Source organism: Heterocephalus glaber, unplaced genomic scaffold, assembly GCF_053883595.1.
Source record: "Heterocephalus glaber isolate CG9 unplaced genomic scaffold, H.glaber_assembly_v1.0 deba00001760, whole genome shotgun sequence".
Lineage (NCBI taxonomy): Eukaryota > Metazoa > Chordata > Mammalia > Rodentia > Bathyergidae > Heterocephalus > Heterocephalus glaber.
In genome coordinates this window covers 6,257,608-6,388,141 of record NW_028258457.1, presented here as the reverse complement: position 1 = coordinate 6,388,141, position 130,534 = coordinate 6,257,608, and the positions used below count along the sequence as shown (strand labels likewise).

The 130,534-nt window shown below is 56.8% G+C and overlaps 2 protein-coding genes and 2 long non-coding RNA genes across 38 annotated transcripts; 1 reads left to right on the top strand and 3 right to left on the bottom strand.

Moving 5' to 3' along the window:
* Positions 1–38,310: 38,310 nt before the first annotated feature.
* Ptprs (protein tyrosine phosphatase receptor type S) lies at positions 38,311–114,471 on the top strand. Of its 32 annotated transcripts, none has more exons than XM_021245085.2 (37): positions 38,330–38,486; positions 66,025–66,205; positions 69,919–70,064; positions 71,310–71,451; positions 74,393–74,581; positions 77,313–77,330; positions 78,889–78,999; positions 80,787–80,798; positions 88,767–89,036; positions 90,157–90,738; positions 91,565–91,698; positions 92,079–92,223; positions 96,301–96,606; positions 97,436–97,629; positions 97,719–97,745; positions 99,421–99,538; positions 100,687–101,298; positions 101,697–101,794; positions 102,703–102,956; positions 103,253–103,346; positions 103,423–103,638; positions 103,975–104,132; positions 104,751–104,762; positions 104,947–105,059; positions 106,518–106,565; positions 107,327–107,424; positions 107,506–107,629; positions 108,190–108,365; positions 108,439–108,558; positions 109,683–109,837; positions 109,926–110,211; positions 110,294–110,472; positions 111,134–111,260; positions 111,344–111,469; positions 112,294–112,448; positions 112,530–112,665; positions 113,363–114,471. In XM_021245085.2, exons 2-37 carry the CDS (start codon positions 66,118–66,120, stop codon positions 113,429–113,431), a joined length of 5,838 nt encoding a protein of 1,945 aa, XP_021100744.2. In that variant the 5' UTR covers positions 38,330–38,486; positions 66,025–66,117; the 3' UTR covers positions 113,432–114,471. The 32 variants fall into 32 exon arrangements, with proteins under 32 accessions (XP_087057399.1, XP_021100761.2, XP_021100762.2 ...); XM_087201254.1 differs by having other exon boundaries at positions 104,664–104,762; XM_087201255.1 differs by lacking the exon at positions 38,330–38,486 and adding an exon at positions 61,419–61,541 and having other exon boundaries at positions 104,664–104,762.
* Positions 43,297–49,294, bottom strand: LOC147821201 (uncharacterized). The gene is made up of 2 exons (XR_015447431.1): positions 48,972–49,294; positions 43,297–48,759 (listed from the first exon to the last, which is right to left on the bottom strand). It is a non-coding gene; the product is annotated as an uncharacterized LOC147821201 (long non-coding RNA).
* On the bottom strand, positions 49,445–54,138 carry LOC110345933 (uncharacterized). Of its 3 annotated transcripts, none has more exons than XM_087201284.1 (5): positions 53,847–54,138; positions 52,155–52,253; positions 51,589–51,781; positions 49,661–50,218; positions 49,445–49,559 (listed from the first exon to the last, which is right to left on the bottom strand). In XM_087201284.1, the coding sequence occupies exons 1-4, from the start codon at positions 54,023–54,025 to the stop codon at positions 49,712–49,714; spliced, it is 978 nt and encodes a 325-aa protein (XP_087057410.1). In that variant the 5' UTR covers positions 54,026–54,138; the 3' UTR covers positions 49,445–49,559; positions 49,661–49,711. The 3 variants fall into 3 exon arrangements, 2 of the variants coding, with proteins under 2 accessions (XP_087057410.1, XP_087057409.1); XM_087201283.1 differs by having other exon boundaries at positions 51,589–52,030; positions 53,847–54,131; XR_015447427.1 differs by having other exon boundaries at positions 49,661–50,869; positions 51,589–52,253; positions 53,847–53,960.
* On the bottom strand, positions 80,725–129,863 carry LOC147821200 (uncharacterized). Of its 2 annotated transcripts, XR_015447430.1 has the most exons (3): positions 127,977–129,863; positions 85,187–85,405; positions 80,725–82,215 (listed from the first exon to the last, which is right to left on the bottom strand). It is a non-coding gene; the product is annotated as an uncharacterized LOC147821200 (long non-coding RNA). The 2 variants fall into 2 exon arrangements; XR_015447429.1 differs by lacking the exon at positions 127,977–129,863 and having other exon boundaries at positions 85,187–86,201.
* Positions 129,864–130,534: the final 671 nt, after the last annotated feature.

Genomic DNA, 130,534 nt, shown 5'->3' with positions numbered 1-130,534 from the left:
CTCACAGCGATTGTCCTGCCTCAGCCTCCCCCGTGCTGGGATTACAGGCCTGTGCCACCACTCCTGGTTTGGGGAGAGAGTTTTCAAGGGGCGGGGGGAGTGGGTCACAGGGTCTCACTATTGAGACCTACAGACAGAGCTCTGGGGACACGAGTTCCCCTGGAATAAGGTGTGATGAGTGTACCTGCATGTGCATGTGTGTGCGCACATGAGTGCAGCCTGGTGATAGGGCTGAGCCCCCGACCTTCCGAGGGCATCTGGGCTGCACCCTCTCCTCCCATCCCCCACTTCTCCCGCCAGCCAGAGCCCGGTGTTTTCCCTCGATGACATTTGGAATCTTTTAATAGTTGTCACATTAGCATACATTTGCATACTTTATGCTAATCAGGCTATTTATTTTTGAAGAAGCACTTTGACTCCTGGGCCCTTTTCTCCTCGGGAACTGTCGCTTCCTTTTTCCTGGAGACTCTGCTTCCTTGACGGGCAGGGGGACTTGTGCCCCAGACTGGAGCAGGGACGCCCTCGCAGACAGAGAGAGACAGTCCTATCCTGGACTCTGAGGGGCGCTGGGGCCTGGCTGGGGGGTGGGTGCTGGTCTTGTTCCTATTTGGCCCACTACCAAGCGGTGTCTTGGCGGGAACTGCCTCACCCCAAGGATGTGGCTCTAAGCTGGCCGAGCTGGTGCACACCTGTCATCCCAGCTACTCCGGAGGCTGAGGCAGGAAGGATCTCAAGTTCAAACCCAGCCTAGGCAACTTAGTACCTGAGAGAGACCCTCCTCGCTTCCCTGGGTAGCGTGTGACCAGGCCGGGTCTGTCTTCCTGGAAACACTTGGGCTGCAGACTTCACAGGCATCTGGCTCCCCTCTGCTGCTCTGGTGCCTGCCTCAGTTTCTCTCTGCCCATCCTTAGCCCAGGGCTGGGTCTTGGGGTCTCTTCCTCCTGCATCCCCTCAGAAGGCCCCTCCAAGTGCTTTAAGTCCATCTGCACTGTAAGACAGTCCCAGCCTTCTCTCCAGCAAGGCTTCCTCAGCCCCAAACTTGGGGTGCAGCTGCCCTACATGTCTCCTCACAGGGCTCTCAGGCACCTCACCCCAGTGTCAACCCATCTCTGCTCTTCCCATTTCCCCCATTGTGGTGGGGGTCGGCACTTGCAGCTCGTCAGCCAGAATCTGGAGGGTGGTCCTCTCTACTTTCTCTCACCTAGACTGGCAGCGAGCCTCAGCTGTTCCCTTTTAAGAAGTACATTGCAGGCTGGGGATTTAGCTCAGCGGTTTCGCTGTTTCGCTGCCTGCTGCGCAAGCGCAAGGACCCAAGTTCGATCCCTGGTACCAAAAAAAAAAAAAAAGAAGTACATTACACACACCTGTGATCCCAGCACTCTGGGAGGCTGAGGAAGGAGGATCTCAAGTTCAAATCCAGAGTGGACAACTCACCAACTCAGCGAGACCCTGTCTCAAATAAAATATAAAAAGGGCTGGGGATGGAGCTCAGTGAGAAGGCCCTGGGTTCCATCCCCAGCGGCCCCTGAATCAAAAACAAAGTCAGCACAACCCTAACACTGCCCCCCCCCCACTCCAGCTCTCCCGAGCCATCTTCCTCTAGCCCCAAAGAGTTAAATCCAGTCTGGGGCAGTGATATTTGCAATACATGAAGTTTAAACATTTTCAATAAAGAAAAACTAATCCAGGCCGTCGCGCTCCACGATTTATAGTAATTGCAAACCAGCAGTCCTGTTCCTATAATTGTCTGGCAGCAGGGGCGGGTGCTGGGGCCCAATCAGCCCCGGGGGGCTGCACCCCCGCTCAGGTTAAGCAGAGCATCGCTTTGATAACGCCGGGAGGTGGCCGTGCCATTGGCAAGAGAGGAGGATAAATATTACCCCATGAAGCTCCGAGCCTGGCAGTTTTATCACAGAGAATTGTCCCTGTGCTATTTACTTTCAATTTAGATTTTCGGGAAAGTGGCTCTTGGTACACTTGATGTATGGGCAAGAATGACTGGAATGGAAAAATGACCTGATTTTGCCTTCGACAGAGAGCGCCCGGGTTTTCAGGTCCAGTGAGCCTCACATGGTCCCTTGATGCGCGCCATCATCCCTCCCTGCAACACTTGGCATCTGAGCACAGGGACACCAGGCTCAGGGGCGCTGGGGTTGACTCCAAGGAGTGTGGGGACCAAGTTTTGGGGCTGTGACCCCATTTCATTCCAACTGTCTTTTTAATTGTTTTGTTTGAGACAGGGTCTTGCTATGTAGCTCAGCCTGGCCTCGAACTCACAGGGATCCTCCTGCCTCAGCCTCCCAATGCTCAGATGACAGGCATGTGCCACCATGCCCAGTTTCAACTGTCTTTATATGTCCTGTGGTCTGTTCAATTTGCATTCTAGCTGGGGAAACTGAGCCTCTGAGTGAGGCTGTATGGGCTACCTGACTCTACTCACCTAAGTCTTCTTGACATCTCTTCCTGCTCTCACTCCAGAACCTTCTCTGGCTCCTTTGGTCCCCAGTTGAAATCCTCTCAGGCTTTCCTTCTCTTTCTGAATAGAATTCAGGCTGGATCACAGGTCTGTGAGTGATTTGTAAAACCATAAAACATTTGGAAGAAAAGAGAAAATCTTCTCGACCTTTACATTTGTGAAAAAGTCTGAGAGATGACACCTAAAGGTGATTCAGAAAAGCAAAGATAAATAAATTGGATTTCATCAAAACTAATAATTTTTGGTCAGTGAAAGGCACTGTTCAAAGGGATGAAAAGACAAGGCCCCATCTGGGAGGAGACCTTTGCACAGCACGGACCTGCCAGGGAACGTGGACCTAGAATACATAAAGACACTGGATCCAACAGTCAGATAATAAACAGCCTGGTGGACAAAGGGAACAGAGAGCTGAGCAGACACTCGGGTGGAGAGGACATGCAGGTGGCACCTAAGTCTCCAGAGAGACCCTCGAATCACGGCCTCTTAGGGAAGTGTGGGTCATCAGGACCCCTCGGAGGAGTCACACTACACCTACCCAAAGGTGCCACTGAAAAATAACAATAATACCCAGTGCTGGTGAGGATGAAGGGAAAACAGACCACATATGCACTGCTGCTAAGGGTGGACCATGGCGCAGCCATCCTGGCGAAAGGGCCTGGCAGGATTTTGTCTGCTGTGTTTTGCAAAACACAATGTACATTTATCAAATGACCCAGCAATAGGTTTTTTGGGGGTCATTTAAACCCCCAGAGAATTGAAGGCTTCTGTTCACAAAAGACCTAGATGTGAATGTTCAAAGCAGCTTCATTCAAAATAACCACACACTGGGGACAACCCAGATGTCCTTAAGTAGGTGGCAAATGGTTAAACACGCTGTGATTCATCTTTCCTGGGGAATACTATTCAGCACTGAAGAGGAATGTTCTCGGTGAATGCAACTCAGATGGCTTTGGAGGGACCCATGCTGAGTAGAAGGGGCCAATCTCACAAGGGTATCCACTAAGTGGTTCCATCTATGTAGCATTCTGCAAGTAACCAAGTCCTAAGATGGAGAATAGGGAAGCAAGAGGCTTCCAGGGAGGAAGCAGGAAGTTGGAGCTGTAATTATAAAATTGTAGCAGAAAAGATCCTTGGAATGGAATACATTCTGTCAGGTCCGTAGCAGGGTTCCTGGGAATCTGCAATGCAATATCATTGTGTAGAAGCACACACACATACACACACATACACACACACACACACACACACACACACACGTGCATATATGACTGGTGAAGCCAAGCATAGCAGTGCACACCTGTTATCCCAGCACTCTGGGAGGCTGAGGCAGGAGGATTGTGAGTTCACACCCAATCTGGGGAACTTAGTGACTTTGCAAGACCCTGTCTCAAAATAAAAAGGGGCTTGGGATGTAGCTCAGTGCAAAGCCCCTGGGTTCCACCCCCAGTACTGCAACCACACACAACAAAATAACAATACAAATAGTCAGGGGACCATTGGAGGCAAATACGAAACACATAATTGCCTACAAGGAGATGCCAGAGACTGAGGAGTGATTACCTGATGGCTACTAAGAGTTTTCCAAGGGTAGAGTCAAGTTTTCAAAGTACACAGAGGCAGTGGTTACACAACATTTTGACCACACTGAATGCCACTGGAGAACATGCTTACAAATGGTCATTAAGTGTTATGTGAATTTCACCTTCATCTAAGAAAAAATTTCAGTTTGGTGTGGCGGCACACACCTGTGATCCCAGCACTGGGGAGGCTGAGGCAGGAGAATAGCCACAAAAAAATTCAGTCTGTGGGCCAGGAGCTGAGCACATGGACTTTCATCATGTGTATCAGCCCAGATATTTAATAGCTGGGTGATACCAGGGACAGCGTTGTTGTGGGAGAGCCTAGCAGAGGTAGCAGCTGACCTTATGGTGGCAGGAAAGCAAACTGGGAAAGGAAGGGGCACCGTGCCAATACAGCCTCTTTGAGGCCACACACCCCCAACGATGTCACTTCCTCCCACAAGGCCCCACCTCTTAAAGGTCCCACCACCTCTCTGTAACACCATATCCTGGGGTGTGAGCCTTTGACAATGGATTTTGGGGGAATATTGAAGTTGCAAAAGACATTATATAATAGCTCAGGGCCAGGGGTCATCTCAATGATAACTCAGGGACTTCAGTTCCTTCTGTCCCGTGACTTGCTTCTCCTAGGACTGGTATGTGTGGGGGGGGGCTCCCCTTTTCAGCAGGCAGATGGGAGGAGAGGTGGAAAGAAATATCTGCTTCCTGAAGATCTTGCTGTCACTACCACTATGGCCCAAGAAAAAGAGAGAGTAGTCCCCACCCTATTCCCTGGAATATGTGGAGAGGGCAGCTTACCTGGCAAAAGGTATGATCATCCTGATTACTTGGTGGCCCAGTGTCATCACAGGGACCTTCTAAGAAAGGGGCAGGAGGGCCCTAGGGAAATCAGAAGCGAGGTCTGAGTAATGCAGGACCTCAAACCCAGGAATGCAGGTAGACCCTAGAAGCTGGAAAATACAAAGAATGTTTCTACCCTAGAGCCTTCAAAAAGAATTCAGCCCTTCCAACACACTGTAGAATTCTCCAGAAGTCTAAGGTAATAAGTGTGTGTTATCTGACACCACCATGTTTGGGGTAATTGGCCACAGAAGCCACAGGAGGCTAAGACAAATCCCACATGAAAAAAAAAAAAAATGCTTATTACTTTCCCACACATTCTATTGGCCATTCTATGTCACATGATCACACCCATCACAAAGGGAGTCTGGGATATGTAGTCCATGAAAGGGTACCCATGTGTCAGGGTGGCTGCACTTTATAGGAAGCAAGGCATGGGATTTTGCTGGATGCCAGATCTTTGACTCATGAAGGGGTCTCTGGGGGGAGCGATTGGGCTGGAGAGCATGTCAGGGCTTGAGAAAACTTCCACACAGGGGAATGTCAAGGGTGACCCAACTGCAGGAGGAAACAGAACGGTACTCAGTCATTTCTCCTGGGACAGGGCCCAAATTAGTCACCTCCACCTTCAAGGTGTCTCCATTCCAGCCTTAGCCTTTCCCCAGCATCTTCTCCCCGACCTGATTCTCCCGGCGCTGCCCACCTCTCTGCCCACATAGCCTCACATTTGACTGATTCAGTCCCAAAACTCTGGGTGCCAAACCCTGGCCCACATGGAGGACTCCCTGCCAAGTGCACCCTCCCATCTCTCAGCCCTCGACAAGTCCTGCAACCCTGCGGCGTGTGAGCTGAGGCCTGGGGGTTGACAAGGAGGGGCAGGACAGTCATGTGCAAAGGCCCTGGGGTGGGAATGTACTCTGCACTGGTGGAGCAGCAGGGAGCTCAGAGAGGGGCTGGATTTGGGGCCTTGTGAGCCATGGCAGGCAGTGTGAGCTTAGTTAAATGTAATGAAGGACGCTTGGACATTTGAATGAATAAGAAAATGAATGAACGAACGAATTGAAAACAAACCCTAATGGGTTTGAGATCCAACTGCAGCTGTCATTAATTCCTAAACTCTTGAACGTCCAGTGGTCCCTGTCGCTGCCCATGGGGTTCAAAGCTGTCCACTTCCCAGCTGCTGCCCTCCCGGGAATGCGTCCCCAGCTGGTTCAGAGGTGCCACGGCCACAGAAACCTTCCATGGCTCTGCCATAATGACATCCAGACAACCACGCAAAAACCATACGCTTGTCACAATCAGTATAAAATATTAAAATGACTCGCAAAATAAATTATTCACGCACCTCGTGTTCCAGATCCCAGGTGTTTGGGGCTAATGAGATGTTTTTTTAGGGGCAGATTTGGGAGGGTCCCATGGGAGTTGGGGAGGCGCTGAGGTCAGCCATCAATCATGGGCCAGAATGGATGGGGAAACTGAGGCACGGGGGAACAGAGGCAGAAGAGGCAGTGGGCGGAGCTGTCCAAGGTGGTGAGTAGAGACCGGTGGGGGAAGCTGTGGGTTTCTCCTGGGGATGCGAGAGGATCAGGTCCATGGCAAGCGGCTGGGGGCTTGGGGCTTTCGGAATGGCAGGAAGGGGGGAAGGGGACACAGAGATGGAAAGAGACAAAGAGAGACACAGGCCCAGGGGGAGAGAGGTGGAGAGAGAGACACAGAGATACGGAGACTTGGACCTGTCGCCACCTTAAACAGGCACAGTGGCACACGCCTGTAATCTCAGCACTCAGGAGGCTGAGGCAGGAGGATCACCGTGCGTTCAAGGCCAGCCTGTACTACATAGTGAGATTCTGTCTCGGAAAAAAAAATACGTAGATTGTCCACCACAATTGCCCAGCATATGGACATCCTACGGCTGCTGTGATAAAACTCCAGGGTTGAAAGGCTCCAACCAGTGGCTCCTCACTGTCCTGGAGGCTGGAAGTCCAAGGTCCAGGGCAGCAGGGGGTCCCTTCTGCAGCTGCGGGGACCATGTCACCAGGCCTGGCTCCTTGGCTTGGAAGTAGCTGTCTTCACGTTGTCACTTTGGACAGGCAGCAGCCCAGTGCCCTGGCTGCCTCTCATCATTCCCCTGGCTTGGAGCGCCTCCCCCCCTCCACCGGCTATGTCCCCAGCTCCTGGTGGCATTGGCCAAGCCCATGATGAATTGGCAGATCTTAGTCCTGCAGAGATCCGCAGCATTGTGAAAGTTGGGGTTCGCTGCTGAACCCCAGACATAGAATCCCAGAATTCTCCCTGGATCTTAGGGTCTTAGACCCCCCACACACACACACACTCTCAGATACAGTTCTCCTTCTGCCTTGGTTAACCTCCCACGATGGGGGCCTCACTGCCACGGAAGCCAACCCAGCTGGGCTTTCAGACAGTTCTGTGTGTTACTTAAAAAGATCCTTTAAGAACCAAGAAAACCTTTTTCACTCTGGAAGTCCCTCAAGGCCCAGAATGCCATCTCGCTTCTGTTTCCTGCCTGCCTCACAGGGGAAGGAGAGATGTGAATCCTGCTTTCTGGGCTCTGCCCTTCCCATTCTGCTTTTCCTGAAATGTTCTGACAGAGACATTGGCTGAGGGAGGACTCAGGTGTTAGCTGATAACTACAGTTGCTGATAAATCAGAGCTCCTGACAACTAAAAAGGTTAACTGATAAGAGAAAATCTGGCTGATAAGTAGTATCTCAGATAACTAGAGTGTTCTGGAAGAATTAAAGTGCCTGGGCTTCTTCCCTTTCTCCCCAAACATTTATTGAGCACCTAGGGTGTGGTGGCCCAGCCCTGAGAGCAGGAGCTATCAGCACGGACCCCAGGCTATCCCTCCTTAGGGCCCTCCTCAGACCCAGCCCAGACCTGAGCCTTCTTGGAAGCCCCAACAAGTTACTCAAGTCTTTTTTTTTTTTTGGACCAGGGATCGAACTCAGGTCCTTGTGGTTGCAAGGCAGGCGGCAGAACCTCTGAGCTAAATCCCTGGCTCTATTGCCCAAGTCTTAAAACACACAGACAGCTGGGTGTGGTGGTGCACACCTGTCATCCCAGCTACTGGGAAGGCTGAGGCAGGAGGATCGCAAGTTCGAGCCCAGTCTGGACAACTTAGTGAGACCCTGTCTCAAAATGAAAAAATAAAAAGGGCTGGGGTGTAGCTCAGTGAGGAGACCCTGGGTTCCATCCGCAGTGCCGCCAAAATAAACCAAAAGACACCAAGACGGCAATGGAGCCATTATGGTGTGACGCTGGGCCGTGGGCGGATGTCCCCGAGGTCTGGAGGGGAAGGTGGAGCCCCATGTGAGGCTGGATGTCTCCCGCTGGGCTGGCTCCTCTCCCTCCAGCGTGGGCAGCTTGTGAGTTCATCTGGCCCCCACTGTCACTCAGCCCCAGTCAGCCGGGAGACCGCAGGTTGCTATGGAAACGCATATGCTTCCCTCCCCCAGGGAGGGTGAGCCACACTGCCCCACCTCTCCCTGTCCCCAGGCCGCTGAGGAGTGAGGAGCAGCCTTTCACTAAGGCTCAGCTCCCAATCCAGGCAGCCTGAGCCCTCTGGGCCTCAGTTTCCTTGTCTGGAAAGTGGGTGTGAGAACACACGCCCATCCTTGTAGGCAGGTACTAGGGACAGGGATCTACCAGAAGACTGTTATCTGTAGCGGTGCCAACCAGGGAGGAAAAGATCCAAGTCTCCTCGGGTCCTGGGCAGCGGAGGGAGAGTCAGGCCAGGAAATGCGTGGTTAGAGAAAAAACGGTCGGGAGGTGGTGGGGGTGAGCAAGGGAGGGCAGGAGGCTCTGAGGCGGGGGTGCGTGCAGGGACTGTGGTGACGGAGGCAACGCTGGGCATGGGAGATTGGGGCAAGAGCCATCGGGGCAGAGGGTGTGGCTGTGCAAAGGCCCTGGGGCAGGATGGAGTAGGCGCACTTCAAAATCAGTGAGGAGGCCTAGGAGGAGGAGGTATGGCTGCAGCAGAGGGAGTGAGGGGCAAAGAGGGAGGAGAGGAGGCAGGGAGGGGACCAAAGTAGAGGGGACTGAGCTGGTATGGGGGTCATGGGGTCCCATAACAGGGGTGGGAAATGGTAGGGTCTTCTGACATTTGGGACACACCTAGAAGCAGCACATCCTTTGACCATGCCGATTGGCTCAGAGGTGGCCACATGACCTGAGTCAAGCCAATCAGAATCATCCATGCAGCTTTGGTGGAACCAATAGGCACGAGGGCTCCCCTTTCTTCCTGGGTTGCTGACTGGAGTTTCTGATGACTTTATGAATGGGGTTGGAGGGGGGAGTGACTGTGAATGAACCCCGCCCAGAGGAGAGCCAAGCTGAGAAACAGACTTCCAGTAACACCATTTCAGCTCCTGGATCCAGCTGAGCCTGAAGCTGCTCCCTGGACTTTGCAGTTGTTGAAATCCATTTATATCTTTCTTGAGGGGGCTCAAACCTGTTTCAGTTTTTCACAATCAAACTCCTGTCCAACATACCAGGTTTCTAACCCTCAAAATCCATGTTCTCACTGGGGATTTAGCTCAGTGGTTCCGGCGCCTGCCGCGCACGCGCAACGTCCCAAATTCGATCCCCGGTACCAAAAAAAAAAAAAAAATCCATGTTCCCTCTCAGCTCCAGATTTTTTTCTCGACCCAGGCAAGATTTCCAAATGACACACAGAAACTTTAGGAGATGATAGAGATCTTCATCATTCTGACGCTGTCACGGAAATATGCATATGTCAAAACCTTTCAAAGTGTACCTGTTTGCATATTTATTATGCCAATTATGCCTCAATACATGCATATATTTTTCAAAACAGCATCAATAACATCATTTCAGCTCCTGGATCAAGCGATGCCTTGAAAGCAACAGCTCTGGCATTTTCAGATACATCAACTGTAACTGTCCTTTCGGAGAACAATAATAATTATTGTTAGTTTTTATTTCATCGTCAGTTTTGTTAATTTTCTTTTCTCTCTCAGTGCAAGAGGAGACCGAGACAGAGCAGAGGTACAAAGTATTGCCTCCAAAAATATGTCTGGGAAGTTGGGCATGGTGGCATATGCCTATAATCTAGTACACAGGGGGCTGAGGCAGGAGGATCCCAGCAAGTTCGAGGCCAGCCTGGGCTACATAGCGGGACCCAGTTTCAAACAAATAAAAATGTCTGGGAGACTGTGTTGTGGATACAGATAGACTTGGGCTCATCCTGCAGGCCTGGTCTGAGGTTTTCATGTGCCCAGGAGGGAAGGGGGAGGGGCCTTTCAGGACTGATTCGCACACAGAATGGGGTTGCAGAAGCCTCTCAAGGGGCAGATTCAGCGACGGCAGAGTACTGGAAGAGCAGAGGCCCCGGTGGACTTGACTCCAGACAATACTGGCAGACTTTTGGGATTGTTTGTCATGAGAGGCTCTGCTCCTGACCTCATCCCTCCGCCCATGCCAGTCACCCCTCAGGCCTGTCTCATCGCTGGCGCCCTGGCCCTCCCCTCCTCTTGTACCCCTTCTCAGGGTCACCTCCCAGGCTGCACTGCCCCCACCCTAAGGGTCTATTTGCTTCTTTTATTCGCCTTGAAAAACATCAGAGAGAAATCTCCCTGCGGGACATCTCCTCTCCCAGCCTCCCTCTGAGCTCTGCTCACTCGCTTCCTGGCTTTGAGTGTCCTCTCTCTCTGGCTGGGGTCCAACTCGGGAGATCCTCCTGTCTCAGCCCCAAGTGAGTGCTGAGGCGACAAGCCCTCACTCTCCCTCTGCTCTCTGAAGCAGCTCAGAGCCGGCTTCGGGCTCCCAGCCTGGGGCTGCGGTGACACCACACATCTCTCGAATGAAATAAGCGGGTTTTGTTTCCACTTTGAGAGGGAGCGGGCCCCTGCCGCCCACCTCCTCTCTGGCACAGGTGCTGCAGCTCCTATTTCCAGCAGGGGCGCAGAGCTTATTTTAAAATCCGCTTCCCCGATTAGCTGTGAATCAGCTGGAAGGAAAACAGTAAAGCATGGGACAACAGGTGGGGTGTGGACCTGGCCACAGCTGTGACCTTCGAGTTTGATGATGCTTCAGGGAGACGCCGGCTGCCACCAGGAAGCCCTCCAGGATTTCCCCTGCTGGGCCTCCTGATACTCCACCTTTCCCCACCCAGGTCTCCGCTGTCAGTTCCCTGGAGCAGATGACAGTGATCACCAGGCCTCGGTCTCCTTGCCTGTGCCCCGACAGACCTGGCCTGTGCCAGTGCTGAGGGAGTGGGGACAGCAGCCTCTCCGCCAGCTGGGCCTGCCTCCTGCAGCTGCTGGGTTGCCATGGTGACCAAGCAAGCATCCCTCTCTCCCCACTCCCAGCCCCTCACCCTCGGACAAGGCCTTCCAGGGACCAGCAGTTCCTGGCGTCATGGAAACGGTTTCCAGGCACCCACAGCAGGCTTCCTCATTGGCTGAGCCAGGCAGCAGGCAAAGGTCACTCCCGGGGTCAACTGTATGGGCCAGCCTTGGGCTCTTCAAGGTCCCGCTGCTATCACGAGACCTGGAAGACGATCTTGATTTTTATCTCCTTTCCCCCAAAGGAAGCCAAAGAATTCAGGAGCTGCCTGGGAGGCTGGGCCGAGCCTGTGCTAGTCTGAGGGGGACTTCAGCTGTTCCCCCGACCTCCCAAAAGTCCTCGACAGAAACATGTACTCTAACCAAATGCACTGGGCCTTACTGTGGCCCTCAGAGAAGACACACTCCCTCTTCTAGAATCTTCTCCGAGTGCTGACGGCTGTCAGTGACCAGGTGCTGGGCTCCTGGAGGGGGCTGGGACCCTATCCTCAGGAGCAGAGCCCTGGGGGTTGGAAAAGTAAAAATAACAGCAGTGAGCATGCAGGCCTACAATCCCAGCACTCTGGGAGGCTGAGGCAGGAGGATCACACATTCAAGTTCAACCTGGACAAGTTAATGACTTAGCAAGAGCCTGTTTCAAAATGAAAAATTAAAAGGGCCGGGGATGGAGCTCAGTGTGAAGGCCCGAGGTTCAGTCGTGACAGAGAAAACAATAAATAAATGAATAACTTTTTAAAAACAGTGGAGCAGTGACAGCAGCTGACACTTGTCAGTGCGTGCCAAGCCCAGGGCCCATCCCCAGGTATAAATGCTTGAGGACAGAGTCCCATGCTACGGACAAAGGGGTGGGCACCCTGATCCCCATCTTAGAGAGGGGGAAACAGGCCCAGAGAGGTCACAGCTATCTGGGGTGAATGTAGCAGCAGATGGGGACTGGAACCCAGGCACCTCGGGAGGCAGCTGGGCTGGGGTTTCAGACTCAAGATCTTCCTGTCTCAGCCTCCAAAGAGTGCTGGGATGACAGATATGCTCCTCTGTGGCTGGCTTTGGCCATTCAGACTTAAGAAGTGAGCTTGCCAGGAAAACCCAGCTTCCAGACAGTCCCAAGTCACCCCTCCCACTCGATGCCACAGGTGACCCCTGGTGCCTAGAGATCCTGGAAGGAAGCTCAGGAGGGTCACGGGGCAGCGCCTGGGGCCGAGTGGGAGAGCTGGGGCTGATGCCTTCCAGGACCAGGCTGCAACCAGGGCCGACGCCCTGGGGCTGGGCAGGGCCTGGTTTGTTGTTCAAAGGCCAACCTCGAGGCAGAAGGAGGCCAGGGTCTCTGTGCTACACCACTAGGTCCAGCGTGCTGATGGCAGGTAGGGCGGGCAGCAGCAGTGACACCTGGCGGATCCAGTGCTGTTGAAGCTCCAGCCTGGATGCCGGGAGGAAGCGGGGGCAACAGGAATTAGGATGCACGGAGCCTGGAGAGATCTCGGGGAAGCCAAGTTGCAGACGTCTGTGGGACCAGAGGGGACTCCAGGGCAGCCCCAGCTCCCAGAGAAGTCACCCTCTTAGCGGCTTCCCAGCTCCACCAGCTGCCGGCAACATGCGGCCCAGATGTTCCATTCTGGCAACATCTGTGCCAGCTTCCCTGCCATCATGCCAGATTGGCTGGGGCTGCAGCCTCAGGGACATCAGAGGCTCGGGGCCTCAGGGGCTGGGCCAGGTGGCAGCCGCCAGCCCCCCTGGGGGACAAGTGTGGGCACCAGCGGCCGTGCCTGGGTCAGCTGCCGCCATGTGTAAGCGTCAGGCCTGAAGCCCCTGAGAGAGAGCAGAGGTGGAGTCCCACAGACTTCCACCCCAAACTTCTGCCTTCCACCACTCTTTCTGGGTCCGCTCTGCTCTCTCTGCCTTTTGCTTTGTTTTTTGAGACAGAGTCTCACTATGTAGGTCAGGTTGGCCTGGAACTCTCAGAGATCCTCCTCCCTCAGCCTCCCAAGGCTGGGATCACAGATGTGCACCACCACACCCAGCTTACTCTGTCATTGACTCATTTCCTCTTCAAGCACATATTGAGCACCTACTATGTACTAGGCACTGACCTAGGCTTTGGGAAGACAGCAGTGAACAAAACAGATCAAAAAAAAAAATTCCTGACCTTAGAGGGCTCAGTCCAGTGTGAGAGACAGGCAATAAATTAGCAATGGGTCAGCTGGGTGTGGTGGTGTACGCCTGTACTCCCAGCATGGGGGAGGCTGATGCAGGACGATCTCAGTGAGTTTGAGGCCAGCCTGGGCTACATGGTGAGAGCCTGTCTCAAAAACCAAAAAGAAAAGAAAAAAAAAGCAATAGGTCAATGAACTATTTGCAAAGCATGATAAGGACTGGATGGGAGGGCACAGAACATGATATCCCTTGGGAAGAAGGATGGGGGACACTTTATTAGCCCTGAGTGGCAGGGACAGTCCACCTAAAGAGGTGGCAGCACTAGAGCTGGGAGCTGCAATTGGAAGCAAAGGCAGAGGGTACAGCTGAGCAAAGGCCCTGGGGCAGCACGGAGCCTGGCACTGTGTGGGAGCAGTGAGGACCCCATGTGGCTGGAGCAGAGGGTGTGGGGGTGGAGAAGGGGCAGGGGAGGTGGGGAGGGGGCGGGGCAGAGGGGACACAGAGGACATGTGGGGAAAATGGAGTACACGGGGAAGGGTTCCAAAACGAACACAAACTTTTATCCCAGGAGGGGAAGGAATTTTAAAACACACTCGCTGCGAGCTCTGTAAGATCGCCCAGCAGCTGGAGGTGGGCGGGTAGGTGTGGCAGAAGAAGAGAAAAAAGAAGAAAGGAAAAACCAAGAGCAGTGTTTCTATTGTCCTTATCCAAATAAATTGAGATGTATTTGTGGCAGTGTCAAGAACACGGGCAGGAGGAAAAGTAAAATGGCACAGCTGTTCCGAGAGCCCGTGACAGACAGCCCAGATTAATGGAGCTGTATTTTTATGGTCTGTTAACAACTGATATGGGTTTTAAATATATTATCTTCCCATTGTATTGTCTGTCATTTTAAAAACTGCTCGTGTCTCCTGTGTTTGCTTTTAAAAGGTTCTTACAGAACATCCTGCCGCTGAGCGCCCCAGTCTCCTTCTTCCTGGAGATATATCATCGAGGATCTTCTTCCCCTGGAGCAAGGTTTGCTCTGCTACTTTCACAGGCAATTTAACCACAGAGCCATCGGAACCTCTGAGTTTCTTAATTCAGGGAGCGGTGGCGGGAACCGATGGAGGCTCCTGGGACACAGAGGGCTGTGGTTCAGAGCAGGCGGAAGGGGGTGAGTGTGGCCCAGGCTTCTATCTCTGTGTCTGTCAGGAGGAGCCTGCCCTCCGGGACCCCGAGGTCTGTTTACAGAGATGTGTAGCAGTCAGCGCCAGCTGTGATAATGGTGTGTAACAAATGGCTCCTCGAACTGGGTGGTTGAGCACAGCATGAGTTGGCTTCTGTTCAAGGAACTCCCTCTCTCTCTCTCTCTCTCTCTCTCTCTCTCTCTCTCTCTCTCTCTCTCTCTCTCTCTCTCTCTTTCTCCCTCTCCTCTCCCCACCTCAGAACTCAGGGGTGGCTCCTGTGTCTGTAACCCCAGCACTGAGCTGCTTCCCATAGTCCAGAGCAGAGGCAGTGTTTGCTCAAATCTGGGCCATTTGCTTAAAGAGCACAACCTCAGCCCCCGCCTGTCCCTCCCCACCTTCTCACTCCAGGCACCACCTCTCTCCCTCCCCTCCCCTGACTGACCCCATCAGGCCACCCAGACCCCAGATCTGACAACAGATCGAAGTCTTCATGGCCTCGAGGCCTCCATTCCTCTTCCTTTGTTTTGTTTTGTTTGAGGCAGAGTCTCACTGTGTAGCCCAGCCTGGCCTCAAACTCACTGAGATCCTCCTGCCTCGGCCTCCTGAGTGCTGGGATGACAGGTGTGAGCCATACACCGGGGCCAATTTGCTCTCCCTCCAACACTAGAGAGACACAGTCTTTTCCTTTCAAAGAATTAACCTGATTAAGTCTCTTTTCTGCTCAAACCTCCCATGGATCCTGAGAAGATCAAACCCACCCCTTCAGTGTGGTCTTCCTAAATGACCTCCATTCATGTCTCTACCTTCCTCCTCCTTCAGTTTTCCCTGTCCTAAATCCACACTCAGCTGGGTGTGGTGATGCATGCCTGTCACCCCGGCACTCTTGGAGGCTGAGGCAGGAGGATCCCAAGTTCCAACCCAGCCTAGGCAATTTAGTGACTGAGTGAGACCCTGAGTCAAAATAAAAAATATAAAAGAGCTGGTGATGTAGCTCAGTGTGAAGGCTCTGGGTTCAATTCCCCGTAGTGCAAGGTACATAAATAGTACAAAATAATTTCACACTCCAGCTAGACTTTATCATCAATGCCCATCTCCTCCTAACAGTCAAACCCTTGCACATACTGTTTCCTCTGCTTCAAATGCTCTTCCATCTCACAAACTCCTACACATCCCTCAGTCCCCAGTTTCCTTTGTCCCTGTAACAGTAGAAGACACACTTAATATCCTACAGGATTTGTGGCTCCCGGGAACACAACTCGATTACATGCCTGCTGGTCATCTTCCCACAGGACAGTGACTTCCCTGATGCAGACACTGCCAGTCCTGGAGCTGTGGAGAGCATGGTCTACATGGTGTGAGGACTTGTATCACAGCCGGGACAGTCAGCGGTGCAGCCACCAACTGGAGAGGTGCAGTGACCACAGGGCAAGGCCCTAACTGTGTGGAGCGGCTGACTGGGAGGGGAGTTATGCATCAGCGATGCCACAGTCCAGGCAATTAGACCCTGAGTCGTATCTAAAGGCTGTGCTAATCGCTCGGCTTGGACGATAAACCAAACACCCGGGAACGAATGAAGCAAAATGTCACTGAGCGGCCGGGCACAGAGCCAGGAGCTGCGGCTGTAGGGCCTGAGGTTGGGATGTGAACCCTCCGGGAGAAGTGGCCTCAGCCGGCCGGCTGAGCCTAATTGCTGTCATCTGTCCAAGGGAGACATTGAAGTGCCTGAGTGACAGGCAGAGCAACCAGGGAGGCAAGACCGTATCACATACTTGCACGGACTTCCCCTTAGGTGTGCTCCTGGGGGAGGCTGAGGCAGGAGGATGCCTGTGAATCTGAGGCCAGGCCGGGCTACGTAGCGAGATCCAAAACAAAAAGCCACACGTGGAGTGCTTAACATGGAGCCCCACACAAGGCAGAAACGTGTCCATCAGTATCGATGGTGGTGTCACTTGATTTTAGCATGCCACCCCCTGAAGCGGTCCTCACGACAGTCCTTCCTGGCCATGTCTGGTTTCCATGGCGGCAGTCAAGGCAGGATTCGAGGGTGGGCATAAAGGGACTCAGAGAAATGGGGGTCACCCCCCAGACTCGGAGTTGGGGTGGTGCCAGGGTGTGTGCGCTGTTCCAGTAGACAGCGATGGCTGGGCCAGGCTGAGGCCCCCAGGTGACTCAAGAAGGTCTGTCTTCGGGTCAACTACAGGCTGTGCAAGAGTCCTGCGGAAAGGGTGAAGGGGCACAGCCAGAGCACAGCAGGAAGTCACACCCCGAAGAACTGCAAACAGGGACTCAGACAGACTCTTACACTGCACTCACACCAGCCAAATGCAGAATGAGTCCCTGTACGTGAGACAGTCCGTTCTCTGGTGGAGTATCACTCAGCCAGGAAAAGGAAGGAAGTTCTGACCCCACTGCAGCAGGGACGGGCCTTGAGGCCATGCTACTCAGGGAGCTGAGCCACACACAACAGGAGGACACGCAGTGCAGGGCCCCACCCCCAGGAGGCCCAGTGTGGTCAGATCCACAGGGACAGGAAGGAGGACGGTGCCGGGCTGGGGAGGGGACGGGGGTCAGCATTTCCCGGGACAGAGCTCAGCTGGGGAGATGGAAAGTCCTGGAGGTGGGCGGCGGGGAAGCCACAGCCAAATGCATGTGCTTAACGCCGCTGAGTTGTGCACCGGAGGAGGTTGCCATGGTAGATACGAAGCTCTGTGCATTTTACCAGATACAGAAACTAATGTGCGTTAGTAATCTCAGCAGGGCCTGGCAGTGGGCAGAGTCCAGGGGTGATGGGAGGCTAGGCCCAGGTGCCACATCCCAGAAGCTGAGAGTTTACCCCGACAGGCAGCACGGCAGGGGTGGGCTGGGGGCGGCCATGAGGGAAGGGACCACAGCAGCTGGGCCGGGTGGTGACGGTGGGGCTGGGCCCTGTGCAGTAGCACTGAGGGGACGGTGGGTGATGTTTGGCCACAGACCAAGGAAAGGCTCACACATGGCCTGCGTTTTGAGGCCAGGCTCTAGGTGATATCTGCTGAGAGCGACAGCCAGGGGAGACATTTAACCCAGCCCCAGGACACACAAGGCGCTCACTGGATGTCTGTGTAAGCCACATCCACAGCATCGCTGCCTCCTGAGCGAGGGGCTCCTCATGCGGTGATCCCGAGGGTCCTGCAGTTCCATTCTTATGCACCATGACATTCAGGCCCTGGCATTTACATTTCCACTTCTTCAGTTGCCTGTTTGCATCTCGTTTCCTGTTTTTTTGTTGATTGCTAAGAGCTCTTTACATCTTCAGGCACCTCAGCATCCTTTGCTGTTGTATGTGTGGCAGGAATCTTCCCCAGCATGCACTGAGAGAAAAGGGTCTTTTTTATTGTAGTAGAATACACAAAATTTAAAACTGATTATTTTGGCCCTGTCTAAGCACCCGTCTTGGAGGCATTGAGCGCATCCCAGGGCTGTGTGCCATCCCGCCCCACCCCCAGGACTTTCCATCTCCCCAGGCCAGGGGTCTGAAAACTATTTTTTATCATTTCTTTTCTTTTTCTGGCACTGCTGGGGATGGGACCCAGGGCCTTCACACTGAGCTCCATCCCCAGCCCTGTTTATTTCTCATTTTGAGAGAGGGTCTCACTAAGTTCCTAAGTTGCCCAGACTGGGCTCAAACTTGTAATCTTCCTGCCTCAGCCCCCCAGAGTGCTGGGATTACAGGTGTGTGTGTGTGTGTGTGTGTGTGTGTGTGTGTGTCTGTGTGTGTGTGAATGCTCCCAGCTTGTGAATATTTTCTGACAAGAGAAGATTGTCAGTTTTCAAATTTTATAGGTCTGTTGCAACCATCTAACTCCCCCATGGTAGAAAGAAAACAGTCATAGGCAGTGTACAAAGCAGTGGGCATAGCTATGTGTCAATAAAACTTTATTGATAAAACAAACAGGGGGCCAGACTCAGCCTGTGGGCAGCCCCTGTGCACCTTTAAGTAGGTGCTTCTTCAGAAATAGCGGTTTAAGGGGCTGGGGGTATAGCTCAGTGGTGCTGCCACCTGCCTCACAAGCACAAAGTCCTGAGTTCAATGCCCGGTACCGAAAGAAAGAAAGAAAAGAATCTCAGAAATAGCGGTTCAGGGTGGAAGGGCCTCCTGGGGAGAAGGGCTGTCTTTGGGCCCCAAAATAAGGAACTGCACTCCAGACAGAAAGCACTGTGTGTTTGAAGGTCTGGAGGGCCAGATGTTGTGTGTACGCATCTAATTCCAGCACTTGGGAGGCTGAGGCTAGAAAATCTCCAGTTCAAGCCCAGCCTCAGCAACTTAGCAAGACCCTGTCTCAAAATAAAGACTAAAACAAGGGCTCATGACGTAGCTCAGCGTGAAGGCCCTGGGTCCCAACCCCAGCACTGTAAAATGAATAAAGAAGTAAATAAATCAACAAAAATAAAAATCTGAAGGGCTCAATCTGTAGGCTTTTCATCCTTGGGACCGCTTACTGGGATCATTTAGCGTTCACCCAGCAGCTGGGCCATGTGTCTTTTCTACTGAGTACTTGTTTAAAACAATCGATAAAAATAATATTAAACAAACTACTAATCTTCGCCCCCAGAAGCAGTGGCAGAACACTGCTGAACGAGTCAGGGCCTGCCTGTGCGGCTGCGCTCGCCCCAGCCTGTCCTCCCCCGCGGCAGCCACCAGAGGGAGCCGCGAGCACGGCGTCGGGTCCTCCCCCTCTGCCCTCTGAGGCTCCCGCCTCCCTGAGGCCAAAGCCCGGGTCCTCCCTGCAGCTCTGAGGGCCCTGCACCGCCGCTGGTCCCTTCCCTGCCTCTCCGGCTCCGTCTCGTGCCAGCTCTGTCCTGCCCTAGGGCCTTTGTGGGGGACACTTTTCCTGCATTGCCCTGTTTCAATTCTGCCTAATACTTCTCACCTTATGAAATGATCATTTTTATTTACTCATGTATTCGCGTTCTCTCCAGCTTCCACAAGCACGGGAGAGCAGGGGATATTGGCTCTTCTGTTTTTGCTGGGTCTCCAGTGTCTGGAATATAGCCAAGCACACAAAGATCACTGGTATCTGTTAAGTGAATAAATGAATAAATACGGTCCAAGAGAATAAGAGCGCAGATTTGGGCATCAAGGTACTAGTGTTTTGTTCCCAGCTCTGCCACACAGTAGCTGTGTGACATTTGCTCAGTTACTTACCCTCTCTGTGCCTCTGCCTGCCTGTGCAGAATGAGAGAATCTATTGAGATAATCCATGTAGTGTGGCTTGTACAACGTCTAACAGGTTATGAGCCCTCACTAAACGAGGTCCTAACACCAGGAAGGACAGTGTCCCATCCAAGGGAACAGATGATTCCATCTGGAAACTCACCGCGTGTCAGGACACATAGCCCAGCCTCTTTCCTTTTTCATAGCTGTGTAGGTTTCTGCAGGATGCATGTTGCCTAGTTTACCTGCCGCATCCCCACTCGATGGCCACAAGTCACTATGAGCAACTCCAAAGGGCCCATCCACAAACTCATAGCCTTGCACAACACACAGTTTCTGGGCTCCAGATGGAGGGCAGAAGTTGTGGTATCACAATGGTGTTTGGTGCCTCCATGCCACCGAGGCCTGGGGCTCTCGCCAGCTGTATATGAGTTCAACAGCAGGAGATCAAATCCCTCCTGTCCATATTTGACTTCATCCCTTTCCTCCTGGCATTTTCCAATCTGATCAGGGGGAAGCAAGACCTTGCTCTGGTTCACTTTCCCACTTCCTGGACCTTGGTGATTTTTTTCCTGTCCCAGTTGGCAGAATGCAGTGCCCAGGGCATCTGGCCACTCTGACCCTCACAGTGGGACATTGGTTCCCACGCACTGGGTTCAATACCCAGTATCACATAAAAAGTTTAATTTACAGGTTAGGCCCAGAGATTAGCAATCCTGACTCAGCCTCCTGAGTGCTGGGATGACAGGCGTGCACCACAGTGCCTTGCTGACCTTTTTGCATAAAAGAAGTGATCGATGAGTTCTCCTCGGTACTTCCGGGTTGTCTCATCACTGCCCTTGGTTGTGGGGCTGTTATTAGCATAGTAAAGATTCCCTGAGCAGAAGTAGCTTGGTGACCCTGCAGGTGACCCTGTCTGTGTTGAATGCCGGGTAACCCACAGGTCGGTAGCACATACCCCACAGATACCATGGACCAGGCAGGGATTCGCACCCTGGCCAGGGCAGAGCCACATGGCTCAAGATTCTGCCGTTCCACCCTGACAGTGCTCGATTTAGAACTTATGAATTATTTATTTCTGGAATTTTCCTCTTCATATTTTTGGACCTTGGTTGACCACGAACAACCGGAACCACAGGAAGCAAAAGCTCAGGGAAGGGGCATTTGTGTCCTGTCAGGTTCACCATGGTCTTTTGCACTTGGGCTGCTCTTTCTCTCCTTTTATCTTCTTTATTGTTTGTTTTTGAGACTGTCTCACTAGGTAGCCCAGGCTGGCCTCGAAGGTAACCATCCTGCCTCAGCCTTCTGCGTGCTAAGACGACAGGTTTATGCCACCACCCTGGCAAATCGTAAACTTTTGGATGACAATTTTGATCCAAATCCCCCAAGTCTCAGATACTCAGCCACCAAATACAATCACCATCATGTTCTGTATTTCCCATCCCATCTTTTCTCTCTCTGCTCCGTCTGCCCCTCACGGGGCAAAGTTTAATTCAATGAAAGGCAAAGGACAAGGGCTCAAGTTTGCTGCAGTCACTGGGGTGTCCCCGGTGCTGGGGACGGACAGGCACACAGAAGGGGGGCGTGGAGAACCTGTGCTGGGCTAACTCCCGAGGAATACACCAAGAATCCAGGCTTCCACACAGCGCTGCTGCGACCTGACCTTCCTGTCAAACCCTCAGGAAAGGCCGGGCCTGGCCGCCCTCTGGCTCAAAGGAAGCCCCCCACCACCACCAAAATAAAAGTCTCTCATGGGGCCGGGGATTTAGCTCAGGGGTTCCGCTGCCTGCCTGGCAAGCGCAAGGACCTGAGTTCGAACTCGGACCGAGTTCCCCGGTACCAAAAAAAAAAAAAGTCTCTCAGCCTGCATCCTAGTAGGGAGGCAAGGCCAGGGTCTTCCGGACCATCCGATTCCCGCTGTCAAGGGAGGACACGGTTCCCTGATTACTGCATCCGTTTTGCAGAGCGGGCAACTGAGGGCCTGAGACTGGAAGGGATTCTTGCAAGATGCGGGGAGGAGGAGGGCGTGGACAGGTGACGCAGTTCGCGCTGCCGCATGGGGAGACCGAGGCCTGGTGTGGGGGCCGCGCGCTGGGGTCCAGCCTCCCGGGAAGACCCTGAAAGGTGTGAGAGGGCCGGCCCACGGCGCCTCTGCACTCCAGTCGGGGAAACCGAGGCCCAGGGTGGGCGGGGTTGGGGAGGGCCTGCACACCCGCGCGTGTACACGGTATAGGCACGCGCACGCGCACGCGCACACGCCTGCCCGAGCCTCCGTGCCTCCAGCCCCGCCCCCCTCCTCCCTCAGAACCATTTAAACGATTACAAAGATGCTATTTTTATCTGGAGGAAAATTCAATTATAGACATTGACCTTTAAGGATTTTTTTTTTTTTTTTTTTTTTGCCAGCTCACATGAGGCGGGGCGGGGCCGGTGAGCAAGGGTTGGGAGTCTTCTCGGGAGACGGCTCCACCCACGCGGGGCCTGGAGGCCGAGGGAGGACGCAGAGCCCAAGTTCACACTGACCAGAAGTCCGAGGGGGTCTGGGGCGGGGGCAGTGACGGCCTTTTCTAATTTTTAATTTTGAGACAGGGTCTTGGTAAATTGCCAAGGCTGGGTTCAATCTGGAGATCCTCCTGCCTCAGCCTCCCAAGTAGCTGAGATGACCAGCGTGCGTCCCCACGCCCTGGCTTTCTGGGCTGGGAGCCTCAGTCTGCACCGTCCGACGGTCTCTCACTGCCTGTTTTCTTCTCCCAGATAAATTTCCCAGGATTTGGCAAAACTGTGTGGTCAGTAAATGGGTTGAGAATCTCTTAAAGACTCAACTTATCCAGAAATATTAGATGTGCCTCAGAGCGCTGTTCTAGGTGCTGGGAGGAAGGGCTGAGCGAAATGGGAGGAGGATATGTTCCCTAGACTGGTGCTGAGGGGTTAAAAACACCCAAATAAAGACACAGCGCTCAAATGGCGGTAAGAGCTATGAGGACCAACCAAGCAGCGAAGGCGAATGGCGTGTGTGGGGAGCAGCTGGAGAGGCCTCGGCAAGCAGCTCAGGGGGCCAAGGAGAGACTAAAGGAGCTAGGGAAAGGGACATGGAGGGCGCAGCCCATGCAAAGGCTCTGGGGCAGGATGGAGCCCACAGTGGTGCAGGAGCAGGAGGAGCCCTAGTGGCTGGAGCAGAGGGAGAAAGGTGCACAGAGGGAGGACGGGAGGCGGGGAGGGGACCACGGCTGTCCAGGGCCCAGTGGGCTTCTGGGAGGACTTGGGCTTTGGCCCCAGGGAGTTGGGAGCCCTAGAGGGCTGAGGGGGAGGTGTTCAGCGCGCCCTCTGGTGGCTGCTGCTGGGAGGACAGGCTGCGGGGTGAGGACCAGGTGCTGGTGACTCCGCCCATCAGCCATGGGCCCAGGCCGGGCCTCAGAGGAAGGAGAAGAGAGTGATGCAGCGGCATCCCCGGCTGGGGAGCAGAAGCCAGGTGAGGGCGGGGACCCCAGGAGCAAGGAACCCGGCCAAGGCAGACGCTGCTGGGCAGGTGGGGAAGGAGAGGAGACCACAGGATCTGGACACCAAGGGGTCACCTCCGCGAGGCCACGGTGGTGATGCGAAGGACAGTCCTCATTTCGGGGCTTGGAGCACCCTGGGAACAAGCACCTCCCCCTACCCAAGGCACCCCGGGGCTGGGGTGACGCAGCCAGCTTGAGGGAGAAGAGCTGGGTTCACTGGATGATGTCATTACAGTTAGCGCGGCCACCACCCACCACCCGCAAACCAACACATGAGGCCCCATCGACCCAGCCCCTATCGACCCAGCCCCCACCCAGCCCCCATCCTGAGCCACCACCCACCTCTCACCCCCTGACTGCCCCCTCCCCTGTTTCCCCACCCACTCCCCCTTCCTCGACCACCATGCAGGATGCTGTACGCTGTGCTATGCCAGGCCTGTCCTGGCCCTTTCTGGTCACTGTGGCCATCCTGGACCCGCAGGTGGCACCCTAACCTCCCTGACCCCTCCCCCCAGCCAAAGAGCCCCTACCGGGCATGGGCAGCGCCACCTCCGGGTGCGTGGACCCAACCCTGTGACTGTCCCTTCCTGGGCTGTGCCTCCATGGGACCAACAGACGGCTTCTTTGAGACAGGTCCCAGGTCCAGCTCAGGACCAGACACCCGCTGAGCGCCCTCAGGGGCTGGTCTGGGCCTGGGCTCGGAGAAGCTGGTGCTGCCTGGTGCTGGCAGCCGAAGCCCCTGGTACCCACAGCACAGGCCTCTCCTTTAGAATCGCTTTCCCTTATTTCTGTGTCTGTCACCGGCCCAAGAGCCGGGTCCCATGAACATGTGGGGAGGTGCCCCTCATTGCAATGCTGACTTTGGCCGCCTGGGCCTCAGTTTCCCTGCCATGGACAATCCCCCTTTGGAGAGAGGTCAGGATAGAGAGATGCCACCTCCTTTTCATTTTTTATTTTGAGATGGAGTCTCACCAAGTCACTAAGTCACCTGGGCTGGGCTTGTATTTGCAATCCTCCTGCCTCAGCCTCCCAGAAGGCTGGGATGACAGGCTTATCGTTCTTCCTTCCTGTGCTGGGCCCCAGGTGGCCCCATGATGAACACGGTGATTCGTGGGACTCGGTCCTCTTGGAGGCACAGAGGGGGTTTAAAGCCCCTCTTTGGGCCACAGTCCCAGTGGTGTCCTCGAGCTGGGCACTCCGTATCCCCTTAGGGTCTCTCCATGGCCCTGAGGGCAGAGGCGGGGGCGCCTGGCAGGGTGGTGGGGAGCCCAGTCCCTCCCGGAGCCCCTGAGGCAGGCCCTGCCTCGCGCAGCTGCGACTTCCTGACTTCCTCCCCCACCGTGGCCACTGTCACCTTCAAGATGCTAACCAAGGCGAGGATGTGTCTCTTCCCACCCTCGACCCTCCCCGGAGCACCAACGCCAGGGGGCGCTCTCACCCCATCCCCAGCTGGCGAGGTGTGGCAGGAGCGCCCTTGCCCCCGGGGCTCGGTTTCCCTGGGTTGCATCACTTGCCCCAGCCAGGGCCCCAGGGGGCCCGGGAAGAAGTGGGGAGGGAGGGGGTGAGCTCACCAGCTTGGAGGTTACAGATGCCACCCAGGGGCTGAGTGCCAGGCGCTACGTAGTCGCCACACACCATTCCCTCCGCAGTCAAAATTGTCACTTAGACATTGCTTTGTTTGGATAGGTGAAGGCAGACCAGAGCATGAAGTCAAGAGCAATGCTTACGTGACAGTTGCTTTTGATTGAGTCTTACCTTCGGCAGGTGTGCGCATGGACTCACTGTAGCCCCATCTTAACAGTCCTGATCTGGGGCTCACATCCCTGCCTTGCAGAAGAGAATACAAAGGCCCAGAGAGCTCAAGTGACTTCCCCAAGGTTACACAGCCTTGGCGGAGCTGGGCTTTTAGCTATCACGCTTTTCTGCCTTTTGAGGCTCAAAAGGGTTCACAGGTTAAAAAAGAAGTGCCCCCCCACCCTGGCCTGGGTTGCCCAGCAACCCTGTGCAGAAGTAGTCATGGTTACAGCTTCTCCATCCAGGAACCACAAGCCCCACACCAACACCACTGTGCAGAATTTTTTCTCTACGTGCTCTGTCACACACATGAGTGTGTGTTCACATCTGCCCTTTGCCTTCCTTGTCATCACTTAGAGAATCTTTAGAGCCAGGCCTGGCAGTGGACACCTGTCATCCCAGCACTCAGGAGGCTGAGCCAGGAGGATCCCAAGTTTAAGCCCAGCAACTGAGCAAGACTCCATCTCAAAAAACAAAACAAAGGCCCCGGGATTTAGCTCGGTGGTTCCGCCGCCTGCCTTGCAAGCGCCAAGGTCCCGAGTTCGATCCCTGGTACCAAAAAAAAAAAAAACCTGCAAAACCCTAGCAGGGCATGTTGGCGCACTCCTGTCATCCCAGCACTCCGGAGACTGAGGCAGGAGGATCTCCATGAGTTCGAGCCCAGTCCGGGCTACATTGCAAGACCGTGACTCAAAAAGACAAAAACAACAAAAAACCGGGTGGCACTAAGCACATTCAGGATGCTGTGTAACCCCCACCATCCAGGTCCAGAGACACCCCCCCCCCGCCCCAAGTCCCCCCCCACCCCTGCTAATGCTCCCTGCCATCCCCCACCTCAGCCCCCACTGCCTCGATGCATCAGGCTCTGGAGGGTCAGGGGTTCCGGCGGGATCGTCTGGGTGCCGGCCCCGCCTCTCCACAGCAGCGGAACTCTTCACCTGCGTGGACAGCTCCAAGTCGCAGTCCGCGGATCCCACTCATCTGTGTGGGCCCGGGCGTTCCTGCCGCTCGAGCACAGCTCTGCGCCCTTGCCTGGAACATTTGTTCACAATTATTAAACACCAGACTGGCTAACCCATCCCAGCAGATGGACGCCTGAACTGTTTTCCTTCCCTTCCCCCCACCTTTCTCTTCCTCTTTTGTGTTCTGAGACAAGGTCTCTCCAAGTTACTCAGGCCAGCCTTGAACTTGCAATCCTCCTGCCTCAGCCTCTACATAGCTGGGATGACAGGTGTACGACATGACACCCAGCTTTCCATTTTCTCTTGGTCTTGTGGACAATATTACACGAAGAAAGCCAGGCATAATGGTACCCACCTCCCATCTTAGCTACTTGGGAGGCTGAGGCAGGAGGATCACAAGTTGGAGCCCAGCCTGGGCTACATAGGAAGACCCTGTCAACAGGAAGGAAGGAGCTTACTACTCTGTGCCTTGGCCAAGCCACTTCCTCTGCCTGTGCCTCAGTTTCCCCATCTGTTAAACGGGGCCGATATGATGACACAAGGGGGATTAAATGTGAGAACTATGTGCAGAGCTTGGGGTACACAGAGTGCCTGCTCAGCGCTGGCACCTGACCGACAGCCTGGTGGCGGGCATAGGCAGATGTGTCATTTCCAGGTGTCGCTGATCCAGGCAGCCCGGCAGGTCTGGCATGCACACGGGAGCAGAGGCATGGATGCCCAGGCGGCCACAGAGCAGGAGAACCATCCGATGCCTGGAACCCATCTGTGCCCACACAGGCTGCGGCCAGGAGGCCCCTTAGTGGGGGGGTGGTGCACTCCTGTAGTTGCAGTGCTCGGAAGGCTGAGGCAGGAGGATCGCCGTGAGTTTGAGGTCAGCCGGGGCTACAGAGCTAGACCCTGTTACACAAAAACAAGAAACAGCAGCTGTGGGCCTGCAAGCCGTGGGCTCGCACCCCATTGATGGGGGCAAACTGGGGCTCAGAGAGGAGCAGACACAGGCCCAGGTGTGGCCTTTCGCGGAGAGAGCGCTGGGCAGGGACACGTGGGCACCGGGAAATCCGGGCTGGGAGTGCCACCCGGGATGCTTCCTTGAGGATGGACAGAGGAGCTGGGCTGCAAATCAAAGGCCGGGCCTCAGGACTCAGGGCCCAGAGTCACCCCAAGACACTGTGCAGCTGCCCTCGGGCATCTGTCTGTCCAGGACCAGGAACTGTTGGTCACACCAGCCTCTCCAGAAGGATGAGGAGGTTTTCTCCAGGCAGCAACCACCCCAAAACCCGAGGAGGGCAAATGTGCAACACTCAAAGCCCAGTCCCCAAACAGCTGCCCGGACCGACATCACTAATCAGGAACAGAATTCTGTCCCGCAGCCAGCGCCCAGGCATCAGCTCCCTTGATTGAGAGCAGCTCCCTTTTCCCTGCAGAATGGAGTCAGGCTCAGAATCCTCCCTTCCTTTTCCGGCACTGGGAACGGAAGCCTGAGCTCCATCCCCAGCCCTTCTTACTTTTTATTTTGTGACAGTGTTTGGCTAAATGGCTAAATTGCCTGGGCAGGGCTCAAACTTGAGATCTTCCTGCCTCAGCCTCCCAGAGTGCTGGGATGACAGGCTTGGGCCCCCACACCCGGCCCTTGTTTGTATTTCTTTGTGGCGTCTGTCACAATCTGTTGACTGTCCCCTTTCCTCTGCTTGCCCGTCCCTCTCCCCAGGAGGCAGGACCACAGGCCGTGCTCCATTATCTGGTCCATCTTCCAAGACTGGAAGCTGGGGTCACATGAAGGGTGAGCAGGGCAAACCTCCTGGAAGGTGGGTGGCCATGTCAACACGCTAGGGGTTAAAGTAGCATCTACAGCTGGCCGGTCATGTACACCTCTGATCCCAGCACTCAGGAGGCTGAGGCAGGAGGATCGCCAAGTTCGAGCCCAGCCTGTGCAATTCAGTGACTCAGTGAGACCCTGTCTCAAAATAAAATACGAAAAAGGGCTGGAGACGAAGCTCAGTGCGAAGCCCCTGGGTTCCACCCCCTAGTACAGAAAATAGAATAAAACGGTGTCTGTATTTGGCAGATGGGGAAACTGAGGCAGATGGAGGAGGGACTTCTGCCAAGGTCGCCGGTGAGTAGCCCTCGTCCGTCCGCCAGCCCTTTGCTTCCTGGGAGTATGCAGATTTGTGCAAGTCCTGAGCCAGTCGGAGCAGTGAGACATCCCCCACCAGGGGAGCAGAGCCCTGCGTCCCACGTCCCGGAAAAGCCCTGAGGAGGCCTATGACCTTCACCACTCCTGGCAAAACTCCCCTCAGCTCAATCACGGCCTCTTTGTGTTGCCGGCCCCAACCGCACCCCCAGGCCGGCCCTCACAGCTGCGGGCCAAGCGGCCCCTGGAGGACAGGAAGTATCTATCTTTACACTCTGAATTGAGGGCCCCGGGCTTACTGAAATGGCATCTTTTTTCTCCTCATAAACAAGAATGAATTTTTTTTTTTAGCTCTTCCGCCATCACTTGATTCTCAAGTCTGGATTGTCTGTAGGCTCAAAGCATTTCTGACTACATCGTCACATTTTAACATTTTCCTTTCCGGAAAGAGAACAGTAGGAAAAAGGGGTGGGGAGGGGAATTGGATCAAATCAACAGGAGTATGGAGAGCAAAAGAAGGGAGGTGACTTGCCACTTTCTCTGCTTGGAACCTCACTAAGAGGAGAGTGTTCTGTTTGGAAAACTGACCAACTGAAGCATAGGAAAGAAGCATTCAAGCTGGACAGGGTGGCACACACCTGTAATACCTGCACTCAGGAGGCTGAGGCAGGAGATCACTGCAAGTTCAAGGCCAGCCTGGGCTACATAGTGAGACCCTGTCAAAGAGAGAGAGAGAAACAGAGAGAGAGAGGAGAGAGGAGAGGCACATATACATTTTTTTCAGGCACAAGTACTTATTGAGCACCTTGTGTACACCAGGCACCGCTAGAGATGCTGGGATAAAAGTCCTCGTGGTACAGAGCACGCGTGGGAAGACAGGTGTGGTGGATAAAGACACACTTGTCTGTAACAGTTAATGATTTCAGTGGCATCGTGGCCGCCCCAGGGCCACAGTGCTGCCAACTGGCTGTGTCTGCTCCACACTAAGAGATTCGTTTGTTTGACTGTGCTGAGGTCCTCAGAGGGACAGCCGAGAGCTTCAGGAAGGCGGCGAGGAGAGGAAGCAAGGAGAGCCAGCGCGCCGAGGAGGGAGCGGGTGAGGCTGGGACTTTCCTCCAGGGCTAGCGAGGAGCGGCAGGGGGTGAGGCGCCCCTTGCCAAAGTGCGCAGGGCCCGGCTGCCCCCGGGAGAGGGGTCCGCGCTGAGAGCCCGGGGCGCACCCCGGTCCCGCCGGCGCTGGGTGTCCCCGGGCCGGTCCTCAGGCCCTCTGGGCCCGCCTGCGCCGGGAGCGGAAGCGGGGGCGGCCCGGGCCTCCGGGCCTCCACGTGCGTGCGCAGGGCCGGGCCGGGCCGGGCGGCTCCAGCGTGGCCTCCTCGCCTCGAGGACCGGATCCGGATCCGGAGCTCCGCGCAGCCGCGGGGAAGCCTGGGGCGGGGCGCTGGGTCCCAGGCGGGGACCTCGCGTCAGCCGGTCACGCAGCTCGGGTTGGGGCTCCCGGGCCGAAGTCCTCTCGCTCGGCTCAGCTCGGCTCTGGCTCCTGTTGCCCGCCCCACAGCCGCCAGAGGGCGCCGTGAGCACCGCGTCAGGTCCTCCCCCTCTGCCCTCAGCCCTCCAGGGCCCCCACACCCCTGGGACCAAAGGCCAGGTCTTCCCTGCGGCCCACAGGGCCCTGCACGGCTGCCCGTCCCTTCCCCGCCTCCCTCAGCTCTGCTCCGCCTCCCTCAGCTCTGCTCCGGCCACACCGGCTCCCAGCTGTTCCTGCACCCCAGCTGGCTCTGTGCTGCCCCAGGGCCTTTGCTCTGCCCTGCCCTCCACCTGCATCCCTGACCACCTATCTATGATTACATCCCCAATGCTTCCTTTTTTCTGCTTCATTTTTTTACTGACATCTCCCACCATCGGAGTCACCGTACATTTACTTCCCTGTCGCATCTATGTCTTGTGTTAAAACAGCATTCCAGCGCTCTGGGAGGCTGAGGCAGGAGGATTGCAAATTTAAGCTTACTTTGGTCAACTTAGTGAGACCCCATCTCAAAATGAAAACTTAAAGTGGTCAGGGATACAACCCAGCACAAAGCCCTGGGTTTGGTCCCCTGCAGTGGGAGAAAAACAGCCCAGGCTGCGACCCTGCTGCTTAGAACAGAGCCTGGCACTTAGTGGGTGCTGAATCAATGGCTGCCTGGTGCACGGACACATGAAGCACTCAGGGGCAGACCTGGGGTGGGAAGCTCAGCTCTGCCTTGGCTGCCTGGGACACTCAGCCCTCAGCACTTAGAGCTGCACAGGGTACTTAGCCCTCAGCACCTGGCTTGACTCCATAGGGGGACTCAGTCCTTGGCTCTGGTTTTCTCTTCTGGAGATGTTACATATACTAAGTACACCTACTATGTGCCAGGTACTTACTAAGGGCCCACTATGTGCCTAGTACTACCCCCATGTCCACTTTAGCCCAGTGAAAAGCTGTTAGTGGAGGTGTTTATTGTCTACTCAGTCCTCAGGATGAAATGCAACAGCCAGACCCCAGCAAGGGAAAATGAGGTCAGCATCACAACCTGCTTGCTCTGCCATAAGATATAAGTGTGACTAATCCGACATCATTAGGGTGACCAGTGCCTGACACCCAATCTCTGCCCTCTGGCTTGAAGTTGTCTACTTCTGTCCCCATAATACGCCTCATTCTCTTCACCTACTTTCCCAGGGGCTCAAGATTCCCTTCCCCTTCCCAAATGTGCTATTCCCAACATGCGTCTGGGCATGGTATACCCATTTGCACGGTATACATCCATTTTGTGAGTTAACCTATTTCGGGAAGGAGCCTTCTTGGCCCTTGGCCTGGTCTGAACTCATGGACCCCAGAAAATGGCCCCCTCTGCAGATGAGGGATGGGCCCCTGCCTGTTATTAAGCTTCAAGAAGGCTACTCACGCTATCCTCAGACTTCAGCCCTCCCCAGCCAGCCACCATGGTCTCCACCTACCTTAAGTGACGCTAAAGATTTTTTTTGTGTGTGGTACCGGGGATCGAACTCGGGTCCTTGCACTTGTACAGCAGGCAGCAAAACCACTGAGCTAAATTCCCGGCCCTACATTACACTTTTTTTATCGCAAGTGTCTAAGCGTCTAAGTGTCCCTGGGTGTCACCCGTGGCCTCTCTGAGATCCAGACACCGAGCTGGGGGTTCCCGACATTGAGGCTGGGTGCATCCCTGGGTCCTGGGCTGGGCACCCAGCAGCCCCTGCTGGTGACGGATTGGCTTCTGTTCCTGAGCACAGAGGGACCCAGAGGCCCCGTCTGCACCCGCAGCCGGCAGAGGTGACAGGGACGTGCTTTGAATTTGTCATCGAATACCCAGGGAAGGCAAGGGAACAAAGCCCCCCACCCTGGCTGCTCCCTGTGCAGCCAGCCACACCCCGAGCTGGGCATCAGGCCACAAGGGTGCCCCAGCCTTGGCCAAAGCCTGGACGGAGCATCAGCGGCAATGGGTACTCACGGGGTACCAGCGGGGCCCGAATGTCCAGCATCGCACCTTGGGGCCTGGGGCCCTCACTGTACAGGAGCTATGGTCCCTGACACAGACCAGCCGCGCCACCCGTGGGGAGACCATTGTGGGCATTGAAGTCCTAGCTCCCAGGACAGCAGAACGGGAGCTTGTTTGGGGACAGGGCCTGTTGGGGTTAGCAAGTTAAAATTTGCTCAGGAGAGTGGGCAGTCCTAATCCCAAATGACTGGTTTCTTTATAAAGAAGGACAAATTTAAACCAGCCATGGTGGCAAACACCTGTCCTCCCAGCACCCTGGGAGGCTGAGGCAGGAGGATCACAAGTTCAAGCCCAACTCGGGAAACTTAGAGATTTAGTGAGATCCTGTCTCAAAATAAAAAATAAAAAGGGCTGGGGATGGAGCTTAGTGTGAAGGCCCTGGGTTCCATGCCCAGTGCTGGAAAAAACAACTTTAAATGTCCCACCACAAAAGCCCCAAACTTGAATGTTCACAGCAGCATTATTCATAATCCTCTCCAAATGGGAAACAAGCCCAGACAGCCATCCCAGATACACAACTCACCCGACAGAAGATGCTGCTCCACAGGGAGGGGAATGGAGTCGCAATCCCTGCAACAGTGGGTGAATCCCGGCGTCTCCTGCTTAGTGAGTGAAACCATGCTGCATTTCCTACGATTCCAGTTATATGGAATCCTGAAAAGGCAAGGCCATTTTCCTATGCTGGATAATGGCAGAGCAGAGGGAACCTCTGTGGCTGGGTGACCAGAAGGGGGTGGGATGTTCACTTCCTTTTTGTTTTTGAAAAGACATTGGTTCATGTATATGCAAATATGTGTATTTGCATATATGAAAATAATGGAAGGATGAGCTGAAAATGTGGGCAATAGGTAGAATGTGTTAAGCTACACCCTTCACTTGTTTTTTGTTTTGTTTTGTTTTTTGGTACTGGGGATCAAACTCGGGTCCTTCCACTTGCAAGCCAGGCGTGGGAACAACTCAGCTAAATCCCCGGCCCAACCTTCACTTGTTTTTGTCAGAGACACAGAATCCCAGAAACCTTTCCCCATGAGTCCATGCAAGTGGTTCTTGTTCATGGCTGTATAATATTCCCCCTTGCAGTTATGACCTAGTCATTTCAGTTAGTTCCCCCCTTTTTTATAGGATTCTGGTACTTTTCCCCCCACTTTCCAATATCTTTCCCAGTGATGTGGCTTTGTTGATCCTCACAAAAAGCCAGATTAAGTAGTTTGTTTATACCTAATTTTAGGGCTGAGGAATGGAGGCGCACAGGATGCGCACAGCTGGCTCATGCCCACAGTGCAGAGGTGACATAGCCAAGATTTTTAAATAACAGCTTTACTGAGACATAATTCACCCTCCACAAAAGGCATTTAAAATGCATGGTTCCATGGTTTCTCAGTATATTCATATGCTCTCATCACACTGCTCATCTACCATCTAACTTTAGAACATTTTAATCAGCTCAAAAGAAACTCCAGAAACAAACAAAACTTTCTGCTTGAGTCAAGATTATGATAGTCTATGTCTACAGGCTTCTCCCCTCCCCAAGACTTTATAGTTCCAGCACTTTCATTTAAGTCTGTGATCCATTTTGAGTTAATTTTAATGTATGGTATGAGGTAGAGATTCAACTTCATTCACTCTTTTGTATGTAGATATCCAGTGGTCCCAGCATTCTTTGTTGAAAAGATTTTTATTTCCATAGTGAATTAGCAACCTTTATGAATTCTCCCTTTCTTTTCTTTTTCTTTTTCTGCATAGGGTCTCTCTATGCAGCCCAGGCTGGCCTCAAACTCATGGTGATCCTCCTGCCTCAGCCTCCCAAGTGCTGGGATTACCAATATGTATCACCTCACCCAACTACCTGTATGGAAGTTAATTCACTGCAGTTGTAAGATTTATTCTGGGCTCTCAATTCTAATCCTTTGAAACTATGAGTCCTACAGCTTTGTCCTTTTTTCAAGACTGGTCTTTTTGTGGTTCAGAGTCCCCTGAATTTCCACTTGAATTGTAGGATCTGCAAAAGAAGTCAGTTGACATTTTGATAGGAATTGGATTGAATTTGGGCAATTTGGGCAGTGTTGTCATCTTAATAATGTTATTTTCCTGTCCATGAACATGGGATGCCTTCCCATTTATTCAGGTCTTCATTCATTTCTCTTGACAATGTTTTGTTGTGCTATAGTATACATTTTGCAAGTCTTTCTGTAAGTGTATTCCCGACTTTTTTATTCTTTTTTTTTTAAAGATCTTGCTTTATTTATTTATGGTACTGGGGAGCGAACTCAGGACCTTGCGGTTTCAAGGCAGGTGGCGGCACCACTGAGCTAAATCCCTGGCCAAGTATTTTATTCTTTTTGGTCAGCCGTAAATGGAATTGGTTTCTCAATTTGGTTTGCACACTCTGCGATGGGAAAAACAGATTTTTTTTTTTGCGTATTGATCTCATATCTTGCAGCCTTGTGAAATTAATTTACTAGTTTTAATAGTTTTTTTCATGATTCCCTTAGGATTTTCTTTATGCAAAATAATGTCACATGCAAATAGAGATAGTTTGACTTCTTTTCCAAGGACAATAGTTTTTATTTCCTTTTCTTGCCTAGGTGTCTCGCTAGAACATCCACCATAATGTTGAGCAGAAGTGGTGAGATATCCTGTTTGTTTGTGGGTTTTTTTTCCAGTACTGGGGATCAAACTCAGGACCTTGCGCTTTTGAGGCAGGTGTGGTGCCACTGAGCTAAATCCCCGGCTCCTATCCTTTTCTTGGTCCTGATCTTAGAGGGCAAACATCCCGTCTTCCAGCACTAAGTCTGAGGTCAGCCATGGATCCCCTGCATCAGGTGGACTTTCTTTCTGTTCCTGTGCAGTGAGCGTCCCATCCCTCCCTCAGTACTGGGGATGGAACCCGGAACCTTCACACCAAGCTAGATCCGCAGCTCTTTTATTTATTTCATTTTTTGTTTGTTGCTTTTTTTTTTTTTTTTTTTGAGAAAGGGTCCGGCTATGTAGTCCAGGCTGCCCTTGAACTCATTATGCAGCCCAGGCTGGCTTTGAACTCGCAGTGACCCTCCTGCTTCAACCTCCCAACCGCTGGGGCAACAGGCGTGCACCACCACGCTTGGCTTTAAGTTTTACTTCGGGTCAGAGTCTGGGTAAGTTCTCCTGGATGGGCTCTTACTTATGATCCTCCTCCCTCAGCCTCCTGAGTAGCTGTGATGCCAGGTGTGCACACTGTGCCTGGCCTTATTGACAGTTTTATTACAAAGGGATGTTGAATTTTGCAAACGCCACCGTCAGGATCTGAACCCAGGTCTCGCTGATTCCAGAGCCCCACAATTAGCCAATCAGCTACATTCACGGGTCCCTCAAGAGACCCCAAGCAGAGAGAGGCCAGCCTGGAACAGGTGTGGAGCAAAGGGGATGTTTCTCACTGCTCCTTTTGTCTCTGATACTCGGAGTGAATTGGGGGAGAGAGGAAAAGAGGGAGGGGGAGGGCACAGAACCCGAAGCCATGCTGGGCGTCGAATCTGCAGGGCACACAGCGGCGGTGGAACCCAGCATGGGAGACGGCCGACTTGGCCTGGCGGGGAGAATCCTGTCCACAGCACTGGGCGGGGCTGGCTCCCCTGGAATGGGTTCAAGGAAAATACAAAGCAGCTCCTTAGCAGGCTGGGGAGCAGGCCTTGCAGAGGTGGGGAGAGGAGACTGGTAGAGTGAGCGTCCCCATGGCACCCGCAGAGGTGGGAGTGCTGGGGGACTGAGCCCTTCACCCAGCCGCATGCCAGGCGCAAGACTGGCGGATCCATCCCCCGCCAGGCCCAGCCTCCCAGGGAGGCGACTTGGAGGCCTCCGCCATGCTCCGGGGACAACACCCCACCCCCTTTCTGCAAGCTGTGCTGCTGGGAGTCTCAGCTTTACTCTGCCAGAGCTGACTGCTGTCAACCTGCTGGCTGCCTGCAGGCTGCAATCAGCCTGCTAGAATATTTTCTTCCTTGTCTCTCTCTCTGGCACTGTGGATGGAGCCCAGGGCCTTCACACTGAGCTACACTCCCAGCCCTTTTTACTTTGAAACAGGGTCTCCCTACGTGGCTAAGGTGTCCTGATTGCACTCAATCTTGGACTCCTCCTGCCTCAGCCTCCCACACTGACCCTAAGCCTGCTTACAAGGGTTTTTTCCTTTGGAGCCAGGGTCTCACTGTGCAGTTCAGGTCTTGAACTTATTATGGAGTCCAGGCTGGCCCTGAGTTTGCAGCAACTCTCCTGCCTCAGCCTCCCGAGTGCTGGGATCATAGGTATGCAGACCACACCTATCTCCTTCCCTGCTTTTCAGTTCTCAGAATGGGACTCAGGGCCTCACACATGCTAGGCAAGGACTCATGGCTGAGCCATGCCCCGGCATTTTAGGACTGATTTTTATGCTCTCCCAGGCACCCTGGTTTCCTGCAGATGGAGGTCACCTCTGTGGTGTAACCCTTTTGTGAATCCACACTCCGTGTCAGGTGACAGACACAATATAACTCATCCCATCCACCCACCTGCCTTAGGGACAGAGATTATTATCATTCTTATTCATAGGCAAGTAAACGGAGGTAGGGCCAGAGTGGGAAGACAGAAAGGAAAGAAGCAAAGGGGCCTCCAAATGAAACCATTCCACACTACAATGAGTAATCTGGTGCTGGGATAAGGATGATCAAGTGGGGTTACTTTGACAAGATGGTTGGAGAAGGGGTCGAAGGACAAGAAGGTCGGGTCTTAATTCCAGGCGGAGGGCACAGAGGTGCAAAGGCCCTGGGGCAGGATGGAGCCCCGTGGCTGGAGTAGAGAGAGTGAGGGGCGGAGAGGGACCAGGGGAGGCAGGGAGAGGCCAGGCAGGGCCCTGTGGGCTACAGGGATAGCAGGCTTTTATAAGAGTGAGATATTGTCTGTCTTCTCCACAGCACCGTTAACTGCAGTGATTTTTTTAGACTATTTTGTTTACTTCTGTGTCCAAACCACTTAAAGCATCTCGGCACAGTGCTGAATGGATGCTCCCGGGAACACGCTACACTGTATTTCACATCCGTTTCCCTTCGCTGCTCCCCAGAACTCTCGGAGGCAGGAGCGGTTATCCCTTCTGCAGCCAGGGACAGATAGCAGGGCCCCGCCAATGACACTTCCCTCTCTACTTCCACGGAGTGCACAGTGCAGGAGCCACGCTCGGCGCTGGGCACAGACGGCCCCGCGGGAGGCTTCAGAAGACCAGGCCGCGCCCCGCGCCCTTAGCCGGCAAAACCGAGGCCAGCTCGCCCGGGCTAGGCCAGGGTCGCCGAGCCGGAAGGAGCCTGGGCCCGCGCTTCGAACCTGGCCACCGCGATGGAACTCCAAGCTTAATTTAGGCTCCTTGTTAAATTATTCATCCTCCCCTCTCTCTTCTCCTGTTTATGACTTCCGACTTACCATTTTCTTCCCTGGGTTAATGCTTTTGGTTTATCTGCATCTTTGGCTTGGAATGAATGAATCAACGATTTTGAAGGAAAAACACCCCAAATTCTAATACATGTGTAAGTGTATGTATTTTCTTTTGGGCTTCCCTTCTCCCCTCTTCCCTGTCTTCCCCTTCCCTCCCTGTCTTCTGTAGTGCTGGGGATGGAACCCAGGGCGGAGCACTTGCTAACGAGCGCTCACCCCGGGGCCACGCTGAGCCCAGGCCCCCAATTCTGTAACTCAGGGAACAAACTTTCCACAGGCTCAACGCAGGCTCCAACGGACAGGATCTGCACCCTCCCATGGCAATTTGGAGCCCTCTGCCCGGCAATAAACTGCCCTTAGTTTTCCTTCTCTCGCTCTCCTCTTTCTACTTCATTTTCAGACACCAAGGAGAGTCCAGGTCCTCTGGGGCTCACACCTCACTGCTTAACGATCCCGATCTAGATCCTGGGAAGCAGGGGCGGCCTCAACCCAGGTCTAGAGGGAGACCTGAGTTGCAAGGGGCACAGCTGGGCTCCTGGGCCCGGTCCACCCATGGTAGTCGGCTGCCACGGCTCGGGCACACCTGAAGGCCCTGTGGAGCCCCATCTGGAGAGACTGAACACAGAGAAGACAGGGGTGCGCGGGGTGGCTGGCGGCCTGGCCAGAACGGGCTTCTCCCAGGCCTGGCCACTAGCGCAGACTTGCATAGATGATTAGGGAAAGATCTCAAGAACAGTTCAGCAGACAGAAGGGCAAGGGCCCAGACCCCGAGTGAGGGCTATTAGGCTGGAGGAAATGTCAGAAGCTGGCTTGGTCGCAGCACAGGGACCCAAGAACAAGGTGCTGGGTCTGAACGCACAGCTGCAGAGAGGAGGCTGGCTTTTGTCCAAAGGGCACTGGGGAGCCATGGTAGGGTTTAGAGCAGCATATTGCAAGTGCCACAGCCTTTGCACTAAGCGCCCTGAGGGCTCCCCCTCGGGCAGTGGCCGGAGGGGTCCCCCTAGAGCTGTCGCGGCAGCCCACGTGTCCCGCGAAGCTCCAACACCCCGCGGCCCACGTGCTCCCGCGGTCCTTTAAATATCCCTAGTCCACGTGACCAAGTCGGTCCTCCTCATTGGCCGGAGGGGGGCGTGGCGGCTGCGCGGCTGCGCACTGACGCTCAGGGGGGCCGATCCCGCCCAGGCTCCGCCCCTCGGCGGCGGCGGCGGAAGGGATGACGTCACCGGTTGGGGGCGCGCGAGCCGCAGTGAGTGTCCTCCGCCGCCCGCCCGCCCGCCCGGCAGCCCGGCCGGCGCGCGCACGCCGCGAGCCGCTGGCGCTCGGGGCTCCGCTCGGATCCCATGCAACAGCCAGGATGTGAAGCGGGGCAGAGCCGGGGGAGCCCAGCCCAGCCAGCCTGCTGCAGGTAAATGCAAAAAAAAAAAAAAGCAAAAAAACCCCGTGCATTTGATTGCAAGAAAGAAAGAAAGAAATGCAGCCGCCCGAGTGGGGGTGGGGGCGTCTCGGCGGCGGAGCGGGCAGCGCGCCGGCTTTGTGCTCCCGGCCATTGTGATCCGATCCGAGTGCCCGCTGCACCGGGGTGGGCGCCCGGGCGCCGGCGGGCGAGGCCGGGGTCGGGCGGGCCGGGGCTCCCGGGGAGGTGGCATGCGCTCCGGGCCCGCGGCGTTGGACGCTGCCCAGCGCCGCCCCGCGGCTGCACCACCCCGGCTGCGGGTGGGAACGCGCGCGGTGTCGCCTGCCAGGGGTCCTCGGGCGGGTCCTTGGGGGGAATTCGATGGGGGCATGCGGCGTGGAGCCCGGGACTGGGGTCTTCAGGTGGGCCCTAGCCGGGGAGCCCGGGGCCATGGTCCCTGCCTAGGTCCTCTTCCCAGGAGACCCCGGCTCCGTGCGTCCTTCGGGGAGGGGGCGCCCCTCAGGCACCCAGGCCTGCCCCACCCTTTTACCTCCGCGGTGCCCCCTCCTCTCCAGCTCCCCCCAGCCTCCCAGGCGCCGGGAGCCTCAGCCCCAGCTTCCCGGGACTCTGGGCGCACGGGGGCGCGCGCCCGGCATCCCGACCTCATCCTCTCCGCGAGCGCGGGGGGCTCCGCGGGGATCCCGAGGGACGGGCAGCCGCCCCACGGCTCCGCACGCCCGTAAGCCCCCCTTGGGGGCCGGGGGGAGGGGCAGTGACGTCATCTAGGGGGCGGGGCGGCAGGATCCAGGTTGCAGGGGCTGGGGCCACTCTGGGAGGGGACCCCCCCTTGGGCTCGCTGCGCCCGCATCCTAGGTGCGCGGCTTTGGCCAAGTTCCCCGATCTTTGTGGGAATCTCCAAAATTTAGGATGCCCCCACCGCCACCTCCCCTTTCTCAAAGCCGGTGCACTTTCCCCACCAATCTCTTCCCCAAATGTGGGGACCCCCGTTGATCTGCTTCCTTTCCAAAATTCTCAAATCGGGGAACCCCACTACTACCACCAGAAGCCAGTCTCTTTTAAAGACACACCCCCCCGAAATCTAGGCCTTCCTTTCTCACCAGTTCCTCGCCTCAGACCCTCCTTTCGCAGGCCCCTGAATCTGCAGCATTGGAGAACACCCCGCTTTCTACAGCCCTTCGTCAAATTCAGGGGCTCCCTAATGAAGCCCCTCTTCTGCACCCCTTCTGGGTGCACCTCCCTCTCCTGGCTCAGCCGGGATTCCCATGCCACCCTGTCTCAGTCTAGGGGGTCCCCATTCTGAGCATCTCACCCCCACCAGGAAAAACCTCAGCGTGGGCAGTGCAGCTGTAAAGGGGCCTCGGAGACCGGGGTGCCCCTGCCGAGCCCTGTGGGCTCTGAGAACCTGGACAAACCTACAGGGTCCTCCAGGGTTCCAAGGACGAGGGACCCACCTGCTCTGGATCCCCTTCCGCCTCCCCTGCACTTTGGCGTTTTAGATTCCAGCTCTTTGATGTTCCCATCGCTGCTGTCCCTGGGGTGAGGGGTGCAGGACCCTTCCCTGTTTGGGGTGCCCTGTCCCCCCACGGTGCCGCCTTCTGCTGCCCGCCTGCGCCTGCACTTCTGACACCAGCTGCCGCCGCCAGAGCTTGGAGCTTTTATTGATGGCCGAGGGACTCAGCCACCACCGTTTGGTGTCACCCCTCCCCCTCGCAGGGTCCCTTCCTTTGTGCCCCCTCCCCCTGCCAGCCTCGGTGCCTTCTGTCCCTCTTTTCTCTCTCCTCCCGTGCCAGCTGATACTTTGGCGAAGAAAGGCAGGCAGCTGGGGCTGGGGGTGGCTGTTCCCCACCCCCGAATCCCAGAGCCCAGTGGCTTGGGTCCTGGGGCTCCAGCTCCCTCGGGGTCCCAGGGCTCCTGCGATGCCCCGCTCGGGGCGTCTCTTTCTACCTGCCTTCTCCCAGAGCTGCCTCTTCTCTCCGGAAAGCCTCGTCCTGCCCTGTCCCCCGGGCCTGGGGGGCACCTTCACTGTGACAGTGCACTTCTGTGTGGTGCCAGCCTCCCCCCAGCCCTCTGGGGGCCACCACCCGCCATCCTCGATGGCCCTGGGAGTTGGTATAATTGGGCTCAGGCAAACACACCGTCGCAGGAGACCCGGCCTGCCTGGTGAGCTCATGTGCTTTTTCTGTGCTTGTCACCCTGGCCAGGGCGGATGACATCGGACCCCAGGGGGTGACAGAGGCTGGCGACCTGAGTGGCCATCCCGAGGAGGAGATGCGGTCCCCAGGGGCGGCTCCTGGCGGGCACCCCGCTCCGTGGGATGTGGGGGATGGGCACCCTGGCGTGGCCGGGGCCCCTCTGACCCTTGTGTGTGGCGGCTGCAGAGAAAGCGGAGATTCAGACCCAGGCTTTCGGCTGCAGCCAGGGCAGAATGAATTGGCTTTGATCCTGTGTCGTGTTCTTAACCCCTCTGGAGGAGGGGGGCAGGCTTTCATTTTGTCCCTGCTTCCCGAAGGATTCTGGCCACCTCTGTGTCCCCCTTGGTGACAGGGGCTTTTCCCCTCAGGTCTGGGACGTGGGGGTCTGAGGGCAGCTTCGTGGGGCTCAGGCCTTTAGTGGGGGTGTCACAGAATAAGTGGATAGATCAGGAATCGTCAGCATCCACCCGGTTTCTTCTTTGGGTCACGTGGAGCGCCGGATTCCGCCTGGGGCTCCAGACTTGGGCCAGGCCGAGGAGGCAGCTCCGGCTCCACTCAGCTGCATTTTGCCAGGATGTGACTCTGTTTCCCTGCCTGCCTCCAGGGTCTGCACGGAGCAGCGTTTCCCAGGGAGACCTGTGGCTTCAGCGGTCACTCCAGGGACTGTGTGGCTGTGGTCATGGCCGGTGCGGTTGGGGACCGGGACGTGTGGCAGAGGTGACAGGACCTGGTGGCCCGGGATTCACCTGTCTGCCATTCTAGCGGCACCACGGTGCAGGTGGGGGAAGGAGGGGCACAGAGAGAGTTCAGGATGGGGGTGAGCCAGGAAGAGAACCCTAAAAATAAAGTCGAGTATTTATAAACCCAGCGGGTTTGGGGGATAATTGATGAAGCTTGATGTTTTCGGCAGAGAGCGGTTCCTGCTTCCCCCACCCCATCAGGCTGTGTCTGTGGCATCGATGGGAGCCAGGAAGACTGGGATCGGGCATGGGGTTGGGGGTGTAGCTGGGTCCTTTCTTGGGGTCCCCTGCGGGCTCGGGACTGGACGCTATGGGCTCCCTTGAAGAATCGCAGACAGCAGCACACCCTGTGCCTTCCGCCCTTCCTTGTCCTTCCTGTGACAAAAGACACCGGGGTGGAGGATCTGGAGGGTCCCCGGCGGCTCCCGGCCTCCCCTGGGGATGAGGTGATGGTGGGACCCGCCCTGGCCTGGCCCGGAACAAAGGCCTGGGGCACAGCCGGCCGGGCTGTACGCTCCCTGCTGAACCCCGCGCTGCAGGCTGGGGCCCAAGGGGAAGGGAAGGGGTCAGAAGGAGTCAGCATTCACTCTGTGTTGTCCTGTCACCAGGGGGCACTTTGAGGTCTGGAATCAGTAACGGGACCACCAGGGCAGGATGCGGAAGGAAGGAAGGCAGGCAGCTGGGGCTGGGGGTGGCTGTTCCCTGCCCCAAATTCCAGAGCCCAGTGGCTTGGGTCCCGGGGGCTGTAGCTCCTGTGAGGTCCCTGTCCCCCTATGATGCCCTGCTCAGGGTGGGGAGCTGCCTCACCTTGCTCTGAAAACCACAGCCTGGAGAGGCCAGTCTGGGCACCGAGACACAGGGTTCGGGGTGGTGACATGTGGGTGTCCCTGACCCCGAGGGTCAAGGGTACTGAGTGTTGTACGTGGCTCCCCTCCCTCTCCCCTCCCCTGTCTCTCCCTCCCCTCTTCTTTGCAGTACTAGGAATTGGACCCATGGCCTTAGCACTGAGCTCCATCCCCAGCCCTTTTTTAAAAATTTTATTTTGACACAAGGTCTCACTAAGTCACCAAGCTGCCTGGGACCCTCCTGCCTCAGCCTCCCTCAGTAGTGGGATGGCTGGTGTGCACCATCACGCACTGCTACCCTTTTCTTTAAGCTAAGAAAATTCACTCAAAACAATCCTCGTGGTATACAGCCGGGGCTGGGCTGTAGCTCAGTGGTAGCCAGGGCTCGCCTAGCACCCGAAGGCTTCATTCCCAGCACAGCCAAAAAGAAAAACCAGCCTGGTGCACCATTTCTGTCTGTCTCTGGCTGGTATTTCAGAGGTGCTGGGGGGCCGTGCGTGGGGGACGTGTAGAAATCAATCGGCTTACGCGTGTGCAAAGGCGAAAATTAACGGGCAGATAATGGTGACTCAGCCGGGGCCTGACTCTCACACTCTTTATTTTTGTCTCTCCTCCTTTTTCCTTCCTCTCTTTTCTTTCGTCCTCTTCCTCCTCCTCCTCCTCCTCCTCCTCCTCCGTGTGCTGCTGGTCCCCTTGCTGTCCTCAGCCAGCCCGGCCGGACCTGCGCTCCATGCTACTCTGGGGGTGGTGGAATCTCCCCTCCCCTCCCCTCCCCTCCCGCGTCCTGGAGCCCCAAGATTCCAGGGCCCCTAAAGAATCCCAGACCCCACCCAGCCGGGCTCCAGCGGGTTTTCTGGGTCACACGGACGCTGTGCTCAGTGGCCGCTGCCAGGTGAATCACCGGCGTCCCTTTTTGAAAAAGGGTGGATTTTGCCCATGATAGGCTCTCGGCTACCTGGGTCACCCCTGCCGCTTTTGAGTTTTATTTTTATCTTATTTTATTTTTATCTTTGTTATTCATCTGTTGTAGAAAAACCAGGCGTTTTCTCTTTCTTTTTTTTTTTTTTTTGAGACAGGGTCTCACCATGTAGTTCTGTCTGGCCTTGAACTCACTGTGGAGCCCAGGCTGGCCTCAAACTTGTGGTGATCCTCCTGCCTCAGCCTCCCGAGTACTGAGATGACGGCGTGCACCATCACACCGGGTCCCTTTTGGGGGGGGGGCCTGTTTCTCCTTCCTTCCTCTCTCCCTGCGCGACTTCCATCTCTGTCCCTTGTCCGCAGAACAGTGACTTTGCCTGGGAAATGAGATAACCCTCTGGATTCCCACATAGAGCTGTCGTCAGCTCCTCCTGTGCTGTGCAGACTGGGCCAGGTTGCTCGAACTCTCTGTGCTCTGTGGTTGCTACTACCTGACCGTCCCAGCCTGCGTCCATCCAAGGAGCCCTAGTCGGGCCCGGGCCTGGCAGGCAGAGCTGCAGCAGCCTGCAGAGGGGCGGGAAGATGCTGCATTGTGGGGCTGTCGCGTGGGTAATTGAGTGTTGGTGGAAATACAGGGGTTCTGGGGAAGGGGCGGCCACTCGGCTGCGTGTGTATAATTTGATGTCACGTATAATTAACCCTGTGATTAGCAAATGAGGGGGTGGGGGACTGGAATAGTGGCTCCAACTTACTTGGTTGTCTGTGCCCCATTTGAGGAGCTCGGGTAAGCGAGCAAATCTACTGCCTCCTCAGTCCACTGACCTTCAGTCCTTTTCCACTTGGTGCCATTGGGGTCTCCTTTGAGGACAGTGGAAACGTAGGCACAGAGCAGGATCTACATCGGCCTGAATCACATAGCCTATAAGTGACAGCACAGAGAGTCTACCCAAGCATTTTGGATGCTGAATTTCCTTCCTTCCTTCTTTCTTTCCTTCTTTCCTTCCTTCTCCTGTACTGGGGATTGAACCCAAGGCCTTCACACTGAGCTACATCCCTGCCCTTTGTATTTTTACTTTTTTTTTTTTTTTTGGTACCGGGGATCGAACTCAGGACCTTGCGCTTGTGAGGCAGGTGCCTGAACCACTGAGCTAAATCCCCGGCCCTGTATTTTTACTTTTTAGACTGGGTCTCTCTAAGTTGCCCAGGCTGGGCTTGAACTTGAGATCCTCCTGCCTCAGCCTCTCAGAGTGCTAGAAGACAGGCATGTGCCACCGTGCTGGGTCTGGCTCCCAAGTTCTTTAGCAGCTGCTCCTCCTCAAAGGCTGACTGCATGAATGGATCAATGAATGCTGCCTGCATTCCAAGCCTGGAAATGGGGCTCGCCTCATGGGCCCGCGATTGCCCCCACCTCCGGCTCTGCCCCATCATGGGCTGGGGAGCGGGCAGCCTTGGCCTAGGGTCTCTGCGAGCTGCCTGCCTTCCCTGCCCACCTTCCTGGCTCCCTGCAGCTCAGCTCCCGCCAGGAGCCTGGCCCAGTGCTGCCGCAGAAGTGGGGCGGCCTTGATTAGGCAGCCAGCGACGGGGAACGCCCCAGTTTCCAGCGGCTGAGTCATCCTGCCGCGTTTGCCAGACCCCGTGCAGGGGCTGCACAGGGCCAGGGGCTGCTGGGAAGCCGCTGCCAGGAAGGTCCTGGTGCGGATCAACAGATCAAACAACGATACCCACCGTCTGGGAGGCTGATGCAGGAGGGTCGCACGGATGAGCCCAGCAAGACTGAGTGACTTGGAGAGACCCTGTTTCAAAATGAAAAAGAAAAATTCGGCGCCTGCCTCCCAAGTGCAAGGTCCTGAGTTCAATCCCTGGTACTAAAAAAAGAAAAAGAAAAAGGCCTGGAGACATCCCGTGTGGGTTCCATCCGCAGTACTGCAAAAAAACACTATAAATTTGGGAGCCAGACCCTGGATCCCAGCCTAGCTGCTTCCCCGCTGTGAGGCTCAGGCTCGAGATGGAGCGGCTCTGTGCCTCAGTTTCCCGATCTGTCCACAGGGCCTGTGACAGCATCTCCCTCCTCGTAGAGACCATTGAGAAGCGGGCGAAGTGCTGTCTCCCTGGTGGCAGAAGGGTGGTTGAGTCCCCTCCCTCGTCCCTCCGTCCTTTCCTTTCTCTATAAACTGAAGACAAAACTGACATCGGGGCTGCAGCAGTGAAGCCGCGGGCCTGGTCTGCTGCTGAGGCAGAGTGGCCGAGCAGGGGAGATAAACGCAGGGCAGTGTCGCTGAGCAGTGTGGCAGAGGAAAGCCTGTTGGGCATGCTGAGGGGCTGGGAGCAGGGCTTTCTTCAGTGGGCAGAGGGCCGCTGTCAAAGTCCCCGCTGCCAGGACGGCCCCAGAGGGGCCAGAGAGGGCGAGGAAGGCCCGGGAGCGGGAGTCAGGGCCTGAGGGGCGCTGAGGCGGAAGACGTGGCCCGGGGCTCCCTGTGGCCGCCAGAACCGGATCAGCCTGGTTTTCCAAGGAAAACCAGAAATCCAGGCCCACGTGAAACTGCCCTGCTTTACACTTGTGCGTCTTTCCATTCCCTACAACACCGTAGAGATGCATGGGATGAACGCCCAGCTCTTGAGCGGTTTCTTTTCTTTCTTGCAGTGCTGAGGTTGAACCCAGGGCTTTCACTGAGCTGCATCTCCAGCCCATTTTAGTTTTTTTGTTTTTTAGGGGGTTTTTTGGTACCAGGGATGGAACTCGGGACCTTGTGTGTTGAAGCAGGCAGTGGAACCACTGAGCTAAATCCCCAGCCCCCCCATTTTAGTTTTTATTTTGAAACAGGGTCTCTAAGTCTTAAGTTGCTCAGGCTGGGCTTGAACTTGCAACCCTCCTGCCTCAGCCTCCCAGAGGGCTGGGGTGACAGACGTGTGCTGCCATACCCAGCTCCCATGGGCTTTGACCCCTTCCTTATCATTTGTCAGTCACGTGGCCTCTGATGGCCTCTATGAGCCTCAGTTTCCTGGGCTGTGAAATGGGTTTTCGGGTCCCACGCCTCACTGGGCAACCCTGGGAAACAGATCGCGCCGTCTGGCTCGATAGTCGCCTCTGATTAGATTAATCTCGGCTGTCAGGAGAGGCCTGATTTAAATTAAATGCCTCGTGGAGTCCTGGGCCCACTGTTTTCCTCCTCTTCTCAGAGCCGCTGTGGCTCTGCTCGGCCTGGGGTGATTCTGTCCTGGGGAGGCCGTGTCTGGGGACATCGGTGGCTGTCACACTGGGGGAGCTGCTGGCCTGGAGCCATGGGGGCTCAGCAGCCTGCAGTGCCCGGGACATCCACAGCATGCCTGGCCCCAGTGTGCACAATGGCGCAGTGATTTGAAAACTCTTGATTTATCCTAAGACCCAAGGCAGAGAGAGAAATGAGGCAGCCAGCAGCACACACACCCTGTGCACTGCCTGAGTCACGGTGCTTGGATCTCCACGGGCTCCTCGCCCATCCAGGTCCTGCCGCCTAGTTTACTATGGGAGTGGGTAACTGTCTGGTGGATTTTATTTTATTATTATTTTTTTGTGCCAGGGATTGAACTCAGGACCTTGCCCTTGCCAGCAGGTGCAGCACCACTGAGCTACATCCTCAGCCCAGTCTGGTGGATTTTAGCAAGTGGGACTGATTGTGGTTTCCAGTGACAGCGCCGTCTGCACCTCCTGAAACCAACTGGGCACAGAAAGGCTGCCAGGACCCAGACTTTTCATGTTGCTCCTTGGCACCCAGATGCTGGCCCTGCTGGGGAAGGGTTTGGGGGCTCTGAAAGCCCGGGGCTGGACTCCTGATGCAGTCCTTTTACTGGCTCTGGGGGGTCACCCCGATATTCCCTTCCCACGGCCTCAGTTTTCTCATCTGTGAAGTGGGGCAGAATCTCACCTGCCGCCTCTGTGGGGAGGGGCTGGATGCCTATCGGGTGCTCGGGGATTTGGGGATCCCCCCAGACAGTCTCAGAGGACCGGACCTGAGGGGAGAGTGAGGCCCCAGGTGCCCAGCCCACCTGTGCTTCCCAGTTCTACCCTGGAGTAGCCCTGGGCGTCACCTTGTCCTGCAAATGGGCACACTGAGGCACGCACACTTAAATTGCCCAGGCTGGGCTCCATCTCATGGCCCTCCTGCCTCAGCCTCCTGGAGTGCCGGGATCACAGGCCGTGCCCAGCTCCTGTCACCCCCTCCAACCCACTCTCTCCACCAGGCCCGGCTCCTGCGCCAGCCTGGGTGGCCCCGTCAGCCATGCGGCGGGCGGTGATGGGGGACGCCCTCCTTGGGCTCCTGGAGGCTGGTGCCCGCATCCCACCCTGACAACGGGGCAGAGGCGGCATCGCAGGAAGGGGCCACACTGCTGCTCATCTCTCCCCGCCCTTGGGCAGGGGCCGGAAAGCAGCCCCAGAGCGGAGATGCTGTGTGGCCTCGGGCGCATGCTCGCCCTCTCTGGGCCTTGAGCGCCCTCTGAGCTGTGTGCAGAGCCACGATGGACGGAATGGGGAGCACACAAGCCGGGGGGGGCGGGCCTGTGGACAGGTGCTGGAGGTGAGGGGCCCAGAGTCGGCCCGTGCCATTTCTGGCCTCTGGGGGAGCCCAGAGGGGCTGGGACCCCAGAAAGAGCTCAGTGCAGAGTGAGACAAGTGGAAGACTCAGCCAGAACCAGCTGGTCTTTCTCAAGGTTGAATTTGACCCTCAACACAGATAAGTGCAAGATCCTGAGTTTGATCCCCAGTACCAAAAAAAAAAAGAAAAAGAACACAGATTTCAGCTGGGTGCAGTGGTGCAGGCCTGTCATCTGAGCACTTGGGAGGCTGAGACGGGAGGATCTCAAGTTCTAGTCCAGGCTGGACAATTTAAGGATACTTGTCTAAAATAAAAAATAAGAAGGGTCAAGATGGAGCTCAATGCAGAGGCCCTCAGTTCCACCCCCAGTATTGCAAGAAAAAAGAATGATATTAAATCCTTTTCCATCCCTGCTGCCCAGTGTAAGGCTGTGGCCCTTCGCAGCCGGGACAGAACTGGCGGGGCTGGGGCACAGCACGGTGGGCAGAGGGGCCTGGGGTGCCCGCTGCCTCTGGCCATTAAGATTCTCCATCTCTGCCCAGTTCCTCCCGCTCAGCTGGGGAGAGGAGATTTCTTCCTGAATTCAATTAATGAGCCTATTAAAAACTATTTATTTTCCCTGACAGTTGTTTATGGAGGAGAAGGAGATGAATTGCCCTGGGTCCTCGACAGGCAGGGGTGAGGCAGGATAGGGGGCTGCAGGGGGCCCAGCCTGTGGGCACTGACCTGAACCTTGGGCTTAGCTGAGCCAGGCCTGCACCCTGGGGATCCGTGAAAGCCGTCACAGTTGGGGCAGAGTTTCTCAGATGTGCTGGCTTGAAATCTAAGATGTGGCCCCGAGGTCACCCGTTTCTGGTGGGGTCTCCCAACAGCCCTTCATGTCCCATGCTCTATAACAATTGGACTCTACAATTTTTATCTGGACACATGGTCACCAGGGAGAGGAAGGAAGACATTTCCTGGTATCCTTTGCAGCTGTCGGCACCATCTGAATCATTCTGGAATAAATGAACAGGATTTCCTGGAAATGTCTTTAAAGAGAGGTGGTGCATGGTTCTTTCACCTCCCACCGGGAATGTGGAAGTGATGGCAGTTGCTCAGGCAGCTGTATTGGACCCTGAGGCAGGCGTTATGGCTAACACTGGAGAATGAAGGAGATATAAAGAGCCTGGGCCCTGCTGATAGGGGCAAAATAGCCCTGCGGGGTTACCTGGGGGCTCCTCTTCTGTGCCTTTTCTGGCACTTGCAGGCCAACTTGGTCTTCAGGGTGGTCACACATGAACCCCAGGACACAGTGCTCTCGGAGATGTGGCTGTTTGCTCTCAGGAGCCTCCTCCCTCTCCCTGCTGGTCACTGCCTTTGGCTCTGCCTCACCATCAGGTCTGGCTCCTGGACCATCCACCTCCTGCAGCAGGGACTCGAGAGCAAGCAGTGCGTCCCTGCCACACAGAGCCTTCTAGGGCTCCCACCTCCCTGGGGCCAAAGCCCAAGTCCTCCCGGCAGCCCATGGGGGCCTGCACAGCCCACCCATCCCCTCCCCACCTCTCTTCCCTCCCTCCCTCTTGTGCTCTCTGCTCCAGCCACATGGGATCCTTATTGCCCATGCACCATGCCAGGCTCTATGCCGCCCCAGGGCCTTTGCACAGGTTGTTTGATTGATCTGCAATGCCGATGTGGACACAACTCCCTCCTTGCCCTTCTCCAGGTCTTTTTCTTTTCTTTTTTTTGAGACAGGCAGGGTCTCACTGTGTAACTCAGGTTGGCCTTGGCCTCGTGCTGATCTTCCTGCTTCCGAGTGCTGGAATCACACAAGTGCCACACACACACACACACACACACACACACACCCACCCACCCACCCACCCACCCACCCCGGCTTCTCCAGGCCATGATTCTGACCGTATTTAAATCTGCAGCCCAGCCGTCCACCCGGCTCCACATTTCCAGGTCCTAGCTTGGCTTTGCCCCAGGGCCCGGCCAGTCTGTCCGGGCGTCTTGTCGCCTGTTGGGGACAGCATCCCTGCCTGGCTCCTCCTCTGGCGCCCACAGGGGCTCGGGGTTCTGCACCCGGCTCTCCATTCCCACAGAGGACACCAGGCCCTGAGCCCCCCGCCGGGGCCCCCAGCCTCCCCGTTCCTGTGAGGCTCTTCCGCCGCCCCCACTTTCTCGCCTCGGCCTCCAGAAATAGCTGTGCCCCGAGTTCCGGCTCTGCCGCCCACGCGTGACGCGGGGCCTCCCCTCGCAGGAGCATCGCTGGCTACGTTTCAGCCCCGCGGGGCAGCTGCTTATCCCCGTGGCCACCAGGGCTCTGGTGTGGGCTGAGGAGTCCGGGCCATCACCCTGGGAAGCCCTGGAAGGTGAATTCTTGTCCCACATGTCCAGAGCCTGAACCCTGGTGCTGGTGCTGGTGCTGTCCCTGTTTCTGTGCTTTGCCTCTCTGGGCCTCAGTTTCCCCACCTGTGGAAGGGACAACATGGCAACCTTGACCTCCTCCCACCCTTAAGAGGGCCCAGCATGGTAGCACTGAGCAGGGCTGTGGTTAAAAGGTGGTTATTTTCGAAGTAGTTATCGGAGCTGGGTGATGGTGCACGCCTGTCATCCAGCACTCGGAGGCTGAGGCAGGAAGATCACCATGTTGGAGCTCAGCCTGTGCAACTTTAGTGACTTAGTGAGACCCTCAAAAAATAAAAAGGGCCAGTTCAAAGGCCCTGTGGTCCACCGCAGTCCTGGGGGGGTAAAGCCATCGGGTGCCCCACGCCAGCCCCTCCTCAGGGTGGAGTCTGAGCATCCCGTGGGGCTTCGAGGTCCAGCACCAGACACTCAGGCCCCGAGGTGGCCACCCCTGCTTCCGTCCCTGCAGCAGGTGCCAGCTGCCGGTGGCAGAGGCTGCGGCGAGGGCACAGATGGGGACAGGAAGGGCTGGGCCAGAGTGGGCGAGGGCACTTCTGCCACCAGCCCCCGGGAGCAGCCACTTGGCTCACGGCCACCAGCCCGGAGCAGTGCCCTGGGTCACCGGGGAGGGGGTTCATGCTCAGGTCCTCGCCGGGCGCTGTGCTGGGACTTGGCGGGGACAGTCCTGTGGTCAGTGAGCAACCAGGGGCGGGAACCCTGAAAACCGTGAGAAAGGGGACTCGGAGTGAGGGGTGAGTGTTGTCATTGAGAGGCTGTGGGACAAGGTCACAGCAGAGGTGACAGTGGAGGGACACGCACATGCAGGTGAGGAGGAGCCCAGTGAATGTATGGAGCAGGGTTCCAGCCAGAGAGCCCAGCTGTCCAAAGGCCCTGGGGTAGGACGGAGCTAGGGAGGTGTGGCTCACAGAGTGTCAGTCAGCAAACGTTGCTGGACTGTGTGAGGCTAAAGAGGAGCTCCGTGGATCCCTCAGAGCACCTGGGAGGAAAATCCTGGTACCCAGGGGAGACAACATCAACCATCACCCACCCCACCCCACCCCCCATAATGGGGAACAGTGCTGTGGGCAGAACTCTGGGGCAAAAGGTGACTTGGAAAAGCTGGCCCTGGAACACAGAAAACACGGGCTGGGGATCTTCCTTAACAATTCCCTCTTGTTAGGAAGCTCAGGAGAAATGTGTTTAGAAATCTGAGTTGGAAGAAGTAGAAAAAAGCCAGGCACGGTAGCACACACCTGTCATCCCTGCACTCTGGGAGGCTGAGGCAGGAGGACCGCAAATTCCAGCTCAGCCCAGGCAGCTTAGCAATTTAGCGAGATCCTGACTCCAAATTCAAAGGGCCGGGCCTGGAGCTCAGTGCAGAGGCCCTGAGTTCAACCCTACCTAGTACAGGAAAAGTACAGAAAAGGCTCCTTCACCTGAACAAAGTCTCGTGTTACGGTGGTGTAATCGGGGTGTTGTTCGTTCCTTGTGGTTGATGCTTCGGATCCTGGTGCGTCTTGAACGCAAGGAAAGACAGAAGCCCCCAGAACCGCCTGGGGGAGGGGAGGCAGAGGAGGCGTCTTAGAGGAGGTGGCGCTGGTCTGGGGAGTGCTGGCCAACAGGAGTTGCCTGGGTGGAGAGCAGGGCCGGGTGTTCCGGGCGTGGCCAGGGCTTTCTGCTGGGTCTCCGTGAGCCCCGGGTGACATCGATGCCTCCTTTGTCCAGCGCTGGGCCAGCGCACGGTGGGTGCTGCTCAGATGGACCGTGCCGATCGGTCTTGAGCCAGTGGCCGGGGGGGGGAATCTCGCAGTAGGTGGGCACCGCTCCCGGGACCAGGTGGGAGAGATGGCGCGTGCGTGTTGCTTTCTGCTAATGGCACTGAAAAAGGCCCGAGACCCAGAGGTTTGGTCTTTTCTGAAGCCCCTCGGCTCCTCATCCCAGCTACTAAGGAAGCGCTGTAGGTCCTCAGCTCGAAAGGTGGAGAAACCCAAATCAAACTGACCTTAGTGAAAAGCAGGGGAGCTGGCTCTCATAGCTGAAGGAAACATATTCAAGGACGCTGGCTTCAGGAACGGCTTGATGCAGGGACTCCAGCTCGGAACTGTTAACAGATGATGAAAAACAAAACCCAAGAGAGATTGAGGAGCTCACTCCATTGACTCCACAGCCCAGGTTTTCCCGAGCTGAGGAGGGGGTGACCCTGCTTTACTGGTGGGGAAACTGAGGTTCACAGAAGGGAAGAGGCTTGCTCAGGTCTTAGATCCTGCGCCTCATGCAGGACAGGTGTCACTGAGGTGACAGAGACACCCCTGGCCCGTCACCGGCCGCGGGCTCCTCCAGGTCTGCCCTCTTCTGGCACTGGGTGTCGGGGACCATTCCCCCAGCCGGCCACCTTGTGTCTCCACACCCGGGCTCCTGCGCCTCTGCCTCGACTGCCCCAGAGCCTTCGCCCTGAGTGATGTCTGTGCCCACTACACAGAGCCTGACCTGTAACTATTAGCAAATATTCTTATATTGCTATTATTGCTTTGGCATTAGGAAATACAGATCTGTTGACCTCCTCCCCCTTTCCCGGAACATCCTCTGCCCATGGCTCTGTGCTGAGCACTGTCACACTATAGGGACATAAAAAACTGGGAGCTCCTTTTTTGGGGCTGCATACTATTCCACCAGATATATAGTCTCTCCCTGCTAACCTGCCTGTGTGTGTCCTTTGCCTTCCTGTGACGTGAGCCCCGGGGCAGCTTTGGCACACTACACATGGCCAGGTGTGGGTCGCACACTTTAGCACCAGGCACAGAGAATCTGCAGCCTCGGGCCCCCCCCCCCAGTAAGTGAGCCTTGGCACCCCCAGAATGCTCTGCAAGGAGAGGAAGGTTTTTCCTCTCCATCTCTGCCGTGACTTTCCCACAGCGCTGGTTCCAGCCTCCACCCAGAGGAAGGCTGGCAGGAAAAGTGTCCCCATGTTTAGAAAATAGTCATTCTGCCCTCTTTGGACCCAAGACCCTGCTGGGGAGTCTAGAGAGCCAGAGATGGGAATTTATTGAGCCCCTCCTGCGTGCCCAGCCCTGATCTGGTGCTGGGAACAGAGTAGGGAGGAGACGGATGGAAAATGCTCCCCTTGGCGTGTGGTGCTGCTCGCTTGTCTTCACCCCTTAGGAGGCTGAGGCAGGAGGAGTGTGCATTTGAGGCCAGCGTGAGCAACTTAGCAAAACCCTGCTTTAAAAAGGGGCTGGGCGTGGAGGAGCACACCTGGAAGCCCAGCACTTGGGAGGCTGAGGCAGGAGGATCACCTCAAGTTCGAGGCCAGCCTGGGTGGCTCAGGGTGAGCGCTTGTCTAGCATGTGCAAGGCTCTGGGTTCTATTCCAGAAAAGAGGGAAGAGACCGAGGGAAGGGCAGGCTGCAAGAAAATAATGAATGAATAGGTTAAATATTTATGAAGGGCCTGTTGTACACCAAGGACAGGGTAGGTGATGTGGAATGCTACAGAGTCAAGACAGGTGTTCTAGGTGGCAACAATGGCTGTGCAAAGGCCCTGGGGTAGGACAGAGCCTAGTACACAGTGTTGGGCAGGAGGAGTGCAGAGGGATTGAGAGCTGGCTCAGGCAAGTGGCCCTGGCTGCACACATGGGTTGGGACTTGGAAAGCTTGGTTTATAGAAGATACTGAGCCCAGAGAGGTTAAGGCACTTACCTAAGGTCACCCAGCACATGGCAGAGACCTGACTTCAGTAGTTGTGGCTTTTGGTGATTTCCAGCCTCCAGCCTCCAGCCTCCAGCCTCCAGCCTCCAGCCTCCAGCCTCCAGCCTCCAGCCTCCAGCCTCCAGCCTCCACTCTCCCCTCTCCCTCTCCTCACTCTGCTCCCAGGGCATGGAGCCATGTAGGCCTGAGTGCCAGGGGTCTTGATGAGGGCTGCACCCCACTGTACACTCAGGGTTCCTTCTGCTTGTGTCTCCCCCTGCTTCCCTGTTCCCATTAATGAAGGAAAGGAGCGGGAGGGAGTGAGCAAAATTATATACACACAAACATCCAAAAATTAGTTTAGGATCCGGGCCAAGAACCACTTGCGCTTGGCCAGGCATTGTGGGTAATTCATCGCTGATTACCATAAAAGCCATAGCGCGGCTGACAGGCGGCTGCAGGGCTTTTGTTTAAGATTCTGATGAATATATAATCCCTCTCCGCAGCCTGTGGAGCCCCTCCCCTGCCCGCCCTGCCCTATTCCCTGCTGCCCAGCCCGGCCCACGAAGGATGTCCCCCACTTCCCTGGGGCTGGTGCTGCTTCCCTGGCTTCTTCATCCGGCCACTCAGCGTGTGGTTCTGGGTCCCTGATGGACGGCTTGGAGTCCCAGGGGCCAGGGACACTGCCGTGGCAACCTCTGGGATGACATGATCACCAGGGCCTTGGTGCATAATCAGAGAGGCCCCATTTCTGGCCCGTTGGCTTAAGCAAAATGTTTGAAGCTGATCACATATGGGGTGGCATCGTGGGGCCCCAGGACCACTGGAAGGAGGGTAACAGCCCCTCCTCCTCTCTCCTTATTTGTGGCACTGAGGATGGAACCCAGGCCCTTCACATTGAGCTCTCTGCCCAGCCTTTTTTATTTTGATACAGGGTCCTACTAGGTCTCCAAGTTGCCCAGGCTGGGCTCACACTTGTGATCCTCCTGCCTCAGCCTCCCAAGTAGCTGGGATCACAGGCGTGTGCTGCCACACCTAGCTAGACTTTTGCTGAAAAGTACCAGTTAGTGAATGTGGCCAACTTGGCCAGCTGGCTGATCCTCCTGTGCTCCGTGCCATGGATGGTGTATAACGCAGTGTGTGCGGCTGTGTGCTAATAAAACTTTATTGACAAAAGCAAGTGGAGGGCCAGCTTTGGCCCTGAGCTTATTTGGGTCTGGTTCCTGCTCCACACCAGCACAACTTTCTTGGATGATAGAAGTGCTTTCTATCTACACTTCCTAAAACAGTTGTCATGAGCCGCAGGTGCTACTGAGCATTTGAAATATGGCCAGTGTAACCCAGAAAATGAGCCTTCTATTTTTTCCCATTTTACTTCATTTAAATTTAAACAACTGCATGTGGCTCATGACTACCATTCCAGACAGTATGGTTATCTGCAAGTCTGTGAGCACTTAGTACATGGGTAGACTGAGTCCCTTGCCTAAACAAATGTAGCATCTTTTACACCCTGTCCTACGTCTTAGTGTGCACCTCGCTGAGTGCTGTGGCACATGCCTGTCATCCCAGCTTCTTGGGAGGCTGAGCCAGGAGGATGCACGTTTGAGGCCAGCTTGGGCCGTTTAATGAGCCCCTGTCTCACAATAAAATAAAAGGGACTGGGGGTGTTGCTCAGGGATACAGCACCTGGGGCTTGCCCTCCGGCTGCCCGAGGCCACCAGTCTTATTATCTGTTAGTTAGCCAGGCATCTGGGTTCCTTCGGGTCTCTCACTCCGAGGACTCCCAGCGTGTCATTGACAGTGTGCATCTATCAGAGGTTTCTGGAGGGGACGCAGGCAGCCCCAGCGGCATTAAACCTGTCACCTGAGTTTGGGAGCAAACAGCCGTTTGTCCTCCTTGGGGATGGTGCACATAGACTTGTTCCTGACTCTGTGAGAGGGGGACCTGTGTGTTTACAAGGAACTGTATCCAAGCCGGGCTCCTGGCGCATGCCTGTCATCCCAGCACTCAGGAGGCTGAGGCAGGAGAATCGCTGCTAGTGTGAGGCCAGCCTGGGCTACATAGCGAGAACCTGCCTCAAAAAGAAAGAGCTTGAGGCCACGTGCAGAAGGTGGGTATGAAACATAAATGAATCTCACGCTTAGACCAGCCTCCCTCTCCGGAGGTAGCTCCTATGTGTGCAGATATTCCAAAATCCCAAATAATCGGAAATCCAAAAACACTTCCAGTGGCAAACGTTTCAGAGAAGGGGAGATCAGCCTGCACCAGGCTTCAGGGACTGAGGGAGCCTCTGTGAGTCTTCCTGGATTATGTATGGACAGAGTAGGGATAGCTGGGTGCACTCATTAAACACCTACTGTGTGCCTGCCTCAGTGCTGGGTTCTTTCCCCATTATTCAGGGTCTCGCTATGTAGCCCAGGCTGGCCTTGAACTCATGGAGATCCTCCTGCCTCAGCCTCCCAAGTGCTGGGATGACACGTGTGCACCGCCATGCAGCCCCCTTATCCTCTCTGTACCCTGCTGCCCTGCATTGCTTACAGTTCTTCTCCTGGCAAGTCTCTGACCTCACAACCCTCCCATCTGCTGCGGCTCCACCCTTGACACCCTTCCCTGCTCCAAAACCTCCCTGCCTCAGCCTGACCCAATTCCTCTGCCCTTCTCCTTCTATAGCTCATGCCCTCCCGAGTCTTCCCCACTGGGTGGCTGCTGCACAACAGGCCTGGGAACTCCCTGAGGCCAAGCGAGGGCCACCTGGCTCACCCCGAGTCCCTGGAGCTCAGCCTGGAGCCTGGTATACACGAGGTGCTCAGTCAGTGCTGGGCTGGGGGTAAGACTGGGGTCACCACAGGGCTGACAGCTTTCATTCCTCAGGCTGCTTGCTGCCAGGGCATTGAGGACCTCGTTCCCCAATTCCCCTTCTCATCCCATCTCACGACGGCCTCTCTTTCTCTAGAACTTTGCATGTTCCGACCTCAGGGCCTTGGCACATGCTCTGCCCACAGCCCTCTCTCTCTCCCTCACTGCACCTGTGCATGCTGCCCTGGTCTGTGACTCTGTCCCCTCAAGGGAAGTGCTGAGGGGGTCGATGTGGACTAGGGGCTGCACCGAGCCCCTGGTGGGTCCTTGCTTGTTTCTTCCTCAGTTTCCTCGATCCTCCCAGATTTCAAACCCACAAAATCATCATGAGGCATCAGTCAGCTCCCCTTCAATGTACAGGTGGAGAAGCTGAGGCTAGAGAGTAGCAGAGATTTGCTCTGGGCCACATGGTTCCCTTGGGACAGAGCTGGAGGAGACCCCAGGCCTCTGGCTCTGGGGAGTGAGGACAGTTTTGTCTTTTTGGCAGTACAGGGGGTGAAACCCATGGCCTTTGCCCTGAGGCCCCCCAGCCCTTTTTAAAAAAAAATTTATTGTGAGACAGTCCCAGGAAGTCTCTGAGTTGCCCAGGCTGGGGTCAAACTTGGAATCCTCCTGCCTCAGCCTCCCGGCGTGCGGGCTGATGGCTTGGGAAGCCAAGGCAAGCCAGGAGCTTGGGGCTGCGGCACAGAGCTGCGCAGGGCCCTTTTAATTCCTGCTCATGAAAGGGAAAGGCTCCAGCCGGTGCCCGCTGACCCTAAACAGCCACACCTGCCACTCGTTATAACCAAGTCTCGGGGGCTGCCGGTGAGCAGTGTGGCCGGAATGCAGAGCGGCTACATGGTTTTATGGCGACGGTGTTTCTGTGACTGCCAGGCTCTGCTGAGCCACCAGGTCCCCGTTTGAGCCCCACCGCCCAGAGCGAGTTTCTGAGTAAATTGGTTTACGGCAAAGGCGGAGGCTGCCGAATGAAGGATAAGGTGAGGGACCCTGGGACAGGGCTGATGCAGGAGCCCATGGGAGGACGGAGTGCTGTGCTCCTTCCCCAGCCCCTTCTTCGTTTTTATTTTGAGGCAGAGTCTCAGGCTGGGCTAGAACTTTCCATTCTCCTGCCCTAGCCTCCCAGAGTGCTAGGATAACAGGCATGCGCCACTTCAGTGTGCCTGGCTGGCTGCATGGATTTTTGCAGCTTCTGCCCTTGGGCTGGGGCAGCAGCCCCCAAGGGCACTCCAATTGGGGTCCAGGCACTACCTGGATTTCTCCTTGCTGTTTGAGTTTAGTGGCCAGGGGTGGAAGGGTGACAGGGGCCAGCGCACACATGGTTCCTGGTGACTTCTGTCCTGTACATCAGCCCTGTGGACCCTGCCAGGCCTCCTTGCTATTCATCTGCCCACTCCTGCATTGGCAAAGCATTTATTGAGTGCCTACTGTGTATCAGGTCCTTGAATTTGGGATTCTCCTGCCTCAGCCTCCCTGAGATTACAGAGAGCCACCGTAGGTGATGCAGGTTGGCTAGACGAATTTCTCGAGGTGCAGGAGAATGCAGCCGGGCCTGTGGGGGCTGCAGGTGAACAGGCAGGCTGGAGCTCTGGTGCGCCTGCAGTGGGCACTATGCCAGCTGTGGGGTGGCTGCCAGGTGGATGAGGGCCCAAGGTGGAGCTGCCTGAGTGGGCGCGGCGGGCCCCCTGCCGGTCAGCACACGTCCCTGCCCCAGGTCATGAATGCCGGCTCTTGAGGAGGGGCCCCTGGAGCTGCCAGGCCAGTTTCTTTCCCAATGGAAGCCGGGTATGCATTTGGGTGGTTGACGTCAATAAAACCTGCAAGGATTTGAGCCTCAAATATGAGGAAGTGGTTGGTGAGGGTGTGTCTAGGGCAGAGTGTTGGCAGAGGGCAGGTTTTAGGGGTTTGAGAGCAGTGCTGCCAGCTGCCTCAGCCTTGGGACTTATCTGTTGGAAACACCTGGCTACAGCTAAATGAGAGGATGACCCTCATTGTGTCCTTTCTCTCGGGGACGAGTAGGAACCCGTCAGATTCTGTGGGCAGATGCTGGCAAATAGCCTCATAATGGCGACCCCCAATTCATAAAGGAAAAGAATCCAGTTGCACACATAGAAGAAAAACTGGCAGAAGCAGTTGGCCTCAGGACCTTGGTATATGCTGTTCCGGAAGAGCTGGATGACAAGCCTGTGCCCCACACCCAGCTACCGTGTTTTTTCTTTCTATGTGGTGGCAGGGATGCTGATTCTGTCCCCACCACTACCATGTCCCCAGTAGTCTGGCACATAATAGGTCCTCAGTAAATGTTTGTGGGAAGAATGAGTGGAAACAGTCACACGCTAACACTTCCTCTCCTGGAGAAGGGGAGATTGTGGGTAATTTTTATTTTCTTCTTTGTGCTGATTTTCCCTAATTTTCTCCTGCACATGTCTATTTTATAATTAGAAGAAAAGTTATTTTGAAAAAAAAATTACCCCCAGCATCCCAGCTGCAGGAGCTGATGTGATCAGGCCCTGTGTCCCTCTGCAAGGGCAGCTGCCCCAGGTGTGCGCCCAGGACACAGCGGCAGCTGGCTGGGGCTCTGGGTGGGCTTCCCGGAGGCGGCGGCAGTAACCTTCAGGGGGGGCGTCCAGGGGCTGGCACCTTTGGCACCTGCCTGAATGCCACCTGCTTCTCTGCCTCCACCTGGACCAGCCCCGTCACCTCTGCCCTGGTCCCTGCAGTGAGCACCGAGTCACCCCTCTGCCCTCCACGGCTCCCACCTCCCTGGGCCAAAGCCAGGTCCTCCCTGCATCCCACAGGGCCCTGCACGACCACCTGTCCCCTCCCTGCCTCCCCCTCTGCCCCTCGCTCCCTGTGCTCCAGCCCCCTGGGCTCCTTGCTGCTCCTGCACCCCACAGGGCTCTGTGCTACCACAGGGCCTCTGCATAGCTGTGCCCTCTGCCTGGAAGGCTCTTCCTCCCTGCGTCCACGCCTTTTCATGTTTCATCACCTCTTTCTGGTCTTTTTAAAATTGTTTTTGGTGCCGGGGATTGAATGCGGGTTCTTGCACTTGCGAGGCAGGTGGCGGCGTAACCACTGAGCTGAATCCCCGGCCCTCTTTCTGCTCTTTGCTCAGTCGCCTTCTGCCTTCCCCGTCCGCTCCACTCTCTTTTTCATGTCTCATCCCATACCCCTCTCTCACTCACTGTTCCAGAGCTTATTTCCAGCCGACCCCCGGGTTGTTTTGTCCCCCTGACCCGCCATCCCTGCCTGGTCCTGCTCACCCTGATGGTCCTGCTCACTGCTGTACCCCAACCCAGGCTGGGCAGCGGATACTCAGAGATGCTTGATTATAAAGGGCGCGGGTGCCCACTCAGCAGCCTGGCTGTGGGGGACACTTTGGGGGACTGTCCTGCGTGCGAGTGTCCTAATCTCTGTGGCCCTGTTTACTGAGACCCTTCCAGGTGCCACAGCACACAGGGCACTCTGAGCTGGGACCCGGACCCTGGGGATGCCGTGCCACCCTGCCACCCAGCCGAACCCCTGCCCACCCCGTGGCCGTGTGCCCAGCCCTGTGGTCAGGAGGCCGTCTCCATGGAGACGCGGGCACAGGGCCAGGGAAGGCAGGGCCGTTGGGAGGGGGTGGCCAATCTCTGCCGTGGCCAGGTCCCCGGTACCCCACCTCCCCGAGTTACAGCCCTGGGGTCCTGGCGATGCGACCTATTGAATGCCCGTCATATGGGGAAACGGAAGCCGAGAGCCTCGAGTTCCAGGGTGCATGGGGATACCCTACCGCGCACCCATGGCTGCTCCAAGGTGGGGGGATTTTGCATCTGTTTTGCCAAGGAGGAAACGGAGAGACAGGCAGAGAAAGGGACTGTTTGGGACCCACCCAGCAAGGAGCCCATTGGGTGCTGGGGACAGGAAGGGGTCGTTGCGCTGGTGGCCTCCGGTGGCTTCGGGGTCTGGGCTGGGCCCCTGCGCGCACCGTGATCCTGATGCCTGCGCTTCCAGGCCCCTGTACTGTACTGAGCTCCATCCACAACCCTGTTTTACTTAGTTGCCCAGGCTGGGCTCCAACTTGGAATCCTCCTGTCTCAGCCTCCCAAAGTGGAGGGATGACCAGCGTGCACCATAGCGGCGGGGCCTGGAGAAGTAGTTTCTACTGTCGCCTGTTTGGGATGTGCTGGAACTTCCGTGCGTGCGCTGGTGGGGATGGGGCCGAGGGAGATCGGCCCCTAGACGCCCTGTCCTCTCCTCCGAGTTTTCAAACCCGTAGCTGGCGGCGGCGCTTGGCCATTGGCTGCCGGGCAGGGCCCGGATCGGGTGTCGCGCGCCTGGCACGGCCGCCCATCTGGTTCCAATCTGGCCCGCGCTCCGCCCCCTCTCGGGGCTGCCCGGAGGGAGGGGTCCCCGCCACCCCCCAGGGGGAGGGGGCCTCCTGCTCGCGCCCCGCCCCCAGCCCTGGGGACAGAGTGGCAGGACTGCTATCCAGTCCAGACTGGGACATGGGGGCCCCCTCCGCGGCCCTCCTGCTAACCTCCGCATTTGGGGTGTTTGGGGACCCTCTGCTACAGGGGCTGGCACCCAGCCCCCCCATCGTCAACACCCGTTGCCATAGTCACTGTCAGCCGGGGAAAGGCGCCGCGGCCCAGGCCCAGACAGGGAGGTCGTGCACGCCCCCTGCGCGGCGCAGACCGCTCCCGGGGTCTCCCGCCCCACTTCCGGCCTGGGCCCCGCCCCGAGAGCCTCCCGGCCCCGCCCCCCGCCCCCCCCCCCAGCTGGCTGGGCCGCGGCCTCCGAGTCCTCGGCGTGCACGGAGCGGGACGGGGACGCGGACGCGGACGGCGCGGCCCATTTTCACCGCCCGTGGGGTGAGTGCGCCCGGCGCCCCACGACCCTCCTGCAGCCGGGGTTCCGCGCCACCTTTGTCCCCTCCTCGCCCGTCCCCTCTTCCCGGCTCCTGAAATGGGGGGGTCCCTGCGTCCTGCGCCCAGCTCGCGCCTGGGCAGGCCCTGGGGACGGCGAGGTCCCCTCCCCCGCCCGCGCGCGCACTTTTGGGAAGAAAACTCCGGACCGTTATGCTCCACGGCCCCTCCCCCAGCCGGGGGCGGAGCCGGCGGGGGGCCCGGGGGCGCAGGTGGGGGCGGGGGGAGCCCCACTCCCAGCCCCCACCCCGGTATCCCAGAAAGTTTTCCTGCTTCTGTTCCTCTCTGCGCCCTGGACTCTGCGCGGGCGCTCATGAGCCGAGGGAGTCTGCGCCTGGGAATGGGGTCGGGTCCCTCCTGCTGGGAAGGCTGGAGCCAGCTGCCCTCAGCTCTGCACCCCAGATCCCTCCTGGGGCTCCTCCATCCCTCCTAGGACCCCCTGGAGGGACAGGCACAGCTTGGACCTTGCACCCCGGGACCTGGGGGGCTGCTTGGGGCTGTGTGTTTCCGGCCCTTACGTGGGGTCTTTGAGGCTGGGCGGGCAGGACCCCCCACACCCTTGGGCCTTAGCAGGCCTGTGTGGGCCTCAGCTGCTCACAGTGGTTCTGCTCTGAGGTTTCGGTTTTCCCTTACAGGAGGGCTGGTGTGGGTCAGGTGTTCTGTGGGGCTGGGTGTGCAGTAGGCCCCGCTTTGTCACGTTGGGGTCTGCAGGCTGGAGCATGACTATGGAGTGAAGCTGTGATGGCAGGTGCGCAGGGTGCTGAGGGCTCTGAGAGGCTCCACATCTGACTGGGGACACCATAGGGGCTTTCTGGGGTCGGCTCAGTGGACCCCTCGTGGGGATGGAGGAGGGCATGTGGGGGTGGGCAGACAGGGCTTCTGGGGTGGCTGAGGTGTGCATGACAGGGTCACCAGCTCTGGAAGGGCAAATGGGAGCCTGGGCTTTGAGAGACCCTAACGGGAGCCGCGTAGGGTTGTGGAGCTGCGGAAGTGTAGGGTCGGGGTGGGGAAGGGCCTGGGGCTCCAAGGAGTCCCGAGAGGGAAAGGCCAAGCTGGGCAAGGGTCTGGAGCTCGGAGTGAAGGAGGCTCTCACAGGCTTCGCTGGAGAAGGGGTCCTGACGTGGGCTCTGGCTGCTTGGTTGGGGCCTTGAAAGGCGAGCCCAGAAGCTGGGATCCCTGGCTGGTGTGAGCAGAGCTGGGTTCGGCTGCATCCTGAGGACCCTCATTCTGACCCGGAGCTGGCACCTGGATGGGGCGGGAGGGTCAGCAACACTGGGCAGGGGGCTTGGGCCACCTCCTGCGTGTGCGTGGCGACCCCTCCCTCTCCGTGCCTGTGTCCTCGTGTGTCACCCAGGAGCAGCCTTGGGGTCCCCAGCAGACGTGGCCAATCTCTCCCTCCGGGTCTGGGTCGCTTTCTTCCCTACCCATCCACTCCTGGCCCTGGGGCCTTTGGGGACCCTTGGGGACAATGCCCTGAGCCTTCATATTCTCTGGTATAGACTGACAGTGTGGCCTGGCCTGAGCACATCTCCTGGGGGAGCAGGAGCTGGGGACAGGCTTGGCCAGGGCCACCTGACACGAGCAGGTCCTGCGTGGCACCCGGGTGAGGACTCAGGCCCCAGGGTCCTGAGAAGCTGGCAGCCCCCAGAGGGGCTCGAAGCCCAGATGCAGCATTCCAGGTGGGCGAGTCTCCAGCCACAGGGGTCCCTGGGAGCCGGGCTTGGGCACAGGGACAGAGCCCTCCTCGTGTGGGGACATGGGGCCTGCAGCCGCCTGGCCTGGGTCACAATTGTCCCTTTGTGCCAGCTGGGCTACGTGGGTGCACACAGCCTGCTCCGGGCCATGTGACCCACGCCCTGGTGCCCCAGGGGGATGGGGGCGGCCATTTGTCATCCTCCAGTCATGCCATGTGACACACCAGGTTGCACAGCTAGGGGTCTTGGGCTGCCCCTGTGCCTTCATGAGTCTCAGCTTCCCCTCTGTGAAGGGCAGACGGCCCCTGGGAGCAAAGAGTGGGCAGCCCAGCATCCGGCACAGAGGACAGTCTTGGCTGATGCCCATCTGGGGCACAAGGACCTCCGGGAACCCAGATCCCAGTGGTCTCTTCTCTTCTTCATCCGGCACCGTGGCCCCACTGGGCACCTGCCCATTATTTCCTACAGCCCCATGGGCTTTCCTACCCTGCCCTTCTGGATGGCCATACCTGCCTCAGTTTCCCACCTCAGCAGTGGCATTGCTGGTGGCGCAGCACAAGAAGAGGCTTGCCTTGGCACCAAGATTCCCTGGCAGCGCGTCCCTCCAGGCCCAGGGCTGTGTGTTCCTGGGTCCCTGCTGCCCATGGATTCTGTCCACACCCTGCTCTCTCCCAAGACCCCAGGTGCTGCAGCTTGTCCCTCCTTGTGAGGAGAACTCCTTGAGCCCAATTTATCCTTCAGTTCTCAGCCAATTAATAATTATGTTAAGTCCAGGCACATGTGCAAAGGCCCTGGTGTAGCACTGAGCCCTGTGTGGTGCAGGAGCAGCAAGGGAGCTGTTGGCTGGAGCAAAGGGAGGGAGTAGGGGAGGCGGAGAGGGGATGGGCGGCTGTGCAGGGGCCTGTGGGCTACAGGGCGGACCTGGGCTTTGGCCCAGGGACGTGGGAGTCATGGTGTGCTTTGCCCTCTGGCTGCTGTGCAGAGGGCAGCCTGGGAAGCAGGGCACCGTGGTGAAGGGGACCAGGCTGGTCCAGGGAGAGGCTGAAGAAGAGCCTGGGCGTGGGAAGGCACAGGATGGATCCTGAGGATGGCTTCCCTGGGTCTCCTAGGAAGGGAGGCTCCTGCGCCCCCCGCCCCCTCCTCGGGGACCTGGACCTTGTGCATGCTGGGGCAGGGTGGGGCCCGGCCCTGTCCTTGGGGACACGGAGGGGCCGTGGGCCGGCGAGCCTGGGGCTGGGACAGCCGGGGACTAATTGCTGCCCGCTCTGGAGGCTGCTGTCTCTGCTCCCATGGGTGCGATGCTGCCTCAGTTTCCCCGGATGTGCTCTGTCTGAGGGTTGCCCAGCTGGCCCAAGTGGCCTGGGCCCGACCCCTCCTGCCCACAGAGACCGCAGCCACGCAGATGGCCCGTGGGGTGGGACTGGCCACCGCCCGGCCCATGGGGTGGGACTGGCCACCGCCCGCCTTCCGCTGTGGGTCTCCTTGCTCTTAAAGGGCCCAGACTCCAGCTGGGCTCCGGGTCCTCACCCTGGGGCTGCGCCAAGCGTGCGTCTGTGGCCGGACTGCAGACCCTGTGTGAGTCCGCGTGTGGCCTGCGAGGCCTGGCCCGGCCCTGCCCGTGGTCCTCCTGTGCGGCCCCTGCACGGGACCCGTCTGACCAGCCCTGTGCCTGAGGTCCGACCTCGTCCTCTCTGTGCCCTGGACCCTGACCTGGCGCTGGCGGCTTCCCCTGGGGCCACCCCCAGGCTGGGCGCGGTGACCGCAGGGTATTTTGGGAGCCACAATCACAGGGCCGTCTGTCATTACAGGGCAATGTCCCTGGCCCAGCTTGGGCCCGCCCGGGGCTCGGCCGCCTCCAACACAGCTGGGCCCTGGCTTTCTGGCAGAGGTGAATGGAGGGCCTGGGAGGGGGTGACCAGGACCTTCTGCCCCGCAGAGTTCAGAATCTCATGGGAAAAACAGCCGGCGAGTTGAGCGCGCCTTTAACTCCTGAGCTGGGGTCTGGGCCTCAGAGAAGAATGTAGGGTGAGAGGGCTGTGTGCAGGCATGACTTGTGGGTGCAGAGGGAGCTCCTGAGGGGACAGCCGGGCCAGACCCTCCTGCGTCCTGCAGCAGGGCCAGGGTCAGGGAGGGTGAGCTCTGCTGCCTCGGAGGTGTCAGAGTGGGCAGGGTGCGGGGTTCGGGATGCTCAGTCCATCCCGGCCGGCCACGGCCCAGCCTGAGGTCGGGGCTCAGAACTGAGGCCCAGCTGGGAGTCAGGGGGTTGCCAGCCTCAGACCCCACAGCCCAGCGGGTGTGAGGCAGGAGCTGGCTTCTCGGGGCTGGGGAGGCCCAGGCGCTCTGCCCCCAGGGCTTTCTGGGGCCCTGGGTGTTTTCCCTCCCTCCCCCCTCTCCTACTGAGGATTGAGCCCAGGGCCTTGGGCACTGAGCTTCATCTGCAGCCCTTTTTTATTTCTGTATTTTGAGGCAGGGTCTTGGCAATTCGGTAAGTTGCCCAGGCTGGGCTCCAACTTGGGATCCTCCTGCCTCGGCCTCCCAGAGTGCAGGGATCGCAGGCGCGCGCCCGGCTCTCGAGCCTGAGCCTCTCTTCCCCCGACCTGACCCTCCCCAGCCCTCTCCCCGCCCCTCGGTTCCCACCTAGCAGTTCAGGAGCCTGCAGTCCCATGGCTCTCTGGGGCCGCCGCCTCCCCCACACATCCCCGTTCCCCCTCTCACGGACCCCGTTGTCTCCACAGGCGCTTCCCCTGCTGACGCCCGGCTTGAGGCCTCTCTGCAAGGGCCGGGGGGCCAGGCCCCTCTAGGGCGGAGGTCGGAGGTTGCTGCCAAACATGGCACCCGCCTGGGGTCCCAGTGTGTCTGTGGTGGGTCCCGTGGGCCTCGTCCTGGTCCTGCTGGTTGGAGGCTGTGCTGCAGAAGGTAAGAGGTGGACGCGGGCATGTGGTCTGCATGTTTAATTTTGTGTGCGGGTGAGCATACCCACCTCCTCCCTGATGAGGGAAACAGGTTCAGAGGAAGCAGGGACACTCGATGTGACCCTTGAGTGAGCCACAGAGTTCACCTTCCCTTGAAAAGGGCAAAAACACACAGGCCCACAAACCCGAGCAGAGCCTTGAAGGCTTCTTAGGAGAGAGGGTACTCTGGCTGGGGTTTTGTGGGTCTGTAGGAGTTCACTGATGATAGTGACTTTCTTGGAGGTGATGCATGGAAAAGGCTGGCTGTAAAAGAGGTCGGTGTGGTTTAGAGATGAACAAGGCTACATTTTTGGCTGTGATGTGAAGGATGATGATCAGTTTCAGGCCAGGAAGTGGTGGTGGTGGTGAGATTTGAACATGAGCCTCTGGGTGCCTGAGCCCAGGTTCCTGACCACCAGGCTGTCTCAGGGCTGTGGCCTGGCACCGCCTGGCTGTGTCTTCGGCCTCCCCCAAGGCCTTTCTTCTGGCCAGAGGCACTGAGCACATTGTGTTCTTCTTTTGTTCTTTAACAAAGACAGGCTGGTGACACAGGAGGATAGAGTGTAGTCTGTCCCTGGTGGACAAAGGGAATTGGGCTGAGGAGACTTGGGGTATATTTAAAAGGGCAGGTGGAGGAGTATCAGTGAAGACTGCACTGAAGAGAGACCCGAAGGGCAGAATCTGGAGGACAGATGTCCCAGGCGGAAGACATGGCTGTGCAAAGGCCCTGGGGCAGCGGTGCAGAAGCAGAAAGGAGCCCATGTGGCTGGAGCAGAGGGAGCGAGGATCAGAGAGGGAGGAGGGTATGGGTGGGCTGTGCAGGGCCCCGTGGGCTGCAGGGAGGACCTGGGCCAAGGGCTGAGGGCAGAGGGGGAGGACCTGACTCGGTGCTCCTGGCGCCCTCTGGTGGCTGCTGCGGGGAGAACAGGCTGAAGGTGGAGGGAGTGAAGTGACAGAAGTGACAAGTGTAACTTAGTCTTTGGTCCCACGGGGCTGTAGGCATCCGTAGGGACCTAGACTCCAACCCGAGTGTGCACCTCCCCATCCGGGGCGTGGATCTGGTTCACAGGGGCCTGGGCACCGGGACTCAGGGGCAGCTGTGGAAGATGGCCCAGGACCTTGGGCAGCAGAAGCCCACGGTGACCCCTGCTGCAGGAGCGGCTCTGTCCCTGGGTCTCCAGGAGGCCGGTGGGGCTGCCTGGCGGGGCTGGGGCCAGCCGGGAGGCCTGGGTGGGTCCCCAGCTCTGGCCCCACATTCTCTTCCGCAGAGTCCGAAATGGAGGACCGGTGGGGGCCAGGGCGGCCCCACCACCCCGAGCACAGTGCCTCGGCCGGCGGGCTGCTGGCCCTATGCTCAGCCCGCTCTGGGCCCCGCACTGCCTGGCCTCCCGGGGCCCCGGGGATTTTCTGGTTGTTTTTCTTGGTCATTTTGCCCAGTGATAGGAGGATGGGAGCCAGGCTCGGATTCCAAGAATCCCTGAGAATTCCCGCTGCTCAGGCCGGATCAGCGGGGCTGAGTCCCCGCCTTCCAGGCCAGGAGGCTTTTGCCCTTCTTCCCAGCATCCCTGAGGGGCTCCCCCCGCCACTGTGACTTCTCACCGTGCCCTTGGCTGGGGACACCTGTGGCTGGGTCTCGGCCCAGCGGTCAGGAGGAAGGGGAGGAGAGGCCCAGCAGGCTGCCTGGACAGGGGCTCGGCTTGGTTCAAAGCCCAGCCTGAGTGTGAGGGGAGGAGGGGGCCTTGGGGACCCAGAGCTGGAGCTTGGAGCTTCCTTGAGCTTCCCCGTCCTTGGGAACGGTGGGAACCTTCCGGAATCTTCGGAGAACCCGTGTGTGCTCTCACCACCCCAGCCATCTCTGGCCCTTCCTGGAAGCCCAGAGACCCAGTGTTGCTCCACTCGGAGGGCTCAACTCCGCCCCTCCCAGGCCTCAAACTTTCACTTACTTAAAAAAAAAAAACACTTTCCCTTTTTTTTTTTTCTTTTAATCAGATCACTTTTTGGTGTTTTGTTTCTCTTTTTTTGAGACAGGGCCTCGCTGTGTAGCCCAGGCTGGCCTCAGATGTACAGCAGTCCTCCTGCCTCAGCCTCTTGAGTGCTGGGATGGATCGCAGACATTCGCAACCACATCGGGCTCAGCTTACTTTTTTTTTTTGGTGCGGGGATGGAACTTGAGTCCTTGTGCTTTCGAGGCAGCAGCGGAACCACTGAGCTCAATCCCCGGCCCTCAGCTCACTGTTTAAGACACTTTGTGTGTGTGTAACTTTTATCTTTAAATAGTATATCTTTAAATTGTTCCAAATCTGGAAAAAATACCAAGACTGGGCATGGTGCTGGGCGCCTGTCATCCCAGCACTCTGGGAGGCTGAGGCAGGTGGATCCCAAGTTCAAGCCTCACCTGGGCAACTTAGTGGCTTAGTGAATCCTGTCTCAGAATAAAGAATAAAAAGGCCGGGCATGGAGCTCAGTGTGAAGGCCTGGGGTTCCATCTTCAAGACTGCAAACAAACACCCGCAGCCTCCTCCCTTTTGCATTTTCCTTCATCGTACAGCAGTACCGTTTGCAATGCTTCTTGCTCCTGTTGTTTTTTCCAGTGTAACAGAAAAACCTCGTTCCTTCCTTAGAAATTCTCTCTTAAAGCATCCCTCACGCTTTCACATCTGTGATGCACCTGCTACCTCGCTCCCCTTCCGCTGGACGCCTGGTCTGCATCCCAGGTGTAGCTAAAAGCCCAGGAGTGACTTCTGGCTGGCGAGCTATAGCAAGTGCTGCCGTGAGTCCCTCGGGGTGACTCAGGGGTTACTAGGAAAGTAGCCAATAAAAAGGAAACAGCGTTACCGACTTCTCCACAGAGACCTTCTGGTCGGAGACCATAGCCCTGGCATCGCCCACTGGCAGCTTTCCTGAGGAGACTTCGTACCTCAGCTCACTGTGGGGCGAGGGATGTGGGCACGGGAGCCGGCTGCTATGGCACCTGCCTGGAAACCCAGCACTCCGGGGGGAGGCTGAGGCAGGAGGGTCACAAGTGGAGCCCAGCCTGGGCAACTTGGCAGGACTCTGCCTCAAGAAAAAGGGCTGGAGGTGCTGGCTTCAACACCCCCACCCCACCCTGTACTGCAGAGGAAAAGAATGCAGTCAGCCTGGTTTGGATGAAGTTGTGTAGCACCTCCAACCCTGGCTGGCTGTGTCCAGCCAAAGCAAGCACCCTGCCGGATCTCTGCCTCAGTTTCCCCCTGCACAAAATGGGGATGTAACGGCCCCGCCCCTCAGCACTGTCCTGGAAGGGCAGGCTGTTGCCTGTCCCAGTCCGTGTACCACCCTCACCTCCCCTGGGAGCTCTGGGTTCAAAGCCAGCTCTGACCCCATACCCCGTGGTCACCCTCTGCCTGGTGCCTCAATCTGCTCCCCATCCCTCCTGAGGCCTGGACCAAGCTGTCTCCTTCCAGGTCTTACCAGGGCCTCTCAGGGGCCGGAATTTGGGACCCTAGGGTCTGTGGGTCCTGTCCTCCGTCCCGAGGGCCCCCAGGTCTGAGCAGGTGTCTAGGTGAGGCCGTGTGTGTGGCCATTTGTGTGCATCATCTTGGTGGCAGTGGGAGCGGGGGACAGTTTTGTGGCCCCGGGGTTCCCAGCCATGAGCTGCCAGGACCCACAGGTGACTCCTCTCTTCCTGGCGAATCCCAGAGCCCCCCAGGTTCATCAGAGAACCCAAGGACCAGATCGGCGTGTCGGGTGGCGTGGCCTCCTTCGTGTGCCAGGCCACGGGTGACCCCAGGCCCCGGGTGACCTGGAATAAGAAAGGCAAGAAGGTGAACTCTCAGCGCTTCGAGGTGAGTCACAGCCCGACGTGCCACATACCCTCACCTGCACCGTGCCTGCCCTCGCTGAGCCTCACTCTGTCACATGTCACACGGTGTGCCCAGAATTCACGTGTGAGCACAGACATGCACATTTCCACACCCCGTGCCCCTTTGCACACCTTGGCACACCTGTCACACATGCTCGCACACACACTCCTGTACGGGATGCCTTCATCACGTAGGTCCATGCCTGGTCTCTGCCGTTTGCACAGGGTTTGCACTTTCCCGTCACTGGGACACAACACCCGCCAGCCACACTTAGAGGGCGGAGGCTTGACGTGGGTCACGGTGCCCAGTGGGTGCAGTCCACGGTCACCTGGCTCCGGGGCAGGAACACCATGGTGGAAGGGCCTGGCGGAGGAAGGCTGCTCACCTTACAGTGGTTGGGAGACAGCAGCTAGGGACAAGAACACAGCCTCAAGGGACCCTTGAGTTATGACCAGCCTGACATACGAACAACTTGGGTTACGATCAGAATTTTAGTTTTGTCTTACGACCAAAAGCTTGAGTTACACCCTGAATGCCAGCTGCTTGTACTTCCAGATGGTCTCAGATACAGATTGAACCCTTAAAGAGTTCTGGAAGGAACATGACAACATCCTTTCCTGGGTGGGGTTGAGAAATCCTGGGCCAGTGTCTCTCTAAGGACACTGAGATCTGCCTGGACACAGGAGAGGGACTCTGAAGGCAGTCAGCCAACTTGAGTTACAACCAGTCCTTGTGAATGAGTTGAGTTTGTAAGTCAAGGGTCCACTCTTCCAGGCCAGGCACGATGGCGCTCGCCTGTCATCCCAGCACTCTGGGAGGCTGAGCTAGGACCTTGGGCAACTTTAGTGGCTTAGTGAGACCCTGTCTCAAAATAAAAAATAAAAAATAAAGGGGCTGAGGGCGTAGCTCAGCGCAGAGGTCCCGGATTTGATCTCTAGTATCCAAAAAAGACACCCCTTCCTTCAGGTCACAGCCCAGCCCCCGTCTCTGGCCTCCCCACAGCACGTTCAGCCTTGAACTCATGCAGGAACACGCTGGTGAGCACAGCACCCTGATCGAGCGCGGGAGGCTTGGGGGCGTTGAGGCCCAAACACAGAGTCACACACACCTGCCAAGAACACCCTCGCGCCATGCCCGGCCGCTCCTCCCCCGGGCCTCGGCTGGGGCTGCCAGCCACCCGGGGCCCTGCCATGCTCCAGCCCCACCCTGTCCTCTTCGTCCACACAGACGATCGAGTTTGACGAGAGCTCTGGGGCCGTGCTGAGGATCCAGCCCCTGCGGACGCCCCGGGACGAGAACGTGTACGAGTGCGTGGCACAGAACTCGGCGGGGGAGATCACGGTCCACGCCAAGCTCACAGTCCTCCGAGGTACCGGGCTCCGCAGGCCGGGGTGGGACGGGGCGGGGAGAGGAGATTCAGGCCCTGGGCTTTGCAGACAACTGCCCCGGAGTCCATGAGAGTGGCCCAAGCCCTCCTGCCTCGGGTCTTTCTGGAGGGCTTCCATTCACCAGCTGCAGCCTGTCACATTGTCGGGGCCTAGAGCGTACTGCAGACTCACTGAGCTTTTCAAAAAAGCTGGTGTGGTGGCCCACACCTGACACCCCAGCCCTTGGGAGGCTGAGGCAGAAGGATCTCATGTTTCAGGCCAACCTGGCCTGCATAGTAAAACCTTGTATCAGCCGAAAAGTAAGAGAGGTATTGAGAGACAGTCACTCATTCGTTATTGCAGGTAAGCTTTTCTGATTACAAGAGGCTAATCAAATTAGCTAATGTGAAGATGGGCGGTTCGTGGAGTTAAAATGCCCATGGGGTAACTAGCTTCAGGTTCAGCTCGATCCAGATGCACACTCGGTGTTGCCAGCACTTTTCTTCCTGTGTGCTCTTTCCCTTTCCTCCATAGTAGCTTTCTCTTTGACTGTGGCTTGGGCGGAACCACCGATCCGGGACAGCCTGGCTGCCCCACGCTGCAGGCAGCCAGGCCCACACAGGGTCCTTTCTCAGGCCCACATGGCTTGTGGGCTGAGGGTGCCAGACCTGAGCTCAAGTCCTTAGGCAGCCGCTCTGTGGCTGTGTGGCTTGGGCCATCACCCGGCCTCTGCGCTGCTCTGCCCTGGGGCTCAGGTAGGGAGACAGGTTATCACCGTGACGTGACTTGACGGGGCTGCAGACCAGATGAGCAAAGGCAGTGCTGCCCTCGGGTGACTGGTTAGTTCTCAGCTGTTCCCGTGGTTGTACTTAATGTTTTCATTGCATTTATTTATTTGCAGTCCTGGGGGTGCAACACAGGGCCTTTGTACTGAGCTTCATCCATAGCCCTTTTTGATTTTAAGACAACGTCTCGCTAAGCTGCCCAGGCTGGGTGCAAACTTGTGACCCTCCTGCCTCAGATTCTCAGAGCCCTAGGATGGTAGATGTGCACTGCCACACCAGCTTCTTACCCTGCAGTGTGGGTTTGCACTGGCCCCTGGCCTGCAGAGAAGGATGCAGCCAGGGCCATTGCTACCCTGCCAGCCTGGCCCTGGCCTGCACCTGCCTCCTCGGTCAGCCTGCCCGGTCCCCGAGAATCTGGGGAGCCGCCTGGTGCACCTGTCCTCCCAACCGCAGCCCGGGGACCTCCCTGGCTCCCCCTCCACTGCCATCTCATTGTGGACACCACGCACGCCTCCTGCGCTGTTGTTTTAATTAAACTCCGAGGAATCAGGCATAATGTGGTGCGCGAGGAACATTTTTGTTTAATTAGGAGCTCTAGGGAGCGGCAGGCGGCCGCGGCCTCCCCTCCTGCAGCTGCCCACACAGCTCACGGGGAGCAGCCCGGGGTGGTGCGCACGCGGGCAGAGCGCATGCATGCACACATGTGGGTGTGTTGCACATGCACACACCCCCAGCACACACGTGTGCACATGCTGGACGCCCCAAACCCGATCGAAGCCCCCTTTATCACTTGAATCTTGGGTGACATCACTGGCAGCCAATCAGCGCTCCTTGTGAGGTTGTCCCTGCTTCCTGCCCAGAAAGGACAGCCCAGCTGCCCCGTCCCCCCAAAGGGTCCAGGCCCTGTGTGAAGCGTCAGAGCTGCCCAGCCTGCTCCTCGTGGGGCTCCCCCCAGCCTGGGTTCAGATCCCAGCTTTGGTGTGGGGCTGCCGGCCTTGGCTTCCCCTGTGGCACCAGCCTGTCTCTGAGGCCTTGGCCTCTCAGGTCCCTTGCTCAGCTCCCTCCCACGATGGTGGCTTCTGCCCCCATCCCCAGCCACCCCTCCACTGTCCCCCCAACGTCTCTTCCGGCGTTGGCAAGCAGATCTGAGTCTGTCATTTCCTTTGCACATAATAGCAAAATGGTCTCTATGTGGAGGCGGCAAACGTTCTCCGTAGCGCACCAGAGTAAATATTTCCGGCCCTGCAGGCCAGTCGGTCTCTGTCACAACACTTCCACTTAACCGCGACAGGAGGGAGCCAGCAGCAAATGACAGAATGAGTGAGCGTGGCAGCACGCCAGTAGAACTTTATTAACAAAACAGGAAGAGCATGTCAATAAGACTTGATTCACAAAAACAGGCAGAGGGCCAGATGTCGCCCCTCCCCGAGGGGGCGTAGTTTGAGACCCTTGATCCACACCGTCTTTCATTTTGAACTTGATTGCTCAGCAGTATGGGTCTTGCTAAGCCACTCAGTCGTCCAGGCTGGGCTCAAATTTGTGACCCTCCTGCCTCAGCCTCCCTAGTTGCTGGGATGACAGGTGTGCACAACCTCACCCAGCTTGATCTCTTTTCATAATGACCCAGGTCCTACCTACTGGATTAGGGACCTCCCCAATGTTCTCACATTCTGCGGTCATAAGTGTTAAGATTCAATGTGAATGTTCTGGTTTTTTGAGATGGAGTCTGTGTAGTCCAGGCTGGCCTCCAACTCGAGATGATCCTCCTGCCTCAGCCTCCTGAGTGCTGGGATGACAGGCGTGCACCACCACGCCCAGGCTACATTTGTATAAGTAGAAGAGGGGAGCAGGGATCCAGGGCAAGAGGACAGCAGGAACAGGTGGCCTGGGAGGACCCAGATGACTTTGAACAGGGAGGTCACTCTAGGAAAATGAGAAAGGAGGGTGGCACGGACTGTGGAAGGGGATGTGGCAGCTCTCCTGGCTGCACTCAGCTCCCCCGGGCTTGTGGCCTTGGTGCTTGGGCATCTGGGCTGGGGCATCTTGGGTATTGTAGGTGCTGAGCACCCTGCCTGGCTTCACCCCTCAATGCCTCGATGTCCAGTTGGCCCCTCGGTGATCGGGCCCTGCCCTGTGCCCCCTTTGTCTCCACCCTCAGAGGACCAGCTGCCCCCCGGTTTCCCCAACATCGACATGGGCCCCCAGTTGAAGGTGGTGGAGCGAACGCGCACGGCCACCATGCTGTGTGCGGCCAGCGGCAACCCTGACCCTGAGATCACGTGGTTCAAAGACTTCCTGCCTGTGGACCCCAATGCCAGCAATGGCCGCATCAAGCAGCTGCGATCTGGTGAGCACCAGCAGCCGGCGCCCCTTGGGAGCCACGGAGGGCGGTGGGGGGGAAGGAGGGAAACATCTCTACAGCCCACCCTGGAGGGTTGACAGGGGACAGATAGGCAGAGGTGGTGTGCAGATGTGGAGGGCTTTGGCCAGGGAGAGAATGCCCACGCAGCCGTGCTGTGGGGACTTAACAGGACCCAGGCACGAGGGGGACGAGGAATCGTGGGTGATGGAGGCAGGACAGGAGTTCTTGGCAACTGATGAATGGACACATAAAGGACCAGGATGGGGAGCTATAGAGAGTCCCAGGGGGAGAGTGCCTCCAGTGCTAAAGCTGCAAGAATGTAAAGGGGCATGACCAAGGCCAGCAGAGGTGGTGGAACCGCCCGTCCTGCTTGTCCCGGCCGTGGCTGGGCTGGGGTGGCCTCAGGATGGACACAGGAGGCCTCGGTTGCAGTGGGAAGAGGGTTCCACAGCGGTGCCTCGGTGCAGCACCCACGTGCCCCATCGGCAAGCCTGTCTGTCCAGGTGCCGCTTGTGTGCGTTGTGTGGCGTGTCCTGCGCTTTGTGCTGTGTCTGTGTGTGGGTGTTCAGGCCCCCTTCTGCCTGTGTGGACTCAGCTTGGGGCCCCGCCCCCCTCGTGCATCTTGGCTGCCCGTGCCCGCTGCTCTGTGCACACCTCTCCTCTTACACTGTTGCTTGGGGACACGTGTGGCAGCTGGGTATCCCTGTGAAGTCACCCATCCGGCCACTGCGGGTGTGCATGTATGTGCACATGTATGTCAGTGCCTCGGTTTCCCTTCTCACCAGTTCGAGCCCAAGGCCCTGCCTCCTTTAGGGTCCTGTTGGGTCCCTGCACCTCCCATGCCTGGCCCCCCCTCAGGAGCCCCCTTCCCGCCAGGCCTCCCCAGTTCCCTCAGGGCCCCTCCACCCCCCAGCGGAGCCCTAGGCCGATGCAGGCGGGTCGTGAGCCCAGAGCCTCCTGGCCTGTCCTCTGGGCCGCCTGCCCTCGCAGGCCCAGACCAGGAGCCATGGCACCCCTCGCCATCCTGCTGTGACCAGCCAGCCTGATGCCAACTCCCTGTCCCCGTGTCAGTGCCCTCTCGGCCTCCACTTCCTGTAAAATGTGCCATGTGCTGGCACATTTGAGCAGTGCCCACCCCTGACGTGGTGCCTGCAGGACCCCAGTGCTGATGAACTGTGCTCCTTCCTCCTGTCGCCCTGGCTCCCTCCCTGGCCCCACACGCAGCATCTGCGTGAGCTCCATTAACGTCACTGTTCTCTTTTCTTGTCCCTCTGTGTAACGGTCAGAAACCTTTGGTAAGTCCGATTTCTTCACTGTGTCACAACTAACGCCCCGGCTCCCCTGTATCCCGCCCCCCCCCCCATCCCTTCGCCCAGAACTAACAGCCACCGTGACGGTAACTGTGACTCCGCGTGGCATGTCTACTAACGCCCCCCACTGCCCACCGCCCACCCAGACCTGCCCAGCCAGGCCCCAGTGGGTGCAGAGCGACCAGCCCAGAAGGAAAAGAGGAAAGCGGCCGTCCCACAAGGGTCCCGTCAGCTTGGCCCGGGACGGAGGGTTCCCAGCTCACCCGCTTTGGGCTGGCGGAATTTCACAGCGTACACAGTTCTCTCCTGCCTTATTTTGGGATTTAGTACTGCTGGAAAAGGATTTCATTAGCAAAGTTTGGGAGCTGGAGCCGGTAATTTTCCAGCTGGGGTGTTTCTGGGTATTTCTCGCCTTTTCCCAGCATCTAGCTCTCTGCTCTGAAATGGATTGCTGGGCTAATTCTTACTAAGTTGAGAGCGACGGGTAGGGGCCCGTGAGAGTTCCCACTCATCCTAGGGAGCAGATCTAACTTTAACCACTCAGCAATCTGCTCTTGATACCCCACAGGGTGGCCATGGACGGTGTGGCCTTCTTGGGGAGCCTAGTTCTTCAACCCTGGCTTCTCCAGGGGCCGTCACAGTCTGGCGAGTCAGTGTAGCGCGTGGGCCGGCCTATATTCTCGCTGACTCAGCACCCTCTCTCCGTGGCACGGCCATTGGCAAATTCCCATCGGCGCCCATGGGAAGCAGGCAGAGCGGCCTTGAAAGGGTTTGGTGTCTCAAAGGGGAATGTGGGGCCGCAGGACGTTCAGGCTGCAGCTGGTCCTGGCTCTCTTCCCGCCTCCTCCTCTGCCTCCTATCGTGACCTCAGAAATGCCACGGTCCCCGCCTCGGTTCCCTGTCTGTCAAGCGGCCCCAGGCCGTGTGGATGGAGCTGTGTTCTGTCCCCACGCGGCCCCAGTGCCGGCTCCCCGCCCCTCTTCCCCAGGGAGGAGCAGCTGCGGGCATCCCTGTCCTGCCTGGGGCCTCCTGGGATATGAGCGTCACCCCTTCCTCCAGGGCCCAGAGGCACCCTTTCCTCTTTTCCTCTGCAGGGTCCCCTTCCCTGTCCCCTCCTCAGCCTGTTGGTGACGCCTCCCCTCTGCTTCCTCAGGGACAGCCCTGGGGCACTAACACCTCCTGTCCCATCTCTAACAAGACCCTGAGACCCCCCGTTCCTGTCCCTCCCCTGCCTGGGTGTGAACAGCAGCAGCCTTGCCGGACCCCCCAAAATGGCAGAAACGAGGGGGTCCGTGCATCTCGGCCGGGCCCCTCCTGCCTCCTCGGAAGCCCCCAGCGCCCCAGAGGCCTGGGTGTGGATGCCCTGCCCACCTCTTGCTCACTGCCTCTCTCTGCTTCCCTTACAGAAAGCACTCCAATCCGAGGTAAGGCGCCGTCCACACGCGCTGGCCCCCCAGGTTCCACAGGGGCCGCTCCCGCGCCCCAGGCCCCGCCCCACACCCCTGCTCACCACCCTGCCAGCGCCCAGTGGTCTCTGTGTCTGTCTGTCTGTGGCACCGAGTGTGGCAGTGGGTGACTCCCCGGGGCCCCCTGGTGGAGAGCAGCACAGGGGTCCTCCGGGATCTGTGTGGTCTGGGGGTGTCCTCGAAGGCCGTACTAGAACCTGGCCCCAACCGCAGTGCAGCCTCGGAGGAGGGACTAGAATGGGCCTGGGGAACAGTCCGCATGGGGCACAGCTTTGCTGCAAAGTGCTGTGTGACGTGAAGGCCACTCCCCGCCTTCTCTGGGCTCCGTGGTGATCCCTCCACACCTGCTTCCCCAGAGCCTTGGGGCAAGCGAGATGCACTCTGTGGGGCAGAGTCCTAGCTGCTGTGCCCAGAAACCCTCCCTGTCTATGGCCCACGTCACTCCAGTGGGACAACCAGAAACAGCTGGTGAGCTGAGACGGGGTTTCGGGGCTTCTCGCGCCAGGGGCTCTGAGAGCAGCTGCAGTTCAGACGCACTCGAGGGTGTTCACACATCTTCATTCACGCGTGTCAGCAGGCATACAAACATCAGGACTTCAAGCCAGTGTGGTGGCACACGCCTGTCATCCCAGCACTTGGTGGGGGGCCGAGGCAGGAGCTCCGGTCTCCGCCAAGTTGGAGGCCAGCCTGGGCTACATAGTGAGACCCTGCCTCCAACTAAAAAAAAGAAAGAAAAAGAAAATCTAGACTTTTCACTCAATATCTGTGATTTCAAACAGAAACAAGCCCTATTTTCATGACCTCATGAGCACAAAGAGTGGGGTTGGACCTGTGAATTTAAATATGCTTGAGAATTTGGCCTCTGCTTTGTTTTATTTTGTTTTGTTTCTGAGACTGTGTCTCATTACACAGTCTGCAGTCCGGGCTGACCCGGAATTTGCAGTCTCCTGCCTCAGCCTCCCCAATGCTGAGGTCTCCAGTGCCACCACACCCTGCTTCTTTCTACCTTTATCCACTAACAGCCAACAGAGTCTTTGACCCAGGCTTTTGATTTCAAATGCACTTGGGCCTTTTCAGCCTACTCTAATTACAGAGTAAAGGAGCCCGAGTACTCCCACACCCGTGGGTGTTACAGGCTTGGGTCTGGTGCCAGGGCTTGTGCTTGTTGTGCAGTGGCCCCTACGTCCCTGTCTCTTGAGACTGACAGGTGGCAGACATCAGCCTACCTCTGCGCTGTGTGGAGAGCGTCATTTGACACGCGGTCATGCGCTCCAGCACACGTACCCCGTGGCCTGCAGGGCCACCAGTTTTGTGGTCCAGACTCACAGTGAGCCCCTTTTGGGGCAAGAGCGGAGGTTTTGCTGGGGAGCCAGGCATGTTCAGGGCAGGGCCCACGGAGCTAGGGAGCCCCATCCCAGCTGGGACCCCCCCCCCCAACTGGACACTTTGGCTTTTGGCCAGACCTTCAGCCCCTGGTCCCCCACTCAATGGCCAAGTTCTCTCCTCCTCCCTCCAGGGGCCCTGCAGATCGAGAGCAGCGAGGAGACGGATCAGGGCAAATACGAGTGCGTGGCCACCAACAGTGCCGGTGTCCGGTACTCCTCACCCGCCAACCTCTACGTTCGAGGTAGGGAACGCCGCATCCAGGTCCGAGGCAGGGACCCGGCCCGCCCCGTTCCTCCCTCCTCCGGCTCACTGCCTCCGGGCTCCCCCGTCCCCCACAGACCCGAGCAGGAAGGCCCCTCCCCAGTTCGGTGGGATCCCAGCCTTTTTCATCTCTGGCCCTCAGTTTCCTTGCCTGGAACGAGGGGGCGAGCTTGAGTCCCGCGGCTCCCGTGCCATGGGATGGGCGCCCTGTGGGCAGCTGGGGACCCGGGGAGGCAGCAATGGCGAGGTCGGAGGGAGCGGGGTGGGGTGTGGGGGGTCAGTCTTGGGCCTACAGGGCTGGGGGAGCCTGCAGGCCTCGGGCCCCATCCCGCCCACCCCCCCCACCCCCCCACCCGTCGGCTTTTGTGGTGTGCCGTGCGTTCCTGTGTCGTGTGCTGGCTTTGCTTCTCCAAACTCTGTGGCCTCGTAGCTCCTGCTTCACTGCCCCACCCTGGGTCTTAGGGGAGGGGTCTTGAAGGCTGTCCCTGCCCCTCCCGCTAGCCGAGCACCCTCTGCTGCCCCTGAGCCCGGGGCGCTTCCAGGAGGGGACACAGTCAGGCCCACAGAGGCCCGGGGCCACGGCAAACACACGCACCCAGGGGTCCCATCCAGCCAGGTGGCCCGGCACCTGGCAGTGCTTCTGGGCCTCTTTCTCCAGTTCCTGCTCTGTTGTAGCCAGAAGCCTGGATCCTTGCCCCACCAGCCCCCCCACCTCCTCTCCAAGGAGGCTTCCTGCTCGGTCCCCTGTGCCTCCCCAGGCAGGCTGGGGCCGGCCCTGGCCCCCATGCCCCGTCACCCCCTCTTAATCTCCGTCAGCTCTCCTGGGTCCTTCCGAAGTTTTGATCGCCCTCCTCCTGCTCCCCCTCCTCTCCATTTCCTGCCTCCCGATTGCTGTTTCTGATCAGATTCATGGTAGAAACAGCCGGTCAGGATGCTGGGGCTTAAACAGCCCACATAAGTGGCCACGTCCTTCTCCAGGCCTCAGTTTCCTCCTACACTACAGCAGGCCCAGCCACTGTCCACCCGCAAGGCTCCTCTTGCACAGCCCCTCAGCCCCCACTGGCCCTGGAGCCATTCCTTGGGTCCTGAACCGTGGATTTTGCATCTTGGCTCTGAGGAGGAGGAGGCTGGAGGGAGGGAGGGGATGGGGATGGGGATGTGGGCGTGGGCGTGAGGGTGGGCGGGGGGCACGTCCGGTCCACCTGCGGCACTCCGGTGAGTTGTAATGCGTCCGTGACTCCAACTGACTGGTCTTCATCTAACCTTGTTTCTCTGCTGCCTCCTGGGATGGGGGTTTGTGAGTTAAACAGGGCCTGAGGAGAGAGAGAGAGAGAGAGAGAGAGAGAGAGAAAGGAGAGGGGATGGAGGTGTGGGGCAGGGAGGGGGTGGGCATTTAGCCAGGGCTCGAAAAGGCAGGGGTCCTTCCGTGTCCCCAGCCCGAGCCTCCTCCCTTCTGGGGACAGGTCCGGCACCCTGTCTTTGCCTGGGTCTGACAGATGCTGCGAAGTTGAATTTAGAAAGAGAATTGAGAAAGGCAAATGTAAATCTTGTATGTCGAGAGCAAAAAGAAGAGGAAAGAGGAGAAAAAAAGTCATTACTGTTCTTTTTCTTTTTTAATTTTAAGTTTTTTTTTTGGTTTAAAGAAAAAAAAAACTATTGCAGCTTTTAGCCTTGGGAAGTCCTCTTTTTACTCTCTGTATTTCCCCTATTTTTTCTCTTCTCCCCATGTCATTGTGTTGCGCATCAAACCCCCTTTACATCCCTCAGAGCTTCGAGAAGGTTGGTGTGTTTTTTTCTTTTTTACTTTCTTTACCCACATTTTTACATTCTGCAACGATGACACGCACAGACACAAAGCACACATAGACACCACACAGACACCCGCAGACACGCACACGGAAAAAACAGAAAAATGAACTGAAAAATGTAATATGAATGATAAGCACAAAGCAAACAAAATAAATAAAAACCACCAAGCGAGAGCAAAACCTAGAAAGACACAAAAATCTCAGCCGCGCCCAGCCCGGCCCAGGGCCGGCCGCACACATGCGATGCTTGCATTATGGTTGCTCTGCATCTGTTGGTAATGTTGTTGCTAAGTTTTTTGCACTCGTCGCCATGGTAACTTGGGCCTGATGCATGCTGGGAGAATGTACAAATTTCTCTGCATGCCACTCTTTGTCGGTTTGGTTTGGTGAATCCCCAAAGTCTTCTGTTGGAGTGTTTCTTGTCTCCTGTTCTGTTTTTCTCTTTTGTTTTTTCCCCTTTTTTTTCTTTCTTTCTTTCAAGTTTTGTTTCTTTTGATGGGGGGGGATTGGTTCGTTTTTTTTCCCCCTTCCCTCCCTCTTCACCCGGTACCCCTCTCCCTTCTCCCCCAAAGCGATTGTCTTTGGTTCTGTTTTGTTTCTGTGCTGTTTTGGTTTTGGTTTCTTGGGCTGAGCTGTTCTGTGGTTGTTCTCCAAACGCATTGTGATGTAAAAGCCAGTGTTCCTGTCCCGACTCTCATGGGAGGGCAGAAAGGGCTTCCCACAGCTGGGATGCTGGGCCAGAAAGTGACCGTGTGGGGCATCATGACAGGTGGGCGGTGGGAGGTCAGAGCCTGGGTGGGGTATGTGGGGAGAGCACCCCAATTTGCCTGACCTCCTAGGCAGCCCCCCTTTTCCTTTATTCTCTCCTGGGCAGCAGTGCGGGAGGGAACATAAGCAGGTGTTTTCTCCTCCTCTTAGCCTCAGTGTGAGGCTGTCCCACCCGCCCAAGTCAGCAAAACAAACCAAAAACCAGGTTTGCTAAGTAAAGCTGAGGAGCCCCCAAGAGTCAGGGTCCTCATTCAGTCTGCAACATGTCCAGTAAGGATAGTGGCAAATGGAGAAGTCGGGAGAGAGCAGTAACAACTCCGTCCTCCTGAGACTCTGTGTGCTTGGCACATCGCGTTCCAAATGCCAGCTGGTGTGGTGGCTTCGTGCATCCCGGCTGGGCACAGGTCCGGGGCTGCCCACCCGCATGTGCGGCGGGACAGACTTTGGAAGAAATACTTGGCCGGCTGTGAAGCCCGGAGCACTGTGCCTCCACCTCCCAGGCGGCGTTAGCTGCTCCCCCTTTCCCTCGCTCAGGCTCTGGGCCCAGTCACAGGTGTCTGCTGTCCAGCAGCGCAGCACGGTCACTTTCGGAGTTCCCCACGCATCAGAGCTGCGGAGTTCTGGGGGAAACCAGGGGAATTTTGGACACAGCCTCCTCCCTACTCTCTCTGTCTCCCCACTCCTCTTTGTTCTCTTTCTCTCTCTCCCTCCCTCTCTCTCTGTCTCTCTCCTCTCCTCTCATAAAACCTTAGAGATCCATGTCTCTATCTTCTGCTCCCTCCCCGAGAAAAAGCAAGCACCCTTGAGACTCTCCTATCAACTCCAAATAAAAAACAAACCCGAACAAAATACCCGTCGAGGGTCCCATCCACCAGCCCTTACCCAGCGTGCTGCTCAGCAGTCAAGGGTAGAGGCCACTTTTCCTCCTGTCTCGTCCTTCCTCTGCCTGTTCTAACCTCCCAGTTACTAAATCCAAAGCCACGTTGTCAAGAAAACCTTAGACACAATAAGAGGGGACTTATTTCTCCTCGCTCAGTGAGCTTGAGAGCTGCCAGATCACCCCACGGGAAGCCCCCGAAAGTTGGGGAAAAGTGATCCCCCAGGCCCTCCACCAACGCTAGGTTCTGGTGCACTGCACCTCAAGGGGCCGAGGGTCTCTGGAGGGCACTAGATCTCACCGGCAGAACAGCCGGGTCCTGAGAGCTGAGTCTGGGCTGTGGCTCTGTCCCTGCCTCGTTGCGCGACCTTGGGCTTGACCTTTGAGATGACTTGGACCCCCTCTTTCCTCATCTGAACAACAAGACCTTAAACGTGCCGTGCTCAGAGTTGCTGGGTATATTCCATTGCACTGAGACCCACGATCATCCCCCTGAACAACTCTTCCCCTCTCTGGGCCCTCCTCCTTCATTCTTGCCTCCTGTGTCCACTGTTTAAATAAGGTGGCCTGTGGGAAACTGCTTTAAAATCACAGGGCAGAAGCTAATTCATGTGCTCAAGACTGAATTTTTTTTTTTACACTTACTGCTTTTCTGAACTCGTGAGCAATCGATCTCATTGTCTCCTGACTCCAGCCCTGACCCCAGGCAGGACCTCAGTAGCTTTTCCAGAGCCATAGCTGTTGTCCCTCCGACCTAACCCCAGGCAACTCCCTGGAAAGTTTAGCAGCCGCAGGGGTGACAAAGAGAGCTTTAAAACTAGGCAAGCCGGACATGGTGGCACTTGCCTGTCATCCCAGCACCCTGGGAGGCTGAGCCAGGCAGAAGGATCACAAGTTCAAGTCCAGCACTGGCAACTTAGCAAGACCCCGTCTCAAATTAAAAAAATATATATATATATATATTTTAAAGGACTGGGGATGTAGTTCAGTGTGAATTATCTGGGTTTAATTCCCAGTACAAAACAAAACAAAAAACTAGGCTACCCTTTCAGGTAGTTACTCGCCTGCAGAAGCCTGCGGGTACTTAACGTTGTTGAAAGCACAGCCTGACCAGGGGGTTGGTTTATCGCAGGGAGTCTCGCCTACAACATCGCTCTTCTAACTGCGGAGCAGAATTCCCATCTGCCTTTCTCCTGAAATTGACCACCAGGGTCCCAAGAGCCAAAGTCCAAACCCTGGCCACTTTTGTCACCTGAACTTACAGATCTGCCCAGGTGGGGACCGGATGGTGCTCTCCTCAACTATTAATTCTGTTTCTTGTCTCTTGGAAGTTGGGAGCCTTTACCGTGTGTGCAGATGAAGGGCCAGCGAGGCTGCCTTTCCTGGCTGGCCGAGCGACCTAGGGACCTATGTCAGTGGTGTCCCCTGCCTGCTACCCAAGCCCTAGCATTGGTGGACGTGACCTCCAGCGGTTCCTTGGCCTTCTGTGTCCCCAGAGTGACTTCCCCAAGGGTCTGCTGGCCAGCTCTCGGGGTCCTGCTGGGATCGTGGGGGCAGGCAGTGTGAGATGAGGACCCAGCCCTTCTCATCCCGCACCCGTGGGGGGAGAGGGGCTCCCGCAGGAACACTGAGCTGGGACCACTGTCGCCTGCTGCCTGCCTCCTGCCCTGTGCATTGCTCTTCCCTCTGTGGGTGGGGGCGGGCACGAGGGGCCTCTTAGATTACACCTGGTCACCTGCAGAGCAGGGGAGGGCATCGGTCGATTGGATGAAACCCAGAGGGGGGAGAGAGAGAGAGGGTAACCTCACCCCCCAAAATACCCCATTTTCTGAAACCGTCTCTAGTGCAGCCAGTACCAAGGCCGCAGGTCAGGGCCCCAGCTTCCTCCAGGCCGTGAGGTGGCTTCGTGGGGGAGGGGAGGGGGTCACCAGGCGCTGAAGACCAGAGGGGACCAGAGAGGGCACAGCACAGCATCGGGGGGTGCCCACCTCCCCGGGCCACAGGCTGGGTCTGAAGGCAGGGACTAGAACCGGGCTTGAAATTGGGCTCTGACTGCCCCCCTTCCCCGACAGGTGTAATCTAAGCTTCACTAACCCCTCCCTGGAGGCTGCACCCCTTCCTGGCATCTGTCCCTGCCCTCGCCGCTGGCATAAATGTCCATTTTGGAGTTTGGAGAAGCATCTCGAGGTCTCTCTCACCCCAAAATGGCCCGCAGAGCTCCCCGCACCCCCGGAGCTGCGGCTTGCTGGATCTCTTGAGCTGTCTGACACTGTTGGGTCCCCACCTGATGCTTCAACCAAATCACCTCACTTTTGAGTCCCCCCACCCCGCCTCCCCCTCACTCCACTTCCCCCACCCCACCTCAGTTTTGATTTTTTTGAGTCTTTGCCTCTTCCTGCCTGGGGGAGGGGCCGTCTCCCGGTTGCTTTGACAGTTTTTGAGTTGTTTTTCCATGTGAATTGGGGTTTGAAGCGACCACCCCTCCACCCGCCACCACCCCCCGCCCCCCCAACCCCTCCGCCCATGCGGGTCCCCTCGCTGAGACCCTCCCCGGCCACTCGGTGACGAGAAGAGCTGGGAACCAGAGCCAGCTGGAGCGTGCTGACCACAAGGCTGGTGTCATCCCTTATAACCCGCCTGGACCCTCTATTCAGGTCGGTAATGGGGGGCGGGGGTTCCGCAGGGCCTGTCTGTCCCGTGGGCCCCGTGCTCACCTTATTTTCTAACCTGCACCTCAAGCTTGCAGCCAGGGGTGGAAAGATGACGTGGGCGGGTACCAGCACCAAACCGGGCAGAACACAGTGTCGGCCGTCCAGGCTTCCCAGCTGGGAGGACGCCCAGGGCCTGAGCTCCATAGTCCTGAGGGGCACAGATGCCTCATACTCGTGGCCAACCAGCTCTCTTCCCGCCCCACATCCTTAGAAGCAAGCAAGCTGGGTGACAAAGCAAAAGCACCAAGTTTGTTGGGAGTCAGAAAAGTCTTGCCCACCATTTAACTGATGGCTGTTGGCCATGTTGGGAATTCCTGACAAATATCCTCACATTTAACTGGCTCACAGCTGGCCACCCTGGATGGCAGGTCTGTCACATGTTCAAGGTGTGTATGCCTGTCTGCTTCCGAAAGTTAAAGGCACCTTTTAAGGTATGCTGCCCAGGAGGTTCTTGAAGACAGGGCATGAGCAGGGTCTTTTGGACTGAATGTTGGGCCTATGGAAGAGATCAACTGGACTGATATTTAACCTTCCTAAGGATCTAAAGGGAATAAGTAGGTCTTATTCCCATTGATAGCTAAATAATCCCTGTAGGAACAGGCCTTTTACTGATGGCTTCTGGATGTTTAGTATGAGGGCTGCTGGATGTTATTCACCTGGTGGCAGTTATTCGGTTGACGGAGTTGTACATAGGTGATGAGTCCTCCCCTCTTTGGTGTCCCCAGGGAGTAAGACTTCACAGGTTCAGAAATACCCAAGATACCAAGGAGGGACCCCTGGCTCTAATTCTTGCTATTAACCGTGGTGAGAGCAGGCTCATTTTGTGTGAAGGGTAGGGACCAGGCAGGCCTGACTTTGAGCCCTGGCCACACCACTTCCGCGATAGTCCTGTCACCTCTGTGGGCCTCTGTTTCCTCATCTGCAAACTGGGCACAAGCACTTGTGCCTCTGGCCTTGCTGGGAGGGATTGGGCCAGACAGGAATTTCCTGCTGTTGGCTTTTTAAAAACTTCCCCATCCGAAGCCTCCCTGGAGGCAGAGAATCTGTTTGATCTGGGCACCCAGGAGGCTGGAAGGTTAACTCCTCAGCCCCAGGCACACCGGGGTCTTCCCTGTCCCTCACTTCCTGAAGAAGTCACTGCTTGGCTCTGTCTTGCAGATGGGGAAACAGGCTGGGGTGGGCCTGCCCAGGCTGCTTCAGTCACATGGGATGAGACGGAGTCCGCTTTGCCGTGGGATTCGAGGCCCGGGCAGCAGAGGTGTCCATGGCAGGGCCGCAGCGAGAGGCCAGAACCGGGCTGCCTGGGACCCTGGGCCGCTCGGGGCTGGCGGGAGGCCAGACCCTGTGTTCTGCCGGGGGGCGGGCGTCTCCCGGGGAAGCCCCTGCCCCCTCCTTTCAGACCCCGATTTCCAGCCCCACACCCATTCCATGGTTACTTTGTTTTCTTTTTTTTTGCTTTTGGGTGCTGTGTTTCATTTCAAAGGGGTGTTTTTGTTTGATTTTTTTAATTCTTTTTTTTTTTTTGGCTTTGATTTTGTTTTTCTTTTTCATTTGTTTCTTCCCCCTCCCTCTCCCATTTTGTTTTGGATGTCGATGCCGTTTCTGTCCTGGATTAATTAGCCGCCGGCACTCACCCCCTTCGTGTTCCGTCTCCATGACAACGCGCCCGGCCTCTCCTGCCCCAGCCTGCTGTGGACTCCGCAGCCGGCCGGGCCCCATTCCTACTCAGCCCTCCACCAGCCCTGCCCAGTGCACCCCATCTCAGCCCCCTGCTGCCCTCTCCTCCTTTCTGTCTGTCCATCTGTCCGTCTGCATGGCCCCTCGTCTCCTCCCCGCCCCTCCATCCTGTCTTCACCGAGACTCTGGACATTTCGTGGGCTTCGTTTTCCGAAAGGCTGCGAGCTCCCAGACCCCCCCCATCCCCCCCAGAGCCCCTCCTCTGCCTCCCACCTGATTAGGGAACGGAGGTTGGGGTTTCCAGCTGGAGACCAAAGCCAGATGAAGGGCTTAGGGCTGCCGCCTTTCCTTCCCAGAGTCCCCTCCTCAGTGGAGCAGATGAGACCTCCTGACACTGCACCCTTAGGCTGTACCCCAAAACCATACACCTTACCTGGGTAGCCTTGCCTTGGGGGCCCCCCAAGAGTGCTTCAGCTTGGCTGAGCTCCTGACCTGTCTGCAAGTCCCCAGCCCCACCCAGAGCTGGACTCAGCACAGTGCCATTTAAGGCCCCAAGTGGTCCCCCAGGGTTCCACATGGCTGGCAAGACGTCCCTAACAGGATGGCCCGAGTCCCTACAGCAGGCACAGCCTTCTCTTCAAGACGAGGTCCCTGACCTCCAAACTCACCCGCCTTCTGAAAACGGAGCCCCGAAACACGTCTGCCACCTTCGTCCTGAGGTCTGGACGGAAGGTGGCCACTCCCTGCAGAGCAGCGCACAGCACCTTCTCCCAAGCGCCAGCTCGCCCTCCTTGACGATCAGCATCACTATTATTAACGTCCTCTCCCTAGTCGAGTCGCAGGGCCGGGATGTGACAATGTGAGGTCTCGCATTGGGCCACATCTGCTGGAACGCATCCGCAGCACTGAGCGGGCCCAGCCCTCTGTCCCTGTCCCTCCCTCCATCCCAGTGTCCAGCTCTGTCTCCACGCATCTCCGCGCCTCAGAGATCTCCCCAAATCCAGGCCCCTCTGCATCCCCTCTCTGTGCTCTCTCTCTCTCTTCCTCTCTCTCTCTTCCTCTCTCTCTCTGTCTCTCTTGCTGTCTCTTCTCTTTCTCTCTCAACCTATTCTGCATGATGTTTGTGGATTTTGAGAGCTGCATTTATTGATCAAAACTGGTCAGATCCGACAGAAGCTTTTAGAAGGGTTTCTATACCCAAAACCACAAAAATTTCATTAGAGTTTTCTCATCTTTTCCTTGGGAGGGTGGGGGGAGAAGTGGGGAGACCGTCGAAGTCACCAGAGGGGACGGGAGCAGAACCGGCTCCCAGCACACTGCATCTCCTTGGCTCCTCCCTCTTAGGGTCCATCCATCCACGCTCCAGCTAGTCGGACCCTCTTGGACGTGCCCTCGACCGCTGTGAGTGTTGCTCACAGTGTCCCCTCGAGCATCCCCGACCCCAGCCCTTACAGCCAGAACCTCCCAGCGCTCTCAGAGTGGCCACCGCCATCGGGAGTGTTGGGTGGCACTGGGCCTGTGGCCACGTCCGCCAGCAAAGATGAGAAACCGCTGATAAATTTTTGTGTCCACGTCTGTGCTGTGACCAGAGTCCCTCTGGTCTCTGAAACCCAGTGGCTATGAGATAATGCTTTATGTCTTTATTCTATATCGATATATCTCTCTATTGTTTGTGAAGTACCTTCCTTTGAAGTTTTGGTTTCTTTGTGTTGGAATTTGGTTTTTTCATTTGGATTCGTTTGTTTCTTTTCATTTGGGGGGAGAAATGAACGGGGAGAGAAGCAGCCCTGTTTATATTTAAATGCTTTTCTACTTTGTTTTCTTCCTTTGTGTCTTTCTCTCCTCTGTCTCTCTCCCTGCTTCTCCTCTTTCCCGCCTGACCTGCCGGGCATCCCGTGCTCCCCAGTCCGCCGCGTGGCCCCCCGCTTCTCCATTCTCCCCATGAGCCACGAGATCATGCCGGGGGGCAACGTCAACATCACCTGCGTGGCCGTAGGCTCGCCCATGCCCTACGTCAAGTGGATGCAGGGTGCCGAGGACCTCACCCCCGAGGACGACATGCCCGTGGGCCGCAACGTGCTGGAGCTCACGGATGTCAAGGACTCAGCCAACTACACGTGCGTGGCCATGTCCAGCCTGGGTGTCATTGAGGCAGTGGCTCAGATCACCGTGAAATGTGAGTGGGGGCAGGGCCAGAGGCGGTCACTGCACAGCTGCTGCTGGGCAAGGCTGTGAAGAAGGTGGTTCTCAGCAGGGCGTAGTGTCGCACACCTGTCATCACAGCACCTGGGAGGCCGAGGCAGGAGCATCACTGCAAGTTCGAGCCAGCCTGGGCTGCGTAGTGAGACCTTGTCTCAAAAAACCTAAATCATCAATAAAGAAGATGTGTCCTTGGAACCAGTATTTACTGGCTATACAGTCATGTGTTATTTAACAACAGGGACACGTCTCAAGAGGCGTGTCACTAACTACTTCTGTACAAACATTACAGTGTGTACTTTTTTTTCCTGGTGCCGAGGACTGAACCCAGGGACTTTGCACTGAGCCAGCCCTTTTCATGTTTTTAATTTGGGACAGAGTCTAAGTCACTAAGTTTGCCCAGGTTAGACTCAAACTTGGAGTCCTCCTGCCTCAGCCTCCCAGGAATGGCTGGAATGACAGGTGTACACCACCAATACAACCAACTAGTTGACAACAGGGTTGCCACAAACGTGAGAGGAACGTGTTCCATTGCAGTGGCTAGTGTCACTGACTGGTACAGAATTTTCAGGTCCGCTGTAATCTAATGAGACTGGCCTCGCAAGCACAAGGACCTGAGTTCAATCCCTGGTACCAAAAAAAAAAAAAAAAAAAAAATCTAATGAGACTGTTTAGATATTCAGTCTGTTGCTCACCAGAACGTTGTTAGATGGGTCCACAATTATAAATCGTCCCGAAACCGAGTGCAATGGCCCATGGCTGTCATCCCACCACTCTGGGAGCCTGAGGGAGTAGGATAGCAAGTTTGAGCTCAGCTTGGGCAACTTAGTGAGACCTCATTCCAAATTAAAGTTTTAGAATGGGCTGGGGATGTAGCTCAATACAGAGGCCCTGGGTTCAATCCCCAGAGCTGCAAAAATAAAACCCGAAGGCCCACAGGTGCCAGCCCGGGGTGTAGTAGACCCACTCCAGCTGTAAACGAGGAGATGATTGGGGGCCATCCGGCCACGGTTCCACTGTGGAAATCAGACCCCAGAGAGGATTGTGGGGTTCAGTGTCACAGGCCCCCAAGCCGTGACGCTGCCTCCCGCCCCCAGCTCTGCCCAAAGCCCCTGGGACGCCTGTGGTGACCGAGAACACTGCCACCAGCATCACCATCACGTGGGACTCCGGCAACCCAGACCCAGTGTCCTACTATGTCATCGAGTACAAGTCGAAGAGCCAGGACGGGCCGTACCAGATCAAGGAGGACATTACCACCACGCGCTACAGCATCGGCGGACTCAGCCCCAACTCGGAGTATGAGATCTGGGTGTCGGCCGTGAACTCCATCGGCCAGGGGCCCCCCAGCGAGTCAGTGGTGACACGCACCGGTGAGCAGGCTCCGGCCAGCGCCCCTCGCAATGTGCAGGCCCGCATGCTCAGTGCCTCCACCATGATCGTGCAGTGGGAAGAGCCCGTGGAGCCCAACGGGCTGATCCGAGGCTACCGCGTCTACTACACCATGGAGCCCGAGCACCCCGTGGGCAACTGGCAGAAGCACAACGTGGATGACAGCCTGCTGACCACTGTGGGCAGCCTGCTGGAGGACGAGACCTACACCGTGCGTGTCCTGGCCTTCACGTCTGTGGGCGACGGGCCGCTCTCAGACCCCATCCAGGTCAAGACGCAGCAAGGAGGTGAGGCCACCTCGCCCCAGGCCCAGACACACGACTCACATGTTCTTCTAGGGTACTGGCTTCCTGGCACTCTGGGAGGCTGAGACAGGAGGGTCTCCAGTTCCAGCCCAGCCTGAGCAACTTAGTGAGACCCTGTCTCAAAATAAAACATAAAACAAGGGCTGGGATGGAACTCAGTGCGAAGGCCCTGGGTTTAACCCCCAGTGCCACTAAAGAAAAACTCAGGTGAGTGTTACAAAGCAGAATTGTTCTGAGGAAGTTCACGTGGCTGGCTTCCCTTGGGAAATCCGATTTGGCAAGGCCATGAGGCTGCTGCTGGAAATCCCCTTGGCCCTGTTTGAAACAAGGGGTGCCAAGTCCACTCGCCTCCCTCTGTCCATTGACTTCCAGGCCACCCACTGGCACTTGGGTTTTCAAACCCTGGTCTGCTGAGGTTGTAAAGGAACCAGTGCTGCTTTGTGTGAAATAATACCTGAAAAATGCCTTGGGCCGCCGGGTTGAAGGACTCAGAAGGGCTGTTTGGGATTCCTGATCCTTTCCTTTGGGGTTCTGATTTTCACACCCTAAAATCTAGGAACTCGGGCACCTCCGTGGTGGGACTGGGTCGCTGGACCTTTGTGAGGTGGATGCGGAATGGGGATCCATGTTTAAAATAGTCCTCTTCCCCGCTTTGCTGTCATGGGATTTGCAGAGGGCAGGGGCCGCGCTTCGGTGGTTGCAAAGGGAGTTTCTCTTTCCCGTTGTAAGGAGGGAGGGATGGGGAACGGAGGTGGGGAGATGACAGGGGAACCTGGGGACCCCACCCCTGCTCCTCGCCCTCCTGCAGTGCCCGGCCAGCCCATGAACTTGCGGGCAGAGGCCAAGTCTGAGACCAGCATCGGGCTGTCGTGGAGTCCACCGAGGCAGGAGAGCATCATCAAGTACGAGCTGCTCTTCCGCGAAGGCGACCGAGGCCGAGAGGTAGGGGCGGTGGGCGTGCCGGGAGGCCTGGGCTGTGGCCAGGAGGAGCCTGACCTGACCAGCTGCCCCTCTCTGCCCCCGCTGTGTCCCTCTCCCCTGCCTGCCGTGTCACCCCCCACACCTGTCTGTCTCCCTGATTCTCTCTCCATCTCTGTCTCTGACTCCATCTCTCACCCCTGTTTCTCTGTTGCTTTCTCTCCTCTCTTTGTATCTCTGCATTTCTGCTGTCTCTATTCCCTGTTTCTCTCTGTCTTTCTCTATCTGCTTACATCTTTGTCTCTGTTCATCACTCTGTCTTTGTCTCCCTGGCCTGTGTCTGTCTCTCCTGTCTCTGGTCCTCTCTGTCCGTGTCTCTGTGTGCCGCCCCTGTTCCCGTGCAGGTGGGCAGGACGTTTGACCCAACGACGGCCTTCGTGGTGGACGACCTCAAGCCCAACACAGAGTATGCCTTCCGCCTGGCAGCGCGCTCCCCGCAAGGCCTGGGTGCCTTCACCGCACCCGTGCGGCAGCGCACGCTGCAGTCCAGTAGGTGTCTCGCGCCTGCGCTGGGGGGCGGGGGGCACCAGGCCACTCCCCCCGGCCTCGGCCTTGGCTGTGCCTCAGTTTCCCCACCAAGGGGTCCTCCGCGTCCTGGGGCCCGGTCACCCGGGTGCAGGCCCAGGGATGAGGAGAAGCAGCCGAGTTTGTGCCTGGCTCAAGCCCTTGCTGAGTGCGTCTGCATCTCCTCTCCCTGGCCTGGCTTTGGGGACAGCTGCGCAGCCAGGTTGTGCCCCTTGTGCAGGCGTCCCCAGGGGTGCTGTGAGGCGGGGGTCACTGCCGCACCCACAGAGGACATCACCGAGCCCAGCTCCTGGCCCGGAGCTGTGGCACCCAAAGCCCTGGGACAAGGTCCCTAGGGGCCAGGGACGGGGTTGGGGGGAACTGGAGCCGATGCCCGATGGGGGTGCAGGTTCTGAGACGGGGCTCTAGAGTCCCTGAGATTGTGCTGTGCCCGCCCGGCCTCCTGTCACAAACCAGTCCCTAGCAGCTGCCTCTGGGCCACTCTGGCCCCTGCTGCCGCCGCCCTCGCTGCCTGCTGCAAGCTCGGGCCACAGAGGCCCCTCTGCTGTCCCCTGTACCCCAGCCCCTCCTCCTCCCCCTTGCTGTCACCCACACGTGGCGCCCGCGCCTCCCTGCCCCTCAGTCAGTCACTGCGTGGCCACCCCAGGAGTGGCTGGAGGAATCTGCGCCACTCAGGCCTCCGGCCCGGGTATCTGCACAGGCAGGCGGTCTTGGGGAAGCAGGGTGATGCCCCGGCCAGGGCCGCCGTGAGCCCAGAGGCCTCGGAGACAGCCCTGCCGGCCGACCCCTTCCCCTGCTTCTCGGTCCTGGGCCGGCGGGTGCTGCAGGTCAGGCATCCGGGCGCGTCCCTGGCAGGTGGCGGGCAGTGAGGGTGGCCTGTGGCCTGGGCGGCCACCTGAGGGGGAGGCGGTGGCTTCGAGAAGGTGAGTACAAGCCAGTCACCAGCGACTTCACAAACACGGCCCACCCCGCGTGTCCCGGCCCCCGCCCCGCTAACCTGGCCCCACGCGGCCCGCAGCTGCGGCACGCTCCCCGGGACCCTGGGCCACAGGGCAGGGTGCATCCCGCATCCCACCTTTCCCGAGACATCACGCAGGTTGGGCCGGATTGTGAAGCTCGCAACCCCCAAGGCCATCCAGCAAGCGGCCCAGCCACGCGAGCCTCGGGGTGGCCCAGCACAGGGATGGGAGAAGGGCTGCCGGCTGCTCGTCCCGAGCCGGGCGGGCCCAAGACCCCACAGCAGAGACGAGGGCCAGGCGTGTCCCCGGGGCCGCAGCCCCTTAGTCTGACACAGGGTAGGTGGAGGCAGACGGCTCGAGGGGGGCTCCCCACGCCAGCGGGGGCCGGAGACCCCGAGAGCTCGCTCTCGCCCGTAGCTCAGTCCTCCGCCGCTGCCCCCCTCGTAAGAAAGTCTGTAAGTTAGCAGTGGAGAGCAAAGGTAGGTAACAGACTGGGAGATTTCTGGACGGCGTCTTTCTTTCTTTTATTATGGTTTTTCCCATCATCATCATCATCACCACTGTCTCTGATTTTATTATGGTTTTAGTTTTATTTTTTTCTTCCTCCCCCTTTCTCAGCAAATCCATTCCTTCCAGCACATTCCCCGGTTGGTTTTCCCACTCCTGCTTGATCTCCCCTGGGCACTTTTGGTTGGGGTGGCTGGTCAAGAAATGAGGAGCCCCCACCCCAACGCTCAGTGTTGAGGAAGGGTCTGCCCTGACTGAGTGAGGCCAAGCTTGTTCTAGTTGAAGTGAGCCACGATGGTGGCTGGCGTAGCCTGGTGTCTCTGAGGACGGGCTGTCATGTGCCTGTGGCCCCAGAGCCCAGCCTGTAGTAAGTGCTCAGTAAACACGAGCTCTGGGGGTCCATACCACCGCAGTGCGCTGTGGGAATTGTAAGTTCCTCAATGGCTCCTCGCGTGGGGACCTCCTAGACTACACTGACAGGGGGCCCCGGCTAGCCTGGCCGAGGTCTGCACCCCCAACCTCAAGCCAACAGGGCCATGAGCCGCGCTCAGCCCAGCTGCACATCCACCTCTGCCACCATGAGCCTCTTGATGTTTCTGAGCCTCAGTTTCCTCACCTGTAAACCACAACCCACTTCTGCCCTTCTGGAAGCATTAAGAGGAGATACAGAAGCAGACGGGGCGGAAGCTGGGCGTGGTGGTGCACTCCTGTCATCCCAGCACTCTGGGAGGCTGAGGCAGGAGGATTGCCAGTTCAAGACCAGCCTGGGCAACTTTTGGATGTCTTGCCTCAAAAAATAAAGGCCTGAGGCAGGAGCTCAATGCAGAGGCCTTAGGTCCAATCCCCAGCACCACAAAATAAAGAAAGGAAAAAATGTGGGGTGGGGCCTGGCACCTCGCAGGCCAGACTGGGGACAGCAGAGCACCCACCAGTGGGTTCAGATCGGGCCCCCACCTGTCAGCTGGGCCAGGGACAGCAGGTGGCAGTGCCAGTGCCACCCACCTGCAGGGGTGTGAGGGTCAAACGAGACGATGTGGAGAAAGCTCTCGGCAGGTACCACAGCCCCGGGCACAGTCGGGGAGACGTTCCACATCTGCAGAGGGCGCAGTGGGGGCTTGGGAGCAGTTCCCGAGGGACAGCGCTGGCCACGTGGGTGCTCAGTGTGACGGATCCCCAGCTGATCTTCCACAGAGCACACAACAGGGGCAGCGTAAGAGCTGTGTGAGATCTCAGTGCAGAGCACAGTCGGCATTCAGTAAACGGAAGCTGTCGGCTGTGAGCAGAGAGCTGGACCTGGGCCAGGTCCACAGTAGGTCCCCAAAACCATGGGCACCCCGATTACTGCCCTGCAGACCTGTGGGCGCAATACCTGGCATACAGTGAGTGCCTGACAGATTCTGCTCAGAATACACCATGTACAAATAGAAGGTGCTCAGCAAGTGCAAACTACCACCATTTTTCTGTAAGGTCCTCGGCACAGTGCCAGGTGCTCAGTAAGTGCGGGCTGTTACTGTTATCCAGTAAAGCTCTTAACACAGTCCTGGGCACGTAGAAGGTGCTCAATATGGGGGGACTATTAACACTGCAAGGCCCGTGGTACCGTGCCTGACACATAGTGGGTGCTTAATACGTGGGAGTTGTGTTTTCGTAGTAAACCCCCTAGCACAGTATATATATATATATGTGACACATAGTAGGTGCTTCGTGTGTGTGGACTATTACCGTTCTCTGAAAGCCCTTGCTACCATGCCTGGCACACAGTAGGTGTTCAGTAAGTGCATGTCCCATTAGCTGTGAAGCCCTAGGCGTGGTGGTTGACTCACAGTAGGTGCCCAACAGGTGGGGCTTTTATGGTCAACTCCATTGGCATGTGCTACCAGGCACACAGAAGGTGGCCAACAAATAGAGGCTTTTAATACGTTGTGAACCCTTTGAACCCTTGGTGAGTAAATGGCACACAGTGGGTCTTCAATAAGTAGGTGCTTTTACCGTTATTCTGTGAAGCCCTTGGCAAGTGTGGGCACATAGTAGATGCCCAGTGGTGAGGCCTCCTTGCTTTTTCCCATGGCATATGGTGCCTGGTACACAGAAGGTGTTCAACAAATACATGCCTTTGCTATTCCATGAAGCCCTTAGCAAGTGCCCAGCACATAGTAGGTGCTCAAGAGATGGGGCTTCTGTTGCTATTCCCTTTGACATACAATGGCCCACATGGAGCTCAGCACCAAGTAGAGCTCAGCGTTACCCTGTGAAACTCTTGGCACATAGTAGGAGCCCAAGAGATAGGGCTTCCATTTCTGTTTCGCTCGTCACAGTTCCTGGGGTACAGCTCTTCCCTGAGACCGTGGCCCCCACCCTGGAAGGGAAGGCGAGCCCAAATTCTTGGCCAGCACCCCCGCCCCACCCCATCTCACCTTTGGTTGACATCCCCTTCTTTTGGGTTCGAATTCTCTTTGGTTTGGTTCTGTTTTGTTTGTTATCATCTTCTTTTTTATTTTCTCTTTCCCATCTTTTGTCCCCCACCCCTTCCCTGCCCATCCCACCTCCCCTCCCCCCACGTTCTCCCCTCCAATAGAGCCGTCAGCCCCCCCTCAAGACGTTAAGTGTACCAGCATGCGCTCCACGGCCATTCTGGTAAGTTGGCGCCCGCCACCGCCGGACACGCACAACGGGGCCCTAGTGGGCTACAGCGTCCGCTACCGACCGCTGGGCTCAGACGACCCGGAACCCAAGGAGGTGAATGGCATCCCCCCGACCACCACTCAGATCCTCCTGGAAGCCCTGGAGAAGTGGACTGAATACCGTATCACTGCCATCGCACACACAGAGGTGGGGCCAGGGCCCGAGAGCTCGCCCGTGGTCATCCGCACCGAGGAGGACGGTAAGTACCACCTGGCCGGGACCCCAGACCTCAGCCCGCCTTCCACCTGGAAAACTGGGCCGGAAGCCATGAGGCGGGAGCCACCATCTTCCCCAAACAGTGCCCGCTTGGCACTTTGAATTTGTAATTGATGCTTTAGACTCGGCGGCACTCATGTTTCTACGGAGTCCTGTCCCCAGAGCTTTGTGCCTGGAGGCTCAGCTGGCCACCCCGTGTTGGTCCAGCAGTGGTGGGATGCAGGCGATACTAAGTGCTCCCATTCTTTACTCAGCAACCTGAGTTTTAGACTCGGGATAAGCCAGGATGTGAAGCTCTCCTTGTCTGACACGTAGCCCCACACCGAAAAACAGTGGACTGGGCTGCTGAGACCACCCACTGGGGGGGGCACGGGTTTCTATGGTGTCAGCCGTCGCATCCTGGCTAGTCGATGGCACAGTGGAGAGGTGGAGAGCAAGGTGGGTTAGCGTGAAGTCTTGTGGTAGGAACTTGCCTCACGGGAAGGAATAAAGCTGCCCTTCTTGGCCATACCCCAGGGGGCTGGGGGCTCTGATCCCAGAGCAGAAGGAGAAAATCCCCGAGCCAGGTGGCAGAGTCCTTAACAGCAAGTGGCCAGACCGCCGGGTTCAAGCCCCAGCTTTGTCCCTGGGATCTGCTCCCTGGGCCTCAGTTTCCCCATCTGTAAGTGGGAACTGTGACTGCTGCAGGGAGAGCTCCTAGCACGGGGTGTGGCCGGCGACTCGGCTCGGGCTGTGCCCCAGGCCCCTCCCGGGTGTGGGACCCTGGGGCTCCCGGTAACTTAACGGCCCGCTGCCCCCCTCCCGCCCGCCAGTGCCCAGCGCGCCGCCGCGGAAGGTGGAGGCGGAGGCGCTCAACGCCACGGCCATCCGCGTGCTGTGGCGCTCGCCCGCGCCCGGCCGGCACCACGGTCAGATCCGCGGCTACCAGGTCCACTACGTGCGCATGGAGGGCGCCGAGGCCCGCGGGCCGCCGCGCATCAAGGATGTGATGCTGGCCGATGCCCAGGTGGGTGTGGGCGGGGCCGGGGGCGGGCCCCACACTGTCCCCTCCCCTCGGCTCACCTCCCTCCTCTCTCCCTGCCGCCTCCCGCTCAGTGGGAGATGGACGACACTGCCGAATATGTGAGTAGCGCCCGCCGGACCTGGTCGTGTCCCGCGGGCCGGGCCGTGCCGTGCCGTGGTGTGACCTCTGCACGCCCCCTGGCAAAGGGTCTCCGCCCCTGTCCCCGACCCAGCGCATCCACCCCGAAAGGGGACGCTGTGGCCTCCTGGACTCACCCAGCCCGGCCTGAAAACCTCCCTCCCCGGCAAGGCTGCACCCCGAGTTCCTGCCCCGGAGCTGTGGGGCAGTCGGGGGAAGAGACCCCTGAGTAGCTGCTGTCGCCTTCCGAGTCGCTGTGTGACTCGGTTGGGCCACCGCCTGTGCCGAGCGCCCTCTTCCTAGGAGAAGAGCCCCAAGGCTGACGTGGAGTCCGCCCTGCCCGCCCGGGCCGGGCTCAGCTCCTCCCTCAGGGCGCGGGAGCGGTGACGCAGGGCCCAGGGGCTGGAGACCCTCTGCTCAGCACCTGTCCCGTCCTGTGCCCGACCCAAGCCCAGGCTCCCGGCATGCTGCGGGTGTGCATGCTTACAGACCCGGGGACTCGGCCGTGTGCTCAGGGCCACGTCACACGAGCCTTACTGAGCACCAGAGCCTTACTGAGCACGAGCCGTGCAGAGGTCCTGTGCTGGGTGCTGGGGAGGGTCAGTTGGCCAAGACTGACCGGGTCCCTTTGACCTGGGAGGTCACAGTCAGGGAGGGGACAGAGACTCGTGAATGGTCACCACGCAGGGGGAACAGAATGACAGTGGTGGAAGCGTTTAGATGTCTGCTCTCTGGGGGGTACACACCCAGCATCCCAGCACTCTGGGAGGCTGAGGCAGGAGGGGTGAAAATTTGTACGCCGCCTGGGCAGCTTAGTGATTTCGTGAGACTCTGTCTCAAAGGATAAAAAGGGCTGAGCTGGAGCTCAGCGCAGAGGGCCTGGGTTCATTCCCCAGTACAAAGAAAGTTTAATAAATTTTACAAAGCCAGCTCCCTGGGCAGGTGGGGACAGTCCCCATTACAGTGCTGCCCATTTCTGAGGCGTGGATGTCCCACTGTGAGTGGTACCGTGCAGCTTGGCTGTCTCTGTTTCCACCATGAGTAGCCAGTGGAGCACAAACTCTGGGGAATTAGCGGTAGTGAGTACAGTGAGATGAGTGGGGGAGGTGAGTACAGCCTCTTTTTTTTTTAAACACGAATAGGTTCACAATTTAATATCTGGTAATAGCTGTGTTTCATATTTGGCTTGCAAAGTCTTTGGAGATGTAGCTGGTGGCTCTTGTGAGTGGGAAAGGGCATCTGCAACACACCAGAGAGGGTAGAAGCAGATGGCATGGCCGTGCAAAGGCCCTGGGACAGGACAGAGCCTGGCTTGGTGCAGGAGCAGCAAAGAGGCTGTGTGGCTGGACCAGAGGGAGGGGAGGGAGGGGAGGGTGGGCAGGGACAGGCTGGGGTGCAGCGCCCTGTGGGAGGGCTGAGGGCAGAGACCAGACTTGGTGCTCACGGCGCCCTCTGGCGGCTACAAGGACGACAGGCTGTGGGGAGCCGCGGACAGGGCTGGCGCAGGCTGCATGTGCCCTCTTGAGCATGGTTGTACGCCACGGTCTCTGCATGGGCTCGTGTGCTGGACCCTGTGCCCTCCCTGCTTGACCTCGTCGTGGGGAGAGGGTGGGCAGGGCTAACCCGTCCCGCGCTGACCCACACCCTGGCCCGTAGGAAATGGTCATCACAAACCTCGAGCCTGAGACCGCGTACTCCATCACAGTAGCTGCCTATACTATGAAAGGCGACGGCGCTCGCAGCAAACCCAAGGTGGTGGTGACCAAGGGAGCAGGTATGAAACTGCTCACCACCTGCAGCCACTTTGCCCCTTGAGGACGAGCGGTCCCTCCAGAGTCCTTGAGGCTGTGTGGAGACAGTGAACCAGGCAGGGGGACCACTGAGACCACAGGTGTGCGGGCTGCTTGGAAGAGCCCAGCATGGCCCCCCGCCATGCTTCCCACCTTAGGCTCCACCAGGCAGAAACTCTTTTTTTTGGTACCGGGGATCGAACTCAGGTCCTTGCGCTTGTGCAGCAGGTGGCGAAACCACTGAGCTACATCCCCAGCCCCAGAAACCCTTTTAACACTCTGTCCCTTGTGGGCTTCACCTGGGCTGTTCCCTCTGCCAGAACCTCTTCCCTGGCCTGCTGTGTCCTCCCTGCCCTGCATGTGTCTCAGCCCAGGGACGCTGTCCAGATAGCGCCCACTGCCCTGGGCGTTCCCGGCAGTCACAATCCTTTCAAGGCCCTGATGAGTCCTGCAGTGGAAACACCTGGCTGCACATGTTGAGCTGGCATTCCTGCTTCCCGAGCCCCTGTGCTGTGTTGGTGACCGCACAGGCTGAGAACCACAGAGCAAGGACAGTTTGGGACACTACTTTGTCCCCTGGATATGAATCAGAAGCCAAGAGCCACTAGGCAAACAGAGGAAGTGAGACATCACTGAGCACCGTGAATGTTTCCAGAGCCAGGTTCCCCCATGCACCCTGGCCCCATGCACACCTGCGGTCCCACCCCAGGGACACTGACCTTGCTGCCCCCCAACCCCCTCCAGCTCTTTTCTGCCATGCATGTTCAGAAAGGGTAACCCTCTAGCACGTCCTGTGTTCCCCACTGCTCAGGAGGCTGAGGCAGGAGGATGGCGAGTTGGAGTCCAGCCTGGGCTACCCGGCAAGACCCTGTCTCAGAATGAAAAGAGGGCTGGGGATAGGGCTGAGTGGCAGAGCACCCCTGGGCTCCATCCCCAGTCTTACAGAAAGACATTGAAAGCTCCTAGCCCCTGCCTACAGTTCTGCCTCGTGGGAGGCTGAGGCAGAATCGCCTGAGCCCAGGAGTTTAAGGCCAGCCTGAGGCACAGAGCAAAATCCTGTCTCAGAAAGAGATCAAAGGGCTGGGGCGCAGCTTGTGGTGGCTGCTGTCCCTGACCCCGTCCCGTCCCACAGTGCTGGGCCGCCCCACCCTCACGGTGCAGCAGACCTCAGAGGGCAGCCTCCTGGCGCGCTGGGAGCCGCCGCCCGGCGTCCCTGCCGAGGACCAGGTGCTGGGCTACCGCCTGCAGTTCGGCCGCGAGGACGCAATGCCACTGGCCACACTGGAGTTCCCGGCCTCCAAGGACCACTACACAGCAGCAGGCGTGCACAAGGGGGCCACCTATGTGTTCCGGCTGGCAGCGCGCAGCCGAGGCGGCCTGGGCGAGGAGGCGGCCCAGGTCCTGAGCATCCCCGAGGATACGCCCCGTGGCCATCCACAGATCCTGGAGGCAGCCGGCAACGCCTCGGCCGGCACCGTCCTGCTCCGCTGGCTGCCACCTGTGCCTGCTGAGCGCAACGGGGCCATCGTCAAGTACACGGTGGCCGTGCGGGAGGCCGGCACCTTGGGGCCTCCCCGAGAGACAGAGCTGCCCGCGGCGGTGGAGCCTGGGGCTGAGAATGCGCTCACGCTTCGGGGCCTCAAGCCTGACACGGCCTATGACCTGCAAGTGCGAGCCCACACACGCCGGGGCCCCGGCCCCTACAGCCCCCCTGTCCGCTACCGCACGTTCCTGCGGGACCAAGGTAGGCGCGGCGACCCCGCCTCACAGCCGGACCCCCACCCCAGCCCCCCCTCCCCCCGCCAGGTAAGTGTCGCTTTTCTGCTTGCTGTGGACACTCAAGGCAGAGTCCGGACCCAAGGCTCCCTCCGGCGCTGGTAAAGGTGGGATGTGCCTGGTGGTGGCACCAACGCCCCCACTGCCACTCCCTATCCTCCTCCTCCTCCTGCACCTTCTCTCTGCAGCCTGCGCCGTCTCCCGCAGCAGGGACCTGGGACAGGGCAGGCAGGGCCGGGCCAGGGCCAGGCAGGAAGGCCGTGGGCACAGCCGTGACAGGGAGCGTCTGGGCCGCCCCGTGCCACCCGCGCCCGCGCTCACGGGGTCTCTCTGCTCTCTCCCCATTTGCCCGGATGCCGCCCACAGTCTCCCCCAAGAACTTCAAGGTGAAAATGATTATGAAGACCTCGGTGCTGCTCAGCTGGGAGTTTCCCGATAACTACAACTTGCCCACGCCCTACAAGGTGAGGCCACTGGGCAGGGGCAGGGCTCAGCCCGGCTTGGAGCTGAGTTTGGGGTTGGCACTAAGTCTGGGATCAGGGTTTAGTCTCACAAGACTCAGCCTGGGATCAAGGCTCAGTCAGAGATTGAGGCTGAGTCAAGATTGGGACTCAGAGTTGGGGATCTGCTGGTACTGCTGCTAGGTCTGAGGGATCCGTGCTCACCCAGGGTGAGGGCTTAGGACGAGATGGGGCTCAACTGGGATGGAGGCTCAGGGATCAAGGCTCAGTTAGGAATCGTGGCTCATAGTTGGGGCTCCACTTGAGACCAGAGTTGAGTGTGGGTTGCTGCTAACTGTGGGAGATCAGGGCTCAGCTGGGGCCGAGGCTTAGTCAGGACTGGGATATGAGGATTAGGACTCTGTCTGGGGTTAGGTTATCCTGAGGTTGCTGCTGAATCTTGGAATCAGGGCTCAGAGTCGGGGCTCTGGGATCAGGTTCTGTCTGGTTGGTGCCAGATCAAGACTGGAGGTCCTGGATCAAGGCTCAGTCAGAATTTGGACTCACAGTTGGGGTTCTGTCTAGGACCAGGGTTCAGTTGGTTCAGTCAGGGGTTGCTACTCAGTCTGGGATCGAGGCTCAGCCTTAGATCAGGATTTAGTCTGGGATCAGGGGTCAGTCTGGGATGTGGGGTTGATGCTGAGTCTGGGGTCAGACCTAGTCGAGTTTGGTCCTCATCTGGGACTGAGGTTTAGTCTTGAGTTAGACCAGCAGGGATCAGGGATCAGTCAAGACTAGCACTGAGTGCTGGGGCTCAGCCTGGGATCCGGGCTCAGCTGCACCTCAGTCCGAGGCCAGTACGTCAGGTGGGCACTGAGGGGAGCCCAGCAGGCCCCGAGCCTGCAGCCCCGCTGAGCTGGCCTGGCCCGTAGATCCAGTACAATGGGCTGACCCTGGACGTGGACGGCCGCACCACCAAGAAGCTCATCACGCACCTCAGGCCCCACACCTTCTACAACTTCGTGCTGACCAACCGCGGCAGCAGCCTAGGTGGTCTGCAGCAGACGGTCACTGCCTGGACGGCCTTCAACATGCTCAGCGGCAAGCCTGGTGTCTCCCCCAAGCCTGACCCCGACGGCTACATCGTGGTGTACCTGCCCGACGGCCAGAGCCCCGTGCCTGTGCAGTACGCTCACCCCACTCCCACTCCCCCAGAACCCCTGGTGGGAGACAGAGCTGGGAGTCCCCAGTGGGGAGGGGAGGCTCGAGGCGCTGCTTGAAAGAGAGGGTTATAAGAGTAGGTGCGCATTGAAGCTGGGACGTTAAAGGATGTATAGGAGTTTGAGAATGAGAAGTGCCCGAGGTAAGCCTTTTAGGCAGAAGGTACGCCACGATCAAAGCCTGCAGCTTGAGTTGGGAACTGTGGTCAGGTGTGGTTGGGGGGTAGGAGCACGACAGCCAGTGGCTCCCGTCTTATAACAGGAACTACTTCATTGTGATGGTGCCGCTGCGCAAGTCTCGAGGAGGCCAGTTCCTCACCCCGCTGGGCAGCCCCGAGGACATGGATCTGGAAGAGGTGAGGCCCAGGGCCGGACTCCAGGGCCCCGATGTGCCCCAGCTGGGCTCTGAGCCCCTGCCCTTTGTTCCCTCAGCTCATCCAGGACATCTCGCGGCTCCAGAGGCGGAGCCTGCGGCATTCGCGCCAGCTGGAGGTACCCCGGCCCTACATCGCTGCCCGCTTCTCAGTGCTACCCCAAATCTTCCATCCTGGGGACCAGAAGCAATACGGTGGCTTTGACAACCGGGGCCTGGAGCCTGGCCACCGATATGTTCTCTTTGTACTTGCTGCGCTGCAGAAGAGTGAGCCCGTAAGTTCCGAGTGGTGTCCGTCTGTCCTTAAGGGAAGTTCTTGGAAGAAGGGATCTTACAGCTGAGGCTTTGAGGAACATGTAGGAGTCCAGCCAGAAAAGGCAGCCCCCGATTTGCATGTGCAAAAACGTCTGGAGGAGCGGGAGCAACAGAAAGGACCTCAGAGTGGCTGAGGCAGCGGAGGGAGTGGGGAGAGCAAAGACAGGTGGCGACTGGGCCACTTGGAGTCCTTGGGAGCCCTGGAGGGTGGAGAGCCAGGGAGGTGCGGACGGTGTCTGGGGAGGCTGTGCGGGCTCTGCAGGAGGCTGGGCGCTGACGGGTCCCCCACCCTGCAGACATTTGCGGCCAGTCCCTTCTCAGACCCCTTCCAGCTGGACAACCCTGACCCCCAACCCATCGTGGACGGCGAGGAGGGGCTCATCTGGGTGATCGGGCCGGTGCTGGCTGTGGTCTTCATCATCTGCATCGTCATTGCCATCCTGCTGTACAAGAAGTGAGCTCTGCACCCTCCCAGGCCCCTGGGGCTCAGAGGGGCCGAGGCCACACAGCCTGGGGAGCAGGGCTGGGCGTCCCCACAGCAGGCCGTGCCTCCCTTCCCTCCGCTCCGCAGGATCTGAGTGGGGGCCGTGTGTGTCCTCAGCGAGGGGGGAAATGGTCATGGCGGGCAAGGTCTGTCTCCCTGAGCGACCGTGGAGCCCTTGCTCCTAGTGGGTGTCCCAGGCGGAAAGACCAGGGCCCAGAGTGGTTGAGAAAGGCACTCCTAAGCCAGGCGCAGGGGTGATCACAGCGCTCTGGGAGGCTGAGGCAGGAGGATCACAAGGTCAGACCAAGCTCGGGCAACACAGAGACCTAGCAAGACCCTGCCTTAAAATAGAAAAGGGCAGGGCCGAGGATTTAGCTCAGTGGTGCTGCTGCCTGCCTCAAAAGCGCAAGGTCCTGAGTTCGATCCCCAGTGCCAGAAGAAATAGAGAAGGGCTGGGGATGGAGCTCAGTAGCGCTCCACCCCCCGTACCACCAAAAACAGGTGTGGGGAGAAGAGCACCCCAGGCACAGCCGGGGCCCTCACCACTCTTCTTCTCTCCCTTTGCACCTGTGTCTGTCTGGGGAGCAGCAAACCTGACAGGTAGGTGCAGGCCGCATCCCTCAGGCTGGAGGGCAGGGAGGCCCCTGCGCGTGGTCTTGGAAACCCCAGCCATACGCCTGCACGGCCCCTTCCTGCATCCCTGGGGCCCCTGCTGTGCGTGTCTGTGTGGGTCTTCGGGGACACACTGGTCCTTAGCAGACCACCCCATTTGCTCCCCACACAGCAAACGCAAGGACTCAGAGCCCCGCACCAAATGCCTGCTGAACAACGCCGACCTTGCACCCCACCACCCCAAGGACCCTGTGGAAATGAGACGCATTAACTTCCAGACTCCAGGTACGCCCCAATCCCCACGCAGGGCAGGGGCCCGGGGCCGGCAGGCAGCTGCCGCCTGTCTGTGCCAGGAGCAACACAGGGTGTAGAGTAGGCTCCTGACTCCCCAGCACCTCCTGCTCTGTGGATCCGGGCATGGAGTTTCAGAGCAGGTTCTGCACGGAACCAGATGAGGCTTTTTTAAAGTTACACTTACCTAATGGGTGCACTTCTTTGGGAGCCAGAGCGCCATAAACAGAGGCGTGTCGGGGGCGGCATTATTTTGGTAGAGCCCAGTAACTGTTTGCGCCTCCAGCTCCGAAGCCCCTGCACTGAGGAGCTGAGGGCTGGCCTTGGGGTGCGTCCCCAGGCGAGGCACAGACATAACACCCGCAGCTCCTCCTGCCTTCCCTGCCTCCTCACGGTTCCCTCAGCCAGTGTCACCTGCTGCCCCAGTGGGAGAGCCCAGCAGACCACATAGGGCGCTCCCCGGGCCCCCTTATTTTCCCCCTCTCAATGGGCTCATGACAGCTGCTTCTAACCAAATAAGGACTTGATTTAACTGATGGCTGCTGTTCTCCTTGTGGGCTCACAGCACGGCCACATCTGTACCTTTACTGGTTCAGCTGCTTCTTTCCCAACCATACGGGGACTCTGAGCATTGGTATTTAACTGCTGGCTGCAGTCCTCCCGCTGGGATCCTGCACAAGCCCCCCCCCGTGCCATTCCTGACATCTTCTCTTTCCTGTCTCTGGCCCGGCTCATGTCATTTTTCTGTTCATCCCTATTACGAGCAGACTCTTCGTATTTAACCAATGGCTGCTGTCCTGAAAGGGCATCATGGGGGCTCATTGATTACCCTTCCTGTGCATCCTTCTCCTCTGGCCTGGCTGGTGTCACTTCCGTCTCCATCTAACTGAAGATCATGACCATTGTATTTAACTGACGGCTGCAGTCCAGAAAGGGCCGTGCAGGGTCTCATCTCACCCCACTGTGTTCTCATCTGTCACATCTCCGGGCTAACTCGTGTCACTCCGGTTTTCATCCAGATGACGGTTTTGAATAACATGTGTCTAACCCATGGCCGCATTCTGCTGGCGGGTCACGGAGTCCTGCACCATGCGCCATCCCCCGCCGCGCCCCCATGGCCTCTCTGGCTCTGGAACCGCTGCTCTCAGCTCTGCTCCCTGTAGGGAGGCTCCCCGACACACGTGTCTAACTGACGGCTGCTGAGCTCCCGCCCTGGGTCCACGTGTCCTCCCTGCGCCCAGTCTCCCTCTCCCCCATCCTCTTGTGGCCTCTGCGGGGACCCCACAGCCAGGCTGGTCTGGGTGGGAGCGTGCGGACAGGGTGCCCCACGGAGCCCTAGTTCTCAGCCGGGGCCCGGCAGTGCCGCCCACTGCCCTCTGTCCCTGCCGCGGCTGGCGTGGGTGGGGCGGCGGCCCTGCGTGTGTTCATTATTTATTGTTTGCTTCTCTGCAGACCCGGGCCTCAGCAGCCCCCTCAGGGAGCCGGGGTTTCACTCGGAAAGTTAGTTCCTGTGTCTCTGTGCTCTGCTTCCTTTCCCCGCCCCATCAGGTTCTGCCTTGGTGTCCATCTGCCTCCTGTCTCTGTCCGTGCCCACCCGCCCACCCCCTGCTGGCACCTGGAGGAGGGCAGGGCGGGGCAGGGCCCCGGGTGGACTGCGTGACAGGCACAGGGAGCCCACGTGCCAGGCAGGCCGCTTAGGGGCGTGGGGTCGAGGGGGCCCCCACTCAGGACGGCAGGTGTGGCCGGACAGCTCTGTGAGCAGGCAGGGGCCGGCAGCAGCTCTCGGGGAGGTGCTGCCCACTGCTCCAGTCCTGGGGCTGCAGACTCGGGCTTCTTGTGCCCGCTCCCGCACCCCAGCACAGGGACACGACCGCTGCACGCAGCACAGGTGCCCCACTCCACACAGCAGGGGACAGCCCGGGTCTGTCTCTGGAGAGGGAGGGCAGCCCCAGCCCCACCCAGGGAAAAGTGTCCACTGTACCACTAGCCACACCGCTGTCATTTCTGTACCCTGCCCGCTTCTCATCACAAGGCACTGGGGGCTTGGCGTTGTCCAGGGGACCCTTTGTCCAGCCCCTGTGCCCCAGCTGGGTTGGGGAGACCAGGACGTACCCCATCAGGCCCCATCAAGAGCGCCCCACCTGCTGAGCCCACCCGCCACCCCTTCTAACCGCAGCTCGCCTGCCTGCAGACTCACACTGAGCACCCCGCGCCCCCCAGGCCGCCCCTGTTGACCCCCGCGGGCTCTGCTCTCCCTGCAGGCATGCTCAGCCACCCGCCCATCCCCATCGCGGACATGGCGGAGCACACAGAGCGCCTCAAAGCCAACGACAGCCTCAAGCTGTCCCAGGAGTATGAGGTAAGCCTGCAGCCCACCTCCTCAGCCCAGGCTCACGGGTCGCCCCCGACACCCGAACACCTCACCCTCCTCCCTCCGCAGTCCATCGATCCCGGGCAGCAGTTCACGTGGGAGCATTCCAACCTGGAGGTGAACAAGCCCAAAAATCGCTATGCCAACGTCATCGCCTACGACCACTCACGCGTCATCCTCCAGCCCATCGAAGGTAGTGTGGAGAGAGCCAGGCCCCCTTGTGCCCGTCCCCTCTCAATAGAGAGCTCTTCTTGGCCAAGGAAGCCTGATTCTGGTCATAAGCCTGGTCCAGCTCCAGCTGGAGGCTGCTGGTGTCTTTGGCTGTGTATTTAACAAATGCCTCCTGTCCGTAATTAATTGATGGCTGCTGTCCCTAACTAACATGGCTCCATCTGTTCCTCTGTATCACGCTTCTCAATCAGAGCAGTTCTGCTGCCGAAGGGGGATGTAGCAATGCCCAAGGACATTTTTGGTTGTCATAATTTTGGGAAGGGGAATCAGGTGAAGTAGTATTAAGTGCCTGGAGACCCAGGCTCCCCTGAGACCACACAGCATCCAAGAGGGCACCATAGACAAAGAGCCAGCCCCAGATGGCTCCATGCCAGGGTAGAGAATCCGTGATGTACATGCCCCACACTGGCCCTGGGCACGTGTTTGGGGCCATCAGAGGGAGCTTCTAGGAAATACTGGGCTGTTGCTGCCCACCCAAGATCGCAAGCCCCACGGGTCCCTGGCCTCTTGCCCCGGCCACAGGCATCATGGGCAGCGATTACATCAATGCCAACTACGTGGACGGCTACCGGCGGCAGAATGCGTACATTGCCACGCAGGGGCCCCTGCCCGAGACTTTCGGGGACTTCTGGCGGATGGTGTGGGAGCAGCGCTCGGCCACCATCGTCATGATGACGCGGCTGGAGGAGAAGTCACGGGTGAGGCCCAGACCCCGCGCTCGGCCCTGGCCAGCCCGGCCCCGACTGACCCCCTTTCTCCTATGTGGTGCAGATCAAATGTGACCAGTACTGGCCCAACCGGGGCACAGAGACCTACGGCTTCATCCAGGTCACCCTGCTGGACACCATCGAGCTGGCCACCTTCTGCGTGAGGACCTTCTCCTTGCACAAGGTGGGCAGCCGGGGCGCGGGGGGGTTCTCTGCCCAGAAAGAACAGAGCAGGTCCCCTGGGCTGCCTGCCTCCTGGGTGGGAAACAGGCTCAGGCAGGGCCCTGCTGTGTCCAGGCACCACAGAAGACAGACGGCACCCAGACTCCCTGCCCTCCCACCCTCCGGCATCACCCGCCCTGGCTGGGCTAAGCAGTCAGGGAAGGGTGGAGGGAATCTTGGGACCTATATTTAACTGATGGCTGCTATCCCCTTTGCACTGGTGCTTGAGTTAGTGCAGTTCTCCCACAGTGGGGACAGGGTCTGCCTTGGCTCCACTGTGTGTCCCTGACACCCATACTGGTCTCAGCGTCACACACCTGCCTGGCCCAAATGCCAAGAACCCTGAGCAGGTGAACAGGGGGAGGTAGGAACCCCAGTCTCTTTATGCACAGAAATTGACATGCTGTCGCAGCCCAGCCTGGGCACCGAGACACGGCAGGGACAAAGGGCCCTTCCCTCTTGGGGCTCATAATCTAGTAGATGAGACATAAGACAAATACACGCAGTGACAGCAACTCAATGTGTGGAAGGAGAAAAATTAGCAGAGGAGCAGAACAATATGTGTGTTAGACAGCACAAAAAGGTTAAGGAGGGAGCCAGGGCAGACCTGGAGGGATGGTGTCCAGGCAGAAGACAGCTGTGCAAAGGCCCTGGGGCAGATCAGAGCCCAGTGCAGGAGCAGGAGGAGCCGGTGTAGCTGGGGCAAAGAGGGAGGTGGAGAGCCAGGGAGGGGACCGGTGGGGTGGCCGTGCAGGGCCCTGTGGGCTGCAGGGAGGACTTGGGCTTTGGCCCAAGGAGGTGGGAGCCATGGAGGGCAGAGGGGGAGGCCCTGGGTCCCACTTGGACAGAGGAATGGTGTTGGGTGATGTACAGGGAGGGGAGGGAGTCACAGTGACTCCCAGGTTGTGGCCACAGCCCCAGAGGGACAGAGCCACTGCCCACTGGGAATAGTGGGTTGGGGACAGGTTGGCCCTGGGGGGGCAGGAAACCCGAATTGCGCTCAGGACTGTGGGTCTGTGGGCTGAACTAGGGGTTCGCATCCCTGCCGTGAGCGCACAGGTGACAGGTGCCGTCCCTGGTTCCTAGAACGGCTCCAGTGAGAAGCGCGAGGTCCGCCAGTTCCAGTTCACAGCGTGGCCGGATCACGGGGTTCCCGAGTACCCAACACCTTTCCTGGCCTTCCTGCGCCGCGTCAAGACCTGCAACCCGCCCGATGCCGGCCCCGTCGTGGTCCACTGCAGGTACGGCCGCCCCGTCCCCGCCCCCGGCCCCTTCCTGTCCCCATCCTGCGTGGCCCCTCCCACAGCCCCTGACCCACTGTCCCCACAGCGCCGGCGTGGGCCGCACCGGCTGCTTCATCGTCATCGACGCCATGCTGGAGCGCGTGCGGCCCGAGAAGACGGTGGACGTGTACGGCCACGTGACGCTCATGCGCTCTCAGCGCAACTACATGGTGCAGACCGAGGACCAGTACAGCTTCATCCATGAGGCGCTGCTCGAGGCCGTGGGCTGCGGCAGCACCGAGGTCCCCGCGCGCAGCCTCTACTCGTACATCCAAAAGCTGGCGCAGGCCGAGCCTGGGGAGCACGTCACCGGCATGGAGCTGGAGTTCAAGGTGCCAGTGGCCACCGCCCCGCCCCTGGTCACCGCCCCGCCCCTGACCACGCCCCACCCCTGACCACGCCCTCTCCCCACAGCGGCTGGCCAACTCCAAGGCACACACGTCGCGGTTCATCAGCGCCAATTTGCCCTGCAACAAGTTCAAGAACCGCCTGGTGAACATCATGCCCTACGAGAGCACCCGTGTGTGCCTGCAGCCCATCCGTGGTGTGGAGGGCTCTGACTACATCAACGCCAGCTTCATCGACGGCTACAGGTCCCACGCCTGGGGAGTCCAGGGCCCCCCACACACAGACGACCCCAGCCTTGCCCTGAAGGGGCCTCCAGTATGGCAGGAGACACAGGGCAGATGGCAGGAGGCACTAGCTGTGTATTTAACTGATAGCTGCTGTCCACAATGTGGCTCCTTCCAGCCTGCTCCATCAGGGTGTCCCCCTTGGGCCATTTTGGTTGCCACCTGGACATTTGGCAGCATTGGGACATTTTCCGTGTCACGATGGGAGTTGGGGTGAGGGACCGTTCGTGAAACTGAGGGGTGGGTTCCTGGGATTCTGCCGAGCATCCTACAGTGCCTAGACATATGACCCCTATTGTGCACATCACAGAGATTGAGAAGCTCTGGCCTAGGGAAGCATTCTGGAGCAAAAGGGACAGTGTGCAAAGGCCCAAGGGTAGAATGGATCTTGGCCTCGAAAATAACGAAGTAGTTTAATGGCATGGGAGAGAGGTGGAAGAAGGTAGGAATCATCTTGTAGCTGCCTCAAGGAGTCTGAACTCCTGAGGCTGGTGGATTCCCCATGCCTAGTGGGACTATTGGGAGATAAGCTGGTGCAGTGGCAGCCATTATGGAGTCCTGGTATGGCCCCTACCCACCGGGCCTCCCTGCTGGCCCTGGGCTCACACACCTCCCCCCACAGGCAGCAGAAGGCCTACATCGCCACACAGGGGCCGCTGGCGGAGACCACGGAGGACTTCTGGCGCATGCTGTGGGAAAACAACTCCACCATTGTGGTGATGCTGACCAAGCTTCGGGAGATGGGCCGGGTGAGCCAGGGGCCAGGGAGGGCAGAGCTGGGCCTGGGTCAGGACTCAGACAAGGGCTGACCATGGCCACCACCCTCCAACAGGAAAAATGTCACCAGTACTGGCCGGCCGAGCGCTCTGCCCGCTACCAGTACTTTGTGGTGGACCCGATGGCGGAGTACAACATGCCGCAGTACATCCTCCGCGAGTTCAAGGTCACGGACGCCCGGGTGAGAGGCTGGGGCGGGGAGGGGCCACAGCAAGGGCCCGGATGTGATGGGGAGTGGTGATGTCAGGGGAGGGGCCCCCGGGGCCAAGGTCAGTGTTGTGGGGGCAATCAGTGGCCATGGGGAGCGCAGGGTGGGTGACAGGAGATTGGGTGACATTGATAAACGCTGGGCACAGTGGCACACACCTGTCACCCCAGTGCCGCGGGAGACTGAGGCAGGAAGATTGCAGGTTTGACAGGAGTCTGGGCAGCTTGCCTGAGAGTTTTAAAAATGAGAAGGGCTGGGCCGGGGATTTAGCTCAGTGGTTCTGCCACCTGCACTGCAAGTGCAAGGAGCCGAGTTCGATCCCTGGTACCAAAAAGAGAGAGAGAGAGAGAGAGAGAGAGAGAGAGAGAGTGAAGGGCTGGGGACATAGCTCAGTCCTCTCGGGGTTTGGTCCCCAGCACCCACACACAGAAGGACACCAGTAGATGGAGACCACTCAGCGCAGCAGGAGGTGGGGCAGCAGCGGGCAGAACCTGGCCACAGGGTGAAGGGCGGTGTTTAGCCACCGCGGGGCCCAGAGTCCCCAGCCTGGGGACAGGAGGGGTGGCGGGAGGCGGGCATCGGGACCACGGGGCTGGAGGAGGAGCTGTCCAGGCCGGCGTGGGGAGGGCCAGGGAGAGGGTGATAGATGAGATGCCAGGGCAGCTGGGCTGGCGCTGGGCATTGAGGTGGAGGGCAGAGTGGCACTGAGTCCCGCCCAGGGCGCCCCGGGCAGTGAGGACGGGGTGGGGCTGAGCACGCGGACGGCACCGTGGCGGTGACACGGCCTCTGTCCCCAGGACGGCCAGTCTCGCACCGTGCGACAGTTCCAGTTCACGGACTGGCCAGAGCAGGGCGTGCCCAAGTCGGGCGAGGGCTTCATCGACTTCATCGGCCAGGTGCACAAGACCAAGGAGCAGTTCGGCCAGGACGGCCCCATCTCCGTGCACTGCAGGTGCGGCGGGCCCGGGCGGGGCCGGGATGGGGCGGACGGGGGTGGGGACAGCCCACCCTGACACGTGCCCCCTGCCCGCAGCGCTGGCGTGGGCAGGACAGGCGTGTTTATCACGCTGAGCATCGTGCTGGAGCGCATGCGCTACGAGGGCGTGGTGGACATCTTCCAGACCGTGAAGATGCTGCGCACCCAGCGGCCGGCCATGGTGCAGACGGAGGTATGGACGCCGACCCCAGGGCTGCCCCTCCTGGGCCGGAAGGGATGAGTCTACTTTGATATTTCGCAATACTGGGGATTGAGCTGCGGCCTTCACACTGAGTGACATCTCCAGCCCTTTCGTGTTTTCGTTTTTGAGACTGGTCTTGCTGGGTCACAGAGTCGCCCAGGCTGGTCTCGAATTTGCAGTCCACCTGCCTCGGCCTGCCAGGGTGCTGGGATCACAGGCGTGTGCCTAGCTAAGTCAACACTTTTGACTTCGGGTCTAAAGGCCAAAAGTGCCCTCTGGTGTGGACGGAGATGAGTCCACTGCCCAAAGTCATGTGACTTTGTGGTTCCACCAAAAACCCTACCCTGGACCACAGATCTTAAGTCACATCACTGTCTGCTCTACAGATGGGGAAACTGAGGCCCAGGGTAGAAGGGACTCCCCAGGGACCAAGTTCCCGGTGGCTGTGATGAGTCCATGTCTGGGGCCTGAGCTGGACCACTGACCCTAGCTGGGGCGGGGCCAGCTGAGCAGCCTGGTCTGAAGGGGGAGCAGAGGGTGTTTTGGGGGTCCCTGCCTGTGTGAAAACAGAGCAACCTGACGAGAGAGCGGGAACAGCCTGGGTGCTTGGCTACTCCCGGAGCCCCAGGAAGCCCTGGGAGAGCTTAGAGTGAGGGAGGCCCTGACAGCCACCATGCTGTCCCCACAGGATGAGTACCAGTTCTGCTACCAGGCATCGCTGGAGTACCTCGGCAGCTTTGACCACTATGCAACATAAAGCCATGAGGTCCCCGGCCCAGAAGCCCCCGTGCAGCTGCGCTGAGCAGACCCCGCGGCTGGGCACACAGGCTGCGGCGGCGGCTACGGGGTCCCCGGGACAAAGTGGCCTCCCGAGCCCCCCACAAGGCCCGGCCAACGCGGCAGGCCCTGGCCTGGCCGCCAGCATCACGTACTCGGAACATTCCTGTTTCCTTGTGATTCCAAACCCAGACTCGGGTGGGGAGGCGGCGTGCAGTCGGGGACTCTTGGACCCCAAAGGGCGGGCGCCGGCCACCACCGCCCTGTCCTCCCAGGTCGGCCGGAGCCCCTTTCTGTCCCCAGCCTGGGGTGCTGGGCCGGGCAGGGGCATGGGCAGAACTCCGCTTTCTTTTTACCCTCTCAGTGTAACTGTATCTGGTGACATTTCCTTTTTTTTTTTTTTTTTTAAATAGTGTATTTTTTTTCCATTTTTTTTAAAAGAAGAAAAAACAACAACAAAAAAAAGACTTGCCAGTCAAGGACTTTAAAAAAGAATGACTTTGCTTTTCATATTCTGTTCAAAGACAGTCTATTTTTTCACGGTAGAACACGTCCTCTGTGATCCATGAGTCAGTCGAGAACTTGGGCCTGACCCACCAAGGTTCCTTCAGCTGGCTCTCCTGTGTTTTGTTTTTCCTCCCATGTCGCAAGCTGTGCCTGACCTGGCCCCCCTGCCCACGTAAGAATGAGATGTCCTTTTCTTCCTGGTTTCTATTCTTCCTTTTTTGCCCCCTACTGTTTTTTAATTAGATTTTCAGACATATCAAGTATGGTCCTGAGGGTGGGGCAGCACGGGACTCGGCCCTGTCCCCACCGGCCTGAGCACCCGGAGGGCACCTAGCATGGCGGGGTCGGGGTCCCTGACCCAGGGACCCCGGCCCCGCCAGGATTTTTCTCTTTGTATAAGAGCAGATCTGCCGTTGCTTTCAACACTTTATTCAAACGGAAACAGCTGGGTGGTTTCCCACCTCTGTATGTAGATAAACCAACTTTGTATTAAAGGGAGATCGTCCGACCCGGCCCTGTGGAGTCGTTCTTAAGCCCTCAGCGCATCATGAGCCCAGTGCCAAGCACCGTGAGTGCCACTGCCTTCTCCAGGGAGCCCTGGGGACACAGGCCATGGGGAGGGGACAGCCTGGGCCACCCTGGAGCAGAACCACAGCCGAACCAGCACGGGCTGGGGCTAGAGGGCACTGCACCCTGAGTCTGCACCTCCTGTCGGGACCGGGACAGCAGGCTAGCGCAGTGAGCACAGCAGGGGCTTCGTGGAAGCACCGTCCTGAGGGGGCACCCTTCAAACACCAGCAGAGCAAGGCATCAAAAACTAGTCCTAGCACCGGGGATTTAGCTCAGTGGTTCCACCGCCTGCCTCGCAAGCGCAGGGACCTGAGTTCGACCCCCAGTACCAAAAAAAAAATTAGACCTAAATAACCCTAACCACAGATGAAATAGGTGTCAAAATTGGCACTGGCAGATTTGTGAGGCTGAGGCAGGAGGTTCTTGAGTTCAAGCCCAGCCCAGGCAACTCAGACACTTAGATCCTGCTTCCAGACAAACCAAAAGGAAAACCAGAAATCCAAAATGAATGTCATGAAGCCCCTGCAGTGCGGCCAAAGGTATATTCAGAAGAAAAGTCATACCTTTGGATACAACTGATAATAAAACAAGTTTTGAAAATATTAAATGAGTCAAGGTCCAATTCAAATAGCTCTGAAAGAACAGGATAAACCCAAATGAACAAGAAACAGATGAAAGTCAGAATTGAGTGGGCATCTGAAGTGGTCCTTTTGCATTAACAAGATCAAAAACGTTGATCCGGGGATTTAGCTCGCTGGTGCCACTACCTGCCTCGCAAGCACAAGGACCCGAGTTTGATCCCCGGTACCAAAAAAAATAAAAAACGTTCGAAAACAGTAGTAGATGAATCTTAGGCAACACAATCTGGAGAAAAGAGCAGGTGCAGAACATCAGAAAAGTAGAGGAAGGCTCATTGTGGACTTTGATCTATTTTACTATTCTTTTTTTTTTGGTTTTTTGTTTGTACCCGGGATCAAACTCGGGTCCTTGGACTTGCACAGCAGGCGGCGGAACCACTGAGCTAAATCCCCAGCCCACTATTCTTTATTTTTGCAGTGCTGAGGATGGAACCCGGGGCCTTCATGCTGAGCTCAATCCCCAGCCCTTTGTATTTTTCGTTTTGAGACGGGCTCGCTGAGTCATCACGTTGCTCAGGCTGGGCTCAAATGTGTGATCCTCCTGCCTCAGCTTTTCCAGTGCTAGAATGATCTGTGTGCCACCACGCTCAGCTTTTCTTTTTCTTTTTTCTTTTGAGACAGTGTCTGGCTATGTAGGCCCAGGCTGGCGTCAAACTCACAGTGATCCTCCTGCCTCAGCCTCCCGAGTGCTGAGATTACAGGTGTGTGCCACCAAAGTATTGAAGTGGTCAAGAATGAAACTGACTAGAAAAGGAGGGACCGTGAGAGGCGGCAGAGCTGGCGTGAGGAACCTCCCTCACTTTCCAGTGCAGCAGTGGGAAGGGTAGACCACGAAGAGAGGAAAAGATGGAGAGTCATGTTGGAATGATATTCATAACCTCTAAGTCTGCAACAGAAGGACACCTCTCAATGGTACACATGACACAAAGAAAAGAGTCCAGCATGATGGGGCACACATGTAATCCCAGATACTGGGAGGCTGAGGCAGGAGGATCACAAATTTGAGGCTAGCATGGGGAACTTAGTAAGACCTTCAGTACCCACTGAGTTCAACCTCCAGAAAAATACAGAGAAGACAAACTGGTCCCTCAGTTCGTGAACTTAATTTGTTCCACAATACTGGGGAAGATGGCCGTGGTCATATTTGTCACTTGATGCAGAACAAAAAGTTTTGCTGAACACTCCTGTTTGTAAACCAAATTGTTCACAAGTGTTTGTGAACTGAGGGATTACTGTACTAGCCTGAGCCAGGTCCTTGTGAATCATCTAAGACCTTACCAACAGGCTATTCTGCCCAAGGAACTCCTACTTAACCCTCAAGGCCCAGTACAAAAAGCTCCTCTAAGAAGTTATGTCTTATTTCCCTTTTCTAGGCTGCCTGAGCCTCATGTCCATCCCTCTAGCCAAACCTGAGGTCACAGGGCTGTAGTATCTAAGTAGGGTCCACTTTGCCCCCCTGACCAGAAGCGATCTTCAGGGGAAGCCATTATGACCATTGTGTGTGAGCTTCTGCCCTGTTGTACAGGTACGTGACAGCAGATGGGGATTGACTCAAAGGCAGCCTGGAAGAGGAGGTGCCTGTGTCAGCCATGGACATGACCAAGTTGAGAATTTATGCATGCTTGGCTCACACAATCTCATTTAATCCAAATCAGGAAAGAACATCCTGTCCAAGCTGTGTTTAATAGAATCATGCATACGTCAGACTACTGGGGAAGATCGACATGTGGCTGCCCAAACTAACCACAGTGCAGGCAAATTATACATCGATGATGACCTTTAGCTCCTCAAATCCACATCACTGCAAGTTTTTTGGTTTTTGTTGTTTTGTGGGGTTGTTTCTGTTTGTTTTGTTTTTTTGCAGTACCAGGGATTGAACTCGGGACCTTGCATTTGCAAGGCAGGTGGTGGCACCACTGAGCTAAATCCCCAGGCCTGGTTTTTGTTTTTTGAGACAAGGTCTCACTATGCAGCACAGGCTGGCCTCGAACTCCTGGCAATCCTCCTGGCTCAGCCTCCCAAGAGCTGGGATGACAGGTATGCGCCACACCTGGCTGAGTTTTGTCCGATCTTCAAAGAAAATACGATGTGTGTCCTTGGTGAGCTATTTCAGATTGTAGAGGATAAAACAGAGCCCCAAGGGCACAGGGATACCCAACCACAAGAATTTAAAAAGCACACCCTGCTTCATGCCTAGAACCCAAGGAAATCCTGGCAATGCAAACCTCACGTCTCTAACAGATGTTCCAACTTGTTGGAGTTGTTTGGGACTTGAAGAAGAGTCAGACCATGAGAATGCAGTTAAGTGGACGAGCAGAGGGCTGCAGCTTCCAAGGGAAAACAGCAGCTTGCCTCTGTTGCCCATGTCTTTTATTGAAGCACTGCACAATGCGAGCATGAGAAGCGTGAGCGATTACAACCAAGGCCTTGAGGCTGTTTTTTAGAAATAAATGAAAGTTTTCATATCTAATCTTGAGCTTTCCCAGAACAGAATACTCACACCCTTGGGTGTCAAGGTTCCTGGAACAAGAGGGAGCATCGCATGCAATGCTCCCTGGATGTTCTCGAATTCGAGAGAACATCTGCTGTTGCTGGCAACGTTTCCCCAGAGTTCATTCTAAGTTCAACTTGCTCTGAGACAACATTCTTCTCTACACCAACTCCATAAGGAAGGAGTGAAAGAATTCAAGGATGGTTCAATCTTAGAAAATCTACTCATTGCATCAGAATGAGACAGAATTAATCATTTGGGAACAAGTGGCCAGTCTCCAGTAAATTGAGGCTGTGTAACTTTTTGACCCAGCCATTGGCTTCCCAGATGCACCCTTAGAGAGACTGGCTGGGTTGTCCAAGGAGAGCACTCACGTTTGCTGCAGCAGCATTAGCTGTTGTTTCAAAAGTTGGAACCAACTTGTATATCCATCAGCAGCCAAGTCTATAAAGAACTGTGTATGATGTAGTCACACCAGGGAACACTGCAAAGCCATAAACATGAAGGAATTTGAACTAAGCATTACACTATGGATGAAGCTCAGAAATACACTGAGGAAAACAAGTAGGCACAAGAAGAAAGTTATAGTATAATTCCATTATTGAATTTTTATTTTTTCTTTTGGTACTGGGGATCAAACTGAGGACCTTGCACCTGTGAGGCAGGCACAGCACCACTGAGCTACATCCCCGGCCAAATATTTAAAGACAAACAAAACATATATGTTAGCTGGGAGCAAATATATTAGCAGCAAATACTTATCTATACAGCAATACTACTGAACATCATTTATGATTCAGTGTGATCCCTACCAAAACACAATGACTATATTTCCCCAGAAATAGAAAAGCCAACCCTCAGGGCTGGGGATTTAGCTCAGTGGTTTCGCTGCCTGCTGTGCAAGCACAAGGACCCAAGTTTGATCCCCGGTACCAAAAAAGAAAAGCCAACCCTCAAATTTATATGGATTGCAAGGGAATCCAGATAACCCAAATCACTGAAAAAGAGTAACAACATTGGAAAACTCACACTTCCCAATATCTAAATTTACTACAAACACATTGCTACTGGTATAGAGTGGGTCAGAAATGAGAAGCCAGAATTACACCCACAGATCTACAGCCAAGTGACTTGATAATAATGTCAAGACTATTCAAAGAAGAATCTATTCAACAAGCAGAGCTGAAGAAAGACGGGTGTTGTCGTGCACACCTGTAATCCTAGCACTCAGGAGGCTGAGGCAGGAGGATTGCCATGAGTTCAAGGCCAGCCTGGGCTACATAGTGAGATCCTGTCTCAAAAAACAAAAACATAGGCCCGGGGATTTAGCTCAGTGGTTCCGCCACCTGCCTTGAAAGCACAAGGTCCCAAGTTCAATCCCCAGTACCAAAAAAACCTAAACCCAAACAATCAAAAAACAAAAACAAATAAGAGGGGGTAGTGTTGGAACCACTGAATGTAAAAAAGGGAGTTGATCCCTACCTCAAACCATTTTATGGTTTAGAACTAAAATTTTCCCCAAAGCCTCATGGGTGTGGAAGGTCACTGGATCACGGACTGCCATGCACATCCATGGATCATCAGTGGCTGCGTCTGGTAGCTGAACATGCTGTCAGGAAATGGAAGAGGCGGTCATGGAGGAAATCCCCTGCCTGGCTGTGTTGTGTCCCCAGCTCCTCCCCGGGCCCTACCTCCTGGCTGCCATGGTGGAGCCCCCCCCCCACCGCCTCCCCCGCCCCCGCCCTCTCCTGCTGTGCTGCCTGGGAGCTGGCCCAGCATGGACCACGGAATTGACACCTCCTCCTTATGGTCTGGGGTATTTTGTTCCAGCCACAGGAAAGCAACTAATTAACACCACAGGGGGCAATTAACGCACTGTAGCTCAGAAACCCAAATGTAAAGGCTAAAACTGTAAAACTCTTAGAAAAACACATCTTTAAGTAAATTCAGGGTAATTATTCCTTCTGGGCAGAAGGAAAAGGAATGTAGTAAATAAAGTGTACAGGTAAATTCAAATAGAGGTGGAGAGTTTTACTTGCTTTTAAATTGGGGATTAGGTATATGATGTCCATTATATCAGCACTAAAGCAGAATAAAATAATACGTCAATAGGAGAATATAACCTTCAAAACAATTTTTAAATTTAGAAATACAGTAAAGTAACCAGATAAAGAAATGCCCATAGCTTGTTGTATTAACTTGATAAAATTAAAACTTTAAAAGAAAACGTGGTGGATTTATTCTGTAAAGAATCAGAGTAGGCCTGGGGGTCAGGGTCAGGGTTGGGCTCAGTGGTGAGCACTTGTCTAGCATGAGTGGGGCCGGGTTTCCTCTCCAGCCAGAAAGAAGAGGAGGGGAAGGGAGGATGAAAAGGGGAACGGGGGGGGGGGGCAGGTAGTAAATATTTTAGGCTTTGCAGACAACTAATCGACTATGCAGTCATCTTCAAATGAGTGGTTGTGGCTGTGTTGCAATAAAACTTTATTAAACAGCTAGTGCGCTGTATGTGGCCAAAAGCCATAGTCAGTGTATCCTCAAGTCACAGAATCACGCCCACTGTACTGAGAAATGAGGCAAGGAACGCCCAAGATCACAACAACCACCCCACGTATTCTAGAGACCCTCGCCGGCGCAGAAAGACAGGAACCTGAAGTGAGATGCATGCTGGGAAAAGACAAAGCATTCGCTAGTGCAGTGGATACAGTGCGCACTGACTGGATTAGCACATTCCAGGCGGGGTGCATAGCACACAAGTTTTTGTGGCTCTGGGTGCCAAAGGCTGGACCGTCAGGACATGGTGCCAACATCCCGTGAGAGTCTTCCCGCTTTGTCACATAACAAGCAACAGGTGTGAGACAGAGGGAAAAATCAGGCTGAATACATCATTTTCCAGCAGCCCGGGCCAGCAGCTCACCCACACATGGGCCGGGCCCTCAGGACCTAACCACCTCTGAACACCTACCCTACCCCTGCTTTTTTTTTTTTTTTCTTTTTTTTTTCTCACACCACTGAGGATTGAACCCAGGGCCTTCATACTGAGCTGCACCCCCAGCCCTTTTTATTTTTTGAGATAGGATCTATTTTAAAAAATTAATTGTATGGGTACATTTTGGATATACAATGACATTCATCATTGCAAATTTGTACTTTTACATGACATATCTTGGCCCTTTTCTTCCCCCATTCCCCTGCCCTCCCTTCACCCCCTCCATCCCTCCCTATTTACAGAGACTTTGTTTCCATTTTTTCATTTTCTCATATTAATTCCATTCCCTTCTTTCCTTTCCCCTACCCTTCCCACTTCCCCTTCCCCTTTGCCCCTTTTCTTCCTATTTCACATTATCTATTATACTTTTTAGTCCTTATTTACACTTTCAGTTTCTCACACTAGAGAAACTATTCAGTATTTACACATGGGTGTCCTGTTTATTTCACTAAGAGTATGGCCTCAGTGGGCATCCATTTGGCTATAAATGTCTCTAATTTCTCATTCTTTATGGCTGAGTAGTACTCTATTTTATAAAAAAAAAAACCCACTCATTTTCTTAATCCAGTCTCCAGTTGATGGGCAATTGGGCTGCATCCAAGCTTTAGCTATTACAAACTGTGCTGCTATAAACATGGGTGCACATACATCACTGTGGTATGATTCTTTTAATTTTGGGGGGAAGATACCCAGCAGTGGAATAGTGGGGTCAAATGGGACTTCCAGTCCTAGTTCTTTGAGGTGTCTCCATACTGATTTCCACAGTGGTTGCACCAGTCTGCACTCCCACCAGCAGTGGAGCAGGGTTCCTCCTTCCCCACAGCCCCACCAGCATTTGTTATTGGTTGATTTAATATAGCAGCCATTCTTTCTGGGGTGAGGTGGAATCTCAGGGTTGTTTTCATTTGCATTAAGATAAGATCTTGCTAAATTGCCCAGGCTAGGCTTGAACTTGTGTTCCTCCTGCCTCAGCCTCCCAGAGTGCTGGAATGGCAGCCGTGTGGCCACACACAACTAAGGCCTCACCTCTTAATACTATTACAATGACATCTGAGTGTCAACATGAGATGGGAGGGGCCACTCAGACCCCTCTCTGCCCCCCAAAGTCAAACACATTTCATTTGCTTTTTTTTTTTGGTACTGGGGATCGAACTCAGAACCTTGAGCTTTCGAGGCAGGCACTGGAACCACTGAGCTAAATCCCCAGTCCTCATTTGCTTTTTTCTCATCTTTATGCTAAGCCTAACTCCTCCTCTCTGAATTGCAACTGCTTATTTGAGAAAAATGATTTTTTTAAGTCTTTAGTTTTAAAATTTTTATCTACCTATTTATTCATTTATTGTGGTGCTAGGAAAGGAACCAGGGCCTTAAAATATGCTATGCAACCACTTACCACTGAGCTGCAGCCACACCTTTTTTATTTCTTTTCTTTTCTTTTTTTTTGTTTGGTACCAGGGATCGAACTCGGGTCCTTGCACTTGTGCAGCAGGCAGTGAAACCACTGAGCTAAATCCCTGGCCCCCTTTTTTATTTATTTGGAGGCAGTCTCACTCCCTACTGAAACAGGACTTAGAAGAAAATGCAAGTTCCCCAACCTAAGCAATACAAATAACAATGTTCTTTGTTCTAATACAGATAAAATCAGTAACTTTGGCCCTGGAAGTAAAGTTTTATAACCTCCTATTGTTATAACATCCCATTTTTAACCCGACTGGGCCACTGGGATATGTTAAGGTACAAAACTGTCACAGCTTGACAAATTGTCTTTGTTATACACCGCTAGGTAGACCCACCCTGTCAGCAACATGTATAAAAATGGAGCCCTTCCTTTGTTCAGGCCTCAGTCTTTGGATAGGAGTCTGTTGAGCTGCTGTACACCTAAAAATAAAATCCTCCTGTTTCAGCTGTTGTTAAGACCCCACAACACAACACTACCTCACCCAGGGTGGCCTCCAACTTCATGACCCTCCTGCCTCAGCTTCCCCAGTCATTGGAATTACAGGCATGCACCACCATGCCTGGCTGAGTCACATTTTTATCATGAGGATATGCACAAGTATTTCCTGACATAAGTTGGTTGTGAAATAAATGTTTCAGAAAAGGAGGAGACAAGGAAGAAAGAAAATAATTTTTTTTTTCTGCTTTTTTGAGACAGGGTCTCAGTTTGTAGTTCAGTCTGGCCCTGAACTCACTATGTACCCCAGGCTGTTCTTGAACTCACAGCAATCCTCCTGCCTCAGCCTCCTGAGTGCTGGGATTACAGGCATGCACCACCATTCCCAGCAAGAAAATAATATTAATAATAATAGTAAATTGAATAATAGAAACAAAATATTCTCACGGGCTCAAAATATCTCCTTACAGTCTATTTGATAAATACAGAAGGGAAAATAAATTAATTGGGACAGTTGTACTTGGAATATCCCCACAGCCTATGTGTTGAAGGCTTGGTTTCCAGCTTGGTGATATTGAGAGGTGGTGAGACCTTTAAGAGGCAGGGCCTGATGGGAGGAAGTGAGCTCATTGGGGGGCGTGGTCTTGGGTGGAGGGGGTGGCCTTGCAAGGGATTGTGGGAGGAGGGTCTCTTCCTCTTTCTTCTGGCCTAGGCCCTGTGCTGTGGCCATGGCTTCTGCCTCACTCAGAGCAGCCTGGCCAAGTGATCAAGGACTGAACCCTCTAAAATCATGAGCCAAATAAACCTTTCCTCCTGTAAGTGAGTCTTCTGGAGTACTGGTTACAGTGACAGAAAACTGACAGCCACAGGGACTTTCCAAGGGGTACCTGGCCCTCACTGCCATGACCGAGTGACCCAAGAAGGACCCAACATCACCTGTGTGACCTCCTCCCCAAGAGGCGTCCCCCCATCAGGAGACCTCAGCTGAGCTGGAGCCCAGGTTTTCCTGTAAAATACTGGGCAGCCCCTGGAGTGAGCTGAGGTTGAGAGCAGGAACTATCCAGACCGGGACACCAGGGTGGGGTGGAAACACCTAGGGCAGCATAGCCACCTCTGCATGGCCTAGGTGTCCTCTCGGCATGGAGGGGACTGCCAGGGACATTCGGGAGGAAGCTTCCAACAAATGAGGGTTTTAGAGAAGGCTAAGGCTGAAGCAGGAGGATCTCAAGTTCAAGGGACTTAGTGAGACCCTGTCTCAAAATAAAAATTAAAAGGGCTGGGGATGCAGCTCAGGGCATAGGCCCTGGGTTCATCCCCAGCTAATCGTGTTTTTTAAGGCCCCTTTCAAGGACGGGGCGCCAGGGAACTTGTGGTCAAGTTAGAAAATGGCTTGGGTCACTAGAGGCGAGTCATCATTCACGTGTTCACAGTATGGAGTGCAAACTGCTCTTCTGTATCCACAGATTCCACCAACAGTGGATCAGAAAGAGTGTTTTGAGATGGAGGTCTCGCTGTGTGGTGCAGGCTGGCCTCAGATTTGCAGTACTCCTGCCTCAGCCTCCCAAGTGCTGGGATGACAGGCGTGTGCCTGGCTCAGATCAAAACTGTTCTTTAAAAACTGCACCTGGCCTGAACGTGTGTGGACCTTCTTCCTTGTCATGATCCCCTAAATAAAACTAGACCAACTATCTCCATAGTGTTCGCATTGTCTCACGTATTCTGAGTCATCTAGAAATGGTTTAAAGTCTACAGGAGCCTGGTGTGGTGCACACGCCTGTGATCCCAGGATTCAGGAGGCTGAGGCAAGAGGATCATTGCAAGTTTAAGGCCAGCCTGGACTACAAAGTGAGACCCTTGTCCTCCCCCTCAAAAAGAAAAAGGGCCACCGAGGAGCAGAGCATTTGAGGGCCGAGTGACGGAGCCCACCCTGTCCTCGCTCAGCTTGATGTCATCAGCGTAAGGGGCCCAGGCGGGCTGGGAATGTGCTTTCCCGTTTCTCTATCCACGCAGTGGGGCTCAAGGGAGTGCTGGACACTGTTACGGAGGGGGGTGAGGGTGCTGCAGACTGTGCCCAATTAAAATTAAAAAGCCCTTTTTATTTATTTATTTGGTTGTTTTATATTCTTTTTTTGGTACCAGGGATTAAACTCGGGACCTTCCGCTTGCAAGGCAGGCAGCGGAACCACTGAGCTACATCCCCAGCTATTTTGTTTTTTAAATCTTGAGTCTTGGTCTCCCTAAGTTGCCCAGGAGGGCTCAAACTTGCAATTCTCCTACCTCCACCTCCTGAGTTGCTGCAATTACAGGTGTCCACCACCGTGCCTGGTGGGTTCTGGCCTCTTTGACTGCACATCATGAGATGAGATTCACACACGCAGCTGTGGGAGGCTCTGGTATTATGGTCCACCCTTCTTCATTGCTACATAATATTCCCACGTGTGCATTGACTACATTCATCTGATGTGCTGCCAGTGGCCATCTGGGTTGTCTGGCTTGGGACTATGAATGCTGGGAATGTTTTTGTACAGGGGTTAGAATGTTACAGAATGGGTTCCATGGTCCTTGGTGTACTGTGGTTTGACTCCACACCTTCAACTTAACATTGCAAAAGTGCATCCATAGCATCATTCTGACTTTCACTCTGCCTTATCGTTCTGTAATTTAGGAGACATTTAACACTTTATTGGAAGACAGATTCTGAGTAAGATGATGTTACTCCACTGTGAGCTAACATACATGAGCAGCTTAAAGTTCAGCCAGGCTGACAAAAGATGCCCTGCAGGTCAGGTACTAAATGCATCTCTGGCCGGGGGTGTTGGCACACACCTGTAATCCCAGCACTCAGGAGGCTGAGGCAGGAGGATCGTGGTGACTTTGAGGCCAGCCTTGGGTACATAGTGAGTTCAAGGCCAGCCTGGACTACATAGCAAGACCCTGTCTCAAAAAAAAACTTTTTAAAATGCATTTTTTACTTATAATATCAATGAGTTATTGGGACATTACCTGTCATAAAATGGATACCAGTAGTCTACAAAGAAATGGAATATTATACAGCAATGTTAAAGGACCAAACATTAAATTACCAGCCTCTCAACTTGCTCTCTTTTACAGAAGGCTAACCTCAAGTTCAAGTCCTCAGGCAAGCAAACTCTCATTACCATAATTTTGTTTCCTTTCTGTTTATTTTTATGGTTATCTGTCTTGTAAAGCAAATAAAGCTTTATAAATTCTTTTCATGAATCAGAAAAAAAATGAGCAAAACTTGAGGAAACATCCTGCTGGATAAAGTGCAATGCAAGGGCCTATCCGCCTGAAGATTAAAATAGTTCTTTAAAAGAACATCTCGAAAGCCATTTTCTCACCAGCTCAGCCCATAACTGCTGAATTCATTAAAATCCAGAAGAAAAAGGGGACGAGAGCAGGAAATTCTCCTTTTCTCTTTGCATTTCAATCAGGGCAGATAAAGGGCCGAGGGCAGGCAGGGACCCCACAAAGGCTGGGCCCAGGCTTTGTCTGAGCCACGGCTGCGGCTCGCCCCTTTCAGCACACGCATGGCTGCGTAGCCTGAATGGGGTGGCGGGGCCTAGCCCCGGGTTCCAGCCTGATGTCGGCCAAGGTTAACCCCCTCCTCCCTGCAGGGCTCCCGGGGACGACCGGTGGGAAGGCGATGGAGACCCGGAAGGACGTGGGCGCTTCGTCCTGTGCTGAGCTCGCGGCCCTTCTTCCCTCCACCGGCCTCCCATCCCAAGTCCCCGCAGGCTCCCAGGCCACAGAGTCCTGAACCCCACAGCCGCGCAGATGGCCGGGAGCAGGCGCACAGCGCACGGCGCACTCGGGGACGGACACAGAACGGCCAGGCCGAGAAGGGTGTGGCAGCCTCGGCGATGCCTACACAGCATGATCCCCAGCAGCCCATGGGGACCAACCGTGTGTCCATCGGGGGACGGAGGGTCGCACCAGTGCAGTCCAGCCACGCCCTGTTAGATTACTCAGGACAGGAGCGAGGGCGTGACACCGTGAGGACGCCGTGCTCAGGGAGAGGCAACGGACACAGGGGACCCAGCGTGGGCTTCACGGAACAGGCGAACCCAGAGACAGGAAGTGGACTCGGCGGTGCCAGGGCCAGGGTGACAGCTCATGGGGACGGATGGGGGTTCCTTTTAGGGTGATGGCAAAACTGAAATTTGGTAACAGCAACGGCTGCCCAACTCTGTGAAATACTGAAAACCACTGAAGTGTTCAGGCTTCCAAATGACCCCAAATGACTCCTTTAACCCCGAGAAGCTCCGGGGGGCTCGGCTGTGCGTCTCAGGGCCTCTGCGTACACTCTCCCCGCACCCGGCTCCGCCTCCGCTTCCCTGTCCGTTATTTGTGGACGTCGGTTTCCCACCCGGGGACAGTGAGGTCCCCGAAGGCTGGGGAGCTGAAGGACAAACCCAGCACCCACGGGGGCCCCAGCCCAGCCGCCCCAGGACTCAAACCGCGGGACCTCCCTTCTGCGAGGCAGGAGCCCTCCCCTTAAGACGGCCTGACGCGACAAAACAAAACGAGAATACGGGGCCGAGGATTTAGCTCAGTGGTTCCACCACCTGCCTCGCAAGCGCAAGGTCCCGAGTTCGATCCCCGGTACCAAAAACGAAACAAAACAAAACAAGACAGTCGGACGCGGCTCTGGTTCCTGTCACCAAAATCTCCCCTGAGAGCCAGGCGCCACTTAGACCGGATGCCGCCCCGCGGCCCCATGGAGCTGCAAGACCAGTCACAATGGAAACATGGCCTCGAAGTGGCAAGGACGCTCCAGGGCAGGCTTCTTGGGGGTGGGGTGGGGTGGGGTGGGGGGGTCCTTAAAATAACCAAGAGTGCACACGCCTGTCCTCCAGGACTGGAGAGGCTGAGGGAGGGGGAAGGCAAGTTCAAGTCCAGCCTGGGCAACTTGGCAATTTGTCTCAAAATTAAAAAGTGCGAAGGCCCTGGGTTCTATCCCCAGCAGCCAACCAAGGTCTTCAGGGGCCAGGGCACCAGCCAGGGCTGAGTCCAAGGTACTGAGCGCAGCAGAGCGGTCACTCTCTCCCTGCCACCCGCTCCAACCCCTGCCCCCCAGTCCCTGACTTGTTTTTGTTTGTTGACCCAGGGTCTTGCTATGTATCCCAGGTTGACCCAAACTTGAGGTGATCCTCCTGCCTCAGCCTCCTGTGTATTAGTTAATCCACCACCAGGATGAAAACTTCTCCCCATTGTGGTCTGGGGCTTTTTTTTTCCGGTTCATACTAAGCAAGCACTCCCACTGAGCTACACCCGAGCCCTTTTAAGTTTGAGGCAGTGGCTCACTAAGTTGCCCAGGCCTTCAAACTCCATATCCTCCTGCCTCAGCCTCTCAGAGGTGACAGGTTTACACCACGATGCCTGATTTAGAAAAAAAAGAAAACTCTAAACGCTTACCATATTTTGGGGAAGATGAGGGGGGACCATCTTGCAGGGAGGAGAATCATAAATCACAGCCAGGACAGAGAGCGGGGAGACTTGCACCAGGCCCACAAGCCAGCAGCAACTGCTTATCTCATTAGGGTTTAATTAAGAATTCTGTCGAAGCCTCACCCTCATTATCACGGGGCGCAGCCGACTGGCGATTTCTCCACGTACCCAGGAGGGTCTGGTCCTAGATTCGAGCTAATGAATTTACACATCTCTCTTTGGGAGCTTTAATAAAATTAGCCTGAGCAGAAGATGAGCACCGATACGTGAACTTTGGGGGGTACATTTGCTGACACAGCCATCCCAGCAGGGACCCTGAGATCATCAGCAAGGCTCCCTGGAGGGGGCAGCTATTGTTTTGCTTTGTTTTTTTCTAGGACTGGGGATAGAACCCAGGCCCTTTGCACTGAGTTCCATCCCAGCCCTTTTTATTTTTTGAGATAGGGTCTCGCTAAGTTGCCCGTGTTGAATTAGAACTTGGGACCCTCCTGGTTCGGCCTCCCAAGTGCCGGGATGACAGGCGTGTGGCACCAGGCCCGGCCAGGGGAGGCAATTTTAACTGAGCCCTGGAGGAGGAACAGAGGAAGGTGGGAAGCAGGTGGGCCCAGGCGGGGCAGGAGGCCAGGTGGAGAGGCCCTGGTGATGAAGCGCCTCCCACCCAGTTGGTGCTGTTGTAACAAAATCCCTGAACCCAGTTAGAAGAAACAGAAATTCACTTCCTATGGTTTGGAAGGCCCGGACGTCCAAGATCAAAGCCCCTGCAGGGTCTGCTGTGGAGGGCGGCTCCGGCTTCGGCTCTGGCTCCTCCAGCCTCTTTCTGATTGCTGTTTTTGCAGCCCTGGAGCTGTCCCCACGTGGGCCAAGGGCTTGGCCCTGAGCCCCAGCCCCAGCCCCAGCCCCAGCCCTTTCTATTTTGAGACAGGGTCTCGCTAAATTGCCCAGGCTGGGCTCACACTTTTTTTTTTTTTGGTACCGGGGATCAAATTTAGGTCCTTGTACTTTCGGTGCAGGCAGTAGAACCACTGAGCTAAATCCCCGGCCCTGGGCTCAAACTTTTGAACCTCCTGCCTCAGCCTCCCCGGAAGCCTCATGACAGACACGCCCTCCACACCCCAGTGAAGCCTCTGTGATCAGGGCCTTAATCCAGACACCTGGGCTTCATTTTCTTACCCCTCGCCTTTCTCTCTCTTTTCTTTTCTTGCTGTGCTGGAGGCCCAGACCCTGTCCCAAAATCTAAAAGGGCTACGGGGCAGTTCAGGGGTGAGCACACACCTAGCAGGCCAGAGGCCCTGGGTTCCAGCCTGATCGGCTCCTTCCCACACTCCAGTTTCTGGGATCACCTCCCACAAAAACTATATGTCCCTAAATCCTTGTTCCTGGCTTTCTAAATTCCAGAGTAACAGTGGCTCTAACAAGTTAAACTAGGCAGCTGGAGATGAGTAATTCTAGGCTGGTTGGCTTCATTCTTAGCCATCAGGGCTTCCTTCTCTTCTGTCTCCACCCTCCACAGAGTGTAACCCTTACCTTCCAAGTGGCCTCAGGATCCAAGGTGGCTGATAAAGCTCTAGCCATCATGCTTGCATCCCAGGCAGCAGACAGAGAAAAATGAAAAACGGATACAGTTTTCATTGGCATTCAAAGCCAGGCGTGGTGGCACACAGCTGCAATCACAGCACTTGGGAGACTGAAGCAGGAGGATTGCTGTGAGTTTGAGGCCAGCCTGGGTTACATAGTGAGTCTAAGGCCAGCCTGACTTACAGTGAGACCCTGTCTCAAAAAACAAACAAACTAATAACAAGAAAACAAAACCCAACAGCATCAGTTTCCTTTATAGGAGCCTCCCCAGAAATCTCACACAAACCTGCTAGCATCTCAGAAGCCAGAATCATGTTTCACACACACACACACACAGAGTGTGTGTGTGTGTGTGTGTGTGTGTGTGTGTGTGTGTCCTAGTTGCAAAGGATGCTGGGAAATGTAGTCTTTTAGGAGAATGGCCCTTGGGTAGGTCACCCTCCATCTCCACCCTAGGGGAAAGTAAACTTATTTTTTTTTAGTCCTGGGGATGGAACCCAGGGCCTTCACACTGAGCTCCATCCCCAGCCCTTTTTCTTTTTTGGTACTGGGGATCAAACTTGGGTCCTTGCACTTTCAAGGCAGGCAGCAGCACCACTGAGCTAAATTCCTGGCAGACCTATTTTTCAATTTGAGACAGGGCCTCGCTAAGTCACTAAGCTGTCTCACTAGGCTGAGCTCCAACTTGCCACTCTCTTGCCTCAGCCTCCCCAAGTGCTGGGATGACCAATGTGTGCCACCGTGGCTGACTCAATCATTGTTTAAAAGAAAGATCTGCTGCCCATGAAGAGCTGCTCCAAACTGAGGCCCTGAGGGACATGAACTGGTCACCACTTTGCACGTCTCACAGTGGCTCCAACAAGGACAGTGCCAATGCCCAGCATGGGGGCAGATGCGGAAAATTCTCCTCCCTGGTTGGCAGGAGTGGAAAACAGCCCAGCAGGCTCTTT

Excerpts from the sequence above, each read along its gene's own strand:
- LOC110345933 (XM_087201283.1), bottom strand. The coding sequence starts at position 54,025 with ATGCCCTGGGAGCAGAGTGAGGAGAGGGAGAGGGGAGAGTGGAGGCTG. Across the intron at positions 52,254-53,846 it reads CATGTGCTGGGTGACCTTAG|TTCCGAGCTGGAGTCCCTGC; the intron begins GTAAGTGCCTTA and ends ATCTGTTAACAG. Across the intron at positions 52,031-52,154 it reads CTCCCCTGCTTTTCACTAAG|TGCCATTAGCAGAAAGCAAC; the intron begins GTCAGTTTGATT and ends GGCCTTTTTCAG.
- Ptprs (XM_087201254.1), top strand. The coding sequence starts at position 66,118 with ATGGCACCCGCCTGGGGTCCCAGTGTGTCTGTGGTGGGTCCCGTGGGC. Across the intron at positions 96,607-97,435 it reads CATCCGCACCGAGGAGGACG|TGCCCAGCGCGCCGCCGCGG; the intron begins GTAAGTACCACC and ends CCCGCCCGCCAG. Across the intron at positions 110,212-110,293 it reads GCATGGAGCTGGAGTTCAAG|CGGCTGGCCAACTCCAAGGC; the intron begins GTGCCAGTGGCC and ends CTCTCCCCACAG.